The sequence below is a fragment of the Urocitellus parryii genome, chromosome 5 (assembly GCF_045843805.1).
Source record: "Urocitellus parryii isolate mUroPar1 chromosome 5, mUroPar1.hap1, whole genome shotgun sequence".
NCBI classification, from domain to species: Eukaryota; Metazoa; Chordata; class Mammalia; order Rodentia; family Sciuridae; genus Urocitellus; species Urocitellus parryii.
In genome coordinates, this window is record NC_135535.1 from 124,965,794 (window position 1) to 125,106,384 (window position 140,591).

General features: G+C 36.3%; 2 protein-coding genes across 2 annotated transcripts; one reads left to right on the forward strand and one right to left on the reverse strand.

Moving 5' to 3' along the window:
• Positions 1-26,209: 26,209 nt before the first annotated feature.
• Znf33b (zinc finger protein 33B) lies at positions 26,210-76,435 on the reverse strand. The gene is made up of 5 exons (XM_026399532.2): positions 75,991-76,435; positions 74,843-74,881; positions 71,844-71,988; positions 71,486-71,581; positions 26,210-28,567 (listed from the first exon to the last, which is right to left on the reverse strand). The coding sequence occupies exons 2-5, from the start codon at positions 74,849-74,851 to the stop codon at positions 26,487-26,489; spliced, it is 2,331 nt and encodes a 776-aa protein (XP_026255317.1). The 5' UTR covers positions 74,852-74,881; positions 75,991-76,435; the 3' UTR covers positions 26,210-26,486.
• Positions 76,436-87,273: 10,838 nt separating this feature from the next.
• LOC113190318 (uncharacterized) lies at positions 87,274-107,326 on the forward strand. Its single transcript, XM_026399536.2, has 7 exons — positions 87,274-87,406; positions 89,098-89,203; positions 89,311-89,427; positions 100,068-100,194; positions 100,915-101,010; positions 104,038-104,095; positions 104,549-107,326. The coding sequence occupies exons 3-7, from the start codon at positions 89,413-89,415 to the stop codon at positions 105,615-105,617; spliced, it is 1,365 nt and encodes a 454-aa protein (XP_026255321.1). The 5' UTR covers positions 87,274-87,406; positions 89,098-89,203; positions 89,311-89,412; the 3' UTR covers positions 105,618-107,326.
• The last annotated feature ends 33,265 nt before the right edge of the window (positions 107,327-140,591 follow it).

Consider the following 140,591-nt stretch of genomic DNA (forward strand, 5'->3'; position numbering starts at 1 on the left):
TCACCTAGCATCCTCATCCAAGACCCTAAAGCTCTTGGCTTTCTGGGTCACTTGAGTCACAAACTGGACCTTTCTCATAAATATTACTTGGGTATACAAGACAAGGCCAGGCAGTGTTGGATGGGCCTGGGCGCCTTCACTGAAAGTATTGTTTAAAAAAAAAAAAATTCTCAAATCTAAAGCCACAGTGACTTTAAAACTACTGCCTTGAAACGCTAGGGAAGGAAGTTGCTAACTGCTGTGACAGTTGCAGGCTTCAGATAACACAGCGCCAAGAATGTGGTATGGAATCTGTACCTCCCACTCCCTTCTGCTCTGATCACCACCTGGGATTTCTTGGAGGATTTCTTGGAGGCGGCACTGACTACAGATAGTTGGGAGAATGAAACAACGTCCAAAATAGAAATAAAGTTCTCCAGTGAGGAGAGATGTGAACCTCTGCTGAGCTCAGAAGTGCCAGGTTCCGCGCGGTCCCCCGGCGTCTCGTGGACCCTTCAACTCCAGAGAATTCACGTTCGCTGTGTGACACGCGCTGGAGGGATCGCATTAGGAGAGCACAAACCCGAGAGATTAAACCCGAGGTCGTAGGCTTGGCTCCTGCTCCCTTGACCCCCTACATCTCCAGGAGCAGAGTATGCCCCGGACACCACCATAGGCGCTCAACAGGGGCCCTCTGCGCCAGAGCCTGGCTCCTCCGGTCGGAGGTTCCACAGTACACAGACTAGGCCGCCGGAGGGACTTTACGCAAGAAACCCTGACATGCCACCAGCGCATGCGCAGAAAGCTCGCAGGTCTGCCAGGGCTCCACTGTGGTCCATCAGCAGCCAGAAAGTGCGGGCTACGTTTCCCAAAAGCCCTCCGCCCACTCCCTTGGAAAAGATATCGGGGTTTCTGGCTCCTTGGATAGATTGCCAGATATAACAAATACTTCTGTTTCATCTAAGCTAAACCACAAGTATCTAAATTACGTACCTCTTTATTAAATATATTTCCCTGGTGATTTGAATATCTTAAACAGTTCCTCATTTTGAAGAATATTACAGTATTTCTTGCAAATACAGTCTGTGTTCCTTTGATATTGTTATTTTCTACAGTAGCTGCATCTCACTATTTCATTTCTTGTCCACTGAACTTTTTATCAAGAAGAAAGGAGGCACAATGGTAACAAACTTGTACATCAGTGTTAAACGTTCTGGGAATCGCTCTACAAGCTTGACTCTGAACCATCTTTTCATGGCATAACTTCTCTTTTCCATTCTTCAGGATTACATTGGATCTCTTGATAAACGACTTTTCAAAAATATCCTTTGACCCTGTCTCAAAATAAAAAATAAAAAGGGCTGGTGATGTGGCTCAGTGGTTAAACCTTTAAAGTTCAATCCTTGGGGGGGGGGGGGGGCTATGGGTTTGACCTGAAAGAATGAGACTGTTATACAGTGCTATTTGCAACTTCCATCATAATTACTATATCTCAATCTGAATTATCAGAAATCTTATGATTTTTCTTAGTATTAGTTGAGGAAATTATGCATTCTTAATTTCATTTATTAGTATATGCTGATTCTACAATTTTTACATACTGAAAAAAAAAAGCTTCATAAGAAATTTCTCTGGTAAAGGAGTTCCTGCACCTGCTGTTTGAGAGGGTCTTAGCCTGAGGGATGCTGTGGCAGGGCCACACCATCTGGAAACCAGAACCACGGGGAATGTTAAGTGTTTTGTTTATTATACTCATGATATGGATAACAGGACATACTTCATTCAATAATAAAAGTTGCCTGAGATTGGAGGAAAATTCCTAGAATGAGTCTAAAGATACAATTAAGACATGCTCTGAGGTATGTTTCAGTATCTCTCAGGATACAAACAATAGTGTTATTTCTCAAGCCTAAGCAGCAAGAAATGTTTATCGGACAGTTAACAATTTACACTAAGGCCCCCCCCACCCCACCCCTATCTAAAGCCACAACCTGTGCAACAGCCTAGTTACAGAAAAACAATTGCTGTGCCAACAGTACAAGGACAACTGTATGTAGCTTACTTAATTAGAGGAAGATTATGGTATCCCCCTAGAGGACAAGAGGCTAATAAAAATACCCCCCCAACAGACCCTCCTTTGCCTTACACAGGAATATATGATGAAAATGGGAAACATATAGTTAATATTAATGGCAAATGGGTTGAGGTGCAGAGCTTGCCCTTTAGTTAAAGAATACAAAGATGTAAGACTTGGTGTACTTTGACAAAGGATCAAAGAAACTCTTTAAGAAAGCAGTTAAGTAGGTCATATGAAAAAAAAATACCTTGAAGATTAAAATAATGTAAAATTAGCATAGATATATTTTAGAGGCACTGCAGAGTAGTAGGCTTTTAAATCACAGGCTTTTACTATTTTACGTGTGTTTTACTGGAATTTTAGATTAGAAGTAAGAAAGCTTACCAATAATCATAGGTATGCTTTAAAGTTAAAAGTTTGGGGTTGTGGGTTAGCAGTAGAGTGTTCGTCTGGAGTTGTGGCTCAGTAGTAGAGTGTTTGCCTCTGGGTTCAATCCTCAGCACCACATAAAAAAATAAATAAAGGTATTGTGTCCAACTACAATTAAAAAACAAATATTTTTTTTAAATAAAAAAATAAAGCTCCCTCTGGGGCAGAAGATCCTTCTGAAGGTTGCTCGCAACTTGCAAGCTGTTGTCCATCTATCTCTTCTCTTTCACCGACACCACTCATCCTCAGGATCCCTGGATCCCTGCTGGGGCTGGACCCTGGCATTTCTCCTTGTTCAATAATTCAGAAAATTTATCACAGTCTACACTTGCATTTTGGAATTTAGGATGCAAATATATGATTAAAAGTAAATACTAGCAACCACTGCAAACAATTTTTTAAATGATTGAATTTGATAATCTCATGGCTGCATTAGTATGTCTATTACACAAGTGGGTTGACCCATTTAAAGCACTGCAAACCTTTGAGCTAACAATAAGTTGAAATAGGGTGGTCATATTAGTGCACTGAGATTACAGGCCTGCTTACAAGGTTGGCCCTCGGCTGGTGCCTGGGAACTTGGATTTGGGGAAGGTTTAGGAATTGGATTGCTGAAGGCTTCCCACCACTTTACTAATCAGAGTGGCACCCTGTGCCTAAATAGTAGGGTTTATGCTGAACACCCACTTTCCTTTCAGGGAGTCTGAAATTTGGGAATATGACAGGCAGGGGGTGCTTACCTGACTAACCCCCAACAAAAGGACTAGGCACTGAATCTCTGATGAGTTTCTGTGATATTTCACATGTATTGTCACAACTTGTGTCACTGGGAGAAGATTCTTGGGAGAATGTGCCTGATTTCCTCTGGAAATTGCCCCATGCCTCTTCCCCTTACTGATCTTGCTATAATAAATGATAGCCATGAGCCAGGTGTTGTGGCGCATACTCGTGATCCAGGTTATTCAGAAGGCTGAGGCAGAAGGATCAAAAGTTCAAAGCCAGTCTTGGCAACTTAGACCCTGTCTCAAAATAATAAGGGGTGCGACTGTCAGTATTTTAGCTCAATGGTAGAACCCCCCTTGGTTCAATCTCCAGTCTTGCAAAACAAATGATAGCCAGGACTATGACTATGTACTAAGTCTTTTGAGCCCTCCTAACAATTCACCAAACCCAGAGGTGGTCCTGAGTATTCCTGATACAGTTGGCATCAGAAGTGAGATATGCTAGAACAACCCTGACACATTGAAATATTCCCAAAGCACTGGGAAATAGAAGAATGAAAGGTGCAGTATAATGAAAATTTGGTGCCTGGGTAGCCATGAAGCCATCCATGGTTTGATGGCTGCTTTGGCAATGCTGGATAAAGTATAGATGGTGTGAATATGTAACTGAGTAAACGATGTGAATATATAAATAGTGTGAATATGTAAATGCTTTTGGGTTTTATTCTCCCTCATAGATGGGATAGAAAGAAGCCAATGGTGAAAATTTCCCAAGGTGAGTTTTAAGAGGCACCAAATCATTTTAAACTTCACAGAGCTGGAGAAACGAGTCAGTGTGACACTCCTTCTTCAGCTTAGCTGCTACAGTGTGACAGTAGGCGGGCGCCTTCCCCTCAACTCTGGTTTCTATCCTGGATTTCCTCACAGCAGAAACATTAACACTATAAATGCTGAGTTTAAATATGCTGTGGGCGAGGAGAGTTAATAGCTGCTATTGTATAAATATGTCTCCCAAAACTTCATGTAAGATTCCGAAGAATCAAACAACATTATTGAGAGTAGGTGAAGCCTTTAAGAGGTAATTAGGTCAGGAAGAGGAATTAGTGACTTTCTCACAGGATTTAGTTAATTCTCTCATTATAGTAACTTCTCTCTCTTTGGTAACTGGATTAGTTAAAACAAAAACCAGTTGTTATAAAGCAAGGCTACCCTTTGTGTTTTTTTTTCATTCACACATGCTCACTTGCCCTTCTGCTTTTTCCCTCCAGTTGAGGAATACAAGACCGTCACCAAGATCTAAGTTGATACCAGAGCTATCCTCTTAGATCCAAACCTCCAGAACTGTGTCAAAATAAGCTTTTATTCTTTGTGTGCACGCTGTACTGGAAACCAAACCCATAACCTCAACTTAATAGGCAAGTACTCAGCCAATGAGCTAGACACCAGCTCCAAATCTCTATTCTTTACAAGTTACCCAGTCTCAGATACTCCATTATACCAATAGAAAATGGATTAGGACAATAGCTTTGTGTTTTGTGGCTAATATATCTGGTTGTATGGTAAAATTGGAATTAAATGTTAAGGCTTTTAAATGTTATAAATGCTAGCTTCCCAATCAGTGGAAGATGCAAAGAAAACTTAGCGGAACATAAATTCCTTACTTTTTTTCCAGATATAGGCACATTGGAATTTAAAATCTGAACACTGGAAAAAGAACAATTTCCAAAAGTCACAATTACTTATTACAGGCTCTGGGTCAAAGGGAGGCAACATGAAATGAGAGAGAATTTCAAGATAGAAATGTAGTTTGGAATTTTAAAAAGCATTTCTTAGTTTCTAATGGGATCTTATAAGGTCAAAGATCTGAACCTTGGAGGCTGATGGCTTCTAATCCATGTGTCTACTTTTTAGTAGAACAACTTCGACTCTAAGGCAGATAAGGTAAAAACTCAGCAAAGCCCTACATGTCACTTGAACTAGGAACATAGCTGTCTGGTCCTGCAGCATATCTTCTGTGCTACTTCCCAAGAAAAGCTGCTGGCTTTTCTGGAATCCTGTTTCACAGACCCTAATTGCTTGAACCTGACTCAGCTGAAACAAACTGGGCAAAACTGAAAGCAGGCCCAGCCCCAAGGAATAATTCTTCATAACTCTGCAACTGATCTGTACCAGTTAGGACACCCCTCTGGGAGGACATAAACCGTGAAAACATCTTGCATATTGGCTGGACTGTCAAGGTCACTTGGAGATGCCCCCAACAAAGAGCTTGTGCCTAATGGTATCATCTTAAGCTATAAGGTTCTACATTTCTAATGAACAGGATTATGTTTCTAATCTGTGATTCCTTCTCCAAAGTACAAGTTGGAAGATGGCACAAGATGGGGACTGTAACCTCTTAGCAAGTTCTTGCAGATCAGATTACCGACCCCCTATGAGGGGTGTCTCCTGCTTTGCTGCTGATTGTTGCATTTGGGTTTTTTTGGATTAGTTGCACAACAACTGATCATTAAATGCAGCTATCATCCCTCAAATGATCTTTTCTAGGGTGCTCACTGGATAAGTGACTAGGACAAAAGAGGTAGAAGTTTATGGAAACCCATTTCAAAATTATTCAAAATGCAGGTTTTATCCTGAACATGTTGAGTTTTTATACAACTGTCTTAGTTGTACAAAAATGTTCTGTTTTGTTTTGTCTCTTGCATAGGACACTTCCAAATGAATGTTCTGAGGAAAGAAGGAAAAGAAAAATTTTAAGGGAAAAAAATGTAAAATTTTGATTACTGAATAAGATATCTTGATCTTATCATAATAACCAAGAAAAAAACAAAATCCCAGAATGCCAGTGTTATAAGAGTGCTATGTCATTAACATAGACACATGTTTGTCTTTCCACAATATCAGAATTTATTGAATAACAATAAATTCACAGGCTATACCACTTTTATCAGTGGCGATTCACTGAATACTTGTGGGTTATCTGGTAGTCATCAGCTAGGCCAGCACAGGTTCTTTTATTCCAGTCTTAATATCCAACATCTTTTCCACTCAAATGATGTAAAAGCTAAAAAAAGGTTTAATTAAGGCAGCCATAGGGGTTCAAGAGGCTGAACTGAGAGCAAAAGCAGAGAGCAGATATGAATGCAGAGTCACCATAGGTAGTTAGATAAAATTAGCCAAAGAACTTATTCAGGGTACAGAGCTGTCAAAGCAGAAGAACTTATTCTAGGCTGAGGTCTGGCAGACAGACTCAGCAGTTTCAGTGTCATCTTGAGATGTCAGTTTGGAGTGAGACTTGTACATTCATAACAGGCAGGAAAAACCACACTCTGCTAAAGCACAAGGACAGAGATTTGGAGGTTTGTCACTGTGGCAATTTTAAAAATTTTTTTTTTATTTTTTATTTTTCGGTGGACACAACATCTTTATTTTTATGTGGTATTGAGGATTGAACCCAGCGCCCTGCACATGCCAGGCAAGCAGGCTACCACTTGACCCACATCCCCTGCCCACTGTGGCAATTTTTGTGGGCAAGGTTTGTGACAAGTGATCACGTGACCACTATATCCAGGATTGGAATGTGCCTCCTTTTATGGGGCTTGATTAAGGGATTTGAATCATTGGGAGGTCTGGTGTGTTCAATAAGCTCATGAGCCTGGTTTTTCCTATATGAATTTGATACATCCACACATTAATTGTGCTTCTGATTAATTTGAAAAGTTCACAGGTGGTTATTCTCATGAGCATGATTAATTTATCACTTTGTGCCTCATGGTTGTCAGACAGATAGATGGTAGTTGTTCACTTCTACCTTGGTATTTAAAATGGAGTAGCTTATGACAAACTACTGCTTTACAAAATGAAGTAAATCAGATTTAGGCACAGCCTGAGACCAGCTGTTCTATACATCGTGGAGTAACTCCAAGCAAGGCACAGTCTCCTCTTCATACCCAGCAGTTGGGAAGGAGCAGAAGGAAAACAGCATTCAGTTTAGGTTGGTCTCACCATGCTGTATGCGTCCTCCTGGAAACAAGTTTGTTGTAATAATATCTTGGCCAAGTTACAGAAAGTTAATAACACAAGCATGCTATTAAGGTTGGTTTTGGTTGGCATATAAGAACTTGGATTTCAGGAGTGTTTCCACCACTTCCAAAAATTCACTATACCCAAACTATACAAATAGTGCAATCATGATGAATAATTGTTTTCTTTGTGGGCTTGCAGAATCCTGGAATGTGCCAAGGCTATTTACTTGGCCAACATACAACTAAAACAATGAGCACAAAGTGTCTAGTGATACAATATGGTCTAGTGCTCTTGACAGATAACATTTCACGCACATTGTCACAACTTTTCCTTGGGTGAAGTGAGCATGTCCTCCTGTGGGAAAGACTCCACTGGGAAAGAACCCTTAGAAGCTTGAGTCTGATTTATGCTGAACTTTGTCCTATGTGCCTTTCATTCTGCAGATTTTGCTTGGTATTGTTTTACTGCAATCATTGTCATGAATAGACTATATACTGAGTCCTGTGAGTCCCTCATGAAACCTGGGGTGGTCTTAGGGACTCTTGACAAATAGAGACATGTACAAGTTTCTTAGAAAGGATTTCTCAATCTTCTAGAATTTTGTATTTGTGTGCCCTTTCATTTATATATATATATATATATATATATATATATATATATATATATATATATATAAAATATATATTTCTAGAGCTTCAGTACCACTCAAAAACCACAGAAATACTTACTATACAGTATTATGAATGACACTGCTAAAGTACATGGTGAATTTTTTGCTAATCAAAATGATCTCCCAACCCCAATAGAATCGGCCTCCTCAAACCCAGTAGAAGTACTTTCTCTAACCACAATGGTATTCCCCTTTGCAACAATCTCTGAGGAAATTAACCAAATATTTCTTGAGAAAATGTCTCCCCTGATGCAGTTTCTGTGAAAGAAAATATTGACCACCTCTAAACTTATAATTAGACTCAAGTCTCAGGAGACCCATAAAGGTGATGTACAAAGTGAGACTCATAAAGAAGGGTACTACCAGACTACTACATTTTATAATGTATATAAGTAGAAATCCAGGGAACTTCAGTGAGGATGGATATTAAAAGTGTGCGATAATGGTAGAAGACAGATAAACTTGGGTCAGGTCTAATTAATTGATCTGGGCCTACTAAGCAGAGGTATTGCATTTAATTGTGTAGCTCAGGAAGTTTTTTCTGCAAAAAGTAGGCATATCATCTCTGGGACATCCTCCATAAGAGCAGTGAATGGAAATCTTCCAGGTAGGCATGGTTCTGCACAGAACACTTTGTTGTGCACCTCTCTTGGAAGGAGAAATTGCCAGAAGTGAAATTGATGCAGTGAGTAGTCATGGACTTGGAGGGAACATAATGGAAAACTGAAAAGAAATTTAGGGAAGATGAATGTGGACTTACATTTCTGAATGGCCAAAAAATGTGAAGATTTTCTATCCCAAGTGAATGCACACCAAATGGTAACTTCAATTGAAAAAGATTTGAATCAAATGGATTAGAGGATTCACTGACATTGCCCAATGGGTTTATGAACAAAGTGGCCATAGTAGAAGAAATGAAAATTATAAATGAATTAACTAATATGATATTCCAAGGTGGATCTGGCTATGGACACCACTGTGTCTAGTCAGGCAGCAGCAGAATCCAACACTGAGTCCCCAATATGGCACCATTCCTGGGGAGATCTGCCTGGTGGCAAGTGGATCAAAATGAATTCTGTCCATCAAGGCAGAGGCAGAATTTTATCCTTACTAGAATTAGACAGTTATTCTAGATATGAATTTACCTTCCCTGCATTCAATGATTCTGCCAAACAGTCATGGTATTCCATACAACATTACTTCTAATCAAGGAACTGATTTTGCAGCCAACAAAGTGTAGCAATGGGCCCCTTCTCATGTATTTCACTGATTTTACCATGTTGCTTACCATCCTCAAGCATTACATTTGAAAGGACTGTGATATCCTTTTGAAGACTCAGTTACAGTACCAGCTACATGGCAACTGGGGCAAGGTTCTCCAGAAGACTGTATTTTGAAACAGCATCCAACATATGGTAAGGAACTTAATATAATTTTCTAAGAGAGTAAGCCTTAGAAAATCAAAAGGGTATAACTGAAAATATACTTAGTAGCTGTCAAACAAGAAATTCCAAGACTGGTTTTCCTTGCCCACCCCATCGTTCCATATGGGAAAAATAGGTACTGAACAATGTTTTTATTCTGTAAAATGTGTAACAAAGCATCCTCACATAGACTCAACTACCACACTATATACACAGGCAGGATTGATTGGCTGGTTATTATTATTTATTCACTTATTATACTATATTTTTTAGAGCATTTGTACAGTTACAGGAAAAATTGAGCAAAACTACAGAGAACTTCTCACATAACCCTTCACTGTTCTATCCTATCATCGTGCATTAGTGTGGTAATTTGTAATGACTAATGAATCAATATTGATACATTATTCTTAACTAAAGCCCATAGTTTCCTTTAAAGTTCATTCTTTGTGGTTTACATTCATAGGTACAGACAAGTGTATAATGACATGAATCTACAATTACAGTACCCTACAGAATATTTTCTCTGCCTTAAAAATCATCACCATCCATTTGTTTCTTTCTCCTTCCCTTTGAATCCCTGGAAACCATTCATATTTTTACTTTCTATATAGTTTCCCCTTCCAGAAAGTCATATCCATAGAATCCTATGGTACAAAATCTTTTCAGATTGGCTTTCTTCAAATAAAAATATGCTTTTAAAGTTACTTCCTGTCTTTTGGAGCTTCATACTTCACCAATTAAGCTAACTGAGTGGTCTTTTACTAGTACTGAGCCATGGGGGACTTAGGTCTCTCCTTGGGAACAATCCCAGCATTCCTGTGTGTAGACTGCCCAAGATGTGAGATCTCGCCCCTTGCTCTACTAGTGGGACAACTCTAGTAGCTCTGGAGTTGGGCATAACCCATTGAGAACTAGACAGCCCACTCCCCACCTTATTTGGCAAAGAACATTCCATGGAAAACCTTTCAATTTCCCCAACATAAATAAAGCAAACATGGGCTCTCACACCCTCCTTCCAGCATGGAAGCTTGATCCCTAATGCCGAAGAGTTGTCTCATCCCTGCTTTCTAAAATTACTACCTGTGTCTTGTGGTTTCTTTGCCATATTTCTTTTTCTTAGCTTTATTTCACAGCCAGCCTGTTACAGGCAGAGGAAACACAAAATCCACTGCCTGCATGGGACATGGGCAAGATCATACTTTTTTTCTTTGTCTACATGAGCATCATATCCTTGCTATAATTGCTAATAAGCATTGGGAGGTTTTGGTTGTTGTGTCTTTGGATTTTTTAAGAGAATCTTGTTATCTGAAAACAAAGTCATTTTTTTACTTCTTTCCAAATCTGTGTATCTTTTATCTTCTTGCATTAGAACTTACCTTCCTGTCTAGGATGTTCAGACAGATTTTGAAAATCTGTGGTGAGAGACATCCTTGCTTTGTCCTCATCTTAGCAGAAACGTATCTAGTTTTAACACAAAGTACTTCTTGATCAAGTTGAAATTCCCTGTATTCTTACTTTGCTGTGTTTTACCATAACAAATATTAGATTTCATCAAATGCTTTTTCTATACCTATTGCTATGATCAAATTTCATCCCTAATCTCTAATTGGGTTAGATTCATTATCAAATTTTGAGTCAGTTTGCATAGTAGAAAAAAAATTGCAGTTGGTCATGATGTATAATTCTTTAAATACACTGTTGAATTTGATTTGCTAATATTTGTTGAGAATTTCTACATTTATGATCATGAAAGATATTGGTCTATGGTTTTCCTTTCTTGATATGTCTTCACCTAACTTTGGTATTACAGTAATGCTAGCCTCATGAAAATGCTCCCTCTGCTTTTACTTTTGGAAAGAGATTATAGAGAATTGGTATAATTTCTACATAAAGTGTGGCAAAATCCACCACTGAACTCATCTGCTCTTTGTATTTTGTTTAATTTGCTTATTCAGGTTTATCCTTGTGTGAATTTTGACAGAATATATTTTTAAAATAATTGGTCAATTTCAGCTTAGTTATCAAATTTATGACCTACGTTGTCCTTAAGATTCCTTTATAATCCTTTTAATCTTCATGGATCAGTAATGATGGTACCTCTTTCATTTCTCATGTTAGTAATTTGTGTCTTCATTAACTTGACTAGAGGCCTATGAATTCTATTAATCTTTTCCAAAAAAATTCAACCTTTGGCTTGTTGATTTTCTTTCACTAATTTTTATTTCTTATATATTCTGCTTTGAATTTAATTTGTTGCTTTTCTTTTCTAGTTTCTGAATTTGGAAGCATAAATTATTTGCATAAACTAAGATCATTTCCACTGGGCATGGCAGTGCATGCCTGTTATCTCAGCTATTCACAAAAGGATCTCAAGTTCATGGCCAGACTGGGCACTTAAAGACTCAGTCTCAAATATAAAAGGACTGGAGATGTGGCTTGGTGGCAGAGTGCCCCTGGGTTCTATTCCCAGTACCCAAAATGTAAGTAAGTAAAAAAGTAAATAAACTTGGATTATATGTATATTCTGTCATATAAGATATTACCTTTGTCAATAGAAACCCCACTCCAGCACCATTTGGACCCTGTTCTAGTGTATTTTTAATATTCACTTAATTTGCAATATTGTTTCCTCTGCTATGTGTTTTCAAATGTATACTGCATGTGATTTCCAAAGTTTAGCAAGTTCTGATTTATGGGAAGACTTTCCCACATGCATTACACTGACAAGATTTCTCCCATATGAGCCCTGTGATACATTCTGAGAGATGATTTGCATAAAATGATTTCCCATATTCATCATAGGGTTTCTCTACTCTGTGTTTCTCTGATACAAAATAAATCCTGAGTTCCAGCAGAAGAGTTTTTCACATTACATTTATTTTACATTACATTTATAGGACTTTTCTTCTACATGGGTTCTCTGATATAAAATTATAGCAGACTTATAGCAGAAACGTTTTCCACCTTCAGTACATAATTTCTCCCTTAAGTAAATTCTCTGATGCTAAGTTAGCTGTAACTTCTGGCAGTTTTTCTCACATTTGTTGCATTCCTCAGGTTTCTCTCCTCAATTTGTTCTGTTGTGTTTAGTTAGGTATGATTTGTTGTACAAAAATTTCCCATATTCATGACATTCAGATGGCCACTCTTCTGTATGTGTTCTATAATGTTGAGAGAGGGTTGATTTATGGCTGAAGAATTTGCCACACACAGGACATGCAAAGGGTTTCCTCTCCGATGTGAGTTCTCTGACATACTGTGAGGTCTGGCTTTAAGCATAAGTTTTTCTCACATTCAAAAAGTTCTAACCCTGTTTGAACTATCTAATACTTTATGATTCTCACAGTTTTTCCACAAGCATTACATGCATAGGGTTTATCCCCTATATGGGTTCTCCCATGCCAAGTAAGATGTGACTTTGACAACATGATTTCCCACATTCCAGGCACTCAAAGGTTTCTCACCTATGTAAGTTCTCTGATATACTATAAGGTGTGAATGCATAGAGAAGGACTTTCCACATTCATAGGGTTTCAGCCCCATGTGTGTTCTCTGAAGTTTAGTGAGGTCTGACTTCTGGTACAAGTTTTCCAACATGCAGTACAATGATAGGGTTTTCCCTCTCTATGTGTCCTCCAGTATAGCATAAAGGATTGATTTGTGACTAAAGGCTTTCCCACAGTCATTGCATTCATAATTTCTCTCCTGTATAGGATCTCTGATGTTTAGTGGGGTTTGATTTTTCCCAGAAAGTTTTCCCACATACATTACACTGGAAGTGTTTCTCTCCTGTGTGCACCTTTTGAGGCAATTGTTTTCTTTTACAGCTTGGAATATTTCATTCTCTCCTTGATTTTAGGGTCTGAATTGAGAAGTCAGTGGTAAGCCTTATTGGTGTGTTTCTAAATGTGACCTGATGTTTTTCTTCTAGTTTTTAATATTTTTTATTTTCTACGTTAGGCATTTTGATTATGTCTTGGAGTTTTCTTCTGATCCTATTTGGGGTTATGTATGTTGATGTCTATACAATTTATAATATGGGGAAAGATTTCTGTGACTATCTCATTGAAAATGTTCTTAATATTTTTAGCCTGTATCTCCATGTTCTCTTCTATTCCAATGACTCTCAAGTTTGATATCTTGCTGTTGTCCTAGAGTTCTTGTATAGTCTGACCATGGTCTCTTTTTTTCCCTTTATTACAGACTGAGTATTCAAGTTCATACACACTGTCTTCAAGGTTTGAAATTCGGTCTTCAAGGCTAAAATTCTACTTTCTATGCAATCTAATCTGACGGTGATGCTTTCAAGTGAATTTTTTATTTGATTCATTGTATCATTCATTTCCAAGAGTTCTGATTGGTTTCTTTTTTAATGTTTCTTTACTGAGATAAGTCATCTCCTCTATTTGTTCTCTTAATCCATTCCTTAGATCTTCTTAGTCCATTGAACATTTTAATAATCATTTTTTACAGTCTTTCTCTGGAATTTTATCCACTTCTATATTTGTTGGAATCCTCTGTTGGGGAATTGTGAATTTGGGGGGAGATTTGTTTGCCTATTTCTTCATGTTTTCAGAGGTCTTGAACTTGCACAATTGAGATGAATTTCCCTTCCTCTTTTTACATCCTTTTGTGTGTGGTTATCTTTTTGGTTCTAGTACCTGTTTTTGATATATCAGTAGATGGCCAGGCGTGTAATCCGAGGACCCCCTCTGATTGTTGTTCCTTGAGGCCTGGTCTCTGGTTTGGGTTTTTGCCTCCCCAGTTCTATGATGTAAAGTAATGTTGAGGTTCAGGTGGGCCTACATAGTGTGTCAGGTGAGATTTGCTATTACTTGGCTCTGCAGTAGGATCTTCGCTCTGGCAAATTTCAATGAAGTGTCCCAAACACTTTGGAGACCCTCAGACGAAAGGAGGAGCTATGAATAGTACTAATGTTAGCAACAGATGTATAGCTGTAAGATGAATGTCTGGTGTCTACTTGGACATGTATAACACTAACTGCCAACTACATAGGATTGGTGGGTTGGCATTTAAAAATGGTATTGATAATTTTAAAAAACCTTTTAATTAGATCAAGCATTAGACAGCAGGTATCTACTACATCGCATTGTATCAATCACAACATGAACAGGGTAGGAATTACATAAACCATATAATCTCTGAGGGTGCAAACAAATTGGACTGCCTGTTCCCTGCAATGTGGACAGAGTTGAGTGATTTCGTTTGTTTGCTTTTTTCAGGGAGTCATATTAGACTATATAAGGTTATCTGATTTAAAAGTAATATTGCAATGGTTTGAATGTGGTTTTTCCCTCAATGACTCATGTTCTGAAGGCTTAACTATTAATGTAATAGCACTGAGGTGGGGGCCCACTAAAGAAGATAATTAGGTGATGGGGACATTACCTTCTTTAAAGGATTAATGCTGGTTTTGGAGTAGGTTACTTCTCCAGAGAATGGGCTGTTATTAAAAAGTGAGCCTAACCCTTCCTCATTCTCTTGCTTCCTCTCTCACCACGTGATTTCTTCTGCATGTGGCTCACTGTTCTTGGAGTCAGTCCTGCCATGTGATGTCATCTGCCATATTGTGATGTAGCCTGGGAACCCTTGACAGGTGCCAGGGCCATGTTATTTGGACTTTTTAGCCATCAGAATCAGGGGGTAAATAAGCTTCTTTTCTTATAAAGTACATCGACTCAGGTATTGTGATAGCAACTCAAAATTAACAAAGAGAGAATTGATACTGAGGAGTGGGGTTGTTGCTTTAACAATAACTGAAAATGTGAAAATAGCTTAGAATTCTGCACATGGAATGTTATAAGTTATTCTGGTGAAGGTTCAGAAGACAAGTAGCCTTAGGAAAAGCTAGAACTTCCTGGAGATTGCTTAAGTGGTCATGGCCAGAATGCTGATAGAAATGTCAACAGTAAAGATGATTCTGAGAAGGTCTGAAATGGAAATGAAAAATATTCTACTGTAAGTTGGAGTAAAAACCATCCTTGTAAACTTCAAAGAATGTGGATGTCTTATATCAATGCTCTAGAGCTTTGCTGATGGTTAAACTTAAGAGATAACACAGGTATGATGATGTGAGGGGGAAGAAAAAAAGAGAAATGTGTCACATTAGATTGGGTAGAGAGAGGTGAAGGGAGGGGAGGGAAGGGGAAGGGGGGATAGGAAGGGCAGAAGAATAAAATAGACACTAGTATTGCTGTATGTATATATGTGGCCTATAACCAATGAGATCCTGCAACCTGTACACTTGGAAAAATGAGAATTCATGCCCCATTTGATTCAAATGTATGATATGTCAAGATCATTGTATTGTCATGAGCAACTAATAAAAATAAAATCTTTATATTTTGAAAACAAAAAGAGATAACACAGGGTATCTGACAAAATACATTAAATGTTCTGTATGTACTACTGCTCGTATCCAATGAGATTTATAGTGAGATTTGAGGACAAAGGAAAGTACAGTGAAAATTTTGCAGCCTGGGAATGAGCAAAAATTAACATGTAAGTGTGCAGCAACGCAACTGCTTGCTAAAGAGATTAGCATGGATAAAGGGGTGCCAGGTACTGTGCATTAGGACAATGGGAAAAAGCCTTAGAGGCATTATTAGAAATATATGAGGTCACCCCTCCCAGACCAGAGAACAAGGAAGGCAGAATGGTTTGCAGGAATGCCCTGGGATGCTTTCCATGTACCCCCTGCCCAGGATCACTTGGAAATTCTGCTCCTGGAACTCTGCTGCAGCACTTGTCTGCCCCAGCAGTAGCTCAACAGTCTCAGGTATGGCTCATACTGACACTCTAGACATAACAGGCTGCAAGCTAAATAGACTTTTATGCTAATTCTGCAGGCAAACAAAATATAATAGCTGTGGGGTTACAGGGGCTCCCACCAAGATTTCAAAGAAAAGCATGGGCACCCAGGGAGAAATCCATAGCATAATTCTAGTGAAACTGAGAGAGCAGAACCATTACTCTCAGGACCCCCAGGGAAAGCCACTAACAACAGAGAACCGCAGCATGGTAAAAACACAGGCACCCAACTCCAAACCATAAAAACAGCCACATGGGCTTGAGATCAGCAAAGCCACATGTGCAGGGCTGCCGAAGACCCTAGGAGTCTACCCTGGCCCCAATGTACACAGGATAATAGACTTGAGAGTCAAAAGAAATTATTCTCTAGTTTTAAGATCTAATCTCTGCCCTGTTTGGTTTCAGACTTGTGTTTCAGACTTGTGGGACATATGAACCCACTGTAGTTGATTATTATTCTCTTGGAATAGAAATGTTTAATGTTTGATCTTGCGAGTATGTAACCTGAAAGCAAGATTTTGATTTTACAGTCTCACAGCTGGAAGAAATTTTCCTTCAGTCTCAGATGAGATTTTGGACTTTAAAGCTGGTGCTGGAATGAGTTGTCTTTTACCATATAATATATGCATTTTGCATTATGAGGACGTGAACTTTGGGGACAAGGGTGGAATATTATGATTAAGATATGGTTTGTCTCCCAAAGGTTCATGTATGGGAGGCTTTGTCTCCAATTTAACAGTAGTGCTGGGACCTTTAAAAGAGATAATTAGGGCCTTACCATACTGAATGGATTAATGCTGGTGTCTTAGAGTAGGTTAGTTTCTGAAAGTAGTTTTCATCAAAGAATGAGACTCAACCTCCATATTCTCTTGCTTCCATGTTTTTTTTGTTTTGTTTTGTTTTGTTTTTGTTTTTGTTTTTGTTTTTGTTTTGCCAAGGGATTTCCTCTTCATGAAGCTCACTGCTCTCCCATTAACTCCTAACATTCATAATGTTGTAATGTAGCCACAGGGCCCTCAGCAACACTGGTTCCATGCTGTTTAGACTTTCCAGCTTCCAGGATTACACCAAACCTCTTTTTTTAAAATAAGGTACCTGGTCTTGAGTATTTTATTGCAATAACAAAAAATATTACTAACAAGCTTAAAGAAAAACTGCTAAGTGGGCAATATGTTACCTTCAGAACTCAATATGTATTAACATTATGTGTTCTAAGAGGGTCTATAGTTGTTACTTGACAATATCAAGGATGGAACAGCCCTTAATTCACCAAATAACTTTTAGAAACAACTGACGTGGTGGGAAAATGACCAAACTCCTTTTTGTGAGCTCTTCTACATGTCCTTAATGAGGTGTCAAATCAATCTCCTCAGAGGAAAACCATCATTGTAAATTCCTAACTTATGCTCAAGATATTCTGACATAAAGTATACTGCCTGCAAAGGTAGTATGAAATGATGGTGTTGACATAACCCCATGGGTAGCCTGGTAAAGGGCAATTATTTCTCTCTGGAAGCGATTGGCACAGATACTGTTGAAATGAGCTAAGAGTAGAACATATTAGCCAACTTTTCACAGAGTAGATCACATTAGCCAACTTTCTAATAAAATATTGCTGGCTGCTAATTGGATAGTATCACTAATTTCAGAAACAAAAAGTATTGGTAATTAGAACCTTAATAAATGGGCCAAAGGATAAATGACTGTAAAATAACCCAATGTGAATGCTAGCATCATTTCTAGGTTTAAGAACAATGTACTCTGGACTGTTAAGTGGATTAACAATGCTGATCATCACCTCTTCTCTAAGCAGGTTTTATAACTAGGGTGTACAATGCACAGGGTCTCATTTTTCTAAGCCAGTTTGCAAGTATCAAAAAGTTTTACTAATTATTGGGTCAAACCTACTATGGATTGTGGCAAAATTAAGTTGATGAGTGCTATGACCATGAGGAACTTGGATAACAGTTCCACTGGTTAAACATGTATGTCTATTTGATCTTATTTTATATTCTACAACATCCTTAAGATTTTAGGAGGTACCACAATTCAGAAACTATTTGTAGAGGAATAGAAAACAACCAATGCCTTTTATCTAGTAAATTTTGGATTTCAATTGGGCCAAACGTGGATATTTTCATTATTTGTTGTTACTTCTCTCATTATTTTTGGCCACTTCTTATACTTTTTTAATGAGGGGGTAGAAGTGGGAGAGTCGCTGATCATATTTCTGTCATTCTCTAGAGAGTCCCAACTTAGTATCAACTGGGATAGATGCTTTTAGGCAGTGTTTGCTTCATATAGCTTCATATTTTGAATTAACTTCTGCTGTGCCTCACAGTGGGTGTTTCTCCCTCTAACCATAGAGATCAGGACAGTTGTGTCTTCAGAAGTATAACACCACAGTGGGGCAGTATGCTTGGTCCATAAGCCAGAAGCAGGCTCAGTGAAATCATCTTTTGAAAGGGTTTTGCCTTTTTTTTTCCCCCCCACCATGTAAGTTTTCCTCTTTTCTCTATAGAAATTTCTTGAGAATATTTTTGGACCTTGTCTTGTAAAGTTCCATTTTTCAGTTTTTGTCTCTATCCAATTACCTGTGGCAAGGAGTTCCCAGATTGTTATGGGGAAAGCATGAGAGCCCACTAGTCAGCCTCATAGGTAGCTGCCTCTTCCTGCAAGGAGTGCTAGTCAATCTGTGGTCAGGATCCACAAACAGTATGCCATTTTGCCTGTGGCCTGGGTGAAAGTCAAGTCCCATGATTTCAACATCAGTCCTTTGGCATGTTGGTAAACTGCAGTGCTGAGCAAAACCCAAGCACATTCTCTTATGGCTTTTGTATTAGCAGAGTAGTTGAGCTACTTCTCTGAGTTACTTCTGGAGAGGACTGATCCCCTTTTCGTATCAATTCTGGCACTATGGATTTGCACCTCAATAGTCCTGGAGGTCTTGCTGGCACCAAGACAAGTGGCAGCACAGGAAATAGTTAAGGCTGCTACTCTTAACCTGAACACTTTGTTAGCCAACCATAGTGTCATGCTGATTTTCCTGAGTGGTTCTCTTCTATTGTTCCACAGACCTCACAAACAGAAACCTACATGTCCATCACATAGGTATATAAGCAGTAGTATGCAGGGTGCCCCAAGTTGTCAGTGATGGCTATGTGTACTGGAGAGCTCTAGTTCCAGTACTGATCAGTTAAGGTACCATGTTGTCACTACCTTTACAGAAAGGAGCCTCAAAGGGCCTTTGTATCTGCCAAAAAGACTACACCCTAATGGAGTGAAGTAATAGCCAATTAATGATTACTGTCTTAGGACAAGAGTATTTTAGGGTGAGGAAAAGGATGCAACACCTTGCAAAAACTGACATTCAATGCAGGCCAAACTGCAAGACCGCCATCAATCAGTGATTCTACTCAAGTAAGCTTTGCAATATGGAACCAGTTAGTTAGCAAAGAACAGTTAAATCCTAACTAGATGGTCTCATTCTTGGATTTGGCATTCTGCTTATGATGCCAACTGTTTTAATTGCTTCAATTTCACTCTGTTGGCAAGGGGGTTCTGATCCTGAAGTTTGGGAATGGTTGAACACATGACCCAGACAGATAAGATCCAATGGAGTTTATTAGTTACACATACTCTTAAACCAGCCTGAGGAAGATACAACATGCCATGAAGATACACACAAGGGTCCCACTTTGGAGCAGAATAAAGAAGGAGTATAAAATAAAGTATTTTCTTTGTAATGTGAAAGGGTACACTGGCCCTTAGCTGCTGTGGGATATCATGAGTTTGTATGAATAACTGTGGGTTGGCAGGGAAGTAAAATTGCTACTGAGGGATTAACAGAAACTGGGCCCCTTGATAAAAACAGTTGTCTGGCTATGGGATGTTACTGTGAGGACAGAGTACAGAGGGAAACTTATGACTTGGCTATTCAAGGTTATCTCAGATTCAGATGTCAAAATGAACTGATAACATTGGGCCATAATTTCAGGCCAGCTAATACAATTTAAATATGGTGACTGTAGTTTCAGTGTCTAAACAGACTGACAAAAGACTTAAAAAGATGCTCTGAAGGGAGGTGTGGAACTTAAAATACTTTTCAAAATATAATTCTCAAAAAACCATAAGGCTTAGAAAAACAAAGGGGTATAATTGGAAATAGGCTTAGTGGTTGTCAACCTGAGAATTCTGAGACTGTGTTCCCTTACTCATGCCTCTCACCACACTACAGGGAAAAACTAGCAATGTTTGTTTTTATATTGCAAAATATGTAAGCATCTTTATATAGATTCCATCTATATTATATTGCTATACATAAGCAGATTTGCTTGGTTATTTATTTATTTAAGACACATCATTTTTTAGAGCAGTTTTAGGATGCTAGAAACATTGAGCAAAAAATAGACAAATCCCATATAATCCTTCATCTCTCCCCACAACTACAACTATTATTAACATCTGCATAAGTATAGTATATTTGTTACAATTGATGAGCCCATACTGATACTACATTTTAGGGTGAGAAAAGATGTTAGCTAATATAACTATTAATTAACATCCATGATTTACATGTGGTTAATTCTCTGTGGATTAGGTTCTATAGGTTTTGATAAATGTAAACTGATGTATATTCACCGTTGTAAGTATCCTACAGAATATTTTCACAGCCCTAAAAATAAACCTCTCCGTCTACTCATCCCTCCTTCAAAATCTCTGTATCTTTTTTCCTTTACCTGTCTATTTCTATTCACCACACCATTCAGAAGTATGCTGAAAAACAGTAGCAAGAGTGGGCATCCTTACCTTGTTCCTGATCTTAACCAGAAAGCACCTATATTTAAGAAATTAAATATAAGGTTAGCTGTAGGACCCTTTGAAGTAATTATTTACCACGCTGATGAAGTTTCTTCTATTCCTAGTTTACTGAGATGTTTTAACATGAATGGATATTGGATTTTATTTATTTTTTTAAAAATATTTATTTCTTAGTTTTTGGCGAACACAACATCTTTGTTTGTATGTGGTGCTGAGGATTGAACCTGGGCCGCACGCATGCCAAGCGAGCACGCTACCGCTTGAGCCACATCCCCAGCCCGATATTGGATTTTATGAGATGCTTTTTCTCCAACTACTGATTGTGATAACAGTTCATCTTTGGCCCACTGATATAGGTTACATTGATCACTGAATGTTGAACCTGCCTCATTGGTCATGGTATACAATTCTTTTTATATATTGTTGAATTTGATTAATCAATATTTTGATGAGAATTTCTGCATCTACATTTGTGACCAATATTAGTCTTTCCTGTCATATATGGTTTGGCTATTAGTGTAATGCTGGCCACATGTATTGGGTTAGGAAACACCCCATCTGTTGTTAAATGCTGTAAAAAGCTGTTAAGATTGGTAGTATTTCTACCTTACATGTTTGGTATACTTTACCATTGGACCCATCAAGTCTTAGTACTGTCAGTGCTGAAAGGTTGTTAAGTATTGATTCACTTTCTTCAATATGCTTAATTTTTAAATGTATCAATTCACAAAGTTTATCCCTTCATGAATTTGTTAGAATACACCTTTTTAAAGGAATTCGTCCATCTCAGCTAGGTTATTCAATTTATGGGCAGAGCTGACCATGATATTCCTTTATAATCCTCTGAATGTCCATGGGATGGCCTCTCTTTCGATTTCAGATATTAGCAATTGGCCTCTTCTCTTTAAAATTAGTTAACTAGGCTAGAAATTTATCAAGTGATTTGATGTTTTTCAAAGAATCATTTCTTGGTTTTATTGCTTTTCTTTCAATGTTACTTTTCTTTCCCCTTATACTGGATTTAATTTGTTCTTAATATAGTTTCAGAAGACAGAAGAGTAGTTTATGTGATTTGATAACCACTTACCATCTAATCCTTTATTGTCTTTTTGGTAATTGCATCCTGTAATTTTTCCAAAAATGACAAGAAAAACACCTATCATGAATGCTCCAAATATATTCACTGATGGGTCAAATAATGGTACAGCAGCAATAGTTACACCTGATCAAACTTTTACATTTTTAGTACCCAAAAAATCAGCTCAAAAGGTAGAGCTTAATGCAGTATTACAAGCTTTTGTGATGTTTAAAGATTCTGTATTTAATTTATTTTCCGATAGTCAGTATATAGTTAATGCTATAGTATCCCTTGAAGATGCTGGTAGTATTTCCCCTTCCTCTACTGTTTTCTCTTTGCTTTCCACTATACAAAGTCTAATCTGGGACAGAAAAGATCCATTCTTTATAGGACATATCAGGGCACATACAGGATTGCCTGGAGCCCTTAGTTTGGGCAATGATTTAGCAGATAAAACTACACATGACATACATATTTTCTCTACACTAGAAGCAGCTACAAATTTTCATAAAAAGTTCCATGTCAATGCTAATACTTTACAAAAGCATTTTAAAATAACTAAGGAACAAGCTAGACAAATAATAAAACAATGTCAAAATTGTGTGACCTTTTTACCACAAGTTAATCTTGGAGTCAATCCTAGAGGACTGTACCTAACCATATTTGGCAGATGGACGTCACACACTTGCCAAAATTTGGAAAATTAAAATATTTGCATGTTACAGTTGATACTTCTTCCGGATTTTTGATGGGCTCCCTTCATGCCGGAGAAAAAACTAAAGATATTATAGCTCATTGTTTACAAAATTTTGCCACTGTGGGCGTTTCAAAACAGTTAAAAACAGATAATGCCCCTGGTTATACTTCTACCTCTTTTAAACAATTTTGGTCATCATTTGGCATTACTCATATACCAGGAATTCCATACAATCTACAGGGACAAGGCATAGTTGAAAGAGCTCATCAAACTATTAAAATGTACTTATTAAAGCAAAAAAAGAGGGAATTGGGAAGGGGTATATATTCCCCAAAGATAAACTTAAAATAACCCTTTTTACTCTAAACTTTTAAAATTTGGATTCATCAGGACTTAGTGCTACAGAAAGGCATATGTGTCCAAAAAATGTGCATAAGCCCAAGGTACTTTGGAAGGATATTCTAACAGGACAATGGAAAGGTCCTCCAGTAATTGTCCGGAGTCGGGGGTCTGTTTGTATGTTTCCACAGGGAAAACAGCAGCTGATTTGGATTCCAGAGAGATTAACTAAATCGATTTCTACAGAACAAAAAGAAGATGATTTGGCTCAAGTCCATAACAGCTGATATCCAGAACTCCAGTTTGGCTACCCTTACATCTGCAACAGAACCAGAATGCTTTTTTCAATATCTATTTTATTATTGCCCTTTCCCACATCATGAAGTTCTATTTTGTTTTTTGAGCTCATAAAGACCTAGGTTAATGTTTTGCTGATCAGTTCTATTTTTTGACTATAGAGTTTTTAAACATTGCAATGGAGATTTCACCTGTAAAAAGTTATAAGGCCTTTACTATTATGTTATGTGTTGTATGTATTATGTGTGCACACTTGTGTTTTGTGTTGTATGTTTGTATGTACGTATGTCCATATATCATATACGATGAGTGCTCGTGAAAAAATGGATCCAAATACTTTTTTTATTCACGTGATTTAAATGGTTTAATTTAAATTGGGTAAACAGCTGTTGAGGATTGTTTTAATATGTGAACAAAAAAGGAGGTTAACAGATCTGTTTACTTTCACCTTTCCTTTTCATTATATTTAATAATTCTGTTCAAGATATAATGTAAATTGTTCAGAAAATTGTTTTCTTTTAGTGCCTTCTGGAATGGTACATAATTTTTTCTTCAGCCATTATTGCCAGAATTCCTATCTTCATCCCAGTGCCAGTGAAGACAAAGATAAAACTAATCTACAGCTTCTGCAATAGCTATCACTGAACTGCTTGCAGAACTTGCCTGGACTATGTATCACTTGTATGCATTGTGAACTCACTTGTATGCATTGTGAACCATCTGTTGGTGCATCGACTTGTGGTAGTGTTGGGGTATTTTTGCTGCTGGTGTCACCAGTGGTATAATTTTTCCAAAAGGAGCTGTCAATTGGCTTGGTGTATCCTCCTCCCTTCTGCTTGTGATGGTTGTTCAGCTAAAATTTGGGGGCCAACAGAGGTGAGGCAAAGAACCTCACCCCCCCCCCGCTGGTACAAAGACCTATCCACAGGTGTAGTTGTATGCTGGACTGGTAGTCAGTGACGGGTAAGATACAATTGCAATGGTACCAACCTAAGACAGGAGGCTGACGCCTTGAGGTCAGCTCATCTGATGATGAGTAAGGACCATATGTACTATTGGACAACCTAAGGCAGGCACGGTCCCTAAGCCACATGCTTGTTGTTTAAACAAGAGAGGGGGAGATGTAGAGAACCACAGCTGAAGGGGCCCCAGCAAACTTCCAGCTGCCAGCAAACTTCTAGCTGCCAGCTGATGATTGGCTCACAGTGGCCCCAGCAAACTTCCAGCTGCCAGCTGATGATTGGCTCACAGCAGCCCCAGCAAACTTCCAGCTGCCAGCTGATGATTGGCTCACAGCGGCCCCAGCAAACTTCCAGCTGCCAGCTGATTGGCTCCTTTACGGTGATGCTCATTGGGCTGTTTCCCCGCCCTTTCAGACCATGGAGCTGCTCATTGGGGGACTTTTTTTGGCTCCACCCATGCGAGCCAGCCAATCGGCCTCAAGAGCAGGAGGAGTGGGGGGTCGAGAGGCTTGTGGGAAGCTGGTGGTGGCAGTTGGGCTCTGAGGGAATTCCTGAAGAGCTCATGTGGTGTGGCGTGTGTGTTCTAAAAATAAAGTTCATTTCTGCTTGATAAGTGGCTCCTGAATTGTGCCCAGCCAGACTGTGGCAATGTGTACTTTAGGATTATTAGACTGTAATATAACTTTTATATTATAATAAGTAATATATGACCTTTACATTGCCAATAAAAAACCCCATTCTAGCTCCATTCAGGCCCTGTTCCAGCTGCAACCCTCCTCTTCATACTGACAGAAGTCTCTGAAGGCACAGATTCCTACCTGTATATATCAGATTTCTGAATCTACAGCCCAATAAGCCCTGAGTGGCATCTAGTGTACATGTGTGGGCCTCTTTTATGGCTCCTATCTTGCTGGGCAGCTGTTTACAGAAGGTTTGGACAAGAGTTTACATACTTATACCAGGGCACTCCATGGCATGGGATGAAATTTAGGTGAGAAAAGAAAGGGAGTGATACGGAGTAGGGCCTAGAGCTCTTCATGCATGGAATCATTTGTTAACATTTTATTTTGATCTGTAGTTTTTGAATGGTTAGACATTAGCTATGTGGGCATTCATTTAAACTGTAATTCTGGTTTTATAAACATTGAACATGGACCTGATGTAACAAGCACTAAGGAAAGGATACCTACTTCCTTTTCAAAATTACATTAAGTTCCATTATACATATGAAACACATACATACCTTATATACCTTAACACTTAGACATATTAAGTCTATAAACTTTAGGAACACTTCTCACATGTGTCTAACCCTGTTGCCCAGATTACTCAATGATCTATACTTTCAAAAGATTAATATTCAATGGTTGCAGAAGGAGAGTATTTTTAACAAGAGGAAAATTCTTGAGATTAAATCCTGATGCCTAATCCTGCATAATCCTAATGCCATACAGACCCCAGATTCCTTTTCAGTTTTGTAACCTAACGTTAAATCTTAATAGAACTACATAGAAAACACAGGGTACATGTAAAAACTGGCAAAATCTGAATAAAGTCTATATATGATTAGCATACCAATCTCTTGTATTATAGAACACACAGTGGATATAACATATCATCATTACAGTAAGGCTGATTAAAAGCACATAGGAATTCTCTCTATACTCTTACTGAATCTTCTTGTGAATATACATTTTTTTAGTACTTAAAATATGCTTTTTAAAGTTTTATATTCTGCAACATATAGGCATAAATTACTTTACTAAAGACAATTAAGGTATCAAACTCAAAATACAACTTGTAGTACTATGTTACTTCTAAGTAAAATTTCATTTTATTTTTCAGATTCATAAATTTCTCAATATAAATTCTGACATAATTTAGTTTGTATTTTACCTAAAAATTTTTCAAAATTCAAAAGAATCTATGAGTTTTTGTATAAGCATTACCTTAGGATGTCATTTCTTAACAAAGGCCATCCTAAATTTGTTGAGTTTATCCTCCATCATTACTCTGGAATAAAGTAAAGCCAATTTGTGGATAAAGGTTACTATAATTTAGGATGTCAACAGAGATTTCTGCAGTTTTAATATTTTGTATTGTCAACTGATTTGTGGCTAAATATTTCAACTATTTATTTTATCTCAAAGATTTTTCCTCCTGTGTGTGTCCTCTGATGTACAATGAGGTTTGACTTCTGAGAGAAGGTCTTCCCACATACCTTACATTCATAGGGCTTCTCCCCAGTATGTGATCTCTGATGTTTAGCAAGGTCTGATTTACGATAAAATATTTTTCCACATTCATTACACTGACAAGATTTCTCCCCTGTATGAGCCCTGTGATGTACTGTAAGGGATGATTTGTGACTAAAGGATTTCCCACATTCATTACATTCATAGGGCTTCTCTCCTGTGTGTTTTCTTTGATGTAAAATAAGTCCTGACTTCACGCAGAAAGACTTCCCACATTCATTACATTTATAGGGCTTTTCTTCTGTATGGGTTCTCTGGTGTACGATTAGAGCTGACTTATGGCAGAAAGCTTTCCCACATGCAGTACATTTATAGGGCTTCTCCCCTAAGTGAATTCTCTGATGCTGAGTGAGCTGTGACTTCTGGCAAAATGTTTTTCCACATTCACTGCATTCATACGGTTTCTCCCCTGTATGTGTTCTATTATGTTTAGTTAGGTATGATTTATTGTAAAAAATTTTCCCACATTCATGACATTCATACGGTTTCTCTCCTGTATGTGTTCTATAATGTTGAGAAAGGGTTGACTTATGGCTGAAGAATTTGCCACATTCAGGACATGCAAAGGGTTTCTCTCCTGTGTGAGTTCTCTGATGTACTGTGAGGTCTGACTTCAAGCAGAAGTTTTTCCCACATTCATAACATTCAAAAGGTTTCAATCCTGTATGAATTATCTGATGCCTGGTAAGTACTGATTTGTGATAGAAAGTTTTCCCACAAGCATTACAGGCATAGGGTTTATCCCCTATATGCGTTCTCTGATGTTGAGTAAGATGTGACTTTTGACAAAAGGATTTCCCACATTCCAGGCATTCAAAGGGTTTCTCGCCTGTGTGAGTTCTTTGATGTACTATAAGATGTGAATTCATACAAAAGGACTTCCCACATTCATAACATTCATAAGGTTTCAGCCCTGTATGTGTTCTCTGATGTTTAGTGAGGTCTGACTTCTGGTAAAAAGTCTTCCCACATGCAGTACACTGATAGGGTTTTTCCCCTGTATGCGTTCTCTGGTGTAGTGTGAGGGCCGATTTGTGACTAAAGGCTTTCCCACATTCATTGCATTCATAGGGTTTCTCTCCAGTGTGAGATCTCTGATGTTTAGTGAGGTTTGATTTTTCCCAGAAAGTTTTTCCACATTCATTACACTGAAAGTGTTTGTCTCCTGTATGTACCCTCCGATGTCGAGTGAGGTGTGACTTCTCCCAAAATGCTTTCCCACATTCATTACATTCAAAGTGTTTCTCTCCTTTATCAGTTTTCTGAAATTGTGAGAGACATAATTTCCTCCTGAAGTTATTCCCATTTTGATTATATTCATCACAGTGTTTTACAGGTAGCCCATCATATTTGAAAGAGGTTAGCTTCCTACAGGATTTCTCATAATCACTAAATCCATAGTGATTATCCTTTGAAGTAGATATGTGAGGGAACAAGAGAGATGAATTACCACAAAAAATTCTCCCATGTTCACTATATTCACAGTAATTCTCTTCCATGTTCTCTCTCTTGTATGTGTTGAATATTGTCTTTTCAAGGAAGGTTTCCGGATATATATTATATTCAGAAGTTTGCTCTAAGGTTTGAATCTTCTCTTGCTGAATAGGACCCTTGTAATGGCTGAAAGTACTCCTATTTCTAAAAAATTCAATTTTCTCTCCAGTATGAGTTTTCTCATGTTTAATTTTGAGTAGCAATTTCCCACAGGCATTAAGTTCATCAGGCTTTTTTCTTAAGTAGTTTTTCCTACTAATAATCAATTTGGAAATATTGTTGAAACTTCTTCCTTCTGAGTCACACTGACAGAGTATTTTCTTGGAAGGAAAAGAATCTATGTCCAAGTCAAATGGCCTTCCTATTATATTACCTTGTTCCTTCGTCAGCATTTTGTTATTGATGAATACAACTTTCCACAAATCTTCTTGGCTCTGCTCCTTCAGATAATCAGCTTTCCAAAGTTCTAGAAATAAGGAAAATTAATCTTACTTACCACTTAAATTCTAATAATACATTTTTGATGGAACAAGACCTCAAGATCTCTATATAAATGTTCTATGTTAATGCTGATTGTGGATTTTTGCCCTATTTCCAGGGATTGATATAACTGCAATGCATTTTTTCTTCTATTACATGGCTTTGAGGTGAAAAAAGTAAACAAAAATTCTGGTAAAGCAGAAGAAGGGAAAAGAATCTGGCTATTTGAATACATACATTTGGTTTCCAATGCATGAATAATAATCTATGCATGCATTCTCTAAAACACATATATGACAAGGAGAGCCAACAGCATGATTTACCTATATCATAGCTATAACAGCATGATTTTAGCATAACTAGGAGACAGAAAACGCTAGTTCCTTCAACTCACCACAAAGAAAGGAAATTTCAAAAACAGAATAATTGAGAGCCCACATATATGTAGAAAGTCACAAGTAAAGATGGACAGAGAACCCAGAAGTAATGAATCATAATTACTCCCAGAAAGGTAAAGTTCTTCAGTGAGTGGGAAAATAATAAGAAAATGTCTGAGTCCAGGTGGATCAGAGCTTCAACTACTAGGAAATCCAAGAGAATGAACATGGAGTGGATAAAAAGTAAAGAGGCAAGGGTTTATTAAAGTCAAGAATAAAACTTTATGAAGGACAAAGTGATTAGAGAAATTATCACTCAAATTACAAGAAACCTGTTATGGACTAAATTATGGTGACCTACAATGTAACTGGTTATCTTTACTTCCTTAAAGATAGGACCTTTAAGGAAGTAATCAAGGTTATATAAATGAGGTCATAAAGATGGTGCCCTAACCTGATGGTGCTGGTGACCAAGACAAGGAAAGCCTTCAGTGCACATGCACTCTCTTTCTCTGTCTCTCTCACACACTCCATCTACCACACAGAGAAAAGTGTACAAGAAGACACACCAAGATGATGACATCTGTGCACCAAGGAAAGGTAACTCCTCAGAAAGCAATTCTGATGGCACCTTCATATTGGGGAACCCTTACAGTTGTGAGAAAATAAAAATAGATTAAGATACCTAATCTGTGGTATAATCAAATAATAACCCAAGAAGATTAATGCAGATACCAAGGAAAAAAGATTGAAATTTTAATAAATAATATTGAAAAAGAGCTTGAAAGGAGAGGAAAAAGAGAAGTATTATCAAAATAAGTCTAAAGAAAGAAAACTGGATCAAAAAAATAGGCCAGGATGAACAAGATAGTTTGCAACTAAATATATACATAGGAGTCCCTAAAGAGGAAAAAAACACAATACACCAAATATTTGAAATTTTCAATCTAAGAAAACTTTCTAGAAATAAGACTTGATCCACATTCTCAAAAAAAAAAAACTTTTTGTGATAATTCCTCATATATCTACCTCAGAGGCAAATCACAGTAGATTTAAGTATTTATGAGAAATCCTGTGGGATGCTACCCTCTTTCTAACATAAATGGGCTACTGGTAAATACTGTGGACATAACGAAAGTGGGAATAATATTGGGAGGAAGTTATGTCTCTTATAACTTCAGAAAAAGGAGAAAAACACTTTGAAATGTAATGAATATGGGAAAGTTTTTTGGGGAGAGGTCTCACCTTGCTTAACATCAAGAGGGTACACACAGGAGATAAATGCTTTTAGTATAATGAATGTGGAAAAACTTTCTGGGAAAAATCATTCATTGATTCATATATTTTTTCATATATTTGTTTTAATTGGGCTATTTATTTTTATTTTTTGTTTTCATTTGTTACAACAACAACATCCTTCACATTTCTGAGTGTTTACTTGAATGACAAGCCTGGATCAAGAAAATGGAAATTCAACAGTAGGAAAAACAGGCACAATCTCTGTTTTTATTATACCTTCATTCCATGCAGAATGAAAGATGAACAATATATGTAAATAGTATATTATATTCTTGAACTGCAACTTGATGTCTGACAGACTTGATGGAAGGATAAATTTAATCTACCTGCTCTTCCTTCTTGGTTGAACAGGGAAAACTATATTTTAACAGAAATCTTAAGGTAGTTTTATGTTTTCACTATAACTCAAAAAGTATCTATGATAGATTAACAATGACATACTTTTTTAAAAATGCAATGTTCTTCATAGTTTGATGCAAAAGCTTTTCCCAAAGATATAAAGTATAAAACTAAATCAAAAGGAATTTATCTATGTGATTGGATTATGAGAGACTTACCCTAATAAGACCATTAATCCCCTGATAGGGATTAATTGGGTGGTAACTGTAGTCAAGTAGGGTGTAGCTGGTGTTAGTAGGTCATGGGGGGTGTGTGTCTTTGGGGTACATGTTTTGTCTTTGATGAGAGAACTCACTTTCTGCTCTCTGGTGGCCATGTTCTGAGTTGCCTTCCTCCTCCATGCCCTTCCACAATGATGTTCTGCTTTACCTCGGGGACCAGAGCAATGAAGTTAACCATTTATGAACTGAGAACTCTATAATCATGAGCCCCAAATAAACTTTTTCTCTAAAATTGTTCTTGTCAGGTCTTTTGGTCACAGCAGCAAAAAGGCTCACTAAAACACTATTTAACTATTCAAGATAATAAATTGTTTTCCAAATTGTTTTTCCAAAGTGGTTGAGCTACAACATTATATAAGAATTCCCACTACTCCATATTATCAACAACAGTACAAAGTAGTAGTTAACTCTGATCTTATGATATTTCTCTATTAAAAATGCAATTTCACATCTTTTAGTGTTTTTATATCCATTTGTATATACACTTGTGAAAAATGTTTGTTCACCCCTTTTAATCTGTTTTTGTTTTAATTGGGCTAATTTATTTTTATTTTTTGTTTTCATTTGTTACAACACCAACATCCTTCACATTTCTGAGTGTTTACTTCATGACAAGCCTGGATCAAGTAAATGGAAATTCAACAGTAAGAAAAACAGGCAATCTCTGTTTTTATTGTACCTGCATTCCATGTGGAATGAGAGATGAACAATACATGTAAATAATACATTATATTCTTTAACTGTAATTCTGAAAACTCTCCTATCCTTTCCTAGTTGTAGTGTCAGATCTATCCAAGAATCAAATTCTAAATATAAGACGGTCCTCTTCTAGGCTGTCCCTGAACCAAACCAACAACGAATCAGTAAACTTGAAAGTGGAACAATTGAGAATAAATAGTCAAAAGAATAAAGATAGTCTCAAAAAATTGAGAAATCTCATTAACTCGCCCAATATATTCATAATGGAAGTATCAGGAGTGAGGAAAAACTAAGCAGCAGAAAAAATATTCAAAGAAATGAAAGCCCCCAAACACAAATCTGTTCACAAAGAAAAAATACTGTAGACATCAAGAAAAATATACCTCATCACATACAAAGAATAAGAGTAACAACAGACTTTTCATCAGAGACAGTAGAGACCAGAAGAAGTAGGATGACAAACTCAAGTTTCCATTGTTAGTACATCAGCCATAAAAGACATACAAGTTTTTTAGGCTGAAGACAAGTGATTCCAAACACTCGTTCAAATGCATAAAATTTGTGGGTAAAGGCAATTAGGTAATTGCAAAAGAGAATAAAAAGGCAAAATTATTTTCCTTTCTTTTCCCAAACAATTTGACAAGCAAAAGTACAAATTCCATCTGTACATAACTGTATTACTGGGCCTGCCTGTAGCATACAGAAATATATCTTTAACAAGAAAGCAAAGTAAGACAAAGGAACAAATCTATATTGGGGTAAGGAAATGACAACAGTTAATAAAAGAAATGAAGTAGAAGTCATTACTGAATAATATAACAACTACAAATATATACTTGCTACCTTTTTCTGTCTCATCTTCTTTAAAAGACAATATATTATATAAAGTAACAATTATAACAACACATTGTTATGCTTAGGCTGATTCATAGTTGGGTAGGGAGAGGGCATATTGAAGGAATAGATGAACTCTAGATAGGGCAGAAGGGTTGGAGGGGAAGGGAGGGGGGCATAGGGTTAGAAATGATGGTGGAATGTGATGGTCATTATTATCCAAAGTACATGTATGAAGATAGGAATTGGTATGAAATATACTTTGTATAAAACCAGAGATATGAAAAATTGTGCTCTTTATGTGTAATAAGAATTGTAATACATTTATATAAATTTAAAAAATAAAAAATAAAATAAATTAATATATATAGCAAAAAAATACACAAAATACAAAAGTGATATGTATTTTAAAAATGAGACAAAAATGGAGAAAGAGAACAGGGCTATATGAATAACCTGTCCATATTTTATTGGAGTTAATAAAGTCTAAATCTAAAATAGATTATAAGACTCACTATGTAAGTCCTAAGGAACTACCAGGAAAATAACGTTTAAAATGAAATGATCATTGGAAGAATTAAAACGTTAAATAAATTAATTTCATGCAAAAGGCAGAAATAAAACAGAGTGATTCAAAAGTTGTGAGATAGAAAACAAAAAGTAAAATGGTAGCTGTAAATTCAACTGTACAAAACATTTTGTACATTCTAAGTCATCCCTCAGAATCCCTAAGAATTCAGATACAAAAATTTGTGCATGCTCATGTCCCTTATATAAAAGGGCTTAGTATTTACATATAATACACATCCTCCCATATACTTTAAAACATTACTAAACTGCATATAGTATATAATCAGTGAAAATGCTATGTAAATAGTCACCAATTTGTACTGTTCAGGGGATAATGAAAAGGAAAAGTTTGTACATATTCAGTACAGTCATGATTTTTTCCCCTACTTTTGACTGATGGTTTGTTAAACTCATGGATGCAGAATTCACTGATATAGAGGACCAAATGTATATCAATAATAACCAAAGAATAGAAATGGATTTTAAAATTCAATCAAAAGATAGAAATTCTCAGGTTGTAGAAATCCAAATACAAACTGTCAATAAAAGATGTATTTTAGATTCAAAGACATAAAAGGCTGAACATTTTTAAAAGCACATGGCATTTGTAAGGTTGGAGAGGTTAGCTTTGTATCAAATAAAATATGCTGTAAGAGCTGGTAAAGCATCTGGCTAGTATGCATGAGGCCCTGAGTCAGATCACCAGTACCAAAAAAGATAAAAGATAAGGGGGGCAATGTTAAAATGATTTTTTTAAAAGTCAGTCAATAAAAGACATAACAACTCTAAGCATATATGCTGACAATAACAGAACCGCAAGGCCTTCATGAAGCAAAAAACAATAGAATTAAAAGGAAAAATATACAAACAAACAGTAGTAAGTGGAGACTTGAACACTCCACTTCCAGTAATGCAAAACTGGGCAAAATATAAACTAGGAAAACAGAAGAGACTGTAAATCAACCAGATATAAGAGATATATGCAGAATAAAATGAAATTCAGAGTCCACAAAGATGTTGAAACAACTCAATGATAAAAAATAGCCTTTCCAGGAAATGATGCCAAAACAACTGGATACTTACATGAAAAACAATGAAAACAATTCCCTTCTGCATACACTACACAAAAATGAAAATGGATTACAGGCCTAAATTTAAGAGGTATTTAAATAAAGAATCTTTGTGCCCTTGTATAGACAAAACCATTTCAGATATAGTGTTCAAGTCTCCACTTATTATTGTTTGTATATTTTTCCTTTTAATTCTATTACATTTTGGTAATCAATAACAAGACAAAATGGAATAAATAACAATAACAAGACAAAGTGAAATAAAAACAAACAAAACAAACACTGCAGAACATAAAGTCAAGGTAGAAATGACAACCTACAAATGGAAGAAATTATTAGCACATTAAGGACTTGCTTTAGTCAGCTTTTTTGCTGCTGTTTACTAAAAGACCTCACAAGAACAATTTTAGAGGAGGAAAAGTTTATTTTAAAAAATCCATTTCTATTTTTTGGTTATTATTGATATACATTTTATAAACTTTTTAATAAACTTTTCGGAGGCTCGTGGTTTCAGAGGTCTCAGTCTACAGACAGCTAGCTACTACTTTCCTTAGAGTTTGAGGTGAGGCAGGACACCATAGGAGAAGAGTGTGGCAGAGGGTAAAAGCCCACATGATGACACAGCAGCAGAGATACTAAACTCAACTGACCAAATATATACCCCAAAGTTATACTCCAATGACACACCTCTTCCAGCCACACCCTACCCACTTTCAGTTACCATTCAGTGAATCCCTATCAGGGGATTAATTCATTGACTGGGTTAAGGCTTTCTTTTTTTTTTAATTTTATTTTTTTATTGGTTGTTCACAACATTAAAAAGCTCTTGACATATCATATTTCATACATTAGATTGAAGTGGGTTATGAACTCCCAATTTTACCCCAAATGCAGATTGCAGAATCACGTCGGTTACACATCCACAATTTTACATAATGCCCAATTAGTAATTCTTGTATTCTGCTACCTTTCCTATCCCCTACTATCCCCCCTCCCCTCCCCTCCCACCTTCTCTCTCTACCCCATCTACTGTAATTCATTTCTCTCCTTGTTTATTTTCCCATTCCCCTCACAACCTCTTATATGTAATTTTGTATAGCAATGAGGGTCTCCCTTCATTTCCATGCAATTTCCCTTTTCTCTCCCTTTCCCTCCCATCTCATGTCTCTGTTTAATGTTAATCATTTCTTCCTGCTCTTCCTCCCTGCTCTGTTCTTAGTTGCTCTCATTATATCAAAGAAGACATTTGGTATTTGTTTTTTAGGGATTGACTACCTTCACTAAGCATAATCTGCTCTAGTGCCATCCATTTCCCTGCAAATTCCATGATTTTGTTATTTTTTATTGCTGCATAGTACTCCATTGTGAATAGATGCCACATTTTTTTTATCCATTCATCTATTGAAGGGCATCTGGGTTGGTTCCACAGTCTAGCTATTGTGAATTGTGCTGCTATGAACATCTATGTGGCAGCATCCCTGTAGCATGCTCTTTTAAGGTCTTCAGGGAATAGTCCGAGAAGGGCAATAGCAGGGTCAAATGGTGGTTCCATTCCCAGCTTTCCCAGGAATCTCCAAACTGCTTTCCAAATTGGCCGCACCAATTTGCAGTCCCACCAGCAATGTACATGAGTACCCTTTTCCCCACATCCTCGCCAGCACTTGTTGCTGTTTGACTTCATAGTGGCTGCCAATCTTACTGGAGTGAGATGGTATCTTAGGGTGGTTTTGATTTGTATTTCTCTGACTGCTAGAGATGGTGAGCATTTTTTCATGTACTTGTTGATTGATTGTATGTGCTCCTCTGAGAAGTGTCTGTTCAGGTCCTTGGCCCATTTGTTGATTGGGTTATTTGTTATATTATTGTCTAATTTTTTGAGTTCTTTGTATATTCTGGATATTAGGGCTCTATCTGAAGTGTGAGGAGTAAAAATTTGTTCCCAGGATGTAGGCTCCCTATTTACCTCTCTTATTGTTTCTCTTGCTGAGAAAAAACTTTTTAGTGTAACTAAGTCCCATTTGTTGATTCTTGTTATTAACTCTTGTGCTATGGGTGTCCTATTAAGGAATTTGGAGCCTGACCACACAATATGTAGATCGGAGCCAACTTTTTCTTCTATCAGACGCAGAGTCTCTGATTTGATATCAAGCTCCTTGATCCATTTTGAGTTAACGTTTGGGCATGGCGAGAGGAGGGGATTCAGTTTCATTTTGTTGCATATGGATTTCCAGTTTTCCCAACACCATTCGTCGAAGATGCTATCCTTCCTCCATTGCATGCCTTTAGCCCCTTTATCAAATATAAGATAGTTGTAACTTTGTGGATTAGTCCTTGTGTCCTCTATTCTATACCATTGGTCCACCCGCCTGTTTTGGTACAGTACCATGCTGTTTTTGTCACTATTGCTCTGTAATATAGTTTGAAATCTGGTATTGCTATACCGCCTGATTCACACTTCCTGCTTAGAATTGCTTTTGCTATTCTGGGTCTTTTATTTTTCCATATGAATTTCATGATTGCTTTATCTATTTCTACAAGAAATGCCGTTGGGATTTTGATTGGCATTGCATTAAACCTATAGAGAACTTTTGGTAATATCGCCATTTTGATGATGTTAGTTCTGCCTATCCATGAACAGGGTATATTTCTCCATCTTCTAAGATCTTCTTCTATTTCTCTCTTTAGGGTTCTGTAGTTTTCATTGTATTAATCTTTCACCTCTTTTGTTAGGTTGATTCCCAAGTATTTTATTTTTTTTGAGGATATTGTGAATGGAGTGTTTTTCCTCATTTCCGTTTCAGAAGTTTTGTTGCTGATATACAGAAATGCCTTTGATTTATGCACGTTGATTTTATATCCTGCCACTTTGCTGAATTCATTTATTAGTTCTAGTAGTTTCTTTGTAGACCCTTTTGGGTCTTCTAGGTATAGAATCATGTCATCTGCAAATAGTGATAACTTAAGTTCTTCTTTTCCTATTTTTATGCCTTTAATTTCTTTCGTCTGTCTAATTGCTCTGGCCAGTGTTTCGAGAACTATATTGAATAGAAGTGGTGATAGAGGGCATCCCTGTCTTGTTCCAGATTTTAGAGGGAATGCCTTCAACTTTTTCCATTCAGAATGATGCTAGGCTGAGGCTTAGCATAGATAGCTTTTACAATGTTGAGGTAAGTTCCTGTTATCCCTAGTTTTTCTAATGTTTTGAACATAAAGGGATGCTGTACTTTGTCAAATGCTTTCTCTGCGTCTACTGAGATGATCATATGGTTCTTTAAGTCTACTGATGTGGTGAATAACATTTATTGATTTCCGTATATTGAACCAGCCTTGCATCCCAGGGATGAATCCTACTTGATCATGGTGCACAATTTTTTTGATGTGTTTTTGTATTCGATTTGCCAGAATTTTATTGAGGATTTTTGCATCTAGGTTCATTAGAGATATTGGTCTGTAGTTTTCTTTCTTTGAGGTGTCTTTGTCTGGTTTCGGAAGCAGGGTGATGTTGGCCTCATAGAATGAATTTGGAAGAGCTCCCTCTTTTTCTATTTCCTGAAATAACTTGAAAAGTATTGGTATTAATTCTTCTTTAAAGGTTTTGTAAAACTCCGCTGTCCAATGGTGAGAGAGGTGTGTTGAAGTCGCCCATAATTATTGTGTTGTGGTCTATTTGATTCTTGAACTTGAGAATTTGTTTTATGAATGTTGCAGCACCATTATTTGGTGCATAAATATTGATAATTGTTATGTCTTGTTGGTGAATGGTTCCTTTTAACAGTATATAATGTCCTTCTTTATCCCTTTTGATTAACTTAGTCTTGAAGTCGATTTTATTCGATATGAGGATGGCCACCCCTGCTTGCTTACGAGGACCGTGTGCGTGGTATTTTTTTCCCAACCTTTCACCTTCAGCCTGTGTATATCTTTTCCAATCAGATGTGTCTCCTGGAGGCAGCATATTGTTGGATTTGTTTTTTTAATCCATGATACCAGCCTATGTCGCTTTATTGGAGAGTTTAAGCCATTAACATTCAAAGTTACTATTGATATATGGCTTGTACTTCCAACCATGATTGATTATTTATCCTTTTTTTAAAAAAATTTAGTTTGTTTCTCCATGATTAGCTTTCCCCTCGCCCTCTGTCTTTACCGAGGCACTTCCCTCTGATAGTTTTGGTTATTGTTTTTCATTTCTTCCTTGTGTAGTGTTTTGCTCAAAATGCTTTGCAATGCTGGTTTTCTGGCTGCAAATTCCTTCACCTTTTGTTTATCATGAAAGATTTTTATTTCGTTGTCATACCTGAAGCTTAATTTTGCTGGATACAGAATTCTTGGTTGGCATCCATTGTCTTTCAGTGTTTGAAATACATTGTTCCATGACCTTCTTGCTTTCAGCGTATATGATGAAAAATCCGTTGTTAACCATATTGGTTTACCCCTGAATGTAATCTGTCTCCTTTCTCTTGTAGCTTTTAGTATTTTCTCTTTGTTCTGTATATTGGATATCTTCATAACAATGTGTCTTGGCGTTGGTCTACTGTGATTTTGTGTGCTCGGTGTCCTGTATGCATCTTCAATTTGTATATCTGTTTCCCCTTTTATTTCTGGAAAGTTTTCTGTAATTATTTCATTCAGCAGGTTACTCATTCCCTTGGTTTGAATCTCTGTACCTTCTTCCATCCCGATGACTCGTAAGTTTGGTTTTTTTATGTTATCCCATAACTCTTGGATGTTTTTCTCGTGATTTTTTACCAGCCTTTCTGAGTTGGCTACACTCTTTTCAAGATGATATATTTTGTCTTCATTATCTGACGTTCTGGCTTCTACTTGCTCCACTCTGTTAGTGATACTCTCAATTGAGTTTTTAATTTGGTTTATCGTTTCCTTCATTTCTAGAACTATTGTTTGATTATTTTTTATAATCTCTATCTCCTGATAAAGATGCTTAACTTCTTCTTTTATCTGTTTATGTAATTCATTCTCAATGTGTTCTTTCGCTGCTTGAATTTGCTGTCTCGTATCCTCTTTAAGGTTCCATTCCATCTGTCTAAGGTGTTCCTTGAGTTCTTTATATGACCATTTTTCTGATGACTCTAGGTCCTCCTGAATATTTAGGCTGTCCTGCATTGTTTGTACTCCTTTTCTTGCTTGCTTTTTGAAGCTGCTCATGTTACTTCTTGTTCTGTTTGACTGCTGAGTTACTGTTTACTCCTATAAATTTATTTGATGCTTGGGAGGAAAGGTATTAGAAGGAAAGGGAAGAAGTCACTAAAGAGAATGAGAGTAAGCAGGTAGAATTCAAGGAAGGGGGATAAGATAATTGAAAAGAAATGAAAAGACAAAAGAAGAAAAAAATAGGAAAAAAAATAGAAAAAGAAAAAAAATTTTTTAAAAATAAAAAAATTAAAATTAAAATTGGAAGGAAAAAAACTTAAAAAACAATTGTAAAAAAAATTGTAAAACAAGAAAGAAAAATAAAAATGAAAGAAAAACCCAAATCAAAAAAAAAGAGAAAAAAAAACTAATAAATGCAGTCTTAGAGTTTCGTTAACTTCTCTTCCAGTAGGTGGCGCTATGCCCACCAGGCCAAGTTTCTCCTATCAATACGCGGGAACCAATCACTGTGCAGCAGCTCCTCCCAGACTGGGCGAGTCTCCAATCCTGGGTGCCTAGGGCCTCCTCTTGTGTCTAGTCACTTCCCCACTTTTCCCCACCCCTCTCACGGGTGCCGCTCACCACAATACTGGGTACACGCCAGGTCTGCTGCTTCCGGGAGCCCTGTTTTCATGAATGACTGGGCACACTCTTCCAGTTTGCCATTCCCTCAGACCCTAAGTTTGTAGAGCTTGGGTCTGAGAATCCTCAGCGAATTTTACTTGCCCTCCGGTAGCCACGCCCCCGGTAGCTGGTGCAAGAGACCTCAGCTCTCAGCACTGGTGGGAGCAGTAGTTCGACGCCGCGGGTCCCGCGCCACCTCTAATTCCCTCGGTCTGGCTACCGCGCTCACGGGAGAGCTGGGAGGGGCCCTTACGGGAGAGCTGGGAGGGGCCCTTAAGGTTTCCCCGATGTGTGGAGAGGAAGTCTACGGAATTACACACCTGTAGCCGCACGTTTCAATGAAGTTATCTCCTCCGCTGCAGTGTGATGACATCAGTTCTCTGCCATGGTGGTATCTCTTGCAAATGGCGACAGTTCGTTTCCCTTTGCCAGGTGACCAATGCAACGGGTGGGTCCTCACTGTCTCTCCCAAGCCCCGTTTCAAACCTGTGTCTACTACCTATGACGGCTCAGTTGGCATTACCTCCGTAGGATCAGAAGGGCTGACCAGTTGTTTCAGCCGGATGGATTAGTGCTGAGTCACAGCTGTTTGTCTGCGTGAAGCAGGCGAACGGGAGCTTGAATTCAGCCGATCCGGGCTCAGTGTGTGTTCTGAGAGGCCCAGACTGTTCACCCCAGATCCACGTCAGCTCAGCATTGCCTAGTGATCCTGAGCAAACAGATTTAGGCTGTTTTCGACTCCCTATGCCTGCACAGCTGAAGAGGTCAGAGACTTGATCTCTCCGCGCCCGCTGCCATGTTGGAATCCCTGGGTTAAGGCTTTCTTAACCCAATCATTTTAACTCTGAATGTTCTTCATTGTTTCACACATGAGCTTTTCAGGGACACCTCACATTCAAATTATTACAAGACTGAAACACAATAGGTAAAGAACTCTTACAACTCAACAAGAAAAAATAATAATAAGATTATATAGTAATTATATAATTTTTTATATATTAACCTTGTATCCTTCAATTTCACTATGGCTGATTTATTTAGGGAGTTTGCAAATTCTCTGGACAATGATGCCTCTTGGACAATGATGCCTTCTACTTGGACAATGATGCCTCTGCAAACAATGGGAATTTTATTTCTTCTTTCCCATTTGCATACTTTTCATTTTCTTTTCTCATTGCATTAACTATGACTTCTAGTAAGATACTGAACAAGAGTGGTGAGAAGACATCCTTGCTTTGTTCTTTATCTTTAAATAAGAAAGTTTCCAGTTTTTCAACATTTTTATATTGCTTGCAATAGGTATTTCATAGATATTTTAAGTCAATTGAGTAAGTTCCATCTAATTCCTAATTTCTTGAGTTTTAATCATGAATGCTTTTAGATTTTATTAAATTTTATTAAAATTTTATTATTATTTTATTAAATGTTTCCTCTGCATCAACTAAGATGATCATGATTTTTCTTCTGTCACCTAATGATGTGATGAATTATAGTAATTAACTTCTGAATGTTAAACTGGCCTTTAGTTCCTGTTAAATCCTATTTGATCAAGATGTCTAAGTCTCTTTATAGTGCTGGTTTCTATTTGAACTTTTGCATTTATATTCATGAGATATACTGGTCTGTTTCTTTTTTCTGTATAATATCTTCAACAGCTGTTGGGATTAGGGAAATAAAAGCTGTAAAGAGTTAAAGAGGCTTCCTCTGAATCTGTTTTCTTGAAAGAAACTGAAAAGAACTGGTACATTCCTTCCTTAAATGTTGTATAGGAATCATGGTGAAAACAAATAAAGCTTGATGATGGTTTCTTTTCTTTTTTGTAAAGCTTTCAACTATTGATTCCGTTTCTTTAACAGATATAGGCCCATTTAAATGATCTATTTCTCCTGTGTAAGACATAGTAGTTTGTACATTTCAATGAATAACCCATTTCAGGGCTGGGGATGTGACTCAAGTGGTAGCACGCTCGCCTAGCATGAGTGAGGCAGTGGGTTCAATTCTCAGCACCACATAAAAATGAAATAAAGATATTGTGTCCACCTAAAACTAATAATATATATATCTCCATTTCACCCAAATTTTAGATCAGGAAAAAACAATAATGAACAAAGAATACAACAAAACAATCTGTTTTACAAATGATAATCATTGAAAGGAGTAGGAAAAAACATGCTGACCTAAATAACCTGAAAAATAAGTGAGTCCATAAGACTAAAGGCAAATCTGCATAAAATACTATACTTTAGTTGATAAAACTACACAAGTATTTTCTATATGAGTGTGACTAGTCTGATGTACGATACATTTATAAGGGAAAGAACAATAAGCTAGGTGCAGTAGCACATGCCTGGAATCCCAGCAGCTCAAGAGGCTGAGGCAGAAGGATCATGAGTTCAAAGGCAGCCTCAGCAACTTAGTAAGGCCCTAAACAACTCAGCAAGACCTTGTCTCTAATAACATACCTAAAAAAGAGCTGGGATGTGGCTCAGTGGTTGAGTGCCCCTGGATTCAATCCCAGGTACCAAACTAAAGAACAATTAAAGAAAATAGACAGTAGGTAGATAGAGATGTATTTATTACTGTTGTAAGTGCTAATTTACAGATAAATTAAGGTGGGGAAAGAAGTTAGAATCAGTGTGATAAAGGAACTAAGAGTTGGAGAGATAATATAGATGCATGATTAACTTAATATACAAATGGTTAAATACAAAAAATATTAAAGATAAGTATGTTTATGGGAGTTAGTGATATGTATATGTGATTATATGTGTGTGTGTGTGTGTGTGTGTGTGAGAGAGAGAGAGAGAGAGAGAGAGAGAGAGAGAGAGAGAGAAACAGACAGAGAGAGAGAGAAACAGACAGAGAGAGAGAGAGACACACAGAGAGAGAGTGAGTTGAGAGGGTCAACATTCTAATAGCAACAAGCATACCAATGGCCAGATCTTGCACTTCTAATTCCATTTTCCAATAAAAGGGAGCTGGAGTTAATTGCATAAATGGCTGATTTAAAACCAGGAAAAAAATATATAAGATGAGCCTAGAGTATATTATAATGCCAGAAAGCAAAAAACTGCTCAAAATATGCACAAATATCTAATGTTTAGGTGTGAGCATAATAACACTGCTCCAAAGTGTACAGTATAGAAAGTGGGGGAAAAAATTTTTGTAGTGGAGTAATCTTACAAACACTGTCAGTCAAGTCACTAAACCCGATACTCACTCATAAAACATGATAATGGTATACATGATTCATATAATGGGACAAAAATGGCACTCTACTACTGTGGCCTTCCTCCCCCAAACCCATAATCCCAGTCTTAGGAAAACCATCAGACAAATTCCAGTAAGTGTAATTTATGTATACCAATAGGACTCCTCTGAACTGTCAAGATAATACAAAATAAGCAAACTCTGGGAAACTACCCCAGCCAAGTGGAGCCTAAAGAGTCATGACAACTAAATGTAACATAGTATCCTGGTGGGGATCCTAGAACAGAGAAGGACATTACATGAAGTTAACAAAATCTAAATGAAACTATGACTTTAGTCAATAATTATGTATCAATATTGTTCAATAACTGTCACAAATGTAGCATACTGATATGTTAATAATAGGATAAACTGGGTTCAGGGTACATGGCAAGTCTCTCTACTATCTTCTCAATTTTTCCATAAGCCATGAAATAAAATAAATTTTTAAAATATGCAAAGATATACCAATGCCCCATTTAAAAATATCCAATATCATTAGACATAAGGGAAATGCAAATAAAAACCACAATGAGATATTTAATAACTATTAGAAAAGTATAATAAAAAAGAGAATAATAACAAGTATTGGCAAAGATTTAGGGAAAAAAATCAGGTATTGCTGGAAGGTATATTGCAGGTGCTATGATTAAGAAAAAAAAAATCTGGAAGTTTTCCAGAAATATGTTAACATACCAGCATTCTACTTCATATGTGAGGGGGGGGGGAAACCCTGCAAATATCAATATACTGAGAAATAGACAGATTAAACATGGAACAGTGCTATAAAAAATGAGTGAATTACCGATATATGCTACAATATGATTCCATTTATGTAAAATAACCAGATTAAGCTAATTCATACAGTGTTTATAGGGCTATGGGAAAGAGAAAAAGAAAGTAACTGCTAATGAATACTAACTTTGTTTTAGGGCCAAGGAAAATGTTCTAAATAAATCAATGTAGTAACAGCTGCACAATTCTGTGAATTTTCTAAAAATGATTCAACTATACATGTTAAGTTGGTGAAGTGTACAGTGAGTTCTGCCTCCATAAAACTTAATAATATTGTTCCCTACATTCTTGTTTGATAGTAAGATCTTGTGCAATACTGATATTTATGCACTGTTCTTATAGCCAACCAACCACCTGTTTAACCTAACATTAAATTACTGTGTACAGACTATTTACTTTTATGTGAAAAGATAATCTACAAAATTACAACCTATCTTTCCAATCTTCACTTTTTTTTCCCATTTGTGTAATGGACTGTATGGCATTTCGCAAAATTCATGATATAGTAAAACCATCATTTCCCAGGTAGAAAAGAATGCTTTAATTTTTCATGAATCACGGTGTGAATACCCTGTTTTTTACTATGAGCTATTGTTAAAGACTATGAAGTTATATTCTTATTTGGCAAACAATTATAGAAACTTTTTTATTTTTCTGGTGGTGCAGGATTGAACCCAGGGCCTTGTATGTGTGAGGCAAGCAATCTAACAACTAAGCTATATCCCTATCCCATAGAAACATTTATTTGAAGATAATTTTTAGGTTGATATTAGGTATAAGAAATAAGATGATTCCAAATATTCCTCATCTAATTTTTTCCTAACTTAATATCTTTATTAAGTTTCAATATCAGTCAAGAACTGCATTTATTCATTCAATTAGATTTCATAATTTTTACATGCATTAAAGTTGAGTGTAGTTAGTTCAATGAATTTGACCACAATAGAGATTTGTATAAAAACCATAATTGTTTAGTTACAGAACAGTTCCTTCATAAGGATCCCTCATGCTACCCTTTCATAACTACAGCTACCTCCTACCCTACTTGGCTTTGTAAACACCAGAAACCAATAATCTGTTCTCCAACTGTATGCTGTCATTTCAAGAAGGCTATAAAAGATGGAAATGGAGATACACAGTGTAGTCTCAGATACATAGAGCTCATGAGTCCAAGACCAGTCTGCACAACTCATTGAGACCTCCATCTCAAAAAAAAAAAAAAAAAAAAAAACCACTGGTGTGGCTCAGTACATGTGGAGCTGCCACAGCTTGCAAGTGGGGGCTAAGGGCAGCAGCTATAGTTAGGGCCCTCTCTGTGAGTCGTGTAGGCCTGAGGTTACACTGCTCCTCCTAGAAGTAATAAAACACCAGCACTGTTTAGCATTTTGGTCCTCTGGACCCCAAAATCCAACTTACTACTCTTTCTTGGATACTTTCAGAGTACCTAAGGTGGTTCAAGTCTCCAAGAGAAGTGAGCCATGATTCTTCTAACCTAATAGGCATATGATGTTCTGAATTTACAGATTGACGCAGTCTGGCTGGGCACAAAATCACGAGCCACCACAAAAGCCTTGTAGATTCAAACAGCAACTCTTTATTCCCGAACTCTCACCAGCACCCTCCACGCACATTCTGGGGAAAATACACCAGCACTCTACACACACGTTCTGGGAGAATTCTCTACCTCTACCAGGCTCTGCATCCCAAATACTCTCTGAATCCTGCGAGAACTCAACGGGAACTCAAGGAGCGGGCACCTGGAGGCAGCAGGATACGCCCTATTCCCAGCAGGATACACCTTAAACCTGGAATTGCCCTAAACCAGCAGGATCCTCCCTAAACCCAGATCCACCCTAAACCCGGATCCACCCTAATCCCTGAGCAAGGTCATCTTTCAAAACAAAACTCTCAAACATTCATGCAATGTCACTGCAAATGACCTGGGTCCAAGGCAAGCCCATTTTCACAATGGAGAGTCCTCCCTCTAAGCAACATTGGGTAGGCTGACAAGGAAATTGCCATGCGTCATTCCTACTTGGCTATGGCTCTCAGCAACAGATTATGGTTTTGATGTGAGGTATCCTCCAAAAGCTCATGTGTAAGTCAATGCAAGAAGGTTTAGAGGTGAAATGATTGGGTTATGAGAACCTTCCCCAATGAAGGAAGGTATGGTGTGCTAGACAAAGTAGATCATTGGGGACGTGACCTTGGAGTATATGTTGTCCCTTAGAACTCTCTCTGTTTTCTGGTACCATGTCCTTCGTCACTTTCCTTTGCCACACTCTTTTGTTCTACCACACCTTGGTCAGAGCAAAGGAGGACTTATCTATGGATTAAGTCCTCTGAAACAGTGAGCCCCAAAATACACTTTTCCTCCTCTAAAACTGTTCTTGTCAGGTCTTTTGGTCACAGCAGTGAAAAAACTAACTAAAACAAAGAGGCAGTGCCGCTACAAGGTGTTCAGGCAAAGGTGGGAGCCAACATCCACAATTCAAATTGTAAAGCATGAGGACTCAGACATAGGTGGCCCATCTGACTCTCTTTCTCAATCACGGGTATGGTACCCCAGCAATCTACACCATTCGGGGGGTACAATTCTGCACCACTAACCACACACAGAAAGCCTGCAATCACAAATCTCATACTTGCAGACAGCCACCAGTCTGCCACTTTAAAGGCAGCCCTGTGGAGGAAAGGAAATACACAGCAACCCCCACAGCAGTCAGAGCGACAGCATCATATCCTCCTGTACCCAAAAGAAACAGCCAGCAGATGAAACACAGCACATAGAACCCTCCAAACACTCAGCCTCATGCCCTTATTCCTGGGTTAAGGAACAAGAAGAGATTGCTGAGAAATCCACAGCAACCATGGAAGTAGCTCCTGTACCCCAGCATATCTAGGAAGATCCAAAGCTGAAAAGTCACAGACTCTTCTAAAGGTCCCAAGTCCTGATAAAACCCAAACCAGGAAGACTCAAATAAGGATTTTCTCTTCCTTGGCATGATTGACTATATATAAATAGCTGTAATGTAAATTTTGATTTTTTATATACATATATACATATAAGATTCTTCATTTTGATTGGATAGTTGTTACCCTAATATTCGATATTATATCACTGACCCATTTGATCATATTTCTTCTAATGTTTTTTTTAAAGAGAGAGAGAGAGAATTTTTTAATATTTATTTTTTAGTTCTCGGCGGACACAACATCTGTTTGTATGTGGTGCTGAGGCTCGAACCCGGGCTGCACGCATGCCAGGCGAGCGCACTACCGCTTGAGCCACATCCCCAGCCCAACATGTTTTGAACTTTGATTGAAATCATTTTTTGTTTTCTTAGCTCATATTTGGACTTGCTCTCTTATATTACCTGATACTTTCTCAAATCCACCTACAATCCATCTTTTCTTCTTTTTATCTTGGTTTATATTATTATTTCTTTTTCTGCCTAATTTTTCTCTCCTTTCATTTTCAGAGCCTAGATAATATAACAGCAATTTCACTATCTTTTTTTAAAAAAAAAAAATTAGTTGTAGATGGATGCAATACCTTTATTTTATTAATTTTTAAATATGGTTCTGAAGATAGAACTCAGTGCCTTATACATGCTAAGCAAGTGCTCTACCACTGAGTCACAACCCCAGCCTAATTTCACTCTCTTTAATAACTAATTTTTCAACCTATTCCCGAACATTCCTACAAGTTTATACATGGATTAGAGGAACAGTGGGGAATATTTTTCAATAAATTTCTGTTTTTCCTAAGGTTGATTAGTATGTATGTGGCTTTGCTCTGAAATTATTGTAGTAAATAGGGCTTCATGTCTTCTCTCAGAGTGGTGTCGATACTGGGAATAGCAGAGGATACAGATTGACTGAAAGTATCAATACATGGGCTTTTAAGAATAAGCTCGCTGAATACTGTGGAAGGCCACCACGCCATGTGACCAGCATTTTCCTTCCCTGGTTCGTGAGGATCTGTTGGTCACTTTCCATGATCTGGTCGCATCAAAGTGGCCCTAGACAGCGTCCCCAATCTTGAAAGTTGTAAAATGTCACAAAACGTGTCTTCATGCATAGGCGTGCCTTCCTACAGCCCCAGGGGTCGAGTTACCTTACCTGTCCTTACCCTGCCCCTCTTGACCTTGGAAATTTTTAAAAAATGAGAGCTCCCCCCAATAAAAGGCCACTCCCAAACATGCTAGCTCTCTCTCACCAGCCTCTCATGACATTCCTCGCTCTGCCATTTGGGGAGCTTAAGACTGAGGGCAGAGGAGCCATCCCGGGGCTTGAATTAAAGGTAAATTGTGTGTCTGTGTTTTATCTGGTACCTTAGGAAATTCACTTAAGCGACCCTAGTTTGGCTGCCTGCGCTGGCCGGAGCAGTAATTGGCACCCAGAACGTTGGGCTACTCAAGGGAAATTTCCAGGTTGATTGAGGAAGCATGCTATAGAAACTTATCGGACCATGAAATTTTTTGAAGGGTCACGGAGGAAGCAGACAGTTTTAGAGCCAAGGACATTAAAGAAATATCATGGGCAGTTCCATGTCCTCAGATAAAGAGATGTATTTAACAATTTTGGAACTATAATTAACCAGAAAGGAAAGCAAGTGAAAAAGAGTCAGCTAGCCCAGTTCCTGAGAACAGTTAGCAAGGTTTGTCCATGTTTTTACCAGCAAGATTTATCGGATTTACATAGTTGGGAGAGACTAGGAAGAAAACTGTATAAAGGCTGCCTCTCTACCGAACAGTCCAGAAGTACAACAGACAGTGTTCAGAGGTCTGGACTACAGTAGAAATCTGTCTTTTTGATGATCTAGATCAAGATCAATGGCCCCCAGAAGACCTTTTAAAAGGACTTCAGAGAGCAGTTAAGAACATAGAGCAGGAAAAACAGGCTGTTTTTTCGAAAAAATTTTCTCTTTCCATATCATGGCTGAGAGTGGATTCAAATTTCACTCAATCTGCCATCCAGCAAGCAGACCACCTCAGGGAGAGACCTAAAACCAAGAGTTCAGTTTCAGCTGAACCAGACCAGATCAGTAATTCAGAGGAGCACTGAGGGGCATGTTTCAGAGAGGAAACAAGTCCTGAGCGAAACTCTGTGAGGCAAATTCAAAATTGAAAGGAACAGTATGGGCAAGAGACAGACAAAGAGTCCTAGTCGGAGGGGACTCAGTCCAATGGTGAAGAGGAAATGGAGAAGAATTTTGCTAGGTTGCGCTGGACCAGTACCTGCCATCCAAATTCAGCCACTTTCAGATGGGAGAAAAGCTTTAATCAGTACTCTGAATTGGCCATAGCTATGCTTACGCCCTTACGACTTGGACTCAGGAAGGCACAGGAAGTGGGGGAAGATATTACAGGCTTTCAGCTTTTTCCAGTTTTTGAATAGGTTTAAAAGCAAAACCAGCATGTCTGCATGCATGCTATAATTCCTTTTAAAACCTTAAAAGAATTAAAAAATGCTTGTGGTAGTTATGGCCCTAATTCATTCCCCATTTGTACAAAGCTTGCTCAACTTGGTTTGCCCAGAACCTCTTCCACCCAATGACTGAGTGTCTATGACCAGAGCTTGTCTTAATTTGATTACCTTCTCTGGTGGTCTTACTGGACCGATTTCTGTACTGAGCAGGCTGAGAGAAACAGGAGACAAAATTTTGAGACCCCTTTGGAGATGTTGATGGGAACGGGTGAATTCGAAGATTTAGAGAGGGAACTATGACAGTTTATAATCAGATTACTTCACGTGCAAAGAAGGCATGGCAGTAGATCTCTTCCCAGGATCAGTCTAATCTAGTTTTGACTAAGATAAAACAGGGCTCAGAAGAACTGTTCTTCAACTTTGTTGTGTACTTGTACCCAGCATCTAACAGGTCAACTGGGGACTCAGGTGCCTGTGAGTTTATTGTTAAGCAGTTAGCATTTTGAGAACACAAATAAGGTTGGCCAGGACATCCTCTGGCCTCTTAGGAAAAAGGGGACCGACCATCTCAGATTTGCCTTTGTGCAGACATCAGCCTGATCCAATTGCAAGCGTTTATGCTCGCTGTGGCGTTAAAGCGGGTACTTCAAACCCCAATCCCAGAGACATCATTCTTGAAGGTGGTGTTTTAATTGTGGGAGAAATGGCCACATGGTGTGAGACTTCGAGTCCCTGCACAACCGGGCAGAAATTTTTCCCAGTTCGTGTGGTGACATTGCAGGGCAAGTGGCCACATGGCAAGGGGAGAAGCAAGTCAATATGGAGTCTGCCCGCTTCCATTTTTTCCTTCACTTCTGCCTTCGTTGGTGCCAAAACACAAGGGGAGGGCCTTTCCCCAGGCCCACCAAATAGATAGGGAGAATGACTTACAGTCCTAGGCTCTGATGTCATCATAGCTGACCATGGCGGACCAACATTTTTATCGGCCAGTATCACCCAGACAGTACTTTTAGACCAGCCATGGTAATTGATTTAACACCTGAAATAGGACCCCAGCGGATTCCTATCGGATCCATGGGCCATTACCCCCAGGCACTATAGGCTTAATTTGGGGACGGAATAATTTTAAAGAGACAATCCAATCCGGGAATTATTACTCCTATTTCAGAGGTGAGCTAACATTCACTGTAGAATCAGAATATGCCATTTGGCTTTCTACTAAAGATGTGCTAGCCCAATTAATACTTTTACCCTGCAGCTCCGCGGACAATCCAATTAAAACTTCAATATCTTGGGCTGAGGATGTGGCTCAAGCGGTAGCGCGCTCGCCTGACATGCACGGGGAGCTGGGTTCGATCCTCAGCACCACATAAAAATAAAATGTAGTGTCCACCGAAAACTAAAAAATAAATATTAAAAATTTCTCTCTCCCTCTCTCTTTAAAAAAAAAAACACTTCAATATCTAAGTCACCACACAGAGCGTACTGGGCCCAATTAGTCCAGCATGAGCACCCCTACTGGAACTTAAAATAGATCATAAAAAAATTTCAGGGAATTATAGATACTGGGGCACAAAAATCTGTTTTATCTCACAGATTTCGGCCAAAAACCTGGCCTCTACATACTGCACCAACCAATTTAGAAGGCATAGGGAAGATTTCTCAGGCTGCCCAGAGTGCCCAATATCTTTGCTGAGAGGACCAAGATGGAAATAATTTATGTTTTAGACACTTCACCTGTAAATTTATGGGGAAGAGATATCGTAAGCAGCTTAAGATTACTATTAGCATCTCCAAATTCTATCAGGTCATTTGAGAAATTTAATCAAGGGTTTACTCCTAGGGATATTAAGAGAAACTTACAGGATGAATACACCTACTTATGAATCAATCTCCTCGACAGAGATTAATTAATGCACCCAACCAAAATTTTTTGAAGGGCCCTGACCTTTTCTGTGGCCCAAAAGATAGCAGAAAAGATCACTTGGCTCACAAAAGAGTCAATTTGGGTTAGTCAGTGGCCTCTAACAGGGGAAAAACTTAAGACAGCTCATATATTAGTTGAAGAGCAGCTCCAAGCCGATCATTTAGAGCCTCCGCTCAGGCCTTGGAACACACGCATTTTTGTAATTAAGAAAAAAAATCTGGTAATTGGAGGTTATTACAGGACCTAATGTCAATAAATTGTGCAATTCAACCTATGGGAGCTCTACAATCTAGGCTTCCTTCTCCTACAACTATTCCTTTGAATTATATAGTTTGATAGTAATAGATCTAAAAGATTGTTTTTTCTCTGTACCTTTGCATCCAGATGACTGTAAAAAGTTTGCCTTTAGTGTCCCAGCAATTAATTTCAAAGAATTAGTCAAAAGGTTTTGCTGGAAGGTGTTGCCTCAGGGAATGCGTAATAGTCCAACCCTATGTCAAAAATTTGTGGCACAAGCTATCACACCTATAAGGGAAAAATTTCCCAATGCATATATTATTCATTTCATGGATGACATACTTTTAGCTCATGCTAATTCAAATGTACTTTTAAAAACTTTTGCCCATTAGAGACTTCACTCAGCAATGGGTTTGTGCATTTCAACTCAGAAGGTGCAAAAGAAATATCTCCTTTTCAATATTTAGGTCACATAATTGAAGGACACACAATCTGTCCTCAAAACTTACAAATAAGAATCAAGGACTTGACACCCTTAATGATTTTCAAAAATTATTAGGAGATATTAATTGGCTAAGGCCATCTTTAAAGCTAACTACTTCAAATTTAAGTCCTTTATTCCAGATATTACAGGGAGATCCTTCTCCAACTTCTTCTCATCATCTCACAGCAGAGGCAAAGACAGCTTTAAGGAAAGTTGAAATTGCTATTAAAAATGCTCAACTTACTAGAATTAATCCTTAAGAGCCTACATATATATTGATATTTCCAACTGCTCACGCTCCTACAGGGGCAATATGGCAAACATTGGGAGTTTAGCCCACTCTCCTCAAAAGTCATTAACTCCTTTTCATGATTTTGTTGCTCAATTAGTGATGGAGGGCAAAACAAGAATTTTACAACTAGTTAGATCAGAACCTAATATTATAATCATTCCAATTTCTGCTCAACAGAATGATTGGCTCTTTCAAATCTCTAATTTATGGCAAGTAGCTTCTGCTGATTTTCCTAGTCATATAGAAAGTCATTATCCTTGTGATAAAATTATTCAATTTGCATTAATAACGCCATTTATTTTCCCAAGGATTGTACATGCACAACCAATAAATGGTGCGCTAACAGTATTCACTGATAGCTCAAGTTCAGATAAAGCAGGTTTTTATAGTAATGTCCATACAGAGGTAATACAAACCTCGTATGCTTCTGCCCAACGAGCAGAACTACAAGCTCTCATCTGTGCTTTAAGCTATTTTACAAATGAGCCTAATAATATTTATTCTGACAGCTTATATGCAATTTGAGTTACCAAAAATATTGAAACTTCAGTTATTGTGTATGTCATCACAAGAGTTATTCAATTTGTTTTATACCCTACAAAGGACGTTGTAAATGAGAAAGCACCCATGTTTTATAGGCCACATGTGGGCCCACACTAATCTTCCAGGGCCTCTGACATCAGGTAATGATAAGACTGATAAATTAGTTGCTGTTTGTCAGCAAATGTTTTTGTATGACTATGCACAAGCTTCGCATTCTTTACATCATCAAAATGTTTTAAGCTTATGTAAAAAATTTAATATTACTAGAGAACAAGCTTGTCAAATTGTACGTCACTGCCCCCAGTATGTTATACACACTCCATCTTTACCATCTGGGGTAAATCCCCATGGATTAAAGCCAAATCAATTATGGCAAATGGATGTAACTCATATTCCTCAATTCGGTAAACAATGTTATGTGCATGTAATTGTAGATACTTATTCTAGATTTATCTTTGCTAAAGCCTATAAGAAAGAAAATACGCAACATGTTACTTCTCATTGTTTAGCTGCTTTTAGGTCATTTAATTAAAGGACATACAATCCATCCTCAAAACTTACATGTTATTTCTCATTGTTTAGTTGCAGTATTAGGATGTCCTTTACAGATTAAAACCGACAATGCACCGGCTTATGTAAGCTCTCTTTTCAATAATTTTGCCAAGAGTTTTGGATTGACCATAAAACAGGTATTCCTTATAACCCTCAAGGTCAAGCCATTGTAGAACAAGCTCATTTATCTATTAAGCTACAATTACAAAAACTAAAAGGGGAGTAGGACCATGACTCCCCAAAATAACCTCAATCATGCTCTGTTTGTTTTAAATTTTCTAAATTGTGACTCAGAAGGTCACACTGCAACTGAGCGACATATGTCTTCCACAGCAACAGGCCCTTTAGGCTGAGTTTGGTGGAAGGACTTACAGACTGGTCAATGGAAAGGACCAGATCCAGAGATTATGTGGGGCAGAGATCATGCTTGTATTTTTAATAAAGGTGCTTTTCATCCTATTTGGGTAACTCCAATCAGGCATGGAGGACATGGAGAACCAAGATTCAAATGACTGAAGATCAACCCAGAGAAGCCTTCCCACAGGAAGAAACCTCGGAAGAAGAGAAGAGTGGCTCGGAGAAACCAAATGAAGAAGCTGATCTCATGGCGTGATCTAAGGAAATTAATGCTACAAACTACAAAAATGATTCAACTTCCAGGCGAAGCTAAAACTCCAATGACTGCTGCAGTAATAGCCCTATTGGGCTATCAGGTAAAAGGGAATCAGAGAGAAACCTATTGGACTTATTTTCCAGATCCACCTCTAGTACATCCAGCAGTGTGGACTGGAGAATCCATCCCAGTATTTACTAATGACTCATATATGATGGGAAGATTTACAGATACTCATAATGCTCCCAATCATGTGACTGGATTTAATTATTCCAGCTATAATGCCCAATTACCTTTGTGTTGGTCCCATGATAAACATGCTGGCGGTCTAAAAGTGTCATTTGAGGAAAAGACAGCAATTGAGAGACCTAGACCAACTAATCATATTGTTAATGGAAACTCAAAACCTTATATTAGATCAGTTACTAAAATCAGTTGTGACTTTCTCATAACAAATCAGTCATCTCAGCAGAACATCCCGGAATACCTCATTGTCCTAACCATTCTGCAATAGAAATGGGCACCTTTCCTAAATGGATAGATTGGATAAACACTTTTCCAGTACAACATAAGGTGTCTAGAAATAGTGGGTATATTTTGGATTGGTCTCCTAAAACTGACAAAAGGCAGTTATGCAAGAGTACTGCCATAACTCCTAGAGGATTTGTTAGCAACATCCTGATCTTCAGCAAAGGTGGCATTCAAAAAGATGTTTGGTGCTTAATTGCTGCCTCGGAATTTTTACATTTTACTTAAAACTTTACCAGAATTTGTAGGCAAGAACTGTAAGGAAGGTTCTTGCTGTGGCTTACAAGCCTGTGTTCAATCTCCTTATGTTTTAATTACTGGAAATATAAAAGTTAAATGAAAAGATGATAGATATCTTGTAACATGTAGTAAGTGTAATTTAACTAATTGTAGCACTAGATATAATACAAGAAAAGGAACACTGATACTCCATCAGCCTTCTTTTGTCTTATTACCAGCTAATATTTCAGAGCCATGGTACACTGATGCTGGTTTTCAAGTCTTACAACAAATACATGCCAAGCTATCGAGATCTAAACATGCCATTGGACTCATAATAGTGGGAGTTGTTGCCTTGGTTTCTTTTATTGCTTAACAATCACAGCTTCAGGGGCTATATCTCAAAATATTCAACATGCAAATTTTTTTAATAATTTATCTCAGAATACTTCCAAGGCTCTTCATAATCAAATAAATATTGATGAAAGTATTGAGACTAAGCTAAATGTCTTAGAGGCAACTGTCATAAATACTGGTAATGAACTTTCGGCTTAAATGTCACGCTAGCTATAAGTATGTGAGTGTTACTGCTGCCAAATACAATGATTCCCAATGGGACTGGGAGAAGATTAAAAAACTTTTAGATGAGTATTTGGCAAAATAATAACAGCTTGGATCTTTTGGAGCTCCATCATCATATGGAGCTCCAAAAGATCAAAGAAGTAAGACTGATTTTTCGGACCTACTTCCTTAGCTAATCAAATATTAAACACTCTACGTGGTATATTCTTGTATTGTTCTCTTTGCTATTAATTCTCTTCTGTGCTGTAGTTGTAGGATGGCAAGCCTTCAAAACAAGGATTTGGGGACTCGAAAAAGTGACCCATCACCTGCTTTTTCAAAGAAAAAAGGGGGAATATGTGAGGGGCCGCCATGCCATGTGAGCAGCATTTTCCTTCCCTGATTGGTGAGGATCTGTTGGTCACTTCCAGTGATCTGGACAGCATCAAAGTGGCCCTAGATGGCAGCTCTGATTTTGGAAGTCGTAAAATGTTGAAAAACGTGTCTTCATGCATAAGCGTGCATTCCTACAGCCCCAGGGGTCGAGTTACCTTTCCTGTCCTTGTAACTCTGCCCCTCTTGACCTTTTTTGGATGGAAATTTGTAAAAAAATGAGAATTTCTCTAATAAAAGACCACTCCCAAATGTGCTAGCTCTTTCTCACCAGCCTCTCGTGATATTCTTCGCTCTTCCATTTGGGAAGCTTGAGGCTGAGGGCAGAGAAGCCATCCCAGGGCTTGAATTAAAGATAAATTGTGTGTCTGTGTTTTATTTGGTACCTTAGAAAATTCACTTAAGTAACCCTAGTGTGGCTGCCAAGCTGGCCAGGGGCAGTAAAATATTCCCTACATAAGTGAAGAAGTGATAATCATCCCAACATTTATGTAGATGTGCAAACAATGAAAAATCAAGGAAGAGAACAAATCACCTCAAACAGCCCACAACATTTCAGCAACACCACAGTGGAGGAAATGACAGAGCAAGTATTTTAAAAGTTTTCAGTTAAAATGTTCCATGAGCTAGAAGAAGATGCAAGGAATGTACTTAGAAAATACAGGAAGTGAGGGCTAGAGCTGGGGCTCAGTGGCAGAGTACTTACCTAGCATGTATAAAGGCACTGGGTTTGATCTTTATTAAGCACCACATAAAAATAAGCAAATTAAATAAAGGCATTCTATTCATCTACAACTATCAAAATATTTTTGAAAAGAAAATACAGGAAATGAAAGATCATTTCAATAAAGAAAGATTCTGTAAAAGAACCAAAACAAATCCTCAAATCAAAAATTCAATGAAAAACATTACCAAGAGATTAGACCACTCTGAAGATAGATTCTCAGACTTTGAAGACAAAGTATATTAATCTTGAAAATAGTCAAAAATAAAGAGAGCATGACCAGAATATGAAAGAAATCTGGGATAACATTGAGATAAAATAAAAGCATCACTGGGGTAGAAAGCTCCAAAATATGAACTAAAGGAATGCACAATCTTACCAATGAAATACTATAGAATGTTTTGCAAATCTTAGGACTAAGATAAAAATTCAAACACAAGACCAAAATACGCAAGATCAAAAAGATCCTCTCCAAGACATAACATAATACAAATATCTAACATACAAGATTTTTAAAACCTGCAAGAGAAAATCAGCAAGCCACATTTAGAGATAAGTCAATTTAGATTTCAACTGTCTTGTCAGTCCAGACCTTAAAAGCCAGGAGGGTTTACAATAATATATATTAAGCCCTGAAAGACAATGGGTGCCAACCAGGATTGTTACATGCAGCCTTCAGAACTGAAGATGAAATAAAACTCTATCATGATAAGCCAGAACTAAAAGAATTCATAACTACAAAGCCTATATTACAAGACATAATGACTGTTTCCATGCCTAAGAAATGAAAAATAAATATGAAATCAGTATAGGGACAAATCACACTAGTACAACTAATTAAAAAAGAATCAAGTGTGAATTAAGTAAACATTAGAAATAACCCAAAATATCAGGAAATAAAAATAATCTTTCTATAATAATAATTAAATATTATCAACTCTCTAATCAAAAGATTAAAAAAACAAGATGCATGCAAATTGGTGCAATCCCTCTGGAAAGCAGTATGGAGCCTCTTCAAAAAAAACAGGAATGGAATTTGACCCAGTTATTTGACCCATTCCTTTATATATATATCCAAAGGATTTAAAATCAATATACAACCACATCAATGTTTACTGTAACACAATTCACAATATCTAAGCTATGGAGCCAACCTAGGGGCATTTCAACACATAAATAGATAAAGAAAATATAGTATATATACACAATGGAGGATGGCTCAGCCATTAAGAATAACTTTATGACATTTGCCAGGAAATGGACAGAACTGGAAACTATAATGCTAAGTGAAATAAGCCAATCTCACAAATCCAAAGGTTGAATGTTTTCCCCAATATGTAGATGTTAACCCACAATAAGGGAAGGAGCAGGAAGAACTGACATTCATTAGATTAGACAAAGGGGAATGAAGGGAAAAACATGATAGGAAAAGGAAAAACAATGGAATGAATATAACATAACTCTCCTATTTACATATATGAACAAAGCCCAAAGACTCTCACCATCATGTAAATCGACAAGACTAGGGACATAATTAGAAAAACATATATTCCATGCTTATATAATTATATCAAAATGGATTCTACTGTCTGTCATATAAAACTAAAAAGAACCAATTTAAAAGACAAGAAAAAACAATACCCAACCACATATTGTTTATAGTAGACTCACCTTACAGGCAAAGATATCCATAGATTGTGGTAAAAGGATGGAAAAAGATACACCATGCAAATGGAAACAAAAACCCAGCAGGGTACCTGATAAAGAAGACTTCAAGACAAAATAAATCTAATAAAGTAGACTTCAAGCCAAAATAAATCAAAGAGACAAAGAAGGTCACTTCATACTGGTTATGGGAATCATCCAACAAGATATGATTGCAAACATGTATGAACCAAATATCAGTGCACTTACATATATGAAACAAACCCTTCTCAATAAAAAGAAACCAAATAGATCACAATAAAATAACATTGGGTAATTTCAACACACCTCCCTCACAACTAGATAGGCACTGCAAACATAAGCTAAGTAAACACTCTTTAGTACTAAAATATTATTAATCAAATGAACCTAAGAAACATCTATTGAATATTTCATCCATCAACAACTGAATTCGCTTTATTTGCAGCAGCACATAGAACTTTCTCTAAAAAAGATTATATTTTAGGGTACAAAGCAAAGCCTTGTAAATACAAGAAACAGAAATTGTCCTTGCATCTTATCAGATTATAATGAAATGAAACCAGAAATCAACAACAAAAATAGAAGCCATTCTAACATATGAAGATTAAATAACACACTTTCAAATGAGCAATAAATCACACATGAAATCAGGGGATAGAGAAACAAGATACCAACATTTCTGGGACAATACGAAGGCAGTTTTAAGAGGAAAGCTTAATAGCTCTGGGCTTCTATATTTTAAAAATTGAAAAATGCCAAATAAATAATCTAATGTAGTACCTAAAAGCACTAGAAAAAGAAAATAATAGCAAAATCAGTAGGAGATTGTAAGTAATTAAGGTCAGAATTGGAATTAATAAAATTGAGAATAAAAAACAATGAAAAAAATAGTTGGTTCCATGAAAAGATAAACAAGATTGATAAACCCCTAGCCAAACTAACCAAAAAAGAAGACCTAAATCAACAAAAATTAGAAATGATAAATTAAAGACATGTCTGAAATCCAGAGGATTATTAGGGATTATTTTGAAAATATAAAGTCCAATAAGCTGGAAAATCTTTAACACAGCTGAGAAATTCTGTTATATAACCTATTCAAATTGAACCATGAGGATATAGAAAATTTAAATGAATTAATATCAAGCAATGAAACTGAATCTGCAATTTTAAGCCTTCCAACAAAGAAAATGCTAGGATCAAACGGATTCTCAGTCAAGCTCTACCACAATTTTAAAGAACTAATGACAATTCTCATATTATTCCATGAATAAAAAAGAAGGAATCTGGGAGATCCAATATGGCAGCGGGCTCGAAGAGATCAAGTCTCTCACCTCTTCAGCTGCGCAGGCATAGGGAGTCATAAACCATCTAAATGCTGTTTGCTCAGGATCACTAGGCAATGCTGAGCTGACATGGATCTGGGGCGACCAGTCTGGGCCACTCAGAACACACACCTAGCCAGGATCGGCTGAATTCAAGCTCCCGTTCGAATGCTTCTCCCAGACAAACTGCTGTGACTCAGCACTAATCCATCCGACTGAAACAACTGGTCAGCCCTTCTGAACCTGCGGAGGGAGGTTAATGCCAACCGAGCCTTCGTAGGCTGTGGCCACAGGATTGAAACAGGGCTTGGGAGAGCCACTCAGGACCCACCCGTTGCATTGGTCACCTGGAAAGGGAACAAACTGTCACCATTTGCATGGGATACCACCATGGCAGAGAACTGACGTCACCAGAATGCAGCAGGAGGAGATAACTTCATTGAAACCAGCGGCGACAGGTGTGTAATCCCCTAGCCTTCCCTCTCCACACAGCGGGGAAACCTTAAGGGCCCCTCCCAGCTCTCCCGTGAGTGCGATAGCCAGACCCAGGGAATCAGGAGTGGCAAGGGACCACAGCACAGAACTCCCAGCTACCGCTCCCACCAGTGCTGACAACTGAGGTCTCTTGCACCAGCTACGGGGGCGTGGCTACTGGAGGGCTAGCAAAATTCGCTGAGGGTTCTCAGCCCCAAGCTATACAAACTTAGGGTCTGAGGGAATGGCAAACAGGGAGAGTGTGTCCAGTCGTTCATGAAAACAGGGCTCCCGGAAGAAGCAGACCTGGCGTGTACCCAGTATTGTGGTGAGCGTCACCAGTGAGCGGGATCTGGCATGAGAAAAAGTGGGGAAGTGACTAGACACAAGAGAAGGCCCTAGGCACTCAGGATTGGAGACCCGCCCAGTCTGGGAGGAGGAACTGCTGCACAGTGATTGGTTCCCACGTATTGAGAGGAGAAACTTGGCCCAGTGGGCACAGCTCCACCTACTGGAAGAGAAGTTAATGAAACTCTAAGACTGCATTTATTAATTTTTTTTTAATTTGGGTTTTTTTAATTTTCATTTTTTGTTGTTGTTTTTTAAATGTTTTTAATTTTTTTAATTTTTTAGATTTTCATTTTTATTTTCTTATTATTTTTTTAATATTTTTTCTTTATTTTCTATTTTTTTCTTTTGTCTTTTCATTTTTTTTCAATTTTCTTATTCCCCCTTCTTTGAATTCTACCTGCTTATTCTCAATCTCTTTAGTGACTTCTTCCATTCTAATACCTTTCCTCCCAAGTATCAAATAAATTTATAGGAGTAAACAGTAACTCAGCAGTCAAACAGAACAAGAAGTAACATGAGCAGCATGAAAAAGTAAGGAAGAGGGCTGGGGATGTGGCTCAAGCGGTAGCGCGCTCGCCTAGCATGCGTGCGGCCCGGGTTCGATCCTCAGCAGCACCACATACCAACAAGGATGTTGTGTCCGCCGAGAACTAAGAAAAAATAAAATAAAAATGTTGAAATTCAAAAAAAAAAAAAGAAAAAAAAAAAGAAAAAGTAAGGAAGAAAAGGAGTACAAACAATGCAGGACAGCCTAAATATTCAGGAGGACCTAGAGTCATCAGAAAAATGGTCAAATAAAGAACTAAAGGAATACCTTAGACAGATGGAATGGAACCTTAAAGAGGATATGAGACAGCAAATTCAAACAGTGAAAGAACACATTGAAAATGAATTACATAAACAGATAAAAGAAGAAGTTAAGCATCTTTATCAGGAGATAGAGATTATAAAAAAAATCAAACAATAATTCTAGAAATGAAGGAAACTATAAATCAAATTAAAAACTCAAATGAGAGTATCACTAACAGAGTGGAGCAAGTAGAAGCCAGAACGTCAGATAATGAAGACAAAATATATCATCTTGAAAAGAGTCTAGCCAACTCAGAAAGGCTGGTTAAAAAATCACAAGAAAAACATCCAAGAGTAATGGGATAACATAAAAAAAACAAAACTTAAGAGTCATTGGGATAGAGGAAGGTATAGAGGTTCAAACCATGAGAATGAGTAACCTGCTGAATGAAATAATTACAGAAAACTTTCCAGAAATAAAAAAGGAAATGGATATACAAATTGTAGATGCATACAGGACACCGAGCATACAAAATCACAGTAGACCAACACCAAGACACATTGTTATGAAGAAATATCCACTATACAGAACAAAGAGAAAATATTAAAAGCTACAAGGGAAAGGAGGCAGATTACATTCAGGGGTAAACCAATAAGGTTAACACGGATTTTTCATCACAGACGCTGAAAGCGAGAAGATCCTGGAACAATGTATTTCAAACACTGAAAGACAATGGATGCCAACCAAGAATTCTGTATCCAGCAAAATTAAGCTTCAGGTACAACAACAAAATAAAAATATTTCATGATAAACAAAAGGTAAAGGAATTTGCAGCCAGAACACCAGCATTGCAAAGCATCTTGAGCAAAACACTACACAAGGAAGAAATGAAAAACAATAACCGAAACAATCAGTGGGAAGTGCCTCAGTAAAGACAGAGGGCGGGGGGAAAGCTAATCATGGAGAAACAAACTAAATTTAAAAAAAAAAAGATAAATAATCAAACATGGTTGGAAGTACAAACCATATATCAATAGTAACTCTAAACGTTAATGGCTTAAACTCTCCAATAAAGCGACATAGGCTGGTAACATGGATTTAAAAAACAAATCCAACAATATGCTGCCTCCAGGAGACACATCTGACTGGAAAAGATATACACAGGCTGAAGGTGAAAGGTTGGGAAAAATATACCACGCACATGGTCCTCGTAAGCAAGCAGGGGTGGTCATCCTCATATCAAATAAAATCGACTTCAAGACTAAGTTAATCAAAAGGGATAAGGAAGGACATTATATACTGTTAAAAGGAACCATTCACCAACAAGACATAACAATTATCAATATTTATGCACCAAATAATGGTGCTGCGACGTTCATAAAACAAATTCTCCTCAAGTTCAAAAATCAAATAGACCACAACACAATGATTATGGGTGACTTCAACACACCTCGCTCACCATTCGACAGATCCTCCAAACAAAAGTTGAATAAAGAAACTACAGAACTCAATATCACAATCAATAACCTAGACTTAACTGACATATATAGAATATATCAACCATCATCAAATGGATATACTTTTTTCTCAGCAGCACATGGATCCTTCTCAAAAATAGACCATATAGTATGCCATAGGGCAACCCTCAGTAAATATAAAGGGGTGGAGATAATACCATGCATTTTATCTGATCATAATGGAATGAAACTGGAAATCAATGATAAACGATGGAAGGAAAAATGCTACATCACATGGAAAATGAACAATATGTTACTGAATGATCAATGGGTTACAGAAGACATAAAGGAGGAAATCAAAAAATTCTTAGAGATAAATGAAAATACAGACACAACATATCGGAATCTATAGGACACAATGAAAGCAGTTTTAAGAGGGAAATTCATCGCCTGGAGGTCATTCCTCAAAAAAAGAAAAAACCAACAAATAAATAAGCTCACACTTCATCTCAAAGCCCTAGAAAAGGAAGAGCAAAACAACAGCAAATGTAGCAGAAGGCAAGAAATAATTAAAATCAGAGCAGAAATCAACAAAATTGAAACAAAAGAAACTATTGAAAAAATTAACAAAACTAAAAGTTGGTTCTTCGAAAAAATAAATAAGATCAACAGACCCTTAGCCATGCTAACGAAGAGAAGAAGAGAGAGAACTCAAATTACTAACATACGGGATGAAAAAGGCAATATCACAACAGATGCTACAGAAATACAGAAGACAATTAGAAATTATTTTGAAAACCTATATTCCAATAAAATAGAAGATAGTGAAGACATCGATAAGTTTCTTAAGTCATATGATTTGCCCAGACTGAGTCAGGAGGATACACACAATTTGTACAGACCAATATCAATGGATGAAATAGAAGAAGCAATCAAAAGACTACCAACCAAGAAAAGCCCAGGACCGGATGGGTATACAGGGGAGTTTTACAAAACAATTAAAGAAGAATTAATACCAATACTTTTCAAGTTATTTCAGGAAATAGAAAAAGAGGGAGCTCTTCCAAATTCATTCCATGAGGCCAATATCATCCTGATTCTGAAACCAGACAAAGACACCTCAAAGAAAGAAAACTACAGACCAATATCTGTGATGAACCTAGATGCAAAAATCCTCAATAAAATTCTGGTGAATCGGATACAAAAACACATCAAAAAAAATTGTGCACCATGATCAAGTAGGATTCATCCCTGGGATGCAAGGATGGTTCAATATACGGAAATCAATAAATGTTATTCACCACATCAATAGACTTAAAGATAAGAACCATATGATCATCTCAATAGATGCAGAAAAAGCATTCGACAAAGTACAGCATCCCTTTATGTTCAAAACATTAGAAAAACTAGGGATAACAGGAACTTACCTCAACATTGTAAAAGCTAAGCCTCAGGCTGGCATCACTCTGAATGGAGAAAAATTGAAGGCATTCCCTCTAAAATCTGGAACAAGACAGGGATGCCCTATATCACCACTTCTATTCAATATAGTTCTCGAAACACTGGCCAGAGCAATTAGACAGACGAAAGAAATTAAAGGCATAAAAATAGGAAAAGAAGAACTTAAGTTATCACTATTTGCGGATGACATGATTCTATACCTAGAAGACCCAAAAGGGTCCACAAAGAAACTACTAGAACTAATAAATGAATTCAGCAAAGAGGCAGGATATAAAATCAACACACATAAATCAAAGGCATTTCTGTATATCAGCAACAAAACTTCTGAAATGGAAATGAGGAAAAACACTCCATTCACAATATCCTCAAAAAAAAATAAAATACTTGGGAATCAACCTAACAAAAGAGGTGAAAGATTTATACAATGAAAACCCTAAAGAGAGAAATAGAAGATCTTAGAAGATGGAAAAATATACCCTGTTCATGAATAGGCAGAACTAACATCATCAAAAAGGCGATATTACCAAAAGTTCTCTATAGGTTTAATGCAATGCCAATCAAAATCCCAACGGCATTTCTTGTAGAAATAGATAAAGCAATCATGAAATTCATATGGAAAAATAAAAGACCCAGAATAGCAAAAGCAACTCTAAGCAGGAAGTGTGAAGTATCGCGGTTTAGCGATACCAGATTTCAAACTATATTACAGAGCAATAGTGACAAAAACAGCATGGTACTGGTACCAAAACAGGCGGGTGGACCAATGGTATAGAATAGAGGACACAGAGACTAATCCACAAAGTTACAACTATCTTATATTTGATAAAGGGGCTAAAAGCATGCAATAGAGGAAGGATAGCATCTTCAACAAATGGTGTTGGGAAAACTGGAAATCCATATGCAACAAAACGAAACTGAATCCCCTCCTCTCTCCATGCACAAAAGTTAACTCAAAATGGATCAAGGAGCTTGATATCAAATCAGAGACTCTGCATCTGATAGAAGAAAAAGTTGGCTCCGATCTACATATTGTGGGGTCAGGCTCCAAATTCCTTAATAGGACACCCATAGCACAAGAGTTAATAACAAGAATCAACAAATGGGACTTAGTTACACTAAAAAGTTTTTTCTCAGCAAGAGAAACAATAAGAGAGGTAAATAGGGAGCCTACATCCTGGGAACAAATTTTTACTCCTCACACTTCAGATAGAGCCCTAATATCCAGAATATACAAAGAACTCAAAAAATTAGACAATAAGATAACAAATAACCCAATCAACAAATGGGCCAAGGACCTGAACAGACACTTCTCAGAGGAGGACATACAATCAATCAACAAGTACATGAAAAAATGCTCACCATAGCTAGCAGTCAGAGAAATGCAAATCAAAACCACCCTAAGATACCATCTCACTCCAGTAAGATTGGCAGCCATTATGAAGTCAAACAACAACGAGTGCTGGCGAGGATGTGGGGAAAAGGGTACTCATGTACATTGCTGGTGGGACTGCAAATTGGTGCGGCCAATTTGGAAAGCAGTATGGAGATTCCTGGCAAAGCTGGGAATGGAACCACCATTTGACTCAGCTATTGCCCTTCTCGGACTATTACCTGAAGATCTTAAAAGAGCATACTACAGGGATACTGCCACATCAATGTTCATAGCAGCACAATTCACAATAGCTAGACTGTGGAACCAACCCAGATGCCCTTCAATAGATGAATGGATAAAAAAAATGTGGCATTTATACACCATGGAGTATTATGCAACACTAAAAAATGACAAAATCATGGAATTTGCAGGGAAATGGATGGCACTAGAGTAGATTATGCTAAGTGAAGCTAGCCAATCCCTAAAAAACAAATGCCAAATGTTTTCTTTGATATAATGAGAGCAACTAAGAACAGAGCAGGGAGGAAGAGCAGGAGGAAAAGATTAACATTAAACAGAGACATGAGGTGGGAAGGAAAAGGAGAGAAAAGGGAAATTGCATGGAAATGGAAGGAGACCCTCATTGTTATACAAAATTACATATAAGAGGTTGTGAGGGGAATGGGAAAAAAAGGAGAGAAGTGAATTACAGTAGATGGGGTAGAGAGAGAAGAATGGGAGGGAAGGGGAGGGGGGATAGTAGAGGATAGGAAAGGTAGCAGAATACAACAGTTACTAATATGGCATTATGTAAAATTGTGGATGTGTAACCGATGTGATTCTGCAATCTGTATTTGGGGTAAAAATGGGAGTTCATAACCCACTTGAATCTAATGTATGAAATATGATATGTCAAGAGCTTTGTAATGTTTTGAGCAACCAATAAAAAAATGAGGAAAAAAAGATTCATGTAAATTTAAAAAAAGAAGGAATCTGCCAAATTTATTCTGTGAAGCCAGTGTCACCCTGATTACAAAAACAAAGAACACATCAAGGAAAGAAAACTTCAGTCCAATATCCCAGACAAATATACATCAAAAAATCCTTAAAATATTGGAAAACCACATTCAAAAACAAGAAGATAGTACACCATGATTAAGTGGGCTTCATCCCAGGGATGCAAAGTTTATTCAACCAAAATATTTAAATAAGTGTAATTTACCAAATAAATAAGAATAAAAGACAAGAATCACATTATCATCTCCATACAGAAAATGTATTTGACAAAGTCCATCATGCATTCAATTTCAAAACACTAGAGAAACTAGAGATAGAGGAACTTATCTCCAATGTCCAATATTGTGAAGACTTTTTACAATGATCCTCAGACCAACATACTAAATAATATATAGAGGAAAAACTGAAAGCATTTCTTCTAAAAACAGGAGCAAGACAAGGATGTTCCCTCTCACCATTCCTATCCAACATTGTCTTGAACCTCTAGCCAGAGCAATCCAACAAGAGAAAGAAAGGGATACAAATAGGGAAAAAAAAAAAAAGTCAAAGTATCTATTTGTTGATGTCATGATCCTGTATTTTGAAGACATAAAAATTCTACCAGAAGTCTTCTAGAGCTGACAAAGAAATTTAGCAAAGTAGCAGGATACATGATCAAAATACACAGATCAATCACTTTCCCATACTCCAGTAATTAATCTGCTAAAAAAGAAACAGGAAAATCCTCCCATTCCTAATAACCTCAAAAAATAAATCAAAACAATAAACAATCGGGAATAAGTCTAAGGAGGTCAAAGAACTCTAAAATGAAAACTAAAGAACACTGAAAGAAAAAATTTTGAAGAATTAACACTGTCAAAATGGGTGTATAACCAAAAAAGTTATACAGATTCAATGCAATCCCCATCAAAATACCAATGATATTCTTCACAGAACTAGAAAAAAAAATCAGTTCTAAAACTTATTTGGAAGAATAAGAGACCCCAAATAGACAAAGAAATCCTGAGCAAGAATAGCAGTGCTGTAGGCATCACAGTACTAGTCCTCAAATTAACTATAGAGATATAGTAACAAAAACAGCATGATACTGGCATAAAAACACACAAGACCACCAATGGAATAGAAGAGAAGACACAGACAAATCCACATAGATACAGTTATATGATGCTCAACAAATGTGCCAAAACATACACTGGAGAAAAAATAGCCTTTTTGACAAATGATGTTAGGAAAGCTGGATATCCATATGTAGAAGAATGAAACTATCTTTAACTCTGGCAAAAGTCAACTCAAAGTGGATCAAAGACCTAAGAATTCGACCAGAAACACTGCAACTGCTACTAGAAAACATAGGCTCAACATTCCAACATATTGGCACAGGCACTGACTACCTTAACAAGACTCCTAAAATGCAAGAAGTAAAACCTATTATCAATAAGGGGGACAACATCAAGTTAAAAAGCTTCTGCACAGCAATGGGAACAAGGGTGTGAAGAAAGAGCCTACAGAATGAAAGAATTTTGCCATCTGCTCTTCAGACAGGGCATCAATATCCAGAATATGTAAAGAACTAAAAAAACTTAACAGCCAAAAAACAAAACCAACAAAAAATAACCCAATCAATAAGCAGGCAAAAGAATGAAAGAGCTACTTCTCAAAAGAATACAAACAGCCAATAAATATGACAGGATAAATCTCATGATATGCCTCCCTCCCCCCACACAGAGTTTCAATAAATTTGAAACCACTGAAATTATACAGTTCTTTTTTAGTCATGATGGAATGAAACTAATAATAATAGTAAGGAAAACTGGAAGATTCACAAATATATGTAAATTAAACACTTAATGGACAGGTCAAAGGACAGGGGAAATTACAAAATGCTTAGAAACACCAATGAAAACTGAAACACAACTTATAAAAATTTATGGAATGCAGTGAAAGCAGTACTCATAGGAAAATTTAAAGCTGTATACAATCTATACTAAAAAAAGAATAAGGAACTCAATTCAATAACCTAACTTTACACTTTAAGTAACTAGAAAAAGAGCAAACAAAACCCAAAGCTAGCAGGAGAGAGGATATAAAGATTAGAAACAGACCTTGAAATAAAACAATGAAACTAAACTAGAAAACAGGGTAACAATACAGAGAATCAACAAAACCAAAAGTTGGTTCATTGAGAAAATAAACAAAATTGACAAATCTTAAATCTAGACAGTCAAAGAGAAAAAGGGAGGAAACATGAATAACTAACATGAAAATGGAAATATTATTTACTAACCTATAAGAAATACAAAGAATTAAGAGAATATACCTTGTAGAGTCATAGGTTAATAAATTAGATAACCAAGATGAAATAAATACTTGGAAATAAACTGACTCAACAAGAAACAGAAATATCTCACAAGCTCTATAACAAGAGATTGAGTCTGTAATCAAAAAATGCCCAACAGAAAAAGTTAAGCAACAGACAGATTCACAGATGAACTCCACCTAACATTTAAAGAATTAACACCAGTTTTCAAATTCTTCCAAAAATTAGAAAGGTAGGAATAACTTCCTAATTAATTTCATGAAGTCAGTATTATTACCAACACAAAAGCCAGATAACGATAAATACAGGAAAAAAATTAGACCCATATCCTCTATGACTATAGATGGTAGATTACATACATACACACACACACACACACACACACACACACACACACACCAGCAAAATAAATTCAACCATACATTTAGCTATATATTTAAAGGATTATATCCTATAACTACATGGGTCTTACCCCAGAAATGTATTTTAACACACAAAAAAATGAATGTTATAGACTACAGTAATAGAAACAAACAAACAACAAAAAAAAAAACACATGATCATCTTGATTGATGCAGAAAAGGCTTTGACAAAATGCAATCCCTTTCATGGTACATACTAAGAAACATGGAATACAAGACAACTTCTTAAGCATGATAATGGGCATTTATAGAAATTCCACAACTTAATAAAGGATATCCTCCTAACATCAGGAATAAGACAAGGATTCCCACTTTCACCAATGCTAGTCAACATTGTAGAATAACTTCTAGCCAGTGAAAATAATAAAGAAAAGGAAATAAAGGCATCCATTAGGAAGAAAGATTTTGAAGTTTACCATCTGAAATTTACAGAACCGTTCTTACTTTGTTTTGATTAATTTTGTATAACTTATTTTTTCAAGATCTTAACCAAACTATGTTGGTAACTATGCTATGAGTTTTCTACAGGTAACATATTTTATAGTAATGCTTCTTGTTTTCTTTACCGTCGATATGTATTTTATCTAATATAAATTAATCATTGATATTTAAGACAAATTTTGTCACTTGACTCCTATTTTATTTGGTTTCTATATTTCTCATATTTGTTCCTCTTGTTTTCTTATATTCCATCAATGCATTTTTGGTGTTACTAAGTATTTCATGTTCTATAGTTTTTCTTAGTAGTTAGTTGATCTAGTTACCTATGTAACTTTTTAACAGCATCAATATTTTATCATTTCATATGAAATGTAGAAAACTCAATTTCATTTAAATTACTTCACCCTCCCCATGTCTTAAATATAACTGTCTTACATATTTCTTCTACAGAGAGCACTGAATCATGTGACTATAAATTTTGCTTTAATCTTCAAATATAATTTCAGAAATTCAAGAGAGGGTTACTCTATTACATTTACCCCTGTCTGCCAACTTTCAATTTCTTTTCTGAAGGTTCAAGTCTCATTGCTTTCTATTTAGAAAACTAGCCATTTTCTTAAAGGTAGATTTGCTAGCTTTTGTCTAATAATGCCTTCAGTTCCATTTCACAAGACAGAATATTTGTTTGATTTATTCTCTTTCAGTACTTAAAAAGATACTACTTTCTTCTAGTCACCATGGTGTCAGATGAGAAATATGCTGTGACTTCCTACAGGTAATTCTCCTTTGGATTTAACTATGATTAATAAATTAAGTATGATTAATAATTATATTTTGATCATCATGTGCCTTCAGCATGCATTTCTTTGGATTTATCTTATTTGATATTATTCAGATTCTTGAATGAAAAATTGTATGGTTTTGTTAAATTTGAGAAGATTTCAGTCATTTCTTCCTCAAATACTTTAAATACCTCTCTCTTCTCCATCTGTTACTGTTACAACTGTGAGGTCTTTTTCTGTTGCCCCTCTTTCTATATATCAAGAGAATCAAATTACTTCTTACTTCCATGCCTTCCAATTTATTCTAAGTCACCATAATTACTCATAAGGAGAACTTTGAACTAATGAACTTTCTTTGTCCTTGTGTCTATATCAATGTTTTCTCTATAGAGTTGAGAGAGATCTTACACAATATATTTCACACATTGCTCATCTGCAGAAAATCATCAATAAAATTAAATTACTTAACAGAGTTTATGATTCTCTCATCTTCTATATAGTAACTACCTCTTGACATCATCAGCTATTTCTCCTTCCATCAATCACTTCCCAAAGTCCTTGTGACTTTTTATTATTCCTCAGAAACACATGAGCACATTCCTGTTCGTGGGCTCAGCAGCTATTATTTCACCTTACTGAAAAAAAAAAAAAACGCATTCTTCATAGCTCATATAATCATTTCATTAAAGTTTTTGCTTTAACTTTAACTGCACTAAGGTTTCCTCTGATCACCACAGAACACTGACTATACATAAGTATCTGTTTTGTGTTTAGTGCTACTTGTATAAATTCATTTAGACTTTGTTTTTTTTCACTACTATATACTGAGTTCTTAGAAAATGACTAACACATAGCAAGAACTCAATATTTGTTGAGTCAAAAAATGAGTATATTAAAGAATGTGTGACAACAGAAGGAATATAGAACAATGGAAGTTAAAGTGGGCAACTGAAACTGCTTTGAGAAGCACAAAAAGTAACCAAGAAAAACAACAGTAAACATAAGACAAGCAAAGACTAGACAATGGGCAGGTCTAAAAATAGAAATTAGTTTTTAAATGAATCAAAAACTACTTGAGAATGGTGTTTGGAGGTTTGAATTAAGAATCAGTAAGGATTAAGTCCTCTAAAAAATGTTCCACAATTGCCAACGCCTGAATTAACTACAAGAAAATAATAAATCTCTTGATGTTTCTCTATACAATAGAGATTAACTTACCTGGGAAGCTCTGGCTTGGGAATTCTGCCTCCAATATCCATGGTTCCTCTCCTTGCTCTAGCCTGAAGATCACCTCTGGCTTGGTCACACAATACCCTATCAACAGGAAATAATTATGGACTTGGCTGGCAGCCTAGATGTCAGGGCCTCTGACAGAGAGGGAAACCCACTGCCACTGTAACATTTTACTAGAGAGATGAACACAACTATCCTCGATGCCCCATAAGTGATCAATCAACACTGGTTTCTGAATTCCAATCTCAAATATTATTAAACTAAATAGAATTCCTATATATTTCATAATTAAAGAAATAAATAAATGCTATTTGGAATTACACAGTAAGTAAACAGGTCTTACCCACAGAGACAAGGTGACTGTAGTTCTCCAGCATCACCTCTCTATACAGGGACCTCTGGCTAGGGTCCAGGTGCTGCCATTCTTCCTGGGTAAAGCCCACAGTCACGTCGTTAAATGACACTAACTCCTGGAATTTCTGTTCAACCTGAAATGTTCATAATTAGTTGACATGGAAAACGACATATGGAATGATCCTCACTGTGTTTATTGATTACAAATTACCAAGATGATTTACAGGATATTTGTTTTTGCTTTATATATCAGTAGGAAAAGAGAAACAATAATAGGAATATTCTACTATTGCATTAAGGTATGAATTGATGTGCGAAAAAAATTAGCAAGTTCTCACAATGTACCTGGAACTATTATAGTAGCTGGAAATAGAAAAAATTTTTAAAATCTTCTTGTATTTAAGAACCATACAACCTGATTTAAAAAAAAAAACATAATATATACAGAATATGTTGTAAATGTGAAAGTGAAAGTACATACAAGATAGACTAATATAAATTGGGAGCAAGATGAGTTCTATTTTGAAGCACAGCTTTTGGCTGAAGAGTAATACAGTATTCTTTACAAGACATGGCACAAGCAAAGGCAGGGAACTTTACACACTGAAGAAAACAGCAACAGGGCAAATGGCAGAGGAAGACATGAGAACATGGTCTGGTGCTGTCATGAGATACTGCCATGGAAGTATTCAAGGAATTCATTACGAAGTAATTTTAGACTATTAGTCTCCACAGTATATGACCATTGCAAGAATATTTTTGAGTACTACCAATTAACACAAATTACAGAAACTGTAAATTCATTTCTTATGAATTTCACTTTAATTCTCGTTTAGGTTTTAAAATGTAGAAAGATAGCCAGATGTAATGGTGCACACCTATAATCCCAGTTACTTGGGAGGGTGAGTCCCAAAATTTTTAAAAGGGGTGAGAATGTAACTCGGAGGAAGAATGCTCTTGGAGTTTAATCCCAGGGGTAACACACACACACACAAACACACACACAAATTTGAATGTCTAACATTTTACTTCACTGCAATACATATTCCAGGTTCTAACCCTTCAAGTTATAGACTATAATTAGGATGTGTAGAAAATGGGAAGATTTGGGATCTTTTATAACATTTGTAGGATATTCAGTAGAAAATATCCAAATGGATTGATTTGGATATCTCTAGGGTACATTTCTTTATTTTAGGAAATACTGCTATGGAAGAGGAGAGCCAATGAAGAGAGAAGAGCATATTATATGATCAGGTTTTCATTTATAGAACCAATCTTTTCAAGAAAGGCAGGGGGCAACTAAAGTACAAAAATCACAACATTGATAAAATACAAGAAACAATAAACTACACATGGGCAGATCTGAAATTATTAGTAAGGATTCTGGCTGTGGAAATGTACAGGACAGCGTTCTTCTGGTGAGCAAACTCCTGGGGGGTAACAGGCACCCTGTTTTCTACACTTGGAATATTTTGCAGTTTCTCCCAGGAACTAGTAAGATAACTAGTATATGCAGTGCCTAGCTGCTATGGCAATGCCCTTCCTGAGGAGGCTCTGTGCTAGAGTCTTATCAGCCTCAATCTTGACCTCAGGCACATAGCTCCTAGGAATAAAGGAACTCTCTTGTTAGACAACCACAATGTTTCACCAAGCTCCACTGAACCTGAACCTATCCACAAAACAGTAACTTTAAACAATGGACTTTCTTGAGAGCTTCACAAAGGTTCTAACATTGCACACTGTAACTGTAGTATGTAACTGAGAAATAAACTGTATAATGTTGCTAACTCTGTAACCTGCCTACTGACACAATAAATAATAATGTATTACTGATGCCAGTGACCTAATATAACCTATTGATATAAATAAAGCTGGCAGCTTGGACAAGGGGCTTTCTGCCTTTCTGCCATTCTGCCATCCTGCTATTCTGGCATTCGTTCTGCCTTTGCAACTTTCTTCTGTCCCCTTTTGATTTCTTAACAGCTACTGGTGAAGTGGGAGGAAAAATGTGTATCATCTAAGCTTGAAGACACTTAAAAGCACTCAAAATAATAAACAGTATTGCTCCACCAGAGCAATATGTTTTTAATGTACGTATTTCAACAAAACAAGACTATAAGACAAAGTATGAAAACTTGGAACTGAACATGATAAGGAAGACTCCAGGAACAAAGCATCAAAAGAATGCTATCAGATACTGACAGAGGAGTCATCCAAGGACAAAAATCAGTAGGATAATGTAGCACTTATTCAAGGAAGGCAACCACAATCTAGTCATTGATTGACCTTTATTTAGATAAACTCCAAAAAAAAAAGTGTAGAAACAATACTACATACTATGAGAGGAAATGTGACTGAGACTCAGAAACATTTACCAGAATGTTAACTTTGAAATGCATGCTACATAACCTATATACAAAACCTGGCTAATATAAGATAGCTATGTAAAGTTTATGTTACAGGTATACATAACAGGCCATTTCTTCCTCTCAACATTCTAGTTTTATGCCAGAATCATACAAGACCATTCAGAAAATTGACACTATTTGAACCATGTCTTGAACCATGTCTGTAACCTGCCTAATGACACTGCTGAAGAACAGTTTAAGGAAATAGACTGCATTAATATAAGGCTATTATTGGAAGGTTATTCACTATGTATCTTTGTTATAAACAAACAATAAAAACAAAAGGTATCTTTCAGAAAGATACCATTGTTTTCATAGGATTCAGTCTTCTGCTGCAAAACTCATCTGCCCTGATGGTTGAAAACCCAAAAGACATTTTGCAGCTCACCTGAGTGATTTTAAGGTTATATAGTCAGTATATATCAACATACCAATGTGACAACCTATCTGTTGGTTTATATTTTCTGCAAAATTGGATTTTTATCTATTACAATTTTCTCATCTTCACATTGACTCTTACAAATCTTTCAAAATCCGTTGTAAAATAACATGAAGGACAAATAAACATACAACTTACCTTGTTCATCTTGTGCTGTTCTTGGAAAGATGTAGACAACTGTGAAGACACAGCTAGTTAGCAGAAGAGGAATGGGATCATAAAAGATCTGGCCTGCTCAGCAGCTCATGAATTCTCCTGCCCTAAAAAACTACACTCATTCACTAGATAAAATGATTCCTGTGGGAGAATTGATCTCAGGCACACAGCTCCTAGGAATAATGGAACTCTCTTGTTAAACAACCACAATGTTTTACCAAGCTCCACTAAGCCTGAACCTGTCCACAAAACAGTAACTTTAAACAATGGACTTTCTTAAGCGCTTCACAAAAGTCCTAACATTGCACACTGTAACTGTAACATGTAACTGAGAAGTAACATGTAGCTGAATAATGTTGCTAACTCTGTAACCTGCCTAATGACACAATGAATAATAATGTACTACTGATGCCAGTGACCTAATGAATAATAACCTAGAATAATGCCAACACTCCACTGACCCTTCAGAATAATCAGGGGGAATGATGAAAGACCACCTGACTCTAATATAATCATGTAGCTCATGTGCACAATTTTTTTTTCTGAATGAAAGTTAATATTTGCTTCCTATGGATTTCAACAGAATTCTCTTGTGAATACTAAGGATTCACAAAAAAATTAAAACAATAATACTGGTCAATTTCGTTACTACATCTAATGAAGTAACATCAACATTTCACAGTTGTAAAATAATACTCTGGAATGATATCTATCAGTTTTCCTACTAGTGTTATTTAACCTTTGATTAGTGACTCCACAAAAAGCCACAAAAAGTCATGCTTCACGAGGAAAAAAAAATTCTAAATTTAACTTTGTTGCTGTTACTCAAAATGTGTTTAATAAGAAACTTCCTTTCACTTAAATGACAAAGTAGAAAGGATTGGCTTGGGAGTCAGGAGATCTCAAAATAGTTTTGGCCACTAACAAAGTATGATCCTGAGATGCAAAAACCTTTAGGACTTTTTCTTATTCCTTTTCAAATGAAATAAAAAGATAATTCTTGTAGATCCTTCCTAAACTTTAGGAGAATTAAGACAGAAAAATAGCACGTATCAAGATGCAGTGATGAACATAATAGAGAAGCAGTTCATAGTCTCTATAGAATGGAGAACCAAGGAAAAAGAACTTGCCTAAACAAAGTTGATAAGAAATCCGCAGTGACTAATGAGTCCAAACTCCCATGCAAGGCGTTGGAAGAACCCTTAGCTCTCACGCAGGCTCTCCCTGCAGCATCGCCCCCTCTCCAGGAGCTCCTAGTAAACTTCGCGCATGTGCACACCTCCTCCTTTCGCGGCCCCACACACAACTTCCACAAGCACGCCACTGAAACCTGTAGTGACGGGGCCTCACATCCTGACAAAGAACCCGCCGTCCCAGGGTCCCTCCACGGGTCGGCAAGGTTCCTTACTACCGCCGGATACCGGCCGCTGACCGCTCTCGGGGCCCCTCGTTCCTTGCCCAGCCTTTCAGGGTTCACTGGTCCATCCCCAGCCTGTCGCATTGATCACAGAAGAGTAGGAAGACTATGCTACCCGACCAACTCGGGAGTTGAATGAAACCGGGGAAGACAGAAGAGGCAGCAGACGAAATGAGGCATGCGCAAAACGCGGTGCAGGGCCCGAGGCAATAATGAAAAACTACCTTTCCCATGAGGCCCCGCGACCAATTCTTAGGAATTGCGGGGAACTGTGGATTTAGCTCTAGGGTTTGCGGTCCGTGTGGGTGTCTCAAGCAACCATTCCTGGTTCCCCTACGGATTCTTAGTTCCTTATGTGGCTTGTGTGCAGTTTACACGCAGAACTGTCAAGGAAAGGAAAGCCGTCTGTCAATCTCACTTTTTAGAAACTGGAAAGTAGGTAAATCCATACAATAAAAAACTCATCTGACACCATCAGAGATTGTGTCTGGGAGGAAAAAAGTGGTCGCGGAATAAGAAACCTAGCTTATCAAAATCACTCAAAGGTAAATGGAAGCTAAATCAAAAAAATGAGCACATGCGAAAGAAGAAAATAAATAGTACAGATTCGTACCTCTGCGATACTGAAATTAATAGGAAGACTATTCGTTGAAAAAATTCCAATAAAAATCTCAAAATGTGTTTTTCTCTCTCCTTAGTGTATTGTGCACATTACAAAAGCATTGTCAACTTCATCAGTGTTAAACAAAAACCTAAATTAACAACGAGTATATTTTAACACCCCCCCCAAAAAAAAAAACCCTAAGAAATAGCAATATGTAAAATATTGCTGCATTAAAATAGTTTGGCACCTGCTTCAAGGAAGTACAATGCCATGATTAGGAGTATTTTTTGAATATAATAAACGTATGCCAGGCCGGTGACACAGGACTGTAACCCCAACAACTGGGGAGCCTGAGCCAGGAAATGGCAAATTCAGAGCTAGAATGGGCAAGTTAGACCTTCTCTCAGAAAATAAGAGGCTAGAGAAGCATCTCAATGGTAGAATGCCCCTGATTTCAATAACTGGTATCACAAAGAAATACTACTAAATAATAATTGTAAAATTTCAAAACAATGGAGTATTCCTAACAGAATGTCATCCCAATAAAGAACATGTATAAAGTTATGTTAGATTCTGCATGAAAAAAATTACCGTGTTCAATTTTTTAAACGTTTAACCCACAAAGAATGAATAATGTTGACAGAGTTTTAAAAATTGAACGGAGACCCTAAAAACAAACCATAAATTTAGTGCCTGATATATTTTATTGTAGAAAACAACAAACAGCTCAGTTCCAGGACTTTTTTCTTTTTTTAAGATTAAAAGCAAATCTGCATTCTTCATTCACAAATTCAATCCAAGTATGTATCACAAATATTAGGGCTGGGGGAAAGCATCTGTTCTGAACATGTGCAGATTTTGTGTCCTTGATTCCCTAAAAAATAAAGCATGATTATCACTGGAAGAGTTCCCAAAGAAGGGGCCCTTGACTGAAGACAAGTGAGGTCCTTGGAATATGTGAAGGAAAATAATTTCAGCACCACCAGTCAGAGACAAAACTAGATTTACTTAGGAAAGCAAATACACAATTCAAGGTAGAATGTGTGCTCTCTCAATAGACATCTTTTTGGGTAAAGCAAGAAATACACATCTTGAGAAAGAGAAGCTTTGGTATAGCGTGGAACTCACATTTAAGGGAGAATAGGGGCCATCTCCAGAAGAGACAGCAACTCTTTGGTCTTGTCTATTAATATTTAGCTAGAGAATAGCTAGCAAATGAGGTCTAGAGTTATACAATTTTAAGCCAGTTTTCCTTGTACTTGTGTATGACCCATATTATGCTACTTTCTGAGGGCAAGTTTTCTGGCCAAGGACATGGACAGGTTGCTCAGAACTTTGATTTGCATTTCAAAGGTTCATAGGTGTTTCCTGTATTCCAATGTGGGTTTTTTTCATTTTCTTTTTCTATCTGATGATGATTATTTACATAGCATTTACATCATATTAGCTATTATAAGTAATCTAGAGAAGATTTAAAGTATATGAGAGCATGTGTTCATGTTAGATACAAATATTATGTTCTTTTATATAAGAGACTTAATTAAGCTTCTGCAGAATTTGGTATTCAAAAGGAGTCCTTCAACCAGTAATGCTCTGCAGGTACCAGTGAGCACAACTGGAGGAGGAGAGAGAAGGAGGAGAGAGTAATAGAAATCTATGAGGGTTTGTGATCACAAATCCTCATAATTTCTCCACACACACACAAACAAATAGAGAGAGAGAGAGAGAGAGAGAGAGAGAGAGAGAGAATCATAAATTGGTATCTTCAAGGGATTGATTTACATGATTATGGAGACCAAGAAAGTCTCACAATGTGCCATCTGAAAGCAAGAGACACAGGGAACCTGCTGGTATAATTCTGTCTGAAGTCCTGAGAAACAGCAGAGTGATGATATAAATCTTATTTTGAGGCAGTAGAAGATGGGATGTGATGTCCCAACTTGACAGTGAAGTGTATTCAAAATACTCTGGTATTTAATTAAAAATAGATACAGGGGCTGGGGATGTGGCTCAAGCGGTAGCGCGCTCCCCTGGCATGGGTGTGGCCCGGGTTCGATCCTCAGCACCACATACAAACAAAGATGTTGTGTCCACCAAAAACCAAAATGTAAATAAAATATTTTTAAAAAAAATAGATACAAAGACCAATGGAACAGAATAGTGATCCCAAAAATAAATACAACCATAAACAGTCAACTGATTCTCAAAGATATCAAATGTTAATCTTGTCCAGAAATACCCTCAACAAACACGTTTAAAATCATATTTAATCTGGGCACCCTGCAGCTCTGTCAAGTTTACACATAAAATAAACTATCAGTGCTCGTCATTTTCATTCTGAATTTTAGTACTAGGGATTGAACCTAGGAGCACTTAACCACTGAGCCACTTCCCCAGCTCTTTTTCTAATTTTTATTTATTTATTTATTTACTTCCTTCCTTACTTATTGAGACAGGGTCTCACTAAATTGCTTAGGGCCTTGCTAAATTGCTGAAGCTGGCTTTGAACTCACAATCCTTCTGCCTCAGCCTCCCAAGCAGCTGGGATTATAGGCATGTGCCACCACGCCCAGCCTCCTTGTGAGTTTTATTCATGGAAAGTCTCTGGAGACTCATTTTATCAATTTTTAAAGGACTTTTAATCTAACAACTCTACCTATATGACTATATATGACTTTGTAATGACAAAATACTATTTTTGATTGATTTTTTTCTGTTCCTTTCCCTCTCTATTCTTTCTGTTCAGACTACTTCTGTTAAGGTTATATTAACGTGTTTAATGGCTTCCATGTTTTATTGTAGTTCTGTTTGTCTTTCACTTTTCCCTCTCCCTCTGTCATTTAGATTGCATAATCTGCATCCAGTAATCTTCAAATCCACTGATTTTTTTCTAAATCATATTTACTATTGAGACCCTTTGTTACTAGTTTCCTGTCCACATGCCCCGCAAGTGGTAGATGTGAAGGTTTCTCTTTGGTGGAGTAGGCTGGCTGCAAAATAAAGCCAAGGGAAAAAAAGACGGGGAAGAAATCACAGGGCACAGGAAATAATTTTAGAAAGCAAGGGCAGGCTCAATGACATTCCTTATAGAAATAGAAAAAGCAATGATGAAATTCATCTGGAAAAATAAGAGACCCAGAATAGCCAAAGCAATCCTTAGCAGGAAGAGTGAAGCTGGTGCATCACTATAACAGACCTTAAACTATACTACAGAGCAATAGTAACAAAAACAGCATAGTATTGGCACCAAAACAGACTGGTAGACCAATGGTATAGAATAGAGGACACAGAGTCTAACCCACATAAGTTATCTTATATTAGACAAAGGCACCAAAAACATACATTGGAGAAAAGATAGCCTCTTCAACAAATGGTGTAGGGAAAACTGGAAATCCTCATGTAACAAAATTAAATTAAACTTCTATCTCTCACCATGCACAAGACTCAACTCAGAGTGGATCAAGGACCTAGGACTTAAACCAGAGACCTTGTGCCTAATGGAAGAAAAACTAGGCCCAAATATTCATCATGTTGGATTAGGCCCCAACTTTCCTTTTTTTAAAAAGAGAGAGAGAGAGAGAGAGAGAGAGACAGAGAGAGAGAGAGAATTTTTTATATATTTACTTTTTAGTTTTCGGTGGACACAATATTTTATGTGGTGCTGAGGATCGAACCCAGCACCCCGCGCATGCCAGGCGAGAGCATTACTGCTTGAGCCACATCCCCAGCCCCCCATTTTTCTTAATAAGACTCCTATAGCCCAAGATTAAAACCAAGAATCAATAAATGGGATGGATTCAAACTAAAGAGCTTCTTCTTAGCAAAATAAACAATCATGAAGTAAAGAAAGCCTACAGAATGGGAGCAAATCTTTACTACAAGCATATCAGATACAGCACTAATCTCTAGGGTATATAAAGCACTCAAAAACATTAACACCAAAAAAAAAAATAACCCAATCAATAAATGGGCCAAGGGACTGAACAGATACTTCTCAGAAGAGGATATAAATTCATTGAGCAAACATGAAAAATGTTCAACATCTCTAGAAATTAGAGAAATGCAAATCAAAATTATTCTAAGATTTTATCTCATTCTAGTCAGAATGGCAGCTATCAAGAATACAAAAAATATATGTTGTCGAGGATGTGGGGGGGAAAGGCACAATCATACACTGCTGGTGGGACTGTAAATTGGTGCATCCAATATGGAAAGCAGTATGGAGATTCCTTGGAAAACTTGTAATGGTACCACCATTTGACCCAGCTATCCCATTCCTCAGTTTATACCCAAAGAACTTAAAAACAGCATACTATAGGGACACAGCAATATCAATGTTTATAGCAGCACAATTCACAAAAGCTAAATGTGGAACCAACTTAGATGCCCTTCAGTAGATGAATGATAAATAAAATATGGTATTTATACACAATAAAATTTTACTCAGCATTAAAAGAGAATAAAATCATGGCATTTGCAGGTAAATGGATGGTGTTGGAGAAGATAATGCTAAGTGAAGCAAGCCAACCCCCCAAAAACAAAGGCCGAATGTTTTCTTTGATATGAGGATGCTAACTCATAATGGTGATGGGGGAGGAGCATAGGAGGAATGGAGAAACTTTAGATAGGACAAAGGGGAGGGAGGGGAAGGAAGAAGGCAAGGAGGTAGGAATGATGGTGGAATGAGTTAGACATCATTACCTTAAGTACCTGTATGAAGACAAAAATAGTGTTAAAATATTTTGTGTACAATTAGTGACCTGAAAAATTGTGATCTATATGTGTAACATGAAATAAATTGCATTCTGCCATCATGTATAACAAATTAGAATAAATAAATTTTAAAAAGAAAGAAAGAAAGAAAGGGCAGGACAGCTCTTCCATCTTAAGTATCAAGCTTCCACACTGGAAAAAGAGAGTGAGAGCCTGCGTTTGCGTTATTTAAATGGGGAAACATCAAAGGTTTTCCATAGAATGTTCTTTGCCAATTAAGGTAGAAGTGGGCTGTCCAGTTTCCAACAGGTTACGCCCAACTTCAGAGCTATGAGAGTGGTCTTCCTAGCAGAGCCAAGGCAGAGGTCACATGCATTGCGCAATCCATTGAGTGGGAAGGGCCACAAAATAGTTTGCAATGCCAAACCTAAACCTTCCTGGCTCAAGACTGAGTATAGACGTTCATATAAGTTCAAATAATTTACGGGCAGTGTCCCACACTAGATGTTTTGCTTTTGAACTCCAAAATGTCTATTTTTTTCATAATATTTTTCTCTTTATTGAGATATTGCCATCAAATCTTCCTTTATGTCCTTAATCATGGGTTTCTTTAGTTCTTTCAACATATTAGAGATGCTTTAAAGTTTCAGCTAAATATAAAGGCAATTTCTGTTATCCAAATTTTCTTTTTTTATTTCTTCTTTATAGATATACATCATGACAGTAGAATGTATTTGACATGTTATTCATACATGGAATATAACTTATTCTAATTAGGATCCCATCCTTGTGGTTGAACAAGATGTAGAGTTACACTAATCATGTGTTCATACATGAAGATAGGAAAGTTATGAGTGATTCATTCTATTGTTTTTCCTATTCCCATTCCCATTCCCCTTTGTCTAATCCAATGAACTTCTATTCTCCCTGCCATGCCCTTATTGTGTGTTAGCATCCATATATCAGAAAGAACATTCAGCCTTTTTTTCTGGAGACTGGCTTATTCATGTAGCATGATAGTCTCTAGTTTCAACCATTTATTGGCAAATGCCATAATTTCATTCTTCTTTATAGCTGAGTAATACTCCATTGTGTGTATATGTACCACATTTTCTTTATTTATTTTCTTTTGAAGGGCACCTAGTTTTTTTTTCATAGCATAGCTATTGTAAAATTGAGCTGCTATAAACATTGATGTGGCTACTTCACTGTAGTATGCTGGGTATATACTGAGGGATGGGATAACTGAGTCAATTGGTAATTCCTGCCAAGTTTTCTGAGGAATCTCCATACTGCTTTCCGGAGTGGTGGCACTAATTTGCAGTCCCACCAGCAATGTATGAGTATACCTTTTCCCCCATGTCCTCAACACTTATTGCTTGCATTCTTGATAATTGCCATTCTGACTGGAGTAAGATGGAATTTCAGTGTAGTTTTTTAATTTGCATTTCTGTAATTGCTAGGGATGTTGAACATTTCTTAATAAATTTGTTGACCATTTGTATTTCTTCTTCTGTGAAGTACCTGTTCAGTTCCTTTGCCCATTTATTGATTGGGATTTTTTTGGGGGTGGGGGTAGGGGTTAAGATTGAGTTCTTATATATTCTGGAAATTAATGCCATATCTGAGGTGCAGATGGCAAAAAAATGTCTCCTATGCTGTAGGCTCTCTGTTCACATTCTTAATTGTTTCCTTTGCTGTGAAGAAGCTTTTTAGTTTGATACTATCATATTTATTGATTCTTGATTTTATTTCTTGCACTTTAGGAGTCTTGTTGAGGAAATTGGTTCCTAAGCCAACATGATGGAGAGTTGGGGCTACATTTTCTTCTTGTAGGCACTGTTACCTGAATTTTCTTTGTGTATGGTCACACATTCCTACTTCTTTGTATCTCATAATTTGCTGTTGTTTAAAAATGAATATTGTAGACTATGTATTATGACAATGTGTCTATTGATCCCCCTGCCACATACACACACACACACACACACACACACACACACACACACACCAGGGCATTGTGTTTGCCTGCTTGAGGAGTGACTTGTCTGGGCTATTGTAATGAAGTCTAATTCCCTTGCAAAGCGCAACCTCTGATGTAGTTCCTCAGAATGGTGAAGCCCTGGGCATTTTCACAGTGAGCCAAGAATAGCAATGTTCCCAGCAAAACTCTCTTTTTCCCTAATCTCTTTATAAAACTGTCCCTTTTGGTTAGTCACTACTAATTTCAAGCTGATAGTTATTGTTTTACACAATGATCTGGAATATAAATTACACTACAATGATCCAATTAAGTTCAGTCTGCTTTTCAAAAATAGTCTTTGAGACCAGGTTTTCAGATTCTGATTCCAGTGATACCAGTCCATTGCAGATGGGGAACAGGTTCTTATTCCCCAGTGTTGAAGAATAAACACAAGAGATGCTGAGGCAAGCATAGAGAGAAAGTTTTATTAAGAAAGTGATAGGGACAGAGTTTTCGAAGAGAAGTGGAACCTCAGAGCCAAGAGTCCATGAAAGGGGGTTCGACTTGCTTTTTTACGGAACCTCAGAACAGGAAGGAACAGAAGCATGGTGGTTAATTGTTAGCAACCCAGAGTGCCTAGGAGCACAATCCAGAGGTTGACCATTATCAACCCATTGTTCTTTGTTAGCCAGTCTTCATCCTCTCTCAACCATCATCCTTAATTACCTACACTGATTACCTGACTTTTGCCCCTCCCTCAGTTTGCTGAGGATTGTGACATATCCTGTCCACTTAGACCTGGCTAGGCTGCAGGCAAATTGCTCTTTGGCAAAGAAAGTATGTGGAGGTCAGAACAGTGGGTCCATTATATAGAATTATTCTCCTTAACTTTGTGTTCTACCATTTTCATCTATCTGACCCTTAATACCAGGACTATTCTTTCTGGAATGTTTTTGTCTAGTTTATTCTGGTAAACTTCTGGTATAACTTGTTTCCCTCATGGAACTACCAGCCTTCTTCATTGTCAATACCCCAAATCTCGGTTGTTTCACTTTCCATATTATCTTTTATAATCAATTCCCATGGAGACAGCTTCATAGCATGTTCACTCACGCTTGCGCGCATTCTCTCTCTCTCTCTCTCTCTCTCTCTCTCTCTCTCTCTCTCTCTCTCATAATTTGCTTCTCCCTCTGGGAAAAAACTCTATGCTACAGCTCTGGAGCTAGAGATAGGAACAGTGGCCTAATTTTGTCACAGTTACACCACTGTTTGCAAACAGACTGCTGGTGGAGGATGGAACTCTTTAGTATTCTTTGTATGCCACACATGGGATTTAAACTTCTATCCTACAAGTATAGTGTGGCTAGGACTATCAGGGTCCCAGGAATTTTGACCTACTATTTCTAGAATGGAGCCTTTGCCTGATGAGTGGGTGCTATTTAGGAAAGGGGCCCTCTGACCTTTCACCTGCATTTGCCTGGAATACATCTCCTGTTCCTGGGTTTTTCTTTGTTCAAACATCAGTTTTTATTACCCATTCAATCTCATTACTTGCTATTGGTCTCTTCAGGTTTTATATATCTTCTTGGTTTAATTTTACTAGGTGGTATGTATCTAGAAATCTTTCCATTTCTTCAAGACTTTCTATTATATTGGCATATAAGTTTTCACAGTAGTCTCTAAAGATCCTCTGAATTTTATAGATGCTTGTGTGGTAATAGAATTTCGGCATCTCTTTGAGTTTCTGATGATCCAATGTTGAATTACAATTCTCTCTGTCACCAGTCTCATTGAGAACTCTTGCTTCAAGCCAGGGGGCAAACTGGAAAATGCAGTCTTCCTCTACTTCATCATCTTTGATTCCCCACTCTGATGTCTCTTATTTACCTTCTTCAGCTTACTTTCAGTTACAGTTGGTCTTATATTTCTAGTTTCTTCAGGTAGAAGCTGAGGTCATTCATTAGAGATTTTTTTCTTTAAAAAAAAGTTCCTTTCATTCAGCAGTTACATAGTAACAACATACAAATTTGGATTGTTTTTATTTTAATTCAGTCCTAATTAGCTTCTAATTTCCCCCTTTGATTTCTACTTTAACACATGGTATATTTAGATTATTTATTTTCCAAATGTTTGGATATTTTCCAGATACATATAGATATTAACTTATAATTTAATTACAACATGGTCAAATAATGTGTTTTGAATGACTTGAATCCTTTTAAATTTATGATATATTATATAGTGTCTTTTGGTAAATTTTGCATGTGCACTTGAACAGAATGTATATTTTTCTTTTGGAGAGTAAATGTACTTTATAAACATTAGTCACATTAGTGATGTTAAAAATTTTATGTACTTGCTGACTTTCTATTGGCATACAAAATACTGAGAAGGGAGTATGAGATCTTAAACTATAAATTTGTAAGCAATGTATAAAATTATATATTTTTAAGCTGTCCTATTAGGTACATAAACATTTATGATTGTGGATATTGAATCAACAAAGTATTACTTAAGTCTTAATTGAGACAGTGAGCAAAATTTGAACATGGACTGTAGATTATGTTAGTATTGCATCTATTGCAGGTGTACTAACCTGAGAATAAACACAGGGAAACAAAGACAACTAAGAAATACACTATGAAGGAAAGATCAGTGGGGCTAACTCCTGACAGGGTCTACCAAGGTCATTGTAAAATTAATATTTATGGCCATAGGTTTCTCAGTGTAGTTAAGAAGTTTCATTAATACCACAGGCACACTAAGATGAAGTCTGCCAGGTCATGACCCCAGCACCCTCATTAACATACAATTGAATTGCAGAAGAAGCTCCCCCTCCTCCAATACTATAGTCTCCAAGACAGAGAGATGACCAACTAGGGCCCAAAACTCCTGCAATCTATGTGAAGAGGGAGTAAACATCTGATTAGCGCAGACCACAGAAGGTAGACCACAGTTCTCAAGGTAAACATAAGGCAGCAATAAATTTGGAAGCAGCATTGTTTCTTTTGCCCTTCTCTGCCCACAGGCGACCCTCTCTAGAAAGCTTCTTTGCTTGAATCTTTTTTTATAACTAAATTCTCTTGACTTTTCGTGTCTGACTTTAGCTTTTATTAAGTTGGGATATAAGAACTGAAGTTTGGAGCTTCAGCTCTCCACTATCCTGTGTCAGCTTAATGAGCTCAATTATTTTGAGACTATTTTCAGAATTTCAGGTTGTCGTATCTAGTCAATAGCACTTGGCAATTTCTCTAGGCTTCAGTCTGAAAATACATTTTTGTTCAATAAAGAAATATAAAGGCATTAATTATCTGGACTAAGATTTATTGGACTTTTACGAACTCAGGCCTGAAGAAATGAAAGTGTGGGTGTCCATGGAGTTTTTAGATTTAAAGCTACAATCCCTTTTCTTTCCCATATGCTTCCTTTATACCTGTCCTTATTTCTTCTGTCGTACATCACTATAGTACTGAGTCCCAACCACGTTACCTAAGTTGTCCATCAATACCACTTCGGGTGGTTTTCTGCCTTTAAGCCAATTTTAACCACTCAACTCCCATGAATAACCAAAAGCTCAAGTCTCCAGAAAAGCCCAGCAGGAATCATCAGATCACTAGAGGGCGCCAAATCGCTTAACTTCATCCAAATTCGTGTCAAAGCGGAGGCTTTCCCCCCCCCCCCCCCCAGGGTGCGCTCTGCGCATGTGCAATGCCCTTTCCTTTCTGTCTGGGCGGCTTTGTGTCACGCCGCAGGGGGTTGAAGACTCCGGAGCTACCAGGTCGCCGCAGCGCAGCTGAGGGAGGGGCCGGGGCTCAGAGTGGCCTGGGATCGAAGACAGATCCCTTGCAGGTGTGTCGAAGGCCTCTGTGGGCGGGTCGGGAGCTGGGAAGCTAGACTTTGCGACTGCCGGGTCAAAATCTGGAGGCCGCGGCCTGCGCCGAGAGCCTACAGGGCCTGCGGGAGGGACTTGGCAGGGAAGCCGGCCTTTTGCACAGCCGACCTTCTCCAAGAGTTGTTGTCGCGACCTGTAAGGGGCAACCCAGGAGGGCCCACTCTGCGGGGAAAGCAGGCCGGGCCGCCCGGAGGGAGCGGCTCTGGGTAACGTGGAGCTGGACCCGCTGAGTCCGAGCGCCTCTGCGACGCTGGCTGTAGCCAGGCTTGGCCCAGATCCAGGGTGTGCGGCTGGATGGGCGAGCTGATCTCAGGGTGATTCAGTCATCTGTAAAATGATGATGAAAGCACCCTTGAGGGTCGTTTGCTGTCCTGAATAAGGCAGTAGATGTAAATAATAAGGAATTAATAAAGGTGAGCTGCTTTTATTACAAGGCATGCTGTTGTTTTCATTATTGGCTCCTTTAATCATTGGCAGTGACCACCTCCGTTTTAATAGATTATAGTATTACAGGTTCAGAGATATAAATTGGTTTACTCGGAATTAGGTAGGATTTAAACTCTCACTGTTTTTACTCTGTAGTTAATGCTCTTTCCTACATTAAAATCCAGTCTTAGTTTGTATTTAAGCAAGCAGTTGTACTTAAGCACCACCAGAGTATAGTTGTGAAGTGTATTGAACATCATCTCTCCATGTAGTGTTCTATTTCCAAAAATTCTTGGGATTCCTTTAGAACCCTTGGCTCAAAAAGTCAGTTAAGACCCTTCCTACATCCTCCAACCTGATTGTTCTCAGCAAGCGCATAAATTGAAACCAGAGTTTGAGCTTTCAATTTTAAATTTCTCTAAGAATTTGGAAAGTCTATCAAGGCTAAAGGCTAATTTCTAGAGGGGAAATGGTAGAGACAGACTTAAAAAAAAAAAAAAAAACAACCAACTGTGATTCTTCCATGCTTTTTATTATGTATGTGATGTGATAATGCTTCTGATGGCTGGTGGTATCTGGGCTTATAATTATCTTTTAAGCGTAGGGTAGCTGGAAGTTGTTTCTGCTGCTTATGAAAAGGACCACAGGATTGTGGCAACTGTTGTCTTTGCTACATCTATGAAGTGTCTGGGAATTTTGGAGCCAAAGTGCTATTTAAGAAGCTAGATTTATGTGTCAGCAGATTAGGGGCCATGTCAGTTTATCAAGGCTGAACTAAATTTTACCCTAGACCCAGCCTAAATTTGAAAGGTCAGTGAAATCCAGGGCACTATCCAGATTTGTGGTCCTGGGTAAAGACTTTAAAAATCACATGAGAGGTTGTTCAAGATTACCTGATTTTTCCTTATATTAAAGGTAGCAGCATTGAAAGTAAGCCTAAGGTAGAACTGAAGTCTCCAGATTCACTATATCAAAAGAAACTAATTTAAGGAGAAGAACTATCTCATTTTTGAAAACGCTGAAATAACTTTATAATTGTGGGATTTATAATATTAACAGGAAAAATTGTTATGAATGTAAACTAAACACCTTTTATATATCAATAAATATATCAATTCATCATCTGTAATGCTAGACATAGGGATCCATGTTTGGATATATTATACATTGTATTTAATCTGTTATTTATTATTTATGTTTTCAATTCTTTTGTGTTATTCAGTGAACATACACATAATTTTCAAAGCAACCAATAAGAAAGAAATGTTTAGATTCACTCAAAAATATCCCAGGTTCATCAAGATTATGTCAGAGTCATCGATGGACAGGTGGGTACTACTTCATCATGGTACTTCCTATTCCTTCTCAGGGGTCAAAGGGACATTTTTCCAGGGGTTTAGATTTTACTAAAATATTGTATGGAAATTTCCCACAGGAGATTCCTGGAGCTGTAACATATGGTCTCTTATGACTTTTCTCTTACAACTTTCCCTGCTCGGGCTTTATAGTTTCTACCCTTTCCCAAGAGCAGCAGAAAATGAACAAGTTCAAGGTGAGTCATTTATTTAGCCTTTGTTTCACTTTGTGTATGTGTGTTTAATGTGTGTATGTGTTTTTAAGAGAGCTCAGGTATTTAACTAGAAAGGGAGCTATGTTACAGATCATCTTCAAGGAAAACACTGCTCTCAAAGTATGGTCTTAAGACCCCTGGGAACCCTAAAACCCTCTCAAGGGGTCTTTAAATTCAAAACTCTAGTGCTAAGATGCTAATTGCACTGCTGGTATGAAAGCAATGGTGATAGGTTCCTGCCTATCTACTATTGGCATGAATTAAGATAAGGACACCTAATTTATAATCATTGTATTTCTCCAAGTAAAAACCTGCCATTTACTTAAGGATAATCTTAATAAAATAGTAAAAATTATTAATTTTATTAAATATTGACCCTCAAGTGTATATATTTTTAATATTCCATGTGATGAAATGGAAAGTTAAAATAATGCGCTTCTGCATCCTGAACAGTTAGTTAGTTGTCTGGTCTGGATAACAAGCCCTTGTGCAATTATTTGATTTGTGCACATGCTTTTCATGGAAGACCTTTTTTACATGAAAGAACAAATGGCAAAAAAAGCTATAGTTATTTACACTTGGGTATTTAACAAACATTCTCAAAAGTGAATGAAGTTGGGCTGGGGTCGTAGCTCAGTGGTAGAGCGCTTGCTTACCTAGCATAGGCACTGGGTTCGATCCTCAGCACCACATAAAAAATAAATAAATAAAATAAAGGCATCGTTTCCGACTACAACTAAAATAAATAAATAAATAAGTAGATGAAGTGAGCCTGTCACTTCAAGGTATCTTTTTGCCAATATTAAAATTTGGGCTTTAAGGTAAAAATTAGATTTTTGTAGAACTTGTATCTTAATCATGAATTGGACAACTTTCTAATATATAAAAGACTTCTGATAATATTGGTGCTGATACTAACTTAATTTTTCAAATGTATAATAAAAATTTTCAAAAGTAGAATACATATATAAGTGTGTGTGTGTATATGTATGTGTATGTGTATGTATGTATATATATGTGTATATATATATATATATATATATATATATATATATATATATATATAGTGTTATTAGGGTGCTCTACCCCTGAGCTACATCTCCAGCTCACTAAGTTGCCCAGGCTGGTCTCTGGCCTCAAAATTGCAATCCTCTTACCTCAGCTGTCCAAGTAGCTGAGTTGCAGGCTTGTGCCACAGTGCCTAAAAACAATTGAGTAACATTTCTGAAGCATATGCTCAGAGAGAGAGTCAAGTACTTTGAGAGGACAGAGCAATACAAAGAAATAAAGGACACATAGTTTTTTAGATTTAAAGTTAATTAGACCATTCTAAAAAGTGGTATTTGTGGTAAATCCTCAATTAAATGAGATAGGGAACTATGTAGAAATCTAATGGCAAAACATATTAAATAGAGGAACAGCAAATACAGTCATTCTGAGGCATGTTCTAGAAACCATATCAGGATATTATAGGTAGAGAGAAGTGACTTTGGAAGAGAATGGCAAGAAGTAACATCAAAGAAGTAGAAGAAGCTAGAAGATGTAGGACCTTGTGGACTGTAGAACTTTGAATGTTGTTTTTATTTGTTCATTTAAAATGTACAATATATATGTACAACTTAAGGAATATTAATTAACATCAGCCCTGTTGGGCTTAAGAAATGAATATTACTGGTTACAACTGATGGTCTTGATCTCACCATTACCAGGAAAAACTAATACTGAATTCTGTTATCAGTTCATTGGTTTTTAAAAATTTACTTTAAATAAAACAACATAATTGTCAATTAAACATCCAGCCCTCTGCTAAGCATTAGTATATTCTTCTCACATAATCCTCAAGTCACTTTTTGAAATGTTAATACTACCGTATCACAAACTTTGGTATGGACTTTACCTGTAACCAGTTGAAAATCACAATCTTTGGGCATCTTGCTAGAAACAAAGGAGAAAGTAAGTAAAAGGAAGCTAAGATTCAACCTATTCAACAGAACCAATTAAAAACTAGAGTAGGACCTACAGTTCTGCTACAGCAAATCCTGAATATATTTTTATCTTTTATTTGAAATCCTCCTTATCCAAAATTCATTGGGGAGTACATGTGTTTTCCTATGATGTACAATTAATTGCTCAGTGGTCAGTCTGGGACAATAAAAACAGTTAATGAGCCTGTTTCCTGTGGGGGTTTTTCATTTGTTTGAGATAGGGTCTCACTATGTTGCCCAACCTTGTCTCAAATTCCTGAGCTCAGGTGATTCTCCTGCTTCAGCCTCCTTAAGTAGCTGGAACTAGAGATCAGGGGTACCATACCCAGCTCTGCTTTTTTTTTTTTTTTTAAGTGCAATTGTTATTACCAACTCCTTGAAAATTTTATTTGTTGCAGGTTCTTGAACTGTTTGTCTATAGCCATTTTGGCCAGAGTAGATTTCTCTTTTTTTGTATTCCTCCTTGCATCTCTCTACTTTTATTGGTACAACTCTCTGCTTTTGAAAAATCCTTTATATTTACTATTTTTACTTTGGAGGAGGGTTTGCTAGTGGAAAGTTCTGTTTTGTTTATTTGCACTGTGTATAGAATTCTTCGTTGGTAGTTCTTATCTTTGAAAACACTGAAAAGCATAAATAGTCTTGTGCTACTGATGCTGTTAAAAATATACCTGTCCCTTTGTCAGATCTTTAAAGCAAATTTGTCTGTTTTGGGCTAACTGCTTTCGAGATGTATTTTACCATTGTGTGTTTATGTGTGGATTTTTCTTTATCCTAATGAAACTTATTTGTACTTCTTTGGGTTTGAGGATTTGTGTTTTGAGTATTATACTTATTGACTTTAAGCTCTACTTTTTGTGTTATTGTATTTTTTGATTAACCTGGAAATGATACTATGCCTGGTTAACCTATGTAATATCTTCAAATAACATACTGTTTATTCATAAACAGTGAAGTAAAATTTCAGTAGTATAATTCTGTTCCTATTCTTCCCATTCTTTGTGGCCTTTTTCTTTAGTTCATTTGTAATATATTTTTAACAAGTATTTACTTGTTATTTTTGCTTGAAACATTTACTAATATTTTAAAGAAATCCCCCAGAAATGAGTAGTTGTTTTCTGAAATATTCTAATCTTCTGAATTTTTGCCTTTGTTCATCTTTGGATTCTCAGTTTTCTGATTAATTTTGGAAACCTTGATTTCCTAGGTAAAGGGCTTGTTCTAATTGTTAGGGTGAGATCAGTCTATCTTTTGATATTCTACATTGTACTCAGAACCAATGTTTTAAATCCTTAGTGTAAAGATACTAGCTCTAATCTGCTTTTCTACTCTCTTTTCCGTGGCTTTGAACTTTACAAATGTCTTGAAATTTCTAAGCAGAGGAATAGTGCTCATCTCAGTGGATTTTCCATTTTTCCAAGATCCTTATCCCTCAAATCCTGGTTACTATTATCCTTTCATGCTTTTATACAGCTATTTAGTATGTTTTGTCTTTATTTTTAGTTGTGGTTAAAGACGCATAAAATTTACCATTTAACTTTTTCAAGTGTTTAGTTCAGTGGCATTACATACCTTCACATTGTTACTTAACAGTTACCAATTACCACCATTTATCTCCATAATTTTTCCATCTCACAACCTATTACATAACAATACTGTTCCCTCTTCTCCCAATCCCTGGCAACTAATTACTAATGTTATTTTCTGTCTGTATGAATTTGACTACTGTAGGTATCTTGTGTAAGTGAATCATACAATATTTGTCTTTCTCTGACTGATTAATTTCACTTAGTGTAATTCTTCAAGTTTCATCCATGTTGTAGCCTGTGTCAAAATTTCCTTCTTTTTAAAAGTGGAATAATATTAGATTGGTTATATAAACTACATTATGTTTATCCATTCATACATTCATGAGCACTTGGTTTACTTTTTCCTCTTGGTTATTATAAATAATGCTGATTTGAACATAGATGAACAAATACTATTTGAGTCCCTGCTTTTATTTCTATAAGATATATACCCAGAAAGGGAATTTCTGGATCATTTTGTAATTTTTTGAGGAGCTGTCATACTGTTTTCCATAGTGGCTACATCATTTTACATTCTAACCCAAAACACACAGGGTTCCAGTTTCTCTAATCTTTACCAACGTTGTTATTTTGTTGTTTTTAAAGAATAGCTATCCTAGTGGGTATAAAATGATTTATACTTTTTGTTATGTTGTTATTTTTTACCTCAGCAAAATATACTCTTTGGGGTTGTACATTTTATTGACTTTTGACACATTCATAAAAGCATGTAATCATCACCACACTCAAGCTACTGACAGTTCCACAACCTCAAAATTCCCTTATTCCCTCTTTGTAGCCTTTTTATCCAAATTCCTAGCAATCACTGATCTATTCTGAATTCTTATAATTTTTCCTTTCCCTGACTATCACATAAATTCAATTTATATTGAATTGATTTTTTAAAGACTGACTTCTTTCATTCAGCATAATGCATTTGAGATTTGATCATATTGTAATATATCAAAAGTTTGTTCCTTTTTGTTATTAAATGGGATTTAGTTGTATGGATATACATCATTTATAGATTTACTAGTTGAAAACTTGTTTCCATCTTTTTGGGGGGGGCAATTGTGAACAGAGCTTTTTCAGATACTTGTGTAGTGAATTTCGTGTGAACATAGATTTTATTTTTCTTGGGTAAATACTAGGAGTGGGCTTTCTAGGTTACAGGTATTATCTTTAACTTTTTAAAAAAAATATTTATTTTCTAGTTTTAGGTGGACACAATATCTTTATTTTTATGTGGTGTTGAAGATCGAACCCAGCACCCCATGCATGCCAGGCAAGCACGCTACCACTTGAGCCACATCCCCAGCCCAATTTAACTTTATAAGAATTCCGTTTCCCAGAATAGATATACTATTTTGTATTCCTGCTGCAATGTATTAGAGATCCATTTGCTTCACATTACTTGTTAGCACTTAATATTGTCAGTTTTTTTAAGTCATGCTGATGGTTGAGTAGTAGTATCCCATTATATTTTAATTTTAATTTCCCTAATGTTTAATGATATTGAATATATTTTGGTGGGTTTACATGTTGTTTTCTTGTTGAGTTTTGAGAGTTTTTTTTTATGTTCTGGACATAAGTGACTTGTAAATGTTCAAACATTTTATCATTATCTATGGGTTTTCTCTTCATTTATTTAACAGTGTCATTGAAGAGCTAATTTTGATAAGCTCCATATTTTTTCTTTTTTTAGTTTCTTTTGGTATCATGTCTAAAATACCTGCTTTAACCAAAAGTCACAAAGCCTTTTTCTTTCTAAAAATTTTATAGTTTTACATGATTTTTAGGTGATATTTATATGAATTATTGGCTTGGTTTCATTTTTAGATACTATCCTTTATACATGTATTTCTGTATGTTCCAGTACCATTTATTGAAAAGTAATATTATGTATCTATGTGTGTTTGTAATCTATGCATAATCTTAATATATTGGCTCATATATATAGATAGCTCTGAAAATAATTATAGATACATGCATATAAGTATGTCAGTATACATACATGTATTTCCTAACTGTGCTAAGAAGACCTAGGAGCAATGACGCCCAGTTGCAATGAGCATTCCTAGTGCCCACATCCATATTTTTATACCATTTTTCAATAAAAGAACTAGAACTTCTTGGATAACTGGTTGATTCTAGGACTGAAGCAAAGGAAATACAAAATAAACCAAGGGAATTTTGTGCCATCAGAAAGTAAGGAAATGCTATAACATAAAAGTAAACAAATGATTGGGGCATGTCAAATAGACACAAGAACCAATCTATAAGAGCTCCTCATTGGCAAAGCTGAAGCAATTTGAGCAACAAAACAAGTATGCAGTATTATATTCTAACTAAAAACATTTTTAAAAACCAGGTCATGTTGATATAAGTAAATGAATAAATAGGTAAATAATGAGAAGAGATAAATCTTTATGAAGAACCCCATGTGATATGTATAGATACTGTCCCTCTAGGAAGTGGAGTTTATTACCACATTCTCTTCTTGCATATGGGCTGGACTTTAATTTGCTTTCGAAAAATAGAATGTGAAAAATAAAAGTAGCTACTTTACAATGGAGAAAAATGGTAAACACTAGCCTAACAAAGTAAGCCAAGTTAACGTCACTAGTAATATTATGAACCCCCTGTTATATTTTGATAAGGGCTCTCTATTATTCTTCCCCTAAACCTAAAATCTTAGTCTAATCATGAGACAACCTTTAGGCAAATCCAACTTGAGGGGCGTTCCATAAAACATTTGAGTAGTATTCTTCAAAACTGTCAAGGTCATAAAAATTAAGGAAAGGTCTAGGGACATAGCTCACCATGTGCAAGGCTGTGGGTTCAATTCCCAGAACTTCAAAAATAAATAATAATGTTTTTTAAAAAATCAAGGAAGACTCATAAACCAAGAGACTAAGCAGACTTTTAAAACATCAAAATACTCTTTTATTGCATTGATCTTTGTGTTTATCCTTTTTTATTAGCGCAATATCTTCCTTAATATAGCAGCGAGTCTTAAAATCAGATAGTGTGAATCCGCATAATTTGTTTTTTTGCAAAAGCTATTTTAATTCCATTACTTTTCCTTATATATTTTAGAATCAGCTATTGACATCTACCAAAAAAAAAAAGCCTTCTCAGATTTTGATTGGAATTACATTAAATATACAGATTATATTAAGAAGAGTTGGCATGGTTCAGAGTCAATTTAACACCCCATTTATTTAGGTCTTTGACCTCTTTGTTTGTTGTTTTGTAGTTTTTGGATATAGACCATGCTAAAAGTTTAGATTAACACTCAAGTATTGCATTTTTGTTGCTATTGTAAATAATATTGATTTCGCTTTTTTATTTCTACTTGGTTTTTACTAGCATATAGAAATATAGATTTTTAAAAACAAATTTGGTCTGTGACCTTAATAAGCTTAATGATTAGTTCCAGAATTTGTTTTAAAGATTCTTGGAGACTGTCCACATAAGTAAATGTCATCTGAAAACAGAAACAGTTTTATTTTTCCTCTTTGTAATCTGTATGCTTTTCTTTAGCCAGTGCTATTATTTCTAATATGATATTAAGTAAGAGTACTGAAATTAAACATTTTTTTCCAGTCATTAGGGATAAAGAATTTAGTCATTCAGTAAGTGTTGTGCTAGCTACAAATTTTATATAAATGTCTTTTTTAGATTAAGGAAGATCCCTTCTGCATTAGTTGGCTTCTGTCACTATAATAAATACCTTATAAAGAGAAAAGGGTTATTTGGGATCACACTTTTAGAGATTTCAGTCCATGATCAGTTGAAACCTGTTGCATTTACACCTGTGTTGAAGCAGCACATCATGCCATGAGCACATGATTGAGCAAAACTGCTCTCATGGCCAGAAAGCAAAAGAAAGAGAAAGGGACCAGGGTCCCACAGTCACCTTCAAAGGGATAGTCCCAGTGACCCCAAAGACCTCCTACTAGACCCTGCTTCCTTAAGGTTCTACCCAATAGTAAGGCTCTGTTTCCAATGCAGTTACCCTAGGGAGCAAGCCTTTACTACATGTTCTTTGGAGGAAACTGAAAAGCAAATTATAATATCTTTTTCACCTAATTTGTTCAGAGGTTTAATCATGAATGATAATTATTTTAAAAATTTGTGAAAAGCTTTTTCTGTATCTATTGAGATGATGATGATGATATTTTTCTTTTTTAATTTTTTCATGTTTATGACTTACATTGATATTTTTATTTTGAGCCAGAATTGCAACAACAGGATAAATCATCTAATCTTCACTTTTGTAGATCTCTTTCTTTTGCCTGCTCAAATCTGATGTTGACCCTCTCAAGTGAATTTTTAATTTCAGTTATTCTACCTTTGAACTCTGTAACTTCTTTCCCTTTTTAAACTTTTTTTATTGATATTCTTTACTTGTTTATACATAGTCTTTGTTTCCTTTAGTTCTTTGTCCACAATTTTCTATACTTCCTTGAGCATGCGTCAAAGAGTTGATTTAAAGTGTCTGTGTAGGCCAGGCGCAGTGGTGCACACCTGTAATCCCGGTGGCTTGGGAGGAGGCTGAGGCAGGAAGATTGCAAGTTCAAAGCCAGCTTCAGCAAAAGCGAGGTGCTAAGCAACTCCGTGAGACCCTTTCTCTAAATAAAGTACAAAATAGGGCTTGGGATGTGGCTCAGTAGTCGAGTGCCCCTGAGTTCAGTCCCCAGTCATCCCCCGCAAAACAAAAAACAAAAAAAACCAACAACTTTGAGTTTATTTTTGAATAACAGTAAACAAAGTACTCACTTATTATTTTCAAATAGTTGCTGATATTTTAACCAAGAGTAGACAACAATTTCTTCTTTCCTACCCAACATAAAATTAACTTTTATTGTCACTTATCATGAAAAAGGAAGTTACTCAACAATCATGCATTAATAATATAAGAAGAAAGCAGAAAGTGTGAATTAACTTTTTCAATTGTTGTGAATTTCCCAAAACAAAAGCAAAATAGAAGAAAACTGTTAATACAAATCTTCAGTATTAAGTAATTTGGGACAGTAAAGAAACTTACAAACCAGAAATTAAAAACTCATGATAGAAATGGAAAAGCAAGTAAATACAAAATGTAGGTTCATTAACTTAGGAAAAATATAGCAGAACAGAAACTCAAGGTTTCTGTTAAGTTACAATATGCTCAAGGAAGAAGAAGTGAATGAAGGTACAATAAATGACATGAAATAAATGAATGGACAAGAGATCAAAGTTAGGGCGAAACAAAATGAATGAGGATCAGGAAGATTTGAGTAATAAAAGTAAAAGAAAGACAAAGTAGAGTCCCTAAGGTACAAAAACCAAATAACAAAAGAGAATAAAATTTTAAACTATAATCCAAGGGGGGGCTGGGGTTATGGCTCAGCAGTAGAGCATTTGCCTAGTGTGTTCGAGGCCCTGGGTTCGATCCTCAGCACCACATTTTAAAAAAAATAAATAAGTAAATAAAATAAAGATATTGTGTCCAACTACAACTAAAAAATAAATTTAAAAAAACTATAATTCAAGGAACTTTCCAGAAAGAGAAGAACTGAATCTACTCATTGAAAAGACCCTCTGTATGCCACAAAGCACAAAGCATTGATTCAGAATGGTAACCCCCATACGTATTTTTAAGTAATTAAAAAGTTCTCTGGTCTCAAGGGGGAAAAGTACAAATCACTTTCCAAGGAAGGAAAATAAAATTGACATAATTCTTAGTACCAAATTATATAAACATAAAATAATAGAAAGCGTTTTCAAGAAATTAAGAAAAAAGTATGAATCAGGAATTTATGCCTGCCCAACCAAGTTATTGTTCAAGTGAAAATACATTTCAGATCCTATGGAATATAAATAAAGCATTTATCAGAAGAAATTTTATAGCCTTAAATTGTTTCTTTTAATACAAATGAAAGAAATTAGCATCCTAACTCTGGCCACCAAATCATAATAATCTGGGAGCTATCCTCTGTCTTCTTCCCAGTAGCTATTAATTACCAGCTAATTACAGTTACATTATACTATTTTGCCATACTACTGCTACTGCTGCTGCTACTTTATGTAAATGCCTATTGCTTATATCTGTCTCTTTGTGATGTGCCATTTGCTACTTCTGATTTATAGTTTTCTTCTAAACTACTTATCTGCTATAACTCCAGCGCTTACATCTGTATCTTCAGTGGTTCCTATTGTCTGTATTTACATCTACAAAGTGAAGGAGTGAGCATCCCTAAGATGTATAAGATAGTCTACATACTGTGATGTAGATATTGTTCTCTTATATAAATTTTATTCCTTAAATTCCTTAAATTTAAGACTTGTTAACCTATTTTAATAGGTGTAACATTAATAAGCAATCTATTAAATATATGAAAAATATAATCTATGGGTCAAAAGACATAATTTCTTTATGTTCTGTCACTTGAATTTATAACATAATTAATCTTCATCCTATAACCTATTCTCCTATTATACTGTGTTTTTTGTAGTTTAACTTTCATCATTTCTTATGCCCCATGCTTTTTCCAATCATGTATTGTTTATTCTTAAAATGTACATAAATCAGGTTGACCATCTAAAAAAATCTAACATGACAATACAAAATGCAAATAACTTTCCCCATTTGTAACCATCTTGTATCTTGTATCATATTTGACAATACACCCACTACACATATTGCCTTTAAGCATTTACATCTTTGCCTCATGTCAAAATATCAGTTCTTTGATAATAGAAAGAATTACTTTTATTCATCTTTGATACCTCCAGGAGAGTTGCAGGCAGAGTAGGAGCTCAGTAAATGTGTATTGAACATATATCTGTGTATAAAATACTGTATATAGTTAGCAGTATAACTATCCAGAGTAAATTCTACAGTCAACACAAAGCTAGTTTAATATGTTTTTTTTCCCTCCTCAGTGCTAGGGATTAAACCTAGAGTTTCATGCAAGCAAAGCAAATGCTTTACCACTGAGTCTTGTCCCCAGCCCTTACTGTATCTTTTCAATGGTATTCTTTTCTGGTCAGCTCAGATTTAATTGAAATATTGTTCCAGGGACCAGTGACATTTAAGGATGTTACTGTGGAATTCACCAAGGAGGAGTGGAAATTACTGACTCCTGCTCAGAGGACCCTGTACAAGGATGTCATGCTGGAGAACTACAATCACCTGGTCTCAGTGGGTGAGAAAAACTTCCTCATATGTTTTATTCAGCTTTTTCACTGCTGTGACTAAAAGGACCTAACCAGAACAACTGTAGAGGAGAAAAGGTTTATTTAGTGCTCATGTTTTCAGAGGTCTTAGTCCATAGAAGCTGGCTGCATTCCTTGGGGCTCTAGGTGAGGCTGAATATCATGGTGGAAGAGTGTGGCGGAAGGAATAGTGTGGTGATCAGAAGGCAGAGAGAGAGAGGCCTCCACTTTCTATATACAAACATATACTTCATAGCCATGCCCTCAATAAACCACTTCCTCTAGCCACATTCTATTTGCCTCCAGTTACCACTCAGTAAATCCCATCAGGGATTAATTCTCTGATTAGATTAAGGCTATAACCCAATAATTTCTTCTCCAGACCTTCTTGTATAGTCTCATATGTGAACTTTTGGGGGAGACTTCACATCCAAACTATAACAATATATAAATCCCAGTCATTTATATTTCTTCTCTCAGTTTCTGGAACATATAAGATCTTTATGGGGTTGAATTATATTAGCTTTGTTTCAGAGGTCAAACTTAATCCATTTTGGGTACCAGAATAAGTGTTCCTACATCTCCAGTGAAAGAATCTAAAATTTGACAAGCCTAAGTGGAACTTCATTGTTTTCCTGAAATTGTATTTTTCTTATCCATACAAACTTCAAGCAATTTGTATCATTTTCTTTATTTTTTTTCATTAATAGGTTATCGTGTGAGTAAGCCAAATCTGGTCTTCAAATTGAAGCAAGGAAAAGAGCCATGGGTATTGGAAGTAGAATTTCCACGTCGGCATCGTCCTGGTAACTTAGAAATTATATTCCATTATTAGTCAGGTGTTTGATGCTTCTTTATTTTTGAAATACTTTTCAGGAATTTCTCGAAATTCCGTAGACTTCTGGAAATGATTGAGAACACTTTATCTGTACATGTAGTAAATCTAAATCATACCTCAAATTTCTGTTCTCGCCACTTAAATTCCTCATTTGCTAAATATTTTAAAATAGATTTACTTCTATTTTCTATATTTTCAGAATTGAAACTATATCTAACCTTAACTGAGATTTTTGTCTTTTCTCTAGAATACAGTAACTTCCTCCCTGCATATTATGTGATTATAATCTTAGAAAGTGTTCACAAATATGAGCTATATTTTTTCAAAGAAAACAAAAAAACTGAAAAATGTATTTTTAGCACCAATTGCAACAGTTTTAACTTCCTCATCTCTCTTTAAACTCTGAACTCAAATTATAAACCATTATGTTGTTCATCATTTTCTTTCATGTAGGGTTGCCCTTCACACAAAGTGTTGATTATTCCTAAAATCTTCAGTACCATATTTGGGGTATTATAACACCAAGAGAATCCCATCCTGCTTCTTAAATCTTTTTCATTATCTTCTGACTGATGTATTGCTTGGTACATATTAGTTGCTCACAAGGTATTTGTTGAAAGAATGAAATATGATTTATAAGAAACCGACAATCTCTATTCTCTGCTGTATGCTCTTTTCACTAACTACTTCGAGGACTTATCCACTCTTAAGAATAAATCATGAATTTTTATGCTGAGAACTCCTAAAGCTGACAGAATCTCTGTTCTATTTTTATTCTGGTTTCATATTTTACCTTCTTACAAGATAGTTCCACTGATTCTACTCCTTAAGGTCAAAATCAAATTATTAATTTAAATTCTCAAGGCCATTGTATAATGCAGCAGACTTCTATTGCCACTAGCCTGTCATGGTAAACTAATACTAACTCACTATTAGAGCATACATTTATGTTAATTTTCTGTCAAGAACAAGTCTGGCCCTCTCTTGCCTACTGCGACTTATTTCTCCTTGTAGCCCCCAATCACATGTTAATTTCCACTTTACCATTCTCTTACATGTTTTATATACATAGACTCTTATTTAATACATATTCAAGTTAACTTTGCACAACTCAGTATCAAATAACTTTTCCCACAGGTGCCATGAAATTACAACCCCAAGCCTCTGCTCATAATCTTTTATTTTTTAAATATGAATAAATATGAAGAATGGTTCTAGGATGATGTTGAGTAACCTAATATTTAGGGAACATGTAGCAAATTAGAAGCAAAAATGAAGGAGCCAAGATTATGAAAGCACAATTCAAAACTCAAGTTGAATCTTATCTTTGGAAATGCAGGATTTTGATGGCTAGGATAAGTTCAGAACTGAAAATCCATGATGCTACAAGGAAATTCATCCTGTTGCAGAATGGCATGCCTCTGCTTTTTAAAAAGTCCTTCTTTTTGGATGTCTATGTTCCTGGATCTTCCTGTCCTAGTGAAAATTAAGCTAATTTTATTGCTAATGAAAGCTTAAACTTCTAACCATGAGAACATTGATGATCTGAGAAATTCACTTAGCATTGACAGCTATATTATTATGGATAGACAAGGAAGAAATAAAGTATAAGTTTATAGTCTGTTAACTACAATATTTCTCCTGATCTGCACTTTCACTTTCCTTTCAGTTCCCCACAGTCATCTGCAGTCTGAAAATATTAAACAGAAAATTCCAGAAATAAACAATTCATAGTTTTAAAATATATGTCATTCTGAGTACTGTGATGAAATCTAGTGTAGTTCCACTCTGTCTGGCCCAGATATGAATCAACTCTATCTAGCATATCTGTACTATAACATGTTACCTTATTAGTCACTCAGCAGCCATCTCAGTCATCAGATAGACTGTTGAGGGATCATAGCATTTATGTTAAGTAACCCTTATTTTATTTTATAATGGCCCCAAAGTTCAAGAGTAGTGATGCTGACAATGAAAATATGCCAAAATAAAGCCTTAAAGTGCTTCTTCTAAGTAGAAAGGTAAAAGTTGTATCTATCATAGGTATGTATGTATGTATGTATAGAAAAAACTAAATATATATATATATATATATATATAGAGAGAGAGAGAGAGAGAGAGCATATATATATATATATATATATATAGAGAGAGAGAGAGAGAGAGAGAGAGAGAGAGCGAGCGAGCGCATTCAGTACTATCTGTGGTTTCAGGCATTACTGGAGTTTTGGAATATATCCCCTCCAGGTAAGAAGGAACTATTGAACTAGGAATCCTAATATAGTAATATAAATTTAAATTTGAGGGGATAAAGACTTATGCTTCTGGGGATTTTCTTTCTTTCTTTCTTTCTTTTTTTTGCACTGAGGATTGAGCCCAGGAGTACTTTGCCACTGAGCTACATCCCAGCCCTTTTTTATTTTGAGACAGATTGTTGCTAAGGTTCTAAGGCTGGCTTCAAACTTATAAATCTCCTGCCTCAGCCCCCTGAGTTGCTACAATTACAAGCATGAGCTACTGCACCTGGATAGAATATGTTATGCTCTTCCATCAAATGTTAGCTTCTCCATCAAATTTTATCTTCTTTCTGATAATTCCAGTAAACACAATTATCCACCAATTTTTCTTACCCAAATTACTGTGGTGGATTGGCTTTAATGAACTCACAGTGTTCTCTGTGATTCCCACTTCTTGTTCAGGATGATTTTAAAAATCTTTTGTTCTCTGTTCCATATTCTTTGGTTTTTGTCTTAATTTTTACATCCAAGTTTTTAAGGTCATATTTGTTTTAAATGTGCCAAAGGTATTTTGGTTTGTAATCATGTTCTTCCCACTGTCTATTACTGAAGTTTTTAATGTTTGTTCTGTGTTTTTCTAAAACAAAGGAATAGAATAAATTTCTATTTGAGAGTGCTTTCATTTTGATAGATTGACCTGAAACATAGAATCAACCCTACAATCATAATAATGTATTAAAATCTTGATTCCTTTGTAGAAGAACTATGGAATGACCATGGGGCAAAGTACCAGAAAAGTCAAGCTGGAAATTCAAGGCAAGTCAAGAGAAGTGTTGTAAGAAAGTCTTGATGGGGGTACTAGAAATGAGATAGCACTAGTTAACACTAAATGTGAGAAAATACTGGAGTGAATTTTAAAGAAAGTAATTCAAATGGAAATGTCCTTTTTCACAGGAGAACTTACTCAAGATCAACTTATTCAAACTTTGAAGTCATCTTCTTTGTTCTGAATTATACAAAAATCGAGGTTTTATTACACAAAGTAGAGTGCAGTCAGTTAAGAAACCTTATGTATGTTATGCAAATTCAGTCTATGAAATGTTAAAGCACAGTGTAGGTCAGAGAATGTTTATAGTGGAGAAACCCTATGAAGCTAAAGAATATGGGAACATCTCTAGAAGTCAGTCCTCAGAGCAACTTAGAAAATACATAGCACAAAAAAAAACATTAAATGTCCTATTATTAATGAATTTGGAACTTTCTATTTAGGATCGGAGAACTCACAAAACATCAGAAAACTCATAACCAGGAGGAAACTTATGAATGTAACATATGCGGAAAATCCTTCTGCCAAAAGTCTGCCCTCACAGTGCATCGACATACACATTACAAGAACAAATCCTATGAATGTGAAAAATGTGGGAAATCTTTCTCTATAAATGAAGACCTCATAAAACATCAGAAAATTCACACCAGAGATAAAACCTATGAATGTAAAGAATGTAAGAAAATTTTCTACCACCTATCATCTCTTAGTAGACATCTGAGAACCCATGCAGGGGAGAAACCTTATGAATGTAATCAGTGTGAAAAATCTTTCTATCAGAAACCACACCTCACAGAACATCAGAAAACACACACAGGGGAGAAACCCTTTGAGTGTACTGAATGTGGGAAGTTCTTCTATGTGAAGGCATACCTCATGGTACATCAGAAAACACATACAGGGGAAAAACCTTTTGAGTGTAAGGAATGTGGGAAAAACTTTTCTCAGAAGTCACACCTCACAGTACATCAAAGAACACACACAGGGGAGAAACCATATAAATGTAAGGAATGTGGGAAATTCTTTTCGAGAAATTCACACCTCAAAACTCATCAGAGGACTCACACAGGAGAAAAACCTTATGAATGTAAGGAATGTGGTAAATGCTTCTACCAGAAGTCAGCCCTCACAGTACATCAGCGAACTCATACAGGGGAAAAACCCTTTGAATGTAATAAATGTGGTAAAAACTTTTACTATAAATCAGACCTCACTAAACATCAAAGAAAACACACAGGAGAGAAACCCTATGAATGCACAGAGTGTGGTAAATCATTCTCTGTGAATTCAGTCCTCAGATTACATCAAAGGACTCATACAGGAGAGAAACCCTATGAATGCAAGGAATGTGGGAAATCCTTTTCTCAGAAGTCACATTTTACCATACATCAGAGAAAGCACACAGGGGAGAAACCCTATGAGTGTCAAGAATGTGGGGACACCTTTATCCAGAAGTCACAACTCAATGCACATCAGAAGACACATACACGGAAGGGAAAAGCTGACAAATAGTATGAGTTGAGAATTTCTGTCTGAATTTATCCTTCAGTGTTATCAGATAATTTACACAAGAGAAACCTCATGAGTATCATCAATGAGGGAAAAATTTCAGCCACAATCATTACTCAAAGAATATCAGCAAATGCATGGAGAGAAATTCTATAAATTTATTAGGGAGAAATTTTTACCACCCAGTAGACTATTAAATATCAGACAATATAGATGGCAAAACTCTACAAACTATAAAATATGAAGAAAAATATTTCTTTCAGAAGTTGTATTTTATTTTACATCATCACACAAGAGAAATCCTATAAGTAAATAAATGTCAAGATGTTTTCTAACAGAACAGTCAGCACTTTACATCCAAAGCTAACATGTATAAGAAACTCCTATGAATATCCTGAGTATTCATAAGTCTTTTTTACACAAGTTGCACTTATTAGAGAACTCAAGGTAGATAACTACAAAGTTTGTAACAGGTATAGAAGCCTTTATTAAAGAACAGATATTTCAATGAATGTCATGTCATTGATAATTTGAATAATATTTCTATAAATATTTGAGAGATTTTCAACAAAATTTCAAATAATTTCTACTGATGGAAGCAGGCAAAAATGAATATTCCAAGGGATTTGATTTTCTTTTTAAATAAACCTGCAAATGTCCACAGATGTGAAGCTTTTTAAAAAGCAAAAATAAATTGAGTAATCAGACAACATCATTAAACACACATGAAGGGTCTTTTAGTATGTGGGACTTTTGTGTGCATGTGATTTTGCTACAAAACATAACTTGTAGAAGTTGGACATGCAAGTAGAACCCATCTGTAATTGTACATAGAAAAACATGTAACCTTAGTTCAATAACTGTTACGTGTAGGAGGACGTGTCACATTATCTGAGCAGAGCAGTGATTCTTGTTATGATATGTATTGTAGTGTAATACTCTTTATTTTTCTTAGTGCATCTTTTCCTACCATTTCCTGGCACTTGTAACAATTATATAGACATTGTTACTGAACTAACACTTTAAAATGAAGCTGAAATGTTCTTGTAAAATGTTGAGTGTCTTATGGTCAGCCAAATTTTGGAGTAGGGGCACATTTATTTTTAGCAAAAGTCTGAGCTGCCTTTAAAGCAGCTGACATCACTAACATGTATTATACTCTATATAATAGAAGTAAATAGTGCTATGTAAGAAATATAATTATCTTACTGTTGGTGTTTTAGCAGAGTGTATGTAATTATCTGTGCTTGTATTTTGTATGAGAGTCTTAAATGTTCTCCCAAACCTTTTTATCACTAGTAGAAGCAACATGGTATAACAGTTAAGAGTGAGGACGCTAAGCTACTAGCCTAGGCCTAGATTCCAGCAAAGGGGTCATGTCAATCACCTCCCTGTGCCTCAGTTTCTTTTATGTAAAAGTAGTGATAGTAACATCTTAATATTGCTTTGAGGTTGAAATGAGTTAATATTTTAAAGCACTTAGAATAGTGTCTGAGACACAAGAACTATATATTAGATATTATAGTAATTATAATGTGTATTTCTTGAATAATCCTATTAAAATAATGTTGGCAACCCAACACTCATCTCCCACCTTATTGCTTCCAGTGCCTTGGTTTGGTTTGGTTGTTTGTTTTCCCAGTGATTCTGGAAGAGATCCTGATTAGGCTAGGCCAGTGGTTGGCAAACCACAGCCCATCTTCCAGATCTGGTCCACTGCCCATTTTTGTGCAAGCTGATAAAAGTTTTTTTTTTTATTATTATTACTAAATGGCTGAGGAAACTTACAGAATACTTTGGGACACATGCAAATTATATGGTATTCAAATTTCAGTGTCCATTGAGCACTTTGATAACACTAATACAAATAAAAACCCATTTCTTTATGTTTTTCCTTGCCTGTGGTTGCCTTCACCAGTAGAGTTTAGTAGTTGTGACAGACCATATGGCCCACAGAACCTAAGACATTTACTACTTGGCACTTTACAAAACAAGTTTTCTGTTATGTAGAGCTGAAAACATTGCAGCCAATGTAAATGTATACTTTTATACATGAAATGTGATTCAGAAATGATGTAAACAGCAATTTGTGGGTGGATGTTTTTGTGCAGTATATTTATTTTATGCATTATATTTATATGTTTAAAACCTAAGCTTAGAAGTATTTTTTTTTTCAAAAAAATGTGTTTTTTACTTGCTGTATTGACATAAAATCAAAACAAATTTACTGATGGAGTGTAAAAAACATATATGAAATAAACTTTGCCTAAATTGAATTGTATTGTTAATTGATCCTTTCCTACAGCATTTCTTTATTTTCTTCCAAGTCAATGAGCAGTTTTCCCCATACTGTTTTATAGGTTGCTCACTATCCCATCACAAGTTACCATCTCTGTGTTATATCTGACATGACCTAATGACAGAAATTTGTAATACCTAACTACAATAGCTGTGTTATTAGTAACCTATAAAATTATTATCTATATTTCCTATATAAATGATTATTAATTTAAGGTAGTTCAACTTAGATTTTTTTTAACTTTATGATGGTATGAATGCAATACACATTCAGTAGAAATCATACTTCAAGTTTTAAATTTTTATCTTCTCTCAGGCTATTAACATGAGGTATAATATTCCTTCCTATCAGAAGCAAATCAACAGCAATCAGTCAGCCACACAGTCACAGGATAAAAAAAAAAAATGTGTTGGTAAGCTATAGTATTCAGTAGGTTAGGTATTTTAAATTCATTTTTGACTTGATATTTTCAACTTAAAAAGGGCTTCTTGGGATATAACCCCAATGTAAGTCAAGCAGCATCTGTAACTGCCAATTGCTGCTCTAATCTAAATGCCACCAGCACCTTACTTCCCCTTCCTAATATAGATGACTTTTTGATGTTGAACTTCTTTAGCATACATCACTCTAATTTGTCTGATGAACAATTAATATGATATTTAGTGATTGCTTATATTTTAAGAAGGACATACTTTGTACTTACTGCTATAACTTTTGTACACTATGGTAAAATATTATCAATATCTCTTTCTACTCAAGCCATCTATGAGAGGTTTAGGCACGGGCATGCATTTAGAGTTATTCTTTATTGCAACCTATTGTGAAAGAAAAGCCATTTTCTAAATCCCTCAAGCTTCTCCACCAAAAAATAAAAGTTAATTAGTACTTTCTTGGGATAACTATGGCAAATCTATTATTAAGAATAAAGTCTGTACTGATAAGAACACTTAAAAATAATACTATAGCTGATGAGAATATGATATTTCTATTCTACAAATTCAATCCTGAGACTATTTCTTGGCCATAGTCTCAAATCACAAATTATTAACCACCAAAATTGATAAGAGAACTGATGAGACATTGATAGCAGTTAATCCAATACAATCTCTCACTAGTACATGTGTTCATGAAGGTTAACCAATCTGCAACAGCTCCAATTCTCTCAAAGCTAACCACCAAAAACTTTCATTCAGACCATGCCCTTTTTTTTAACTTAGGATTGAACCCAGGGGCACTTTTATCACTAAAGCTTTATCCCCACACCTTTTTTTTTAATTTTATTTTAAGACAGATTCTAGGTTAGTTAGGGCCTCACTAAGTTTCTAAGGCTGACTTGAGCTTGCAATGCTCCTGCCTCAGACCATGCTTTTAAAGTGAGCAAGTAAGTCAAGCCTCAGTCCAGTGAATGTATTTTTATGACTGATTAGTTTCTCAACATTATTGCTTCTGAAAGCCCCGCCAATCCATGAATCCCCTTGTTCCCTAAATCCCATATCATTTTATGCTTTGTTTTACTGTGATATACAAGTACATCCCATTGGTCTACGACTTGCTTTGGCTTCAGAGAATGTGGCAGAAGTGCCAGACTTACCTTTAAGAAGATCTGTGGCAACTTCTACTGTCTGTCTTGAAGCCAGCTATCATGCAAAAAGTTGAACAAGTCTGAGGCCATGCTCTGAAGAAACTCAAGCTACCCATGGTAAACTCTGTGGTACCAAGAATGTCAGTGATGTTTTCTCAGCAGCCCCACCACCACCACACCCAACCCCACCACTGGCTTAATGAAGCTGGTCAAATGAAAAACCAGCCAACATCAGATGAAATGGAATAGTAACCCATCTACACAGAAAAATAAGAAATCATTAGTCATGAACTTTTGAGTGTTTTAGTTTGTTTAGGTGAGGAGAGAATTTATTTACAAAAGACTTTCAAAGGGAGAGGGAGAGTTTTTCAGTTGGAATACTCTGACCATAAGCTTCATAAGTGCTCAGAAAGTCAGGCAGAAAGGGTTTCTTTTTTAATAGGGAAGAACAAGGCTAGAGAAAGTAAGATTTGGGGGACTATTATAGTTCAGATGATGACTGTCCCCACAAAGTACATGTGGTCCCCAGAGTGAGGGGACTGGGAGGCTGTGGAAGCTTTAAGAGGTGAGGCCTAGTGGGAAATCACTGGGGGTATGCCCCCTGGAGGGATTGTGAGGTGCTAGCCCTTTCTTCTTCTTTTGCTTCCTGGCCAGGAGGGGACAGATTTTTGCTCTTGTTTGAATTGAAACAGGAAACAATAAATAAACCTTTTTTTTTTGTTTCAGAGACTGAATGGTTACTCTCTTTCACTATAGTTATGCAGTATATGTTGCCCTCAGGGAGTTTGCCACTCTATATGACAATTATTTAATCTGATTTATAAAAGGACTTATCCAAATATATTCATCTGCCCCAAAAAAAGACAAGCAATGTTGATTAAATTAGAGTGTCATTCCTAATTAATACTGTATGGTATCACCCCAATCCATATCAAAACTTGAAACTTACAAAGCAAAGAATAAACCCAAGTTAATAGGGAAATTGTCCATTTTTGTAAATAGAGATATTATTCAAGAGATTGAACAAGTGGCCAGATCTTGTAAAGTTCAGACATGGCTTAGGGCATTCTTACACATTTAGACAGTTACTTCAAAGCATAAAGTGTTTTTAAAATTTTATGTAAATTCTGTTTGGATTAAACATTCCCTTGATAAAGGACTAGTATTTGATTGAAAAGTTTTTATTTTGTTTCCATCAAAAACTAACATTATTTTTGGATGTTCTGGATAGCCTGATCTCCCAGACTGAACTCTGTTAGCTGTCAACAACTCAATTTACCTAAAATATATAAAAATAAGATTTAGTGTTCCTATCCTATCTCACTTTTTTTTTTTTTTTGTCAGAAGACTGGCATCAACTTTTCAGAAACTGCCTGCATGTTTCATCCTAGTGTTTTCCTTAAGGAGTTTAAGATTGGCCAAACCTCCCCCAAATAGAGTGCTGCTCCTAGTCTCTAGGGGAGTGTGATGTTGTTTTATCCCTGCCTTTCCTTGAGGCAAAATGTTTATGCACAAATTGCCATTCCCAAAACCCCTGGATGGGTGTCCTCATTGCCACCACTCCAATTCCTAGCAAGCACTGGGTCAGGGAGGTGTAAGGTACTAAGCTACAGCTGACTCTTACAGGGTATAGAAAGCCTCATATTTAAAAAACAATATAGTATTTCATATTAACAGAAAAATACAGAATAACATGATCATCTATCTTGTCTAAAACTAAATAAGATTACAAAACTAAAGCCCACATGTACCTTTGCAAAATTATTCCCCAACCTACAGCCCTTTTCACTCTCAACAACTGTTCTAAACTTGATGTTAATTGGTCCTCTCTATTTATACATTCACTTTATATGCATACATCTGTAAATACATGTTTTACTTAGCAATTTTTTACATCAATGCTAACTTGTACGCTCCTTTGAAACTAGCTTTTTTAATTCAATTTTAGTTTGAAAATTTATCCATACTGATCTGTGTAGCTCAAGTTTTAACTGTTGTATAATATTGTACTTTATACTACTAAAATAGTCTTTTCAGTTATTGAACATTTAAATTTTTCCAACTTTTTATAAGTAGTGAAATAAGTAAAATAATTTTCCTATTTTAGTGAAGTATAATTTTTGCTCATGTCTTCTGCAGTTAAGAATTCCTTTACAGAGCATTTTAAACATTTATATACTCTTAACATAGTTTAAGAAATAACTCATTACATCAAGACTGAACACAACTACACAAACTTTTGCAAATTGTATTGAGTGCCATCAGGGAACTATTTTAGGCACTAAGAAAATCATAATGAATTTTTAAAAAACCTTTATTCTAATGATGCTGGTGGAGGTGGGGAAGGCAGAGGTGTAAGATGTAATCAATATTAAAAGAAAAAACTACATAGGTAAGTTGTCCAGGGCTATTTTTTGTAAAAAAAGAGAAAGACCTATATAGAGAAAGGATTCTATTTTAAAGGGTGGCAAAAGAAAGTCTCACTAAAAAAATTACATTTCCGTAAATAGCTGACGAAGAATGAGAAGGCAAATTTTGTGGGTATGTGTTAAAATATATGATATGTGAATATGTGGTTTATATGTAGATAATATTTATGTAACCAAATGTACTTATATATTTATATATGTATTCATAGTTGAACAATGTATATATATCAAATTGAAACAGTGTTTTGTTGAACAATACTTTTCTACCCATGATGTACTTTATATTTTCTAATCAACTCTATTCAATTCTGTTTTTATTAGTTCATTATAGATATTTATAATATTGGGGTTCATTCTGACATAATTATACAACATAGAACATAATTTGTTCTAATTAAGTCCCTAGTACTTTCCCTTTCCCTTCCCTCCTCCTTCTTCCTATTTCCTTTCCTTTACTCGAGTGAGCTTCTATTTATTTATAGTTTTTTAATTAGTGCATTATGGATATACATAAAGGTGAAATTCATTATGGTATATTCATATATGTACATAGAAGAGTTTTGGTTAGATTCCTTCCATATTCTTCCCTTTTCCCATCCCTCCTCCTTCCCTCTCAATCCACTTCCTCTACTCCACTAGGTCTCTCTTCTTTTAAGGGATTGTACCCCCACCTTTTTTTTTTCTTTATTTTTTCCCCTTATTTTGGTTTACCTTCCACGTATGAGAGAAAAAATTCCACCCTTGAACTTTCTGGGTCTGATTTATTTCACTTAATATGATGTTATTAAATTCCATTCATTTACCAGCAAATGCTAGAATTTCATTCTTCTTTACGGTTTAGTAAAACTCCATTATATACATACACCACGTTTTCTTTAGCCATTCATCTATTGATAGGCACCTAGGCTGGTTCCCTAGCTTGGTTATTATAAATTGTGCTGTTATAAGCATCGATGTGCCTGTGTCCCTTCAGGATGCTGATTTTCGATCTTTTGGATATATACAGAGGAGTTGGGTAGCTGGGTCATATGGTGGTTCCACTCCTAGTTTTCTGAGGAATCTCCATTCTGCTTTACAGAATGGTTGTACTAATTTACAGTTCCACCAACAATGTATGAGTGTACCTCCCATACCCCCACATCTTTTATTAATTGTATTCTTAATAATTGGCATTCTGAGGAGTGAGAAAAAAATCTTATTGTAGTTTTGATTTGCATTTCCCTGATTGCTAGAGATGTTGAACATTTTTTTCATATATTTATTGGCCACTTGTATTTCTTCTTTTGTCCACTTATTAACTGAGGATTTTTTGCTGTTAAGTTTCTTGAGTTATTTAAATATTCTGGATATTAATTTTCTGAGGAATAGGAGGCAAAGATCTTCTCTCATTTTTTAGCCTCTCTCTTCATGCTCTTAATTGTTTCCATTGTTGTACAGAAGCTTTTTAATTTGATGACATCCCACTTATTGATTCCTGATTTTATATTAGGAGTATTGTTAAAGAAGTCAATGCCTAGGCCAATATGTTGGAATGTTGAGCCTATATTTTCTTCCATGAGTTGCAGAATTTATGTTCTAATTCCTAGGTTTTTGATCCACTTTGACTTGACTTGTGCAGGATGAGAGATAGGGATCTAATCTCATTCTTCTGCATAAGGTATCCAGTTTTCCCACCACCATTTGCTTAAAAAGTTATCTTTTCTCCAGCATATATTTTTGGCACCTTCAGAGACTCTAAGTATGTGGGTTTGTCTCTGTGTCTTCTATCCTATTCCATTGGTTTTCATGTCTGTTTTTATGCCAGTACCATGCTGTTTTTGTTTTTATAGCTCTGCAGTATAATTTGAGTTCTGGTATTGTGATGCATCCAGCATCACATCACTGTTCTTGTTTAGGATTGCTTTGGCTATCCCAGTCTTTTACTTATCCAAATGAATTTTAGAACTGTGAAAAATGCCATTGGTGTTCTGATGAGGATTGCAATAATCAATTATATTCTAATGAATTCTATAATATTTTACCCTTTTTGTTTATATCAACAGATAAAACTTGGACAGATAATGAGTTTCTCTAGGCAGTTTTTTTTCCTATTTTTAAAAACCTCAATCCATTCTATGTATTGCAATTTTCTTTGTACAATGATAAAAACATAAATATGCATGTCAGACATTCAATAACTTTTTAGCACTTACCAGGCACTATTCTTGGTATTAAGGTATAGAGCAGTAAGCAAAAGAAATGTTCATGTCCTTGTAGTTGAAAACAGGAGGAAAAATATTTTTTTAACCAATTGTAATAATAATTTTATTTTAGTTTGTTACTTTAAAAATTTTATTGGTTCTTTTTTTTTGGTTATGGTATATTGTGGTAAGTTCTAGGAAGAAAACCTAGGAATGAAAGGTAGGGAATTGATATGATAGGGAAGATCACATTGTATTTGGTCAAGGAAATTCTCACTTGTGTGACTTGAGGAAAAAGCCTGAAGGACATAGGATGTAAAGGAAAGAACCAAGTTGGTATCATAGCAAAATCATTAAAGGCATAAGAAAAAATATAATATATAACAACTGAAAAATAATAAATATACCACAAGTTTTTCTGGGAAAAATGCCCTTATACCTTATAATATATTCTTATTTTATATTCTATTCCAGCCTTGTAGGTAAAAACATTTTCCCAAATCCACTTCCTAAATTTCACTATCTATAAGCAAGTATTATCCCCTGGGTGTAAAGCCAAAGCTCCAGTGGTTAAAAAGAGGAATGGAATTGGTGGGTCAGAGGGTTGTTACTCTCAATAGTGACTGCCCAGCTTTGTGCAATGGCAGTATCATAGCCAATGAGGTTAATCTTAGGTACAATTACTGATCGTTGAAAAAAAAAAAGTGACTGCCCAGTGTTTCAATGGAAGAAATAGACATGTAATCAAAACAGCTGCACACCCTGCATAAAATATGATGTAGAGACACTGGCCAAGGCATGATAGAATTAAGAAATTGTATTGCAATAAGGCAAAATAGGATTCTTTCAAAATAGATCAGACTATGATATAAACTGCACCGCTACTCGGCTACTGGAGCCCTATAAGATGACAGACCAGTAGATTTTACTAGATAATAGGGAAACCACAATAGAGAGTTGCAGTGCATATTCCTAGGCTTCTATGGCTAAAAAACTTGTTCTTTAGCAAAGAGCTTGTCTCCATTTAAAACAGCTCTTAGAATATTACAGTATCTGACCAGGACAAGAAACCACTGTACAAATGAAGCTGCCCTCATGCACTGGGTATTTTTACATCCAGCCCTATAGTAAGTCTTGTAGATAGAACCATGATATGGTTTGGATAAGTGTTAATGCCTTGGTCCCTAGCCTGTGGCAATATTAGGAGGATAGAGCCTTTGAGAGGGTCCCCTTAAAGACATCTGTGGGACTCCTGTCTCTATTCCCCCCCTCTCTCTCCCCACCCCCACCCCCATGAGGGTGAGCAGCTTGCTCCACTGTGTGTTTCTTGCCATAGATATCCTGCCTTGCCACAGACCCAAAAGCAATGGGGCCAACCAATCATGAACTGAAACCTCAAAAATAGTGAGCTGAAATAAACTGTTCCTATTTGTAACTTGATTATCTCAGGTATTGTGTTTCAGTAATGGAAACCTGACTAGCCACAAACAGCAATTTGTCATAAGATAAAAATGGGACATTCTGGAACACATTATGTTGAGCAAAATAAAAATCATAGGATTTCATTTATATGTGGAATCTAAAAAGGTTGAATTCACAGGAGAAAAGAATGGTTGTTACTGGAGGCTAGAGTTATAGGAAGATTACAGAGATGTTGGTCAAAGTTTTCAACAGTTCAGTTAGATAGAAGGGAGTTCGAGAGATCTATTATATAACATGATAATTATAGTTAATAACAATATATTATATTCTTGAAAAGTGATGAAAGTAGATTTTAAGTAGCCACCACAAAATGATATATATGTGAGACACTACATGTTAATTACCTAATTTAGCCATTCCACAAGGAATATATACATTTGAGACATGTTATAAAAATATGTACAAATTTTGTCAATTGAAAAAAATGTAAAAAGTTAAGAAATTATTTCCACTTATGTTGGTAAGAACAGGGCTAACATATTAAGCATAAAAATACCGGTGCATGTCTGTAATCCCAATTACTTGCGGGGCTGAGGCATAAGGATCACAATTTTAAGGCTAGCCTCCACAACTGAGCAAGACTCCATCTCAAAAATTTAAAAGGAACCAGGCTTGGAGGTGCACACCTGTAATCTCAGGGACTCAGGAGAGTTCTAATCCAGCCGTAGCAACTTAGCAAGGCCTTAAGAAACTCAGTGAGACCCTGTCTCTAATAAAATATTTTTAAAATGGCTGGAGATGTGTCTGGGTGGTTAAGTGCCCCTGAGTTCAATCCCTGCTACAAAAATAAAATAAAAGGACTATAAATGGAGCTCAATGGTGGTAAAGTACCCTTGGGTTCAGTCCCCAGTATTCCCCCCCCCCACTGAAAAAAGACAAGCCAAAAATAAACGTCTAAAACTAAAAAAAGGAAATGAGTAAAGGATATGATTAGGAAATACAACAGAAGATATTCATAGAAAAGTAAGTTAAGGAAAAATGTTCAGTGCAAAGAATTGTAAACTCAAGCAGCCATAACATAACTTTGCCACTAACCAGTTTAGCAAATAATGAGGAAAAAAGTTATACTTGATATTATCAAGCCCTTGGATAAATGCATGTTTGTACTGCTGATAGGAATATAAATAGGCACAATCTTCCTGATGGCAACATGTCATGAAAACAGTTCTGATCCTTTGACTCACTTTGTAAAGTATTATCCCAAAGAAATTATTGTAGAAGAAGACAAAGATGTGGTATTAATATAATAGTAATGATTGAAAATAGGTAAAAATAACAAATAAGTTATGTAAAATATATGATGGAATATTACATAGCCACTAATAATTATGTTTAAAATTGTATTTAAACATGAAAAAATAGTAAACAATTAAACTAATTGTGTATTTATTTGTGTCTATGTGAAACATTTATACATGAGAAAAAAACAGGTAGAAAAGAAAATTAAGTGTCAACAGAGAAGGAAGGAATGGAGGGAGGAAATGATATATTTCCACAGGACACAAGTGAATTATACCCAGAGGTGGCCCACATCCAAGTATTACCTACCACTGTTGCTACTCTCATACCTAATACATATGGCCTTGGGGGCATTTCTTGTGAACAGCTGACCAGGAAGGGAAAAACACTAGGCCTAGTTTATGAGTGGATGGCTCAATAGGATAGAAATGAGAAGAGCCAACCTATCATAAGTTGAATATATTATAAAGTTCCTATAATTAAAATAATATAGGTACATAAATAGAAATATGAAAGGAAATTCCAGAAATTTAGGCTCAAAGTCATCTAGAATTTAACAAGTGATAAAGGTAGTATTATACAGTAGGGGAAAGAAATTTTCATTAAGAGATGATAAGATAACCGAATAAATAGATGAAAAAAATAAAAGAGAATCCATTCCCATTTATATATCAAAAAAATTCCAATGGACTAGTCAATGTTAAATGTAAAAAGAGTTAAAAATACTAGAAAAACAAAGTATGAATTTTCCCATAACTTAATATTCCTCACCATGATTAAAACTTCAGATACACTAAAAGAAAATATTAACAAATCTATCCACATAAAATTTAAAAATTAACAACAAAACAACTCTGCATTGTTAAGTAAACTAAAAATAAATTCACAATCAAAATTAAAAGATTAAACTGGGAATAAGTTATTTGCTATTTTCTTAACAAAGAAAGGACTTACATTCCTATTGGAAGAGTTCTTACAAATATAGTCACCACTCAAAATCCATGAGAGATTGGTTCTGGGATCCCCCACAGATGCCAGAATACACACATGTTCAACTACCTTATATATAATGTATTTTCATAAAATCTATGCATATCTTTTTGTATATTTAAAGTCATCCCTGGATTGCCTATAATACTTAAAGCAATGTAAATACTACATAAATATTTGTTATACTAGTTATACTATTATTTAGGGAATGAGGATGAGAGAAAAGCATGTACAGAAGCAATTCTTTCCAAATATTTTCAATCCACAATTGTTTGAATTGATGAATGCAAAATCCATTGACTATAAAAAGCTAACTGTATGGAGATGTAAGGAAACCAACAACCCCACAGAACTATGGGTATGAATTTTGTATAGAAAATTCATTGGAAGAGAAATCCAAATGACACTAAAGTTTATGCAATCAAAATTGCTCTTTAAAATAAAAAGAAAAAAATATAAATAAATATAACATCAAATCATTTCACTATCAGACTGGCAAAAATCAAAAAGTATAATAATATATATAATTAGTTTGGTTTTGCTATAGACAAAAATGCATTTTTACATCCTGCTGGTGAGAATCAAAATATCAACCACTATTTAGTAAAATTACATATGAATTTACCATTTGACTCAGAAAATTAAACTTCTAGGAATCCACCTACCACAAGGACACATAGGTCAAAAAATGAAAAGACCTAAGCACAAGTCTACATTACTTTTTATATTTGCAAAAGACTGGAAACAAATAAAATGTTGACTAATAAACTGGTGTAATGTATTGTGGTATACACACAGAGAGAGCTTAGCATCTTGAGGAAAAAAAGCAGAGAAATTGCTCTACATACTACTAAAGGGAAGCTCCAGACTATATTATTAAGTAACAAAAGAAAATCAAGTATTCTATAATATATAATAGTATTGTATATTATATAATAGCTTTCATATAAAAAAGGAAAATACACACACCTATGGATTTGTTTATATTAAAAATAATGATAAACTATAAGTAATACACTTCCTTGGTTTTCCTGATCCCCCCACTACTCCAGGCTGGACCAGGCCAGCCTGTCAACCTGCGGGATCTGGTACTGTCTTCCAGATCGCACCCAAGAATCCGAAAAGCAAAAATCTACACTAAATTGCACAAACACCAGAGGACCAGTCCAGGGCTATGCGCAGTGAGCCACCAATGTGCAGACTCTATTTTCTATAAGTACGATCCACGACACTGGGGACTATTCCTTCATTAGCAGTTCAGGGGGTGTGGCCCAGGGCTATAACATATACTCTCAGTAGCCCTGAATTTTTCCAGTGTTCCAGAAAAAAGGGCCATGTACATAATCAGTGCATTATTTGAACACCAGACTACCAAAGGGAGTAAAGACACAAAGCTGTGTGAATTATGAATACGAACGAGGGACGAGGGGGTGTAATTTAATAGAAGGAAGGTTGCTTAGCATGCTGGGTTTGGTCCCCAGTACACAACTTGGGCCCTCGGGGGCACACACATGCACACAATGTGTATGTATAAATTGTTAGACTAGGACACAAAGAAAAGACCACTGACTCCAATTAAAATCAAATTAAAGCAATCTTATTATTTCCACCAGCTGGGCTGCCTCTCCCAACAAAAACCGAAGGAAGGAGACAGCAATGCAGCTTTCTTGCAGCCCAACTTTATAGCCCAGAAAGTGGGGGTTACAGATGACAAACTCTGAGGAGCTTAACACAAATGGTAGTTTATATTTTTGCTGGCCCCAACATCAGAATTTATGAAGGTCATTAGAGCCTCAAAGAGAGTAGTTATCTGGCTAGTGAGGCCAATATTTATGAGGCATCACTAAGGTTTCAGAGAGGGCTGCTATCTGATCAGAGAGCCAGGCATGGGTGAGTTAAGGCACAGGGCAGGAATTCCAAGCAAGTTCAGAATTTGCAGTAATTTATAGTAAAGACAAAATTAGCTTTTTATGTCTTTGTGGAGAGATGGCTCCCAATTTTAAAAGGCAATCAGGCTGAGTTTAACAAAATATATATACACACATATAGAGAAGTTAAATTATACTAGGAAATTAAAATACTAGCAAATAAAAACACTTAAAAGTGAGTAGTGAAAAATTGGGGAAAAAATAAGAAAGTTGACTCTTAAAATGACAAAATAAATCCTGATTTGGGCAAAAGAAAGTTTATTCAAAAAGTTTTTTTTTTTTTTTTTTTTTTGTGTGTGTGTGTGATACGAAATACACTCTTATCTCAGGATCTGAAAGCATCTCAAAAATTAAAGGATTTTTTTTTTTACATGGAGGGATACGAATGGTTAGTAACTTTTGAGAGGCAAGTGGGCAAGCAAATGGGGAAAGTGAGAAAACAGCCTGATGGGGTTAGTCTGACAGGATATGATGCCTCCTAAGGTCAGCCATTCTGCATTTGAGTATTTACTCAGAATTTCAGAGGCCTGCCAAGAGGAGAGAAGCTTGAAATTCTGTCAATCTCAATGGGTAAATAATGAGCAACTGTGAAGATTTGGCCATAAATCAAGCAGTAATATATGCAAATTTTAGAAAAATCAGAAATACTAGTGAAGGAACAAAATAAACACAAATGCCTCACATACTCCCCTCCCACAGAAAACCAAGATTAAATGTTAGATACAATTCTTCTGATATTTTTACAACAATAAGATCATTAGAACCAAAAAAAGATAAAGTAATTTATCTCTTTGCACCAAAAAACACATAGTGAACATTATTACTTAGTATTGTTTTATAACATCGTCTTCATTATAGGCCAATAATAATACAATAGAGAATGGAATCTCATTTTTAACAGGAAAAAAAACATAAGCAACACAGAAAACACTAGGGAGGTGGGAGAATATGATTTCCCAAGTGATCACATTGTAATATTCAAAATATCCAGCATCAATAAAAATTTCATGGCATATAAAGAAACAACTACATGGATCAAAGAAAAAATTGACAAAACCATCTCTGATAAACATGATGTTGAACTTACTAGGCAAATACTTTAACTAACTTAAATATGCTAAAGAGTTAAAGGTAGAATGATGGATGGTCAAATAGACACTATAAATAATAAATTCATAAAAAGTTCTGGAGCTGAAAAGTACAACAGCTTCCCAAAGGCAATATCTCCAACTACACAATACCGTGAGGTGTTAGAATCTCAAAATGTAAATTTTGGACACATACAAATAGTCAGTTTATAGAAACATATATCTGATGAAAAATTGGCATCAATAATTCATAAAGAACCCCTACAAATAAATAATTAAAAGACCCAATTAAAAATGGACAGAATTTTAGTGCTTATTTCCCAAAATAATGTGAACAGACAGTAAATAAGTAAATTAAAAGGTACTCAACATTACTATTCATCAAGGAAATGCAAATTTAAAATATAGTAAGATACTGCTATATACCCACTAGAATGCCTAAAATGAAAGATCAATCGTTGAAGATATGGCATAGTTAGAACTCTCATAAATTACTAGTTGTATCACACTTTTGGGAAAAATATTGGGCAGTTTCTAATATAGTTAAACATATACCTCCTATCTGACTCAGCAATTCCACTCATATGTATATGTGTGTGTATGTGTGTGTGTATAAAACAAAAATATGTGACACAAAAATATTTTCACAAAAATTTTTAGCAAATAATCAAATCTAAGAAGAATAGGTCATGAGAACACCTGAAATATGAGTGGTCTGGGATTTGTGATTTCTGTATTAAGTGAGAAAAGGTTTATTAATTTGGAACCTTTCCATAATGTGAGAAGTAAATTGTTGGGACCTCAGTTGATGTCAGAGAATTGGAGAAGCGGGGCTGGAGAAGATCTATGTATTTTGTATCAAAAATTAGAAAAAAATATCTTATTCAGTATCAGAAGTGTTGTGAGTAAAAGCAACTCAGGAACACTATTCCATGATTTGAAAAAATAGTAAGCATCAAGTCATGCAAAGACAAAGATGAATCTTAAATGTAAGTGTAAGTAGCCAATATGAATGGTTAAGATTCCATTTTTCTGACACTCTGGAAGAAAGCCAAAATATGCAAATATTCCCAGACAGAGATCTGACAGTTCATCACACAATGGGCCAAGTAAATCAAGAAAGACAAAGTATTGAGGCAGGGAAGGAAAATTTATTTGCAAAACCAGTTGGTCAAGAAAGTGAAGTGTTAATGTCCAAAGTCTATCCTGACAGGATGCTGATTTAGAGTTGATTACATAGGCAGTTGATGGGTACTCCCAGACTGTGGACATTCCTCACAGGAGTGATATGTGATCACAGACTGGTGGGTGCCTTATTAGAGTGAAAGTGTCAAATGACACATGCCTGATTTTAATTGCCGCAGTCCAGCTGCAGCAAAATAACCGGGGAGTGACGAGCAACTTGTGTAGATTGATACAGCAGGAGTGGGAGCTGTTTATTGTAGGACAGGAGGGGTATATATATATTACACACAGCTTATCTTAATTAACATAAACTAGATACAGCAGTCAACCAATAAGGAATCTCCACACTTAATGGCTCGCTGGCGTTACTTCACAAACCACTCCCTCTGCAAAATGCCAGGCGCCATCTTGACTTGTTTACAGACTCTAACACTTAATTATAAGATTCTTGTCAGTTTTGCAAATACCAAAAACAAAGGTCATATTTTCTCAGGCTATTCTTGTTAGTTTTCCCACATACAGATTCTGACATATTACACAATGGATAGGTTAGAGAGGGTAGCTGTCCTGAGACCTTCTCGCTAATCACTAAACTCATGACAGTGAAAGAAAACATACTTCACCTTATTATTGTGAAAGATAGGGGTCAGGTGAGGTTAAGTAGGTAGTTGGGCACAAGAATTGGTCTCAATGCTTGTTTTCAGAAACAGTATGCTTTAGCCCTTGACCCCCACCAACTTCATGAATGAAGGTTTGAGATGTGAGAAACCACTAGGGAGTTTTGAATTAAAGAGACAAGACTCTAATTACCTTTAAACCAAGCTCCAGGACGGCTCCTTGTGGGAGGCCATCCTCACACGTGATTTGAGTTACCTCCCTGGCTGGGCGAGAGGAACTTTGGCACAGCTGTGTCAGAGCTTTCCCCACCCTTCTCAGGTCTGAGGGCTTGGCCGTGCAGAAGCGTGTCTGACCACTACCCTGAAGACCCAATCATCGCCCCTGACCTTGGGATGCTGCCCCCCCTTAATCTTCATTGGATGGGATTTTTTCCCAGAATTTTTTGTTCCCCAATAAAAGTCCACTCCCTGGCGTGTTCTCTCTCTCTTGCTAGCCTCTTCAGTAAACCTCACTATCACAATAAGTGGCTGGAGGCTGGAGCTAGGAGAGCTTGTTTTAAAGCCGCTTCGAGAGTAAAAGTTTATAAATGAGTTGGGTGGATATTGTTACCGCTGTTGTTGACCGGTGACGAGTTCTTGCTCCCCGATGTTGAAGAATAACACCAAAGAAGCACACCGAGGCAAGGCCAGAGTAGAGATTAGAAATTTATTAAAGGACAGAAGAAAAGACTTCTCCCAGAGGAAGAAGGGGACCCAAAAGGTGGAATCCGTGGAAGTGCAGTTGTCTCCCCTTTTTATAGTTCTTTCAGTGATGGAATGTAGGTTGGAAGGCCCGAGGGATGGGACACAGGTGGACATAATTATCACCTTTTGGGATGGGATTATCACTTCTCTGGGATGGGCTATCTCCAAATCTGTTGGGGCTGTTGGTTAATACTTCGTCCAGGTGGACTTTGGCCTAGGGCCTCTTCAGGACTTCACTAACATTCCATGAGTTGTCCTGTTTTCCCTGAGTCATTCCCAGCATGGCCTCCATTTTAGATTTCACTCGGTATTAGACCTGATTTACCTAACTACACTGACTACCTAACTTTAAATCTGGCTTCAATATCAGAACACAAACGAATAAACTCTGAAACCATTCCCTTCTTTCTATGGGGTCTGAGAACATCTTGACAATATTCGTTTGCATTTTCAAATGCTAGCTGTTTAACAATAAATTCACATGTACCTGGGTCTCCAATAGATGGGTTTTCGGTCTGATAGAGCCGGGCGACAAAATCAGAATAGAGTTCATTGGCACCCCAGTCACCCAGAGGGAGTGACTGGCAGTAAATTGTCTTAAGCAAACTCTGTATAAATGGCAGATTAGGACCATAAACATCATAAGCATTTTTTAATTTTTTAATAGTTTTAAATGGAATTACCGCATGGATGCAAACACGCTGGTCTTGATCATTAACCTGCTCAAAAACTGGAGAAAGTTGAAAGTCACTAATATTTTCCCAGTTTCCGGTGCCTTTCTAACATCCCGCTGGAATGGAGTAAGGAAGGTCATCACCAGTTCAGAATACCTGTTAAAATTTGTCCTTCTAACAGGGAGCGGTTGAATTTGAATGGCCGGAGCAGGCCCCATTAAGCATAATTTGCTAAAATTCCTGGTAAGGGCTGGGGTTGTGGCTCAGCGGTAGAGCGATCGCCTCGCATGTGCAAGACCCTGGAATAAACAAGTGAAATAAAGATGTTGTGTCCAACTACAACTAAAAAATAAATATTAAAAAAAATTCCCTGGTAATTCCTGACTTCATTGTCTGACTCCTCTCTCTCAGACTGGACTCTTCCGTGGGCCTTTCCCTGTCGCCATCTTGATTCTGACCTTCAAAGCCTCATGGAGGAGGAGGAGGACTTTCTGTCTCTATGAATTTCCTCTGGATTTTCCTCTCCTGGAGAGGGATCTTCTACCCACCCACCCCCGCCCCCCCCTCCCCCGCCCCCCCAGGCCTCCTATCTATGGTTCTCCTCTGGATTACTCCGAACTGGTTCAGGCAAAGCTAAGTTTTTTACTTTAGGCCTTGCCCTGAGGTTTTTTGCTTGAAAAGATTTTTTGTTGTTGTTTTTAGTCTGCTTAAAGGAAAAAAGGTTTCCTTAGCCTCAGGCAATTTTTCCACTTGAATGGACTTAATGGCTCTCTGAATATCTTTCAATAGATCTTCAGGGGGCCAAGGACTTTGGCCCAAGTAATCAAAAAGACAGATCTCTAATGCAGTCCAAACCTTTTGAATATTGTCAATATTTCCAGGTAATTCATTAGAAAGGCAAACTTTATGTAATTTTCTTCCTAATTTTCCCCATGTATGTAAATTTGGTGAATCTTGGTCACAAAGAGTTACCGCTGTTGACCGGTGACGAGTCCTTGCTTCCCCGATGTTGAAGAATTATACCAAAGAAGCACGCCGAGGCAAGGTCAGAGTAGAAATTAGAAGTTTATTAAAGGACAGCAGAAAAGACTTCTCCCGGAGGAAGAAGGGGACCCAGGAGGTGGAATCCGTGGAAGTGCAGTTGTCTCCCCTTTTTATAGTTCTTTCAGTGATAGACTGTAGGTTGGAAGGCCCGAGGGGTGGGACACCGGTGGGCCAAAGAAGTAATCTGGTCAGGAAGGACTTCATTATCACTTCTTTGTGAGGGGCTATCTTCAAATCTGCTGGGGGCTATTCATTAATACTTCTTCCAGGTGGACTTTGGCTTAGGGCCTTTTCAGGACTTCATTAACATTCCATGAATTGTCCTCTGTGTTTTCCCTGAGTCATTCCCAGCATGGCCTCCATTTTAGATTTCACTCGATATTAGACCCGATTTACCTAACTACCTAACTTTAAATCTGGCTTCAAAAGGACAAAATTCACCAACAATTCTTAAAAATTGTAGCAGCTGGGTCCTTTTGACCTGCTTTCCCTTCTGATTAATTATTGTCTCTAAAATGGTCAAATACATGTCCTTATGGGCAGAAGTTGAATTTCCCATTTTCTAATTCTTTTAACGTCCCTTAGCTCCAAAAACTGCCTGGTACCTTTGTGACCCTAAAAATTGTCACAAATTCTGTATTTCTATAGCGCACTTTCTAACTCAACCTAAACGATTTGACTTATGTGCCTCACTTCAGGGCACCACTTAAAGCCCACAACCTGCACTGGCTTCATGAATGAAGGTTCAAGATGTGAGAAACCACTAGGGAGTTTTGAATTAAAGAGACAAGACTCTAATTACATTGAAACCAGCTCCAGGATGGCTCCCCTTAGCTCCAGCCTCTAGCCACCTATTGTGGTAGCGAGGTTTACTGAAGAGGCTATCGAGAGCAAGAGAGCACGCCAGGGAGTGGACTTTTATTGGGGAACAAAAAATTCTGGGGAAAATCCCATCCAGTGAAGATTAAGGGGGGCAGCATCCCAAGGTCAGGGGCGATGATTGGATCTTCAGGGCAGTGGTCAGACACACCTCTACACTGCCAAGCCCTCAGACCTGGAGAAGGGTGGGGAAAGCTCTGATACAGCTATGCCTAAGTGCATCTCTCCCAGCCAGGGAGGTAACTCAAATCACATGTGAGGATGGCCTCCCACAGTAAGCATATTAGCAGGATAATTTTTAGGGCAGCACAGCTATTCTTTATGACATGTAATGGTAAATTTAGGACACAATGCATTTGTCAAAATACATATAACTTTATAGCACAAAATAAACTTTAACGTAAGCATTTTAAAAAATCATTTGGTTAGTCAGAGACCTTAGAATAGAAATAGGAACTAAAATAATCTTAGTGCATTGTAAATATACGAAACAACATAACTAAAATGAAGTAGAAGTGCTGACTTTAGTCATCACAGAGATGATGAATTTTTTTTTTTTTTTTTTTTTTTTTTGGTGATATTGTGATTGAATCCAGGATCTCACACTTGTTAGGCCAGTGCTCTATCACTGACCTACATTCCCCTGTACTCTAGTTGACAAAGTGGTTTACCAAGGGAGTGCTAGTTAACAGTTCTGAAACCACTATACATGCATACTGGAACTGAACAACTAAAAGGATAGTGGATAGGAGAAACAGATTTCTCACAGTTTGGGTGAGAGTTTACACACATGCAAGGGAAAGTAATTAAAGTGATCAATGGCATAACATTATAGCAGAAGGAATCATTATTAACTCATGCTTAGCTTCATATAAAGTTACTGCAGAGTGTTATGTATAGAAATATTTATAGATATGTTTATATACAAGGGTTAGTGTGTGTAATTATATATATATATTTTTTCTTGTCAACTGAGAGGGTCTTGAAGAAATAACATATAAGAAGCAACAAGCACAGCTAGCACTCCATTCTTATTTTCTATACCATTATCTAATAAAGGAAACCAGAGCTCCTTGGATAATTGGCTGACTCCAGGACTGGGGCAGGAAATATACAAGAAGAGTATGAAGCATCTTAAAGTGCCAGAAAGCAAGGAAGTATTCAAACAGAATACTTCTAAAAGAGGCTTTTGCATTCCACTTCAGACTTGAGAGTGTGAGGAACTCTGAGGACCTGCTCCCCAGGGAAAGCAATGAAACTTCAAAAGCAACTGCTGAAAGTCTATAAAAATCATCCTAGGTGCATGCAGCAAATGAAACACTTATTCAAGAAAATCTACTAAAATACAGTAAGAACAGTAGGAGTCTGTGATACCTAAACAAAGATCCTCACCTTCATTCCCATCTGAACAGTTACAGCCAAGAATATGTAACTTTCTCTATTTTCACTTATAAGTCTATCTTCCCAGAAAAGGCAATAGGTAGATGTTTCTCTCTTGCTCCAAATTACTTTCTGCCAAGTCTAAGTTCTTGGTGAGTACAGCTAAGAGGGAGCTAATTATTTCTTTCCAGCTACCACTAATGGGTGAGAGCCTCTATATTGGCATGGTGACCTTGAAAATACTTTGGCCCCAATCTCTGAGGAAGGATTCATGTATAGAGAAGAAAGCTGAAGAAGGCTAAGAAAGCAAATATTCATCTAACTAATCAGGGCTGCCATTCAGGGAGAAGGGGACTGTGGTCATGGCTCCAAAGTCATGGCTCAGAGAATTTGTCATGGGAATAAGCAGGTTATAGAAGAGAGAACTCCAAGTCTCTCCTCAAATAAATTGATTTACAATAGAGTATGGGAAAATTCATGCTTAAGCACTCTCAAAAACAGTAGTGATTGTGGGAATTGATGTCAACAAGGTGGTGGAATAAGAAGCTCCATACCCTTATGTTAGACCAGGACGCAAGAAAAGACCACTGACTCCAATTAAAATCAAATTAAAGCAAGCTTATTATTTCGACTGGCCGGGCTGCCTCTCCCTCCCAAAACGGCAGGACAGCACCCCAGCTTTCCTGCAGCCCAACTTTATAGCCCAGAAAGTTACACAAAGGGGGGTTACAGATAACAGAACTCTGACAAGCATCACACTAATGGTAGTTTACATTTTTTTGCTGGCCCCAACATCAGAATTTATGAGGACCATTAGAGCCTCAGAGAGGGTCGTTGTCTGTCCAGGGAAGGCCAAGATTTGTGAGGCATCACTAAAGTTTCAGAGAGGGCTGCTATCTGGTCAGAGAGCCGGGCATGGGTGAGTTCAAGGCAAGGCACAGGCAGGCATTCCAAGCAGGTTCAGAATTTGCAGTAATTTATAGTAAAGCCGAAATTATCTTTTCTTGGCTTTGTGTCGAGATGCCCAATTTTAAGAAAAGATCAGGTTGGGTCTATCACCTTATTCCCTCAAGAAGAAACTACATATGTGAGATCTCTAGATGTTTCATCACCCAAGTAAGCACACAAACAAGAAAAGGGACTACATCAAAAATGATAGGGGAGCGTGCTATATTTTGCTTAGTCACACTGGACCCCTAACAGTGTAGTATAGTACAATTAGGGAATTTCTTTTTTTTTTTCCCAATTCCTGGATTGTCTCTCAGAATGAAGAAAAAAAAACATGAAACTTTTATTCACTGCTCTATACTGTCTGAGGACTGCCCAAGAAACTGATCTCCATCTCACATGTTCCAAGGTATTGATGGAATGGTAACATAGTTTGTATACCAAATTGGAGTTTGCTAAAAACACAGGCAAGTTCATTAGAGCAGCAAGGAGGAAATGATGGACAAAAAACCTACAGATGTACAGAAAAAAATTAATGAAATGCCAGTGATAAGACTTTTCCTATCTGTAATTACATTAAATGTAAATGAATTAAAGTTCCTAATCAAAAGTATAGGTTGGTTGAGTGGATTTTTTCCATGTTTTTATTGATACACTATAATTGTGCATAATGATGGAATTCGTTTTGCATATGGATACATGCACATGATATAATAATATAATTTGGTCAGTATTATTCCCTAGTATTTGAGCTTTCCCTCTCTTCTTCACTCCCCCTGGTCCCTTTCATCTGCTATATTGGTCTCCTTTCAATTTTCTTGATATCCCTCCACCTTTTTTGAATTTTTTCCTCTCTAGTTTCCACATATGAGAGAAAATATACAACTCTTGGCTTTCTGAATTTGGCTTATTTCATTTAACACTTAACATAATTTTTCTGCAAATTACATAATTTCATTCTTCTTTAACACTGAATAAATTTCCATTGTGTATGTATGCCATATTTTCTTTATCCATTCATCCATTGAGAGATACTTGGGTGGGTTTCATAATTTGTGACTTTGCTGCTAAAAAACATAGGTATGCATGTATTGCTATAGTATGCTGACTTTAATTCTTTAAGATAAACAGCAAGGAGTGGTATAACTGGGTCATATGGTGCTTCCATGCCTACTCTTCTAAGAAAACTCCATACTGATTTCCAAAGTGGTTGTAATAATTTACAATCGCACCAATAGTGTAGAAGAGTTCCTTTATCCCCACTTCCTCTCCAGCACTTATTATTATTTGTATTCTTGATGGCTGCCATTCTAATCAGAGTGAGATATAATCACATTGTAGTTTTGACTTGCATTTCCCTAATTGCTAAAGATGTTGAACCGTTTCTTCATGTTAGTTGACCGTTTTATTTCTTCTTTTGAAAAGTGTCTGTTTAGTTAATTTTCCCATTTATTAATTTGATTTGTTTGCTTTCTTGTGATGTTAAGTGGTTTGTTCTGAATTCTTTATATATTCTGAATGTTAATTTTATGTCTAAAGAGTACCTAGCAAAGATTTTCTCCCATTCTGTAAGTTCTCACTTCATCTTCTTAATTGTTTTCTTTGTTGTGCATAAGTTTGTTTAATTTGATGGCATCCTATTTATTAATTGTTTATATAATTACCTGAGCTATTGAGGAAGTTCCTCTATTGAGGAAGTCTTTGCCTGCATCTATATGTTGGAGTGTTGGTGAAGGCGATCCCCTACTCACTGTCTTGACAGGGTCACAGTGAGAAAAAGTGTTGGCAAAGCCGCTCTCCCACTGTCTTGACAGGGTCACAGTGAGGATGAATGCTGGCAAAGCCACGCTGGTTGGTGGGTAACCAAAACCATGAGACCCTTTTTTATGTAATTGGGACTTTGCATTTTCATGCTTATGTTTCTCACAGGAGGCATGAGTATGTTAAATGCCAAACAAATTAAATTTCAGATGGCTAGAACAGAACAGGTAGTTCATGCCTTGGAAGCTGTTCTGCTACCCACCCCTCAGCATATCAAGGACAAAATAAAAGGCTATTCTTCTATCTTAGTACATTGTGGACAAACCTAATAACAGATAACAATCATCCTCTGAAAAACAAACTCTTTGAGAACTAGTGCACCTTGACTGAGAAACAAACTCTTTGAGAACTAGTGTACCTTGACTGAGAAACAAATTCTTTGAGAACTAGTGTACCTTGACTGAGAAACAAAAGAAACTCTCTGAGAAAGCAGCTCAACCAGTTTTATGAGAATAAATTTAGGAATTAATTAAAATAGCTTTATAAGACACAGTTTTAGAATAATGTTAAAAATATTATCTTATTTAGATTCTTAAGTTTAGAAATTATTAAGTCTTTAGTTATATAGGTTTCTGATATGCTTTAAGGATGATTCATAAACTTTAGGACATTTTAAATATAAGATTTAAAGGGACTTTTTTACATGGGAATTTTAGATTAAAAATAAAGTACAGGTGTACTTTAGGTTAATGATTGGCTAAGAAACTTAGAGTCTGGTTACGTAGTTTGGCATTAGTTAATAAGGAAATAACATATCTTGGGAAAAATAGTAAATCTTGGGAAAATCTGAAGGATGTAAATTGGTGACATGTTTTATTGATGATTCTGTACTTTGATGATTGTATGGCTGGGGGTCATATCCTGGAAGAATGTAGATCGGTGTGCTCTCAATCATGGTTAAGGAAATGTCATGTCTTGGCAAAGTTTTAAATTATATAATCAATGACGTATTGTGAATCTATAATGATGAGAAAAATTGTAATAAAAAGGGGACCCAGAGAAAGCAGCTTTAGCTCTCTCTCTGAAGATTACTCAAAGGGAACGACTCCTGTCTCATCATTTCGCCGATGCCACTCCTCCTTCGGGACTCCCTGGACCCCGCTGGGGCTGGACCCTGGCAGAGTGTTAACCCTGCATTTTCTTTTAGAAGTTGTCAAGTCTCTAGGACAATTCCTAAGTCTTTGATCCAGTTTGAGTTGACTTTAGTACAGGGTCAAACTAGGGATCTAGTTTCATTCTTCTACGTATGGATTATTGGAATAACTTTCGGTTTACAGATAGCAGCTATGAGGAACTTGGAGTGCTTGAAAAATCTACGCTCCTTCAGGCCTGACAAGAACACCTGCAGGATTGGGTGCTCTGCTCTAGCAAACCATTAGTGAAACCACATCTTCAGAACTTGTGGTTAGCGTTGCCAAACTACCAGGCCAGGAAACTGAGAGTCAGAAGCTTCGGGCATCAAACCCCTGACTCAGAAGGCCCCCTTCCCTAGGGACAAAGACCCTTCTAGACTGCTTTCCACCCTGACAGCAATATTTAGAGCTTCCTTATAGTGTGGTTACATTAGGCATAAAATGATTGGCTTATAGATATTAACTACATTTAACCACACCAGTGACCAGAACAACCACAATTCTGACATCATTTGTTTAAAACACTGTTTTTTCTCCAATGTATGTTTTTGGGTCCTGTGTCAAAGATCAGATGACTGTATCTGTTTGGATTTGTCTCTGTGTCCTCTATTCTATTTCATTGGTCTGTATGTCTGTTTTTAAGCCAGTACCACATAAATTTGTAGTATAATTTTAAGTTGGATATCATGATGTCTCCAACATTGCTTTTTTTGGTTTAGAATTTGTCTATTCAGGGTGTTTTATTATTTTCTTTCATTGTTCTTCCCCACCCCTTTGGGGATTGAAATCAGAGGAGCTTTACCATTGAGATACATCACCAATCCTTCTTATTTTTTATTTTGAGATGGGATCTTGCTAAGTTGCTTACATTCTTGCTAAGTTTCTGAGGCTGGCCCTGGATTTGTGATTCTCCTACCTCAGCCTCCTGAAGTGCTGGACTTATACGCATCTGTCACCACGCAAGGTTGCATCTTTTATTCTTCCAAAGGAATTTTATATATGTTTTTTCTAGTTCTATGAAGAATGTAATGGATGTTTTGATGAGAATTGTATTGAGTATGTATATTGTTTTTGGTAATATGGCAATATTAATTCTGACTCTCCATGAACATGAGAAGTCTTTCCATCTTTTAGTGTCTTCTTTAATTTCTTTCTCCAGTGTTCTATCATTTTCATTGTAGAGTTATTTCATATCCTTGGTTAGATTTATTCCTAGGTATTTTATTTATTTTTTAGGCTATTGTGAATGGGATAGTTTTCTTGTTTTTTTTTTTTTTTTTTTTTTCTCACCAGATTCATTATTGGTGTATAGGAAAACTATTGATTTTTTTTATGTTGATTTTGTAAATTGCTCTTGTGCTGAGTCTGTTTATTAGTTCTATCAGTCTTCTGGTGGATTTTTTGGGAGCCTTTTAGGATTGTGTAATCTACAAATAGCGACAATTTGACTTCTTGCTTTTCTATTTTTACCTTTTTTTATTTCATTCTCTTGCTTAATTGCTCTAGCTAGAATTTCTAGTCACATACTAAATAGAAATGGTAAGAATGGGCATTCTTGTCTTGTTCTGGATTTTAAATGAAATGTTTTAAGTTTTTCCCCATTCATTATGATATTAGCTTTGAGTTTGTCATATGTAGCCTTATGAAGTTGGAGTAAGTTTCTTTTTTTTTTTTTAATATTTATTTTTTAGTTCTCGGCGGACACAACATCTTTGTTGGTATGTGGTGCTGAGGATCGAACCCGGGCCGCACGCATGCCAGGCGAGCGCGCTACCGCTGAGCCACATCTCCAGCCCCTGGAGTAAGTTTCTTATATCCCTAGTTTCTTCCATGTTTTTATCATGAGTGGGTGATGGATTTTGTTGAAGATTTTCTAAACATGTATTGAGATGACTATGTGATTTTTGCCTTTAATTCCATTTATGTGGTAAATTACATTTATTGATTTGTCTATCTTAGGCAAAACTGGAATGGAACCAACTTGATCATGATGCACCAACATTTTAGTATGGTGTTGAATATGATTTGTTAATATTTTATTAAGAATATTTTGCATCTAAGTTCATTAAGAATATTGATTTGTAGTCCCCTTCCCCTTGGAATGTCCTTATCTAGTTTTGGCATCAGGGTGACAATGGCTTTATAGAATGAACTTGGAAGTGTTCCACCTTTTTCTCTTTTTTGAAATACTTTGAGGAGCAATGCCACTTGTTTTTCTTTAAATGTCTGTTAGAATTCAGCTGAGAATCTATCTGGTCCTGGGCCTTTCTTTGTTGGAAGGATTTTCATTAATTCTCTATCTCATTTCTTGTTATTTAATGGTTGAGGTTTTCTATGACCTCTTGATTCAATTTTGGCAGGTCATCTCTGTTAGAAACAATAAACAAGGAGAGAAATTAATTACAGTAGATGGGGTAGAGAGAGAAGATGTGAGGGAAGGGGAGGGGGGATAGTAGGGGACAGGAAAGGTAGCAGAATACAACAATTACTAATAGGGCATTATGTAAAATTGTGGATGTGTAACCGACGTGATTCTGCAATCTGCATTTGGGGTAAAATTGGGAGTTCATAACCCACTTGAATCTAATGTATGAAATATGATATGTCAAGAGCTTTGTAATGTTGTGAACAACCAATAAAAAAAATTTAAAAAAATAATAATAATTTCTTCTAGGTTTTCCAACTTATTGGAAGATACATTTTCAAAATAATCCCAAATGATCCTCTGGATTTCTGTGATGTCTCTGGTAATTTCTCTTTTTATTTCTAATTTTAATAATTTGGTTATTTGGGTGAAGAGTTTGTCAATTTTGTTTAATCAACTATTCATTTCATTGAATCTTTGTATTGTTTTTAAATTATCTATTTCATTGATTCTGGTAATGATCTTAATTATTTCCTTCTACTTGTTTTGTAATTGGTTTGTTCTTTCTTTATTAAAGGACTTCGAGAAGAACAATTAGGTTGTTTGAAATGTTCTAATTTTCCTATATAGGCATTCATAGCTATAAACTTTTCTCTCAGAACAACTTTGAGAGTGTCTTAGAGGTAGTGATATGTTCTGTCACTATACTCATTTGATTCTAAGAGTTTTTAAATTTCTACCCTGATTTCTTCTATCACACATTAATAATTTAAAAATGCATTGTTCAATCTCCATGTGTTTATAGAGTTTCTGTATTTGGGGTATGTGTGTGTGTGTGTGTGTGTGTGTGTGTGTTGATTTCCAGTGCCATTCCATTATGAACAGATAAAATATAAAGAATAATATAAATTTTTGTGATTATTAAGAATTGCTGGGCTGAGGTTGTGGCTCAAGCAGTAGCACGCTCACCTGGCATGCATACAGCCTGGGTTCGATCCTGAGCACCACGTACAAAGATGTTGTGTCTGCCGAAAACTAAAAAATAAACATTGAAATTCTCTCTCTCTCTCTCTCTCTCTCTTTAAAAAAAATTGCTTTGTGGCCAGGTTCCAGTAGCATCTGAGAAAAAAGTGAATCAGCTCATGAGATATTCTATACATATCTCTTATGTCTATTTGATTTGTGATATTTTTTAGGTCTAAAGAGTCTTAACTCAGTTTAACTAAGTCTGGGCAACATATCTGTTGGTGAAAGAAGTGTGTTGAAATAACACAGTATTATTGTACTAAGGTCTATCTGAGGCTTTCTGTTGAGTAATACCTGTTTTATGTAATTATATACACTGATATTTGGGGCATAAATAACTTGTATCGTTATATCTTTTTGTTGGATTGTTTCTCTAACCAGTTCAAAGTTACTTTCTTCATTTCTTATGATTGATTTTGTCTTTATTTCTGCTTTGTTGGATATGAGAGTAGCTATTCTTGATTGTTTTCAGGGTCCATTTGTATGAAATATTATTTTTATCCTTTAATTTTCATCACCTTGTGCCATATTTTGATATCTTTGCCTATAAGGTGAGACTCTTATCAACATATTTGAGTCTTGTTTTTTTTTAATTGATTCTATCAGCCTATGTCTTTTAATTGGGGAGTGGGGACCACTTACATTTAGTGTTATGATAGAGAGATTTATAAATTCCTACCATTTTGATTGATTTCTGATGTTTAATTTGGTTATGGTTCTCATTGTTTAGCCACTCTTCAAATGAGATTTGTCTATTTTTCAGTTCTGGAGTTTGTTTTATTTCAATATTTTTCTTTGCTTTTAAAGTATTTTCTGTAATACTAGTTTATGGCTCTTTTAGTTTCTGCTTATCTTAAAAGGTTTTCTAAATTTCTTCTTAAAATCTATAGGATAGTTTTGCTGGATACAGCAATCTGGGTAAAGAGTTATCCTCACTCAGTGTTTATAAAACATCGTCACAAGACCTTTAGATTTTAGTGTTTGTGCTGAGAAATAAAAAGTAATTCTGATTGGTTAGCCTCTAATTAGTAAACTAATATTTATCTTGAGACTTTTGAAATGCTATTCTTGTTCTGTATGCTAGGTATTTTAATTATAATGTGTCATGGAGAGGTTCTTTTTTTTTAATCTTGCCTTATTGGGGGTTTGAATTCCTTCTATATATAGATGTCCATCTCATTCCCAAGTTATGAAAAAAAATATTATGAAGAAGTTATCTATGCCATTCATATTCATCTCATAGCCCTCTCCAATTCCAATGATTGTTAAATTTGAATTCTTCATGTTGTCCCAGAGATTTTTCATATTCTCATGGTTATTTATTTGGTTTTCTTTAATACTGTCTTAATGTTCAAGGCCAGCGGCTTTGTCTTCCAGCTCTGACATTCTGTTTTCCTCTATAAGAGAGACATTCCACTAAACATTTGATTTATTATACTTTTCATTTATAAGATTACTGTTTGGTTCTTTTTCACCATCTTTATCTCCTTATTGAATTTTTCACTCATGTCCTGTTTTTCTATGTTCTTTTTAAATTAATGATCATTTAAAATAATTCTTTATCTGGTATTTCATCTAATTCAGTATCTTTAAAGTCAGTTTTTGGTGAATTCTGAACCTTAGCAGGTGTCTTGTTGCCTTAGTTTTTCATATTTCTTATATTCTTCTGTTGGGTTTTGTGAACCTGTTGGGATGGATTTCGCTTCCACTTTTATGTGGACTTTTTCAGGGTATAGCCTTCTGTTAGCAAAGAATTCTGGAATTCAAATTCAGATTGTTGTGAATTTTTCAATGTATTTCCAAGTGAGTTTTGTAGTATGGTTTCCCCTGCTATTTCTTTAGTGAAAATTAATGTGCTTTGATATAGTTTGTATTGTGTCAGAGCTAGAGGATTCCACTTTCCCTGTAAGCCTCACAGAGTAGGGTTCTTCTTGTAGATCTTGCAGTTGTGTTCTATATAGCAGGTCATGCAGTACATTCTCAGTGATTGATCTTCTTCACTTAACAACTCTTTGTATTATAAGAGGGCATGGGATCAATCTAGATTGAGACCCTTCATGTACATGGTGTTCATGTCTATCTGCTAATTCTCTTGTTTTTGCCATAGGAATGGATGTTCATGTGTGGGTTGGGGTGGGTGCCCACAGCTATTTTTACTTGAACCCTGATTATTGGTTATGTGTTTTTGTCTTTCTTACTCCATATATTAAAATATTACTGAAGTTTGAATGTGGTTAGTTTGAGCAAGGTGTGCTGTCTCTTGGCTGGGTTTTTGGATATAGCTAAGCAGAGGAGTCTCTACCCTGTGAGACTACTTCCAGTAGATTCCTAGCACCTCACAGAAAAGGGGAAGCAAACAATAGCAGTGAACAATAAACAGCATTGAAATAAATGCTCAGTTCCTACTATGACATCTACAACATTATAACACAAAAACTGGAATGGCAGGATCAGCAACTGTCAATGGTAACAACAATAAATAGCTGTGAATTAGATCTGGCATTAAAGTAAATAGTAGGTGTTAATTATGTCATCCACAGCACTAATAAACACAATACTAATGGTTGGAGCAGGAAATGTACAAACCAAATAGTTCTAAAAGAAGGTAAAATACAGTTCATTAAGAGAAAACAAATTGTGATAATAAGGTAAAAGAAAGTTTAGGATGTTCAAAACATGAACATAAGAGATGTAAAATTATGGCTATAAATAAGAAGAAAAATAAATAAAGGGAACAAAATAATTTAATGGGAAAAGAGAGAATGAGAAATTTGCTATTAGAGGGAAAGAGAGAAAAGAGAAACAAATAAGAGAGAAAGAGAAACAAAAGCAAAAATAAGAAACCTATCCCTCAAAAGATAAAAACCAAGAAATCTCCAAACTTTTAAAAAATGATTAAAATAATAAAAACCATCTCATTCACAATAACATAAAAAATACTTGAGAATTAATCTAGCCAAGGATAAAAGAGTTCTAACAATTAAAATTACAGAACACTGAAGAAAGAAACTGAAGAACTTAGAAGATGGATAGACATCTCTTGTTCTTGGATAGGCTAATTAATATTGTCAAAATAGCCATATAACATGGCAATATACAGATTCAGTGCAATCCCCATCAAAATACCAATGACATTTTTGGCAGAATTAGAAAGAACAACCCTTTAATTCATTTGTAAGAATAAGAGACCCAGAATAGCCAAAACAATACTAATCAAGAAAAGGAAAGCAGGAGGCATCACAATACCTGATCTGAAATTATACTACAGGAACAAAAAACAGTATGGTATTGGCATCAAAATAGACATGAAGACAAATGGAATCTACTAGAAGACATAGAGACAAATCCACATACCTATAGTTATCTGATAGTTGACAAAGTTGCCAAAATATATTTTGGAGAAAAGACAGCTTTTTTAACAAATAGTGCTGGAAAAACTGAATAATATGATAGGTAGGAAAAATGAAACTAGACCTATATCTCTCACCCTGAACAAAATTCAAATAGAAATGGATCAAAGACTTAATAATTAGAGAAACCTTGAAACAGCTATTAGAAAACATAGGATCAATGTGAGAAGCCATCTGTGAAATGTGTGAGGAGCTTCTTTAGCATTGGAGCCAGTGATTTGGTACTGGGAAATTACTGACCATGGCAGTCCTGTGGGGATGGATCACTCAAATTCAAGTGAACTTCCCCTCAGCTTTGCTAAGAGGTCTCATGGAGAAACAGAGATGGGCATAACCCGTTAGAAACAGAGTAGCCTATTTGCCCCTACCTCTATCCTGTTTTGGTGAAGAACTTTTTGTAGAGAGCCTTTGATGTGTTCCAATATAAATAAAGCAAATGCAGGTTCCTTTCTTTGTTAGAAGCTGGACCCATTTGGTAAGCTTTGCAGGTCCGTCTCTGCCCAATCTTTGAAACTACTTTCTGTATTCTGTGGTTATTTCATCATACTACTTTTCTTAGTTTTTATTTCTCAGCAAACCATTCCACCAAATGGAAAATCATTCCCTCCCCCATAATGGACATGGGGGATAAGTCTACACTCTATCATATAGATGCTGTTACTGACTTTCTTAACAAAACCCTCAAAACACAAGAAATAAAACCAAGAATCAATAAGTTGGATGCCATCAAACTAAAAAGCTTCTCCACAGCAAAGGAAATTATTAAGAGCATGAAGAAAGAGCCTACAGAATGGGGGGAAATCTTGGCCAGCTACTCCTCCAATACAGGATTAATATCCAGAATATATAAATAACTCAAAAAAACATAACTCCAAAACCACAAATAACTCAATCAATAAATAGAACTAAATCAATAAATAAAAGAACTAAACAGAACCTTCTCAAAAGAAGAAATGCAAAAGACCAACAAATATATGAAAAACGATATGAAAAAAATGTTCAACATCTCTAACAACCAGGGAAATGCAAATCAAACCTACAGTAAGATTTTATCTCACTCCAGTCAGATTAATCAAGAATACAAACAATAATAAATGCTCATGAGGTTGTGGGGAGAAAGGAATACTGATACATTGTTGGTGCGACAGCAGACTAGTACAACCATTCTTGAAAGCAGTATGGAGATTCCTCAAAAAACTAATGGAACCACCATATGACCTTGCTTTCCCATTCCTGGGTCTTTTCTCAAAAAATGTAAAATCAACATACTACAGTGTCATGTCAATGTTTATAGCAGCACAATTCACAATAGCTTAAATTATAGAATCAACCAGGGTGTTCAACAGTAGATAAATGGATTAAGAAATTGTGATGTGTGTGTACAGATAAATGGATTATGAAATTGTGATATATATGTGTGTGTGTACACACACATAATGGAGTTCTACTCAGCTGTGAAAAAAAAATTGCCATTTGCTGATAAATGGATGCAAATGGAGAATATCATACTATGTGAAATAAGCCAAACTCAGAAACTCAAAGGTCAAATGTTTTCTCTCATATACAGAAGCTATAGTAAAATAAAGGAAAAGAGAAGGGAAGGATAGAATATGATAAAGAGAAGATCAGTAATGTAGAAGGAGATTGAGAGACAGAGTGGAGGGATGGGAAAGGGGAGGCAATGCAAAATGTGTTCTTTAAAAAGTCATGGTATATGCATATATTAGAACCAATCAAATATAAACAAATAGATGAGCAAAAGGAAGTGTAATACTGGAAGGAGAATGGGGGAGGGGAGGGAGAAGAGGAGGAAAGAACAGGAAAGAAGGGAGGAATTTTACTGAAGTCAAATTCCATGCATATATGAATTTGTTAGGATGAATCAAATTACAAAGTACAACTATAAAGCTCTAATAAAACTAACTAAATAAAATGTTACAAATTTTTTAAAAAATGGGGAAAACCCCAAATGAGTGTGTGTTTATATATTCATGAACTGATCAGCACAGCAAAACCACCACCAAAAAAAAAAAAAAAAAAAGAAGAAAGAAAAAATTCTCAATGAAAAATGAAAGTGTTGTCTCTGCTGAGGTGGTTGAAACTGTCAACAAGGGTGGATGTCCATTGCCCATACCAGATGCCCTTCTGTTTCTTCTAGAGCTGTGTACTGTTGGAAATAGGGAGGTGTTGCAAGAAATGAAACGTGCTTGGAAGTGGGTGGGCAAGGCACACCTTACTTCTGTCAGAAGGGCATGCTACATAACCTGGATAGCAAGATGTGCCTGGGTGGGTAGTCCACCTGCTTCTATCCCTAACACAGCACTCCCCAGTATGCCTGCCCCAATTTTAAAATTAGCCAATTGACTAGACAGCTACACAGAGCTCCTCCATCAGGGCAAGGGAAGGGATACAGTTAGACATTTCTAAGGTTAAATACAATATTCTGAAGATAAACCAGCTTACTTTCTTTTTCTCAAAGTACCCCTTAGAGAGAGCATGACCTGAAGGTTTCTGGGCCTTTACTCTTTTTTGTG

Excerpts from the sequence above, each read along its gene's own strand:
- Znf33b (XM_026399532.2), bottom strand. Across the intron at positions 71,582-71,843 it reads CAGTCACCTTGTCTCTGTGG|GGTATTGTGTGACCAAGCCA; the intron begins GTAAGACCTGTT and ends TCCTGTTGATAG. Across the intron at positions 28,568-71,485 it reads CCCAAGCCAGAGCTTCCCAG|AACTTTGGAAAGCTGATTAT; the intron begins GTAAGTTAATCT and ends CCTTATTTCTAG.
- LOC113190318 (XM_026399536.2), top strand. Across the intron at positions 101,011-104,037 it reads TCCACGTCGGCATCGTCCTG|AAGAACTATGGAATGACCAT; the intron begins GTAACTTAGAAA and ends ATTCCTTTGTAG. Across the intron at positions 104,096-104,548 it reads AGTCAAGCTGGAAATTCAAG|GATCGGAGAACTCACAAAAC; the intron begins GCAAGTCAAGAG and ends CTTTCTATTTAG.